The 115,751-nt window shown below is 40.1% G+C and overlaps 6 protein-coding genes across 12 annotated transcripts in view; 2 read left to right on the top strand and 4 right to left on the bottom strand.

Annotated features, from left to right (window-relative positions):
- The window catches only part of LOC115014112 (proepiregulin-like), an 8,646-nt gene extending 5,605 nt beyond the window's left edge, over positions 1-3,041 (bottom strand). The window contains exon 1 of the mRNA XM_029440769.1: positions 2,931-3,041. Coding sequence (XP_029296629.1) covers positions 2,931-2,970 — 40 coding nt within the window. The 5' untranslated portion in view covers positions 2,971-3,041. The remainder of the gene's footprint in view (positions 1-2,930) is intronic.
- A 4,840-nt stretch (positions 3,042-7,881) lies between these two features.
- Positions 7,882-10,404, bottom strand: LOC115014111 (epithelial mitogen homolog (mouse)). Of its 2 annotated transcripts, XM_029440768.1 has the most exons (5): positions 10,131-10,404; positions 9,730-9,834; positions 8,975-9,095; positions 8,708-8,860; positions 7,882-8,268 (listed from the first exon to the last, which is right to left on the bottom strand). In XM_029440768.1, the coding sequence occupies exons 1-5, from the start codon at positions 10,162-10,164 to the stop codon at positions 8,214-8,216; spliced, it is 468 nt and encodes a 155-aa protein (XP_029296628.1). In that variant the 5' UTR covers positions 10,165-10,404; the 3' UTR covers positions 7,882-8,213. The 2 variants fall into 2 exon arrangements, with proteins under 2 accessions (XP_029296628.1, XP_029296627.1); XM_029440767.1 differs by lacking the exon at positions 10,131-10,404 and having other exon boundaries at positions 9,730-10,113.
- Positions 10,405-11,266: 862 nt separating this feature from the next.
- LOC115014110 (probable bifunctional methylenetetrahydrofolate dehydrogenase/cyclohydrolase 2) lies at positions 11,267-27,779 on the bottom strand. The gene is made up of 8 exons (XM_029440766.1): positions 27,634-27,779; positions 22,482-22,666; positions 20,632-20,754; positions 20,009-20,161; positions 17,957-18,064; positions 14,352-14,444; positions 12,248-12,373; positions 11,267-11,797 (listed from the first exon to the last, which is right to left on the bottom strand). Exons 1-8 carry the CDS (start codon positions 27,774-27,776, stop codon positions 11,682-11,684), a joined length of 1,047 nt encoding a protein of 348 aa, XP_029296626.1. The 5' UTR covers positions 27,777-27,779; the 3' UTR covers positions 11,267-11,681.
- A 5,491-nt stretch (positions 27,780-33,270) lies between these two features.
- On the top strand, positions 33,271-74,231 carry slc20a2 (solute carrier family 20 member 2). 6 transcript variants are annotated; one of them, XR_003832801.1, is made up of 11 exons: positions 33,271-33,526; positions 56,506-57,075; positions 59,709-59,849; positions 60,439-60,524; positions 63,331-63,427; positions 63,702-63,821; positions 65,167-65,400; positions 66,099-66,735; positions 66,873-67,058; positions 69,792-70,589; positions 73,167-73,221. XR_003832801.1 is itself a non-coding variant. In XM_029439683.1 (11 exons), the coding sequence occupies exons 2-11, from the start codon at positions 56,787-56,789 to the stop codon at positions 73,329-73,331; spliced, it is 2,040 nt and encodes a 679-aa protein (XP_029295543.1). In that variant the 5' UTR covers positions 33,271-33,526; positions 56,506-56,786; the 3' UTR covers positions 73,332-74,231. The 6 variants fall into 6 exon arrangements, 5 of the variants coding, with proteins under 5 accessions (XP_029295543.1, XP_029295539.1, XP_029295542.1 ...); XM_029439683.1 differs by having other exon boundaries at positions 70,505-70,589; positions 73,167-74,231; XM_029439679.1 differs by having other exon boundaries at positions 69,792-69,876; positions 73,167-74,231.
- Positions 74,232-80,308: 6,077 nt separating this feature from the next.
- On the bottom strand, positions 80,309-91,225 carry LOC115013200 (E3 ubiquitin-protein ligase KCMF1-like). The gene is made up of 7 exons (XM_029439260.1): positions 91,050-91,225; positions 88,910-89,077; positions 86,823-86,962; positions 85,538-85,639; positions 83,898-84,078; positions 82,484-82,802; positions 80,309-81,984 (listed from the first exon to the last, which is right to left on the bottom strand). The coding sequence occupies exons 1-7, from the start codon at positions 91,063-91,065 to the stop codon at positions 81,657-81,659; spliced, it is 1,254 nt and encodes a 417-aa protein (XP_029295120.1). The 5' UTR covers positions 91,066-91,225; the 3' UTR covers positions 80,309-81,656.
- Positions 91,226-94,475: 3,250 nt separating this feature from the next.
- Positions 94,476-100,351, top strand: LOC115013541 (endothelial lipase-like). Its single transcript, XM_029439924.1, is given in 11 exon segments — positions 94,476-94,751; positions 95,820-96,007; positions 96,266-96,403; positions 96,406-96,447; positions 97,416-97,527; positions 97,614-97,832; positions 98,069-98,311; positions 98,517-98,637; positions 99,063-99,290; positions 99,376-99,480; positions 99,595-100,351. Coding segments are annotated over 11 exon segments (1,500 nt in total). The 5' UTR covers positions 94,476-94,660; the 3' UTR covers positions 99,608-100,351.
- Positions 100,352-115,751: the final 15,400 nt, after the last annotated feature.

Below are 115,751 nucleotides of genomic sequence, written 5' to 3'. Positions count from 1 at the left end.
CTGGATGCAAGATGTGTCTGGTTATGACTGATTATAAATCTGGTTATACTCGCTATAAAAGCCTGGCCATCGCGCCCTCTCTGGGTTTCTGTCTGTTGTTATGGTTGCTGAGATACTTTCCTCTGGTTTCTGTGAGAGGACTCAGCCTGGTTGTTGGGTGTTTCTGAGTGGCTGATTGGTGTAAAGTACATAGTGCACTTGAGCGTAAGTACTGCCGAGGGGACTTTTCTGTAATACTAATTAATCACTACCCAATCAGCACATTTAAATCTTTAGTCGCTGACTCACTCGAATCCCGAAAGACCCAAAGTGAACCCAATCCCCTTCTTACCTTATCGCATTCAATTGGACCATAATTGCACCTGTAGTTTTCCAACAGTTTACACAATAACAACCAAATTTGACTCTTGTAACTTGGTGAAAAGTTGAATATGCAACACCAACAAGCTTTCATTATATGACTCACATAATCGAGAGCAGCAACAGGAGGGAAGGTTATCAGTGCAGGCAAACTACTATCATGACGGATACCTGATTTATTATACAGGGTCATGTGTGCCTACACAGAGAAAATAAACAAAGAGGATTACAAGTGGCAGTTGCATGGGGTTTATTTTAGGAGGCAAAACAAATCCTAATGAATCCTACATTCACTCAGGTACTGCAATTAAGAACAATTTAGAGGTAATTTACCAGAGTATTTCCATTCTACTACACTTTAAAGGGAATTTTTAAAAAAATGTATCACTACTATTACTGTTATTTTTCCACTCACAACATGTTTGGCTTGTGAGCCGTTACAAATAAGTGGTGTCTAGTTGGGGCCCCTTGCCACATTTCAGACGTCTGTTAGTTGTCAGCAGCTGATTTCCTCTCTTAACTTCTCAGTGGTTCCGTGCTCGATGCCCAATTAGGAAGAAGTAATCAATATCTCACAAAAAAGCAAAAGCATGAATACAAATGTATGAAGCAGAACTTTGTTGTTCTTCTTTCCTCTCCTATGAATCATCTAATGACCCCTCAGATTGATCTTGTAACGCTTTAGAAGGGAGCCCGACCCCAAGGTTGGGAACTACTGGAGTAAACTAATATAATTATTATAATTAATATTTTCTGCAGAACAAATACTTTTACTTCTGATACTTAGAGTACATTTTGCAGACAGCACATCTATACTTAAGTGGGATTTGAAATGCAGGACATTTAGTTGTAATAGAGTATTTTAACATTGCAGTATAGGTCTATTTACTTAAGCAACGGATGTGAGTACTTCCTCCAACACTGGGTACTCGTTAGTTTATATAAACCAGCATTTTATACGTGTTTTTTATAGATAATGAACCCAAACATCCAGCATATGACAGATTTAATCACACCGCATGTGCTTTCAAATAATAAATCTTCCTTTCATGGTTTGAGTGCCAACATCCTTTAGCATCCCTCAGGCTCTGAGCTCAGCATTGTGCGTCAGCTCATTAACTCAGGTATGTGGCAAAATAACTGACAGAAAACTTCCACTCCATTTATGAATACTGAAATGACTTATAATTGAAGAAAAAAGGCCTTATAATTAATGATAACTCATCATTTGACAGACTTAACAAGTAGAAGAAGAGAAATCAGATATTTTACTAAGTAAAATCCAATATATAACGAACCTAAGGTTTAACAGTAAAATATTTACAGTTAAAAATATTTTAAATTTAGTTCAATTCATAGGATTTTAATTTGCAGCCGCTCCACATGTTACCATAAATTTTAGTATCAAAAGTAATAGTACTCATTACAAAGCAGGCTGGACCCACATAAGATGTTATATTACAACAGTGGATTATTAGTTATTATAATTTTAATATAACTGTTTTTCATCATTTTGTAGCTCTGGATCTTCTAAATAACTGCTGTTAATAGAATATAGTGTTAAAAGTCATATATTTCCCTCTTAAATGTAGTGGCGTGTAAGTATAAAATAGCATAATAAAAATAGTCAATTGGTTTAATATATAACCTTCGCAGTCTTTGCGGATGGTGGCGCTGCTCCTCCTAGAGGCAGCCTCCAGAAGGTCTATGATGTCCCGCCTACAGACAATGATTGACCTGCAGGTGAGAGGACTGAGGACTGCATTTTTATTTTCATTTTGACACCAAAACAGAAAATGTTGCATATTCTTGCCCAACTGTTAGTAATTAGTAGGCTTTGATTATCTTTATAAGTGATGACTGTAAAGTTAGATTGTATGCACCCCGTAGTAGAGGGGAAATATTCCACCTTTAAAGATTGCTTTTATAAATAGAGAATCTGGTTACATTGTTTATATTTAATTTTAATGCAATTTCAAATTTGAATTAACACTTGAAAGTTGTCCACTGTACAGCCAGGTACAACTTTGAAAAATAGTGCATTGTTATTTTAATATGGTTATAGACCCATACGAGTTCAAATTTAATTATTGCATTTAACTTTTTATTCAAAAAACCCATACAAGTTTAGATTATCGTTTTAATAAAGTTCCCTATTGTCTTTTATATATCATTTTGTAGGAAACAAATGTCCCCTGGGAGTGTTATTAGACTGTTTTGTATTATCAACACTGATCTGCAAGAAGCCTTTCACTAATTTGAACAACTTTACTGTTGGTAGTTTAATCTCCATCAGAGTTTTGTATTTCACAAGATGATTTGTTTTGTAAAATCTTAATCTGAAAAGTACAAAATTGCGATCTGAAGTAGTGAAGTAAAAGTATAAATAAAGTAGCATAACTAGTAAATACTGTAAATAACAGTGCATCAAAACTGCAGTTTATAACAGTACTTACGTACTACGTAAATGTACAGCCCTAATCCACACGTCAACTCAACGTCAAATAATAAGATAATAAGAACTTCACTTCCTCCTAACACGAAAACAAAACCAACACAAACACAATTACCGATAAGAAAGATGATCGCTGAAGGTTTGCTGTTCCCCATTTTCACAGCCGACAGGTCGCTGATAGGAAGCTCGGTGGGCGCGCAGGTAAGAAGCAGTCTGGATCAGAGACGCTTCCGATTCGCCAAAATGTCTATTAGGTAAAGGGGGCAGGCGATACTGCTGCCACATACAAACTGAAAACCAATGGGCTCAATCCTGAGGTCTGGGTGTGGTCCAGTAATTTAGATCATTTCACACTTCAAATCATGAAATCATCATATCTTGTACTTTAACATATAATATATTGTACTATAACATATCATATGTTGTACTATAATATATCATATGTTGTACTATAACATCATATGTTGTACTATAATATATCATATGTTGTACTATAATATATCATATGTTGTACTATAATATATCATATGTTGTACGATAATATATCATATGTTGTACTATAATATAATATATTGTACTATAACATCATATGTTGTACTATAATATATTATATGTTGTACTATAATATAATATCTTGTACTATAATATATCATATGTTGTACTATAATATAATATCTTGTACTATAACATCATATGTTGTACTATAATATATCATATGTTGTACTATAACATATAATATCTTGTACTATAACATATAATATATTGTACTATAACATATCATATGTTGTACTATAATATAATATCTTGTACTATAACATCATATGTTGTACTATAATATATCATATGTTGTACTATAATATAATATCTTGTACTATAATATATCATATGTTGTACTATAATATAATATCTTGTACTATAACATCATATGTTGTACTATAATATATCATATGTTGTACTATAACATATAATATCTTGTACTATAACATATAATATATTGTACTATAACATATCATATGTTGTACTATAATATAATATCTTGTACTATAACATCATATGTTGTACTATAATATATCATATGTTGTACTATAACAAATAATATATTTTACTATAACATATAACATATTGTACTATAACATATCATATGTTGAACTATAACATCATATGTTGTACTATAATATATCATATGTTGTACTATAATATAATATATTGTACTATAATATCATATGTTGTACTATAATATATCATATGTTGTACTATAATATATCATATGTTGTACTATAACATCATATGTTGTACTATAATATATCATATGTTGTACTATAATATATCATATGTTGTACTATAATATAATATCTTGTACTATAATATCATATGTTGTACTATAATATATCATATGTTGTACTATAATATAATATCTTGTACTATAATATAATATCTTGTACTATAATATAATATATTGTACTATAACATCATATGTTGTACTATAATATATCATATGTTGTACTATAATATATCATATGTTGTACTATAATATATCATATGTTGTACTATAATATAATATCTTGTACTATAATATAATATCTTGTACTATAATATAATATCTTGTACTATAATATCATATGTTGTACTATAATATAATATATTGTACTATAACATCATATGTTGTACTATAATATATCATATGTTGTACTATAATATAATATCTTGTACTATAATATAATATCTTGTACTATAATATAATATCTTGTACTATAATATCATATGTTGTACTATAATATAATATCTTGTACAATAACATCATATCTTGTACTATAATATATCATATGTTGTACTATAATATAATATCTTGTACTATAACATCATATGTTGTACTATAATATATCATATGTTGTACTATAATATAATATCTTGTACTATAATATATCATATGTTGTACTATAATATAATATCTTGTACTATAACATCATATGTTGTACTATAATATATCATATGTTGTACTATAACATATAATATCTTGTACTATAACATATAATATATTGTACTATAACATATCATATGTTGTACTATAATATATCATATGTTGTACTATAACATATAATATATTTTACTATAACATATAACATATTGTACTATAACATATCATATGTTGAACTATAACATCATATGTTGTACTATAATATATCATATGTTGTACTATAATATAATATCTTGTACTATAATATATCATATGTTGTACTATAATATAATATCTTGTACTATATCATATGTTGTACTATAATATATCATATGTTGTACTATAATATATCATATGTTGTACTATAATATAATATCTTGTACTATAATATCATATGTTGTACTATAATATATCATATGTTGTACTATAATATAATATCTTGTACTATAATATAATATCTTGTACTATAATATCATATGTTGTACTATAATATAATATCTTGTACTATAACATCATATGTTGTACTATAATATATCATATGTTGTACTATAATATGTCATATGTTGTACTATATTATATCATATGTTGTACTATAATATAATATCTTGTACTATAATATCATATGTTGTACTATAATATAATATCTTGTACTATAACATCATATGTTGTACTATAATATATCATATGTTGTACTATAATAGGTCATATGTTGTACTATATTATATCATATGTTGTACTATAATATAATATCTTGTACTATAATATAATATCTTGTACTATAATATAATATCTTGTACTATAATATCATATGTTGTACTATAATATAATATCTTGTACTATAATATCATATGTTGTACTATAATATAATATCTTGTACTATAACATCATATGTTGTACTATAATATATCATATGTTGTACTATAATATAATATCTTGTACTATAATATAATATCTTGTATTATAATATAATATATTGTACTATAATATAATATCTTGTACTATAACATCATATCTTGTATTATAATATAATATCTTGTACTATAATATAATATGTTGTACTATAATATAATATCTTGTACTATAATATAATATCTTGTATTATAATATAATATCTTGTACTATAATATAATATCTTGTACTATAATATCATATGTTGTACTATAATATATCTTGTACTATAATATAATATCTTGTATTATAATATAATATCTTGTACTATAATATAATATCTTGTACTATAATATCATATGTTGTACTATAATATAATATCTTGTACTATAATATCATATGTTGTACTATAATATATCTTGTACTATAATATAATATCTTGTATTATAATATAATATCTTGTACTATAATATAATATCTTGTACTATAATATCATATGTTGTACTATAATATAATATCTTGTACTATAATATCATATGTTGTACTATAATATAATATCTTGTACTATAACATCATATCTTGTACCATAATATATCATATGTTGTACTGTAACATATGTTGTACTATAATATATCATATGTTGTACTGTAACATATGTTGTACTATAATATATCATATGTTGTACTATAATATAATATCTTGTACTATAATAGAATATCTTGTACTATAACATCATATCTTGTACTATAATATATCATATGTTGTACTGTAACATATGTTGTACTATAACATCATATGTTGTACTATAATATAATATCTTGTACTATAATAGAATATCTTGTACTATAATATCATATCTTGTACTATAATATATCATATGTTGTACTGTAACATATGTTGTACTATAACATCATATCTTGTACTGTAACATATGTTGTACTATTTAATGTAGTGCATTAAAAACAGTATAATAATTCTTAATGAAATGTAGCGCAGTATATCGTAAAGTAACATAAAATGTGGAGCTGCAACGATAAGTGATCGATTAATCGTTAAAATAATTTAATTCATACAAAAATAGCAGGAAATTCAGTTTTCTTCCTCTGCTCTGTGGATATTTCCTGCGTTTCTTCCTGAGAGAAAACGAGACATTTAAAGACATCTTTCTGAAATGTTATTGACCAAACGATTAATCGATTTGTCTAGATATGATAATAAAAATAATCATCAGATTAATTGATAATATAAATGATCGTTAGTTGCAGCCTTAATAAAATGTAAAACTCAATACAAGTAAGCTATTTCAAAACCACACCCGAGTGTATCGAGTAGATGTACTGAGTTACTTGCACCACTGCAGAGAGATGTGTGGTTTAAGCCTTTATGTCGGAAAATCCAAACATACCTGTATTATTTTAGGTTAAAATATTAAATTATGGATTCAATAACTATAATAATTAGTTATTATCAAAAATATTTCCTTATGAAGTATTTTAAAAGCTCACTGGACTTCTCAAATGTAAAGAATTGAAATGGCAGGTTTACTGTTTAAACTTGTATTTCACCAGATATTTACATATAAAATATTGATAATTGAAATTGTCATTTGTTTCCTTGCATGTTTACTGAAGTGATTTTAACTGTTGCACGTTAATATGTGCTCTGGGTTTTACGTATGTGCCTGTCTTCATCATTAACAAGGTTGTATTGGCAGATCAAAACACATGATTGTTTCATCGCCCTCCCCCTGAACACCCGTTTTATGTCATTTTATCTTATGTATTGTTAACTTTCTAATAAAATGTTAGTTCATTTGATTTTTTGGTAGCTTTTCATGGTCAATATTCCTTTACAGTTTGTGTGTGGATCAATGTGCGTTGTCCCTTCAAGGGTGTAATACATGAAATATAACAGGCATGCACCAATTGTTTTATAAAAGTTGGCTGCCTGTATGGCCCCAATGTGTCACAGGGACGTTATTATCCAATGTTTCTATTTATTCTTAAAGGTTATATTCTAAAACAGCATCTCCTTACAATATGAAACAATGCTTCTTGAGCCTTTCTAAAAAAAAATCTCCATCTCCCTAAGTCATAATATTAATGGTGTGTGTGTGTGTGCGTGTGTGTGTGTGTGTGTGCGTGTGTGTTCTCCTTTTACTCACAGAAATTTCAACAACGCATAAATTTTTTAGAAATTTATTACAAAATCAAAAATAAATTGAAAACTAACAATAAGTTAATTGTTATATTATAATAAATAATTAGTTCTCCCTCATTCTTTTAAAGGACTATGAAGAGATTGATATCTGACGCTGTTAAAAATAAATAGACAAGTCTTCGCTTGTTTGAATGATGTGAAACTGAAGTGTGATCATCTTTATGCATATCAAATGTCATAAAGGGGAAAAATCCGGTCTCTTAATTGCTTTGTAAGTTGTTTACAATGCTGTAAGTCTTTACAGTATGTTACAATGTTGTGGTTTATGTTTTTATAAATACTAAAAATGGCAGTGACGATGATGAAGATGATGACGAACAGATGAGTCGTTGGGGATCACACCGACGACTCAGACGGTGCAGACTTTATCAGCGGTGTTGATTTTTTACACCTGAAAAAAAGAATCATCTGGATTACAATTTATTCTCTAATTCTTGGTAACAATTCAAGACAAACCTGTTTTACACACAGTGAAATGCCCAAAATCTAAACTACTGTAAATTCACCAATGCTACTGATTTGAAAAGTTTTTGAATAATTTAATCAAAGAGTGAACAGCACTCTTTGCAGCAGGAGACAAGTGGAATACAGAGTAAAGGGGATTTTGTTTTTCTTTTCTAAACTTTCTAACTAAACTTTTGATCAGGCCTGGGGGAGGTGGTTGCCAAATGCCAAAATTGTTCATCTAAGTTATTCATTTCAGAATTTCCCTAAAACTTTATAGGAACTGTTACCTTAAATATGTTGAGGCTTTAATACCATATTTCCCCCGCTCCTACATTCCTTCATACAAGTGCAGCAATGTATGGAGAAAGCCTGCATATACTCACATCTTATTGACAAAGCAGTAAATGACGATGGCCAGGACGAAGATGAGCATGGCGACCCCAAAACTGATGGCAATCAGTTGCTCTAACTCTGGCAGAGTGCGAGTGCGATCATTGAAGAAAAGGCAGCGAGGCCCGATGTACGAGGACGTGCAGCTGCAGACCACACAGACAAATATGTAAGTGCATTCCAAAGCTAAACACGAACCAACATGTGCATGTAGGATCAGAAGATCATAAACATTGTTCAGGCGAGATCACATTTCTTACATGCAAGAAGGTTTGTCGCTGTCTTGGGGATACATGCACTCTCCACCGTTTTCACAGTATGTTTCATGTTCACTGCTACATGGTCCGTGTGAGTGCAGAACCCGAGGTTTCTCCATACTGCCTGCCGAGAGAGAGAGAGAGAAGCTTCATAATCAATAATCAACTTTTTAACACAAACGTACGGGGGCCTATTTCTGCCACTCAATCAACTGACTAATTCAGAAAGCAATCAATTAATAAATCAATTAACAAGGGTGCAAAAATGATGGATGCGTAACAAAACAATAGTTTTTAAATTTAAAACTGAATGAACAAAAACATTTAACCGTTACTTTATTGATTTGTTTTTTAATAAAAACAATTATATATTTCTAAGGGTGATTATTACATTTTTCCATTGTCAGTTGCATGTGCATTAAAAAAAAATGGCAGGAGATGGGACTCATACTGCTGTCAATGATTTATCATTTGATGGATTAATTAATCAATTGATTATTCCATCCATGCATTCTCTGTAATTGTTTATTCTTTACCGGGTGGCAGGGGGCTGGAGCCTATACCGGCTGACATCGGCCGACACATTTATTATTGAATGGCACAATCGGGCCACCATAGAGACTAATATTCCCCGCATGGATTTCTACATTTTTGTGGAGTGCAAAAGTTAACTACTTGTGTTCCCAAGATTAAAAGAATTTAGATTTTTATTTTTGACACTCCTTAAACGTAAATCTTACTCCACTGAAGACACTTACTGTTGCTGAGCTGTGTGGTCAGAGAGGAGTTTGACGGAGCAGTACTTGCTGTGGTCAGCATTGTAGATTGTCCTGCTGTGGTCAGAAGCAGCACTGAGAGGAGCGCTGCAATACATGGAGGGAAATTACAGAAAATATTCATTCAGAATTCTAGTTTCTAGTCAAGATTCTTATTTTACAAATACTGTAATTATTGTATTCCTCACTGATGTGATCACAAATCTGAGAAAGAAAAAAATGCATGCAGTTTGGTGTAACGTGATTTTATGGAAAGGGCTACATCACTAAAACACCACATATAATCAACGAAAAGCACCTTTCAAGTTATTTGAACAAACTTCAAAACTCACTTAATTTTAATTGTTTTAAATGTAACAAGAAATAATAAAATAGAAACTCACCGTTCTCCAGGTATTTCTGTCTTTGTGTAAACATCTTGTCTCTCGTCAGTGTGATGTCAGACCTCAGCTCAACTCCTTCTGTGTGCTCAACAAACTTCTGCGGAGTTTAAATACTGAGCTCCCAACCACAGAAAATACAATGAACCAAAACTTCTTCTTTTTTTTTTTTTAAAGAGAAGCATTTCCTTTATGTGCAGCGAGCATAGGCATGCAGAGGCAAAGTCTGAAAGCTTTGATGATGCTGGTGGGGGCACGTTATTGCCCAGAAGCTCTGTAATGTTTCTTCTTTGGAATTTTCTGAACCCACGCAATCCCTTGGCAGATTGATAGTTTTACTCTAATGCCTCCTTTGCAGTTTTGAGAGGTTGCTTCAATGGCGATTACATGTTGTGAAAGCCTCAATTTCTTCAGAGGGGTAATTACAGAAGAAAGGTTTTTACAAGAATGTCTTTTGTTGTGGTCGCCTTTAACTTTCTGTACAACAGCTGAAGAGATGATGCATTGATAAGTAAGACCGAAACTTAGAGGGAAGATGCTGTAAAGAGGAAGAGAATAATTCTTTAGATGCAAGTCTTAGTTTCCAAAGCACACTTTATAAAGGGTTTATGAGCTATAATTATTACCTTCAATAATGATTAATAAATCATCTGCTAATGTGTTATAGATCAGTCATACGCCTTTAAAAATCCTCGATGCTTAATACAATTAATTCCCATTCATATTTTTCAAGTGATACATACGTTTTACACAAATGTTCTGTGTTGGATAAAATAACATAATCAGGTAAATATCATTTAAATTCCTTCTTTCTAAATAACTGACTTTACCTCAGAACATTAGATCTACTAAAGCCAGAAGTGGATTCTTAATTCTCGTAAGAAACATATAAAGCGTTAAATTATTTATTAAACATTACAGATTATAAACCCTTTTCCAGAGAGTGGTACCACAATCTTCTTCTTTTACCATTAGCTGTCAATGAGGCTTTTTACAGCAACAACCGTGTGACGCATGAAACGACTCTGGCTTTGTGAACTGAAGAAGAAATTGTTAGTTTACTGGATTTAATACTTCATGATCACGATGTCCCCGGTTTGATTCCAGTTCAGAACCAGAAAGAAAGACAGAAATCGTCGTACTGGCACAGCATTGTTTTCATTTAATATTCCTTTTCCAGTGAATCTGGAATGTTCAAAAATGAACCAAAACAACTTCAGTAGAAAAAATATTAATCTAAATTCTTAAAAAGTGAACTCTGAAATAAATCACTGAAATAAATTAACAAATTCAAAATATAAATAAAGTACATATCAAGTAAATTTCCCAGCAGGTATTGAGTCTCGAGCTTATGGATTTTTAAATAAAAGTGTATTTGATGTTTGGTAAAGTGTGTGTAAACCTAAATGAACTGATTCTGTGCATGTGCGTGTGAGTGTGTGTGTGTGTGTGTGTGTGTGTGTGTGTGTGTGTGTGTGTGTGTGTGTGTGTGTGTGTGTGTGTGTGTGTGTATACTGTTTGTTTTGTATCATTCATTACATGGAATGTGCATGTTTAATGCATCAGTGCGTTTCTGGCAGCGGTCACAGTGTTCTTCATTAGCATTGCGACTGTCATCGGACCCACGCCTCCGGGAACAGGTGTGATGAAACCTGCCTTCTCCTTCACCCCTGCAAGTTAAACAAATTGGCATTCTTATTATTCTAAGAGCCAGAGATAAGATTGCCAGGTATGTCTTTGTTTAACGACACCTTCAACACTACATGCTGTAAACTGAGCCTGTTTAACAGAAATCCTACTTTGATCTGTCACCTGAAACTCCTGCGGTGAGCCAGGATATTTTCACAGGATCAAAAAGGTAAAACAAACAAATGGGTGAAAGTTTTACATGATACACCCGTTTAGTAGAATGAAATCCCAAGCAGGGTTGCAAATGTTTGCTATTGGTGTTAATAGTAAATTCTTGGTTTTGCCGTTTCCTTATGAACAAAACAAAACAAATAAGTTTTACTGCTGTGTTAGAAATCATTTAAAAGCTGCAGCTTATTAACCATTTACAACACAATGTCACAGAAATGTTCCTTTGAGAAGAACTTTTAATTAATTTTTGGATCATTTACCCTCAAAGTCCACGTCACCGATGAGCCGGAGTTTCCCCGTGTTCGGGTCCTGGATGCGGTTTATGCCGACGTCGATGACTGCTGCGCCCTCCTTCACCATATCTGCTGTGATCAGCCCGGGAACACCTACAGACAGGAACCAACGAGAGGTTTACAGTTAGAAGATTCAAAATGACCTAAGCTTTATTTGTTGGTACAAGAATATGATTGGAATTACACAATCACATTGAGGTGAGAAAGTCAGATGCAGCAACCCATGGACACAACATTTCCATCTTGGCAAAAATGTGCTGCTTGGCCCTCAGTCCTCCCCCATCTCTGTGCATTGTGAACATTAATATTATTTTTTATTATATCATATTATTTTTTGTTTCTGCCACTTTGAATCAAATAAACAAACTATAAAGCAGACACAGGCCATGGCTGTGTTAATGACAAGTCAGGCAGCTGTACTTCTTCTCCCTCTGTACTGAGGCAGACTGGAGCTACAGTGACTCACTATCGCCTCTAGAGGAACAAGTGGTATTACAGACTGGACGGCACTAGTCAGTTTGCATGCTAATTTTAGTAAATATCTCTGCAACACAACACATAGATGTCTTTGACATAACGTCAACACTGTTACCTCTTCACATTCTGTTCATAATGTTAGTTCATTGTTTTAATGTTTAAATTCTGGCATATCTTACACATTGAACCTTTAAAGTTTAAAACAGCAATGAACAGCAAGTTGTTTCCTTTCTGCTTGTCATCTCCTTTTAATAAAGGTTCTTGTGAACAAATTACTACTTCACCTTGGACTTAAACGTCAGCAGAGCTGAATAACACGATACCTCAGCTGACTGTCTACGAGGGAGGAGCGTTTATTAAGCGTTGTGTATTTATTTTGGTCACTTTGAATTTGGCTGCCAGAAATCTGTCAATTTGAACTCCTCATACTGCAATTATGGCAACTCAAAAACTGGATCAAGTCTGACTCAAATAACAATTAAGTACCAACTTCAGAAAATACTCATATATAGCACTGGGACATCAGAGGAGCTTATTGACACACCCTGAGTTTAATGTCCTATTAACTGCAATTACAATAATTAAATCCTCAACACACACTCGATTTTCAACAACATTAAACCCTAACGAATTCCCAGGTGACATAAACTGTTTTTGACAGTTGAACACACACTGGATTGCTGGAGTTCCCTTAATCACACAGTGCAGTGTCAAAGCAGTCCCTTATTTCCGAAAGTCAACCCTGACAGTTGGATGAAAAGAAAATTAAGTGCCCTTCCCAGACAGCTGCTTTTAGTCATTAGAAAACATCCTATTCATAACAAAGGAAGTGGAGCGCAGCACCCCCAAAAGCATACACAGTTCAGTCGTTCAACAGACACTCCTGCCCTGCATTGATTGAACGTCGTACATTCCAGCTGCCACACACACACACACACACACACAAACTTGTTCTCCAGGAAAGCTGTAATCCACAGTTGGAGCAGAGTAACAGTTAAATATACTAAATAAACTTTAGTATTGATTATTTCCATTTTGACGTGGGCTGGTAAACACTTTCACAATTTGTCCTCCTGGTTGCGTTACCAGGCAACATAGTTCCCTATTTGGCACTTCAAACATAATGAAACCGCATTCGACACATCTAAAGTTCCCCTCCAGACACGGTTTAGAGTATGTAAAAAGACTCTATGATGATTAATATTTTGTTTAACATGGGTTTCTACACTTTCTCTCTCATTCAGAAATTGTGGATCTGGTCTAACCCCGCACACCACCGCTAGGTTGAGCGCTGCGCAGACGTAACAGAATGCTAAGTGCAGTGAGCATCTTTTCATTATGTTGTTTGCTAGCTTATAATTGGCAGTGGCTGACGCAGTGTTAGTGGTTGTGAAACATACAGCAATATCTAGCGAGATTTTTTAGGTAGATAGTGGAGAAGCTACAGGTGTCGGTGTTGAAGACTTGTTTCCCTGTCAATATGTGTCGCCATTTTTAGGTTTTCATATTTCGTTTGAATCTCAGATTTTAAGATCAAACCACACACACACACACACACACACACACACGCACACGCGCACACGGGTGTAATTACCTGCAGCTGCAATAATGATGTCAGCCAGACTGGTTAGCTCCTTCAGCTGTTCCTTGGGTGTACATCTGTGGGCGATAGTCACCGTGGCATCACCTGAGAAGAACCAGAGATTTCTGCCCAATTAAATTCCATATCTGGTGCTTGAAGCAGTGAAAATGTAAATATCAAAAACTAAAATATTTTTGGAACAAGGGTTTTTATTGGAACGTTTTGCTATTGAAGTCCCTCTGAAAACTGCTGACGGTGACAGTTATTCTGACTAACAATGACATGTTTTAGCGTTTCCTCAAACATGCTTACAGTACAGACCACGCCTGCTAATGTCAGAAAACCATATTACACATTTCTGAAATATTTAATAAGTCACGACTGTCACCTAAGTATGTCTCTGAAGGTTTATCAATATTTTATATATCATACATGTTGTAAATTACAAAGAACAAGTAGTCCTTAAAATACTGACATGAAATCAAGATTAGGTAACATTTAAACTTCTAAGCACATGTTTATGAATATTTCACGTGGACTACATGACAGCTGTACATCTTTATGATTTATACATCTTGGAGATTTACAAACTTACAACTGCATTATTTGATTTGTCAGTTTTCACAGTTGTGGGCAAGAAAGTTGATAAAAACGTTTGATAGTTTTTATTTGTTTTATTTATCTGTCTGGTGATTGAGTATTTACTGCGGAGTGAATCTGCAGCATGATCGATCAGAGAAGCATGCCACAGTATTAAAAAGAAAATAGTCCGAGTTTTTACAAGCTTGGAAAAGTAGAATCCAACAGGTTTTGCTCAGCTATGTAATATCTGCATGGCTCTGTAGAAATATACAAAGATTGTTGAAAGAGTGTGTACACACTCGATACATATACAAATCATGGTAGCCTGTTTATTACATCCCTCCTGGGATGACGACACTTCGGTGTGAGTAATTACAGTTACAGTTAGAAAAAACAAGATGACGATAGTAATCCATATTTTAATCTAAAATGTGTGAGGACATCCGGCATAGTCACTGAACTGTGACCAGACATACTGAAGGTGTGGGACCGAAAAAACAGGATTGCACAGGGAGGGCTTCACGGAAGATAAGAATGAGAGGCAAGTCACAGCACATCAAACCTTCAGGACACATACCTTATGAGTGTGTGCGTGTACGCGAGAGAGTGAAAGAACTGACCCCAAAATGAAAATGAACTCAATGAAAAACTCCATAAAATTTGATACAAAAATATTTATTCCCAATATATTTAAGTATAGCAGAATGTACTTGCCACAGTTATACCAGGTACTTGTTTTGGGCTTCATTAGCTTTGTAACCGCGTCAGTGTGTGTTGGTGCTCATTCAGTAAGCCTCGTCTTTTGAGGGATAGTAGTTTCCAACATGCACAAACTTCAGTCACACAATCTGATACAAAATACAAATAATGATTGAAATCATACACGATGGGGAGCTTTGTTATGAATGCTTTTAAGGTGTATGTGGGTTAGATTTTGACATGCTTTCACTTGTTGGGTTTCCAGTTCACTAAAATACCTAAGAGCTGTCAGATATTATCTAAGCGAACTTGATGTGTTGACAACTGGCTTTGAAAATAATGTTTGAGTCTGAAGATATAATAGCTTCGACGGGACCCTGGATACTCCGTGTGTAAACGCTTATAAGATTAAAAAGTGCAAGTCGAACGTTGTTTTTTAACTCAATGGAAAGGTTTTTTTTCCTTTTACATCAGATAAGTTCCTTTTTTATCCTTAAGAAAATGAGGTATACCTTTGGTCCACGAAACACTGAAACATTACTTAGAATCTCACCAGAAACAAGTTCAATTCCAGCCTGGGAATAATATTAATATCCATATTGATTTTTCTTCCTGTTCTCTCCTTCCATGTTCTGTCCCTCTTAATGTTGAGACTTTTACGCAGGGAAATAAATAAACAGAACTATGACCCAGCCCTCTAAGTGAGGGGTGGGGAACCTTTATCCTATCAAGGGCCATTTTATTTTCTATAACATCCTTCGAGGGCCGTACTAATTATTGAACTCATAAGCTCTGCAAATGTTTTTAAGACACAGCCCATTCATTTCACTTTTCTTTTATGCTGTGCAAAAAAGCAACTTTTATATCCATGTATCTTTCTGTTTTATCAGAAATCAACAATCCTTTATCAGTCCCACAACGGGGACATTTATCTTGTCACAGCAAAAGAACATATGAAGTAAAAAGGCAGTAAACAATAATTAAATAGAATAAAAAATAATGTAAGTACCAAGTGGTTGATAATAACAACAAAATAAAGTGAGTATTGTAAATGGCAGTGATAATTGCACAGCAGTGGTGCAACAGTCTGTTCTTGGTGTGGTGGTCTACCTCTCTATCTGTTCATGTTTGTATGTTGCGCTCTGCAGAGAGCTGCTTGTTGGGCCAAACTCCACCGAAGAGCGTTAACTTTATTCAAACGCACTCGTCCTTTCAGCTCGTGCAGCTTTCAGCAGTTCGGCATGTTTCGTACACAAACTAAACTGCACAAACTAAACTGGCACTGGCCTTTTACTTCCTCAAAGAAATAATCGTTCGTCCATTTCTCCTGGAAAGTGCGACATTCCGCGTCCAGCTTTCTCTGTTTTACACTCGCCATGCTGCGTTCACTGATGTCAGTGACAGTCTCGTTTAATATTGAAGTTTTTTGACATGACGTGACCACGTGATGACACGTTCCGCTCGTGTTGTGTTCAAGGACCCTGACCTTGGCCAGGAAAAACAGTCAGTGGCCCGTTTAAAATATTGGCGCCTAGTTTTTTTTTCTAGTGGATTTTTTTTTGCGTGCGTTTTACGAATTACCTCGAGGGCCGGATCAAATGGTCTCGCGGGCCGTATACGGCCCAGAGGCCGGAGGTTACCCACCCCTGCTCTAAGTGATGGACAGCGGGGACTGCAGCTATGTTTCAGCTTAATGACCTTTATGTCTGAAGGTGCGGTGTGCAAAGATCACTTTTAGGTGGTCCACTCCTTTGAATTATAAGACAACCCCAGTTACGACAATTTCAAACAAACTTCCTCGACAGCTGAAAACGGCACTTATCACACATAATATTACATATTTTGTTTGCATGCAGCTGCTACCGAGCTGTTCCCAGCATTGTGTTGATCTGACTAGTAATACTGCTATACTTTGACAGGTCAAACACATGTTGCTTCATTTAAACAGCAAATTCCATGAAATACCTTCCCAAATCCCCTCCCTGCTTCCTAGAACCTTATAAGGACAGTTGATCCGTCTGCCAAAAGTCTCGCCCTGTTAGTACTCTTTCTTCACAGCCCCTGTTTTTTTCCTCTTGGTACCTCCTCTGACAGGACGTGCATTTATTGCTTGATTAAGAAGGGAAGCATAAAAGCCTGTTTTTATCGGTCACATCCTGATGACGAAAGCATCAAAGACCTTTCAGGGAAAGCCAAGATGGTGCAAGATCATTTGCATACAAAGAGCAGCACTTATATTATATCACAAAGAATTCATTGCTGACTCACCTGCGCGCACACACACACACACACACACACACACACACACACACACACACACACACACACACACTTACCCCCGGGGCGTTCATGCTTGCGATCAGTGTGCAGCAACATTGCGATAGGCATCCCAACATTTTTGGAGCGACCAGCAACCAGCACATTCTTCCCCACCGTCTCAATACCTGCGCAGACACATTTTTCAGAAAACATTCTTAAGAAATTATGCTTGATTGACAGCACAGCTCATCTGAAATAAAGGATATTTAATTTGAACAAAAACATCACAGAGAGCCCAGGTCGGTATATCATCTTTGACTGATCAAACAGGCATGTGGAGGGAGGTTATTCTGCCGGCTGCACCACAGCCTGGCACCACAGCCTGGCACCACAATGTCGCGCCTGTAACAATTACTACATCCATTGTCAGCCGACACCAAAGTCATTAGAGTGATTTATAGTGAGAGGACAGGTATAGATACTGAAATATTGGTCTAAAATATATACATATACATATATTTTAGACCAATATTTCAGATTGCTGATGAAGATTATATTAAACACATAATTGTTTTGAGTCCATAGACAAACACACAGCTACAGAAAATAAGAATCTATGAAACTTGCAAAGAAATGTCATCTATGTGGAATATCAGTTCTTTAAGTTTTGACTCATGACTTCTTTGTGCTGTGTGTTGTGTCGCAGCTTCAACATGCTTGTTTTTAACCATTACGCCTGACTAAATAAAGGCTTTCTATCCTTGCTCTATCTAAGAATGTCTTCGTAGAAGGCCACCTTTTTCATTTTCAAGAGCTCCTTAAGGTTACTTGGATTTCTGAACATTTTCATTGGGGAAGATATAATACTGTCGTTACACAAATAATGCATGTATAACAACAAAGAATTGACTAAAAAAGTAAATGAATAATATAGATGATCAAGTTTCAGACTTTTTATTTCCACAAACAATTTCAACTTGAGTCAACGCAGTAAACCTTTCCCCTCGACACATTCTTCTCAAGCAGCTTCAACACTGTCTGGTATGGGAATTGCAAAAATTCAGCTGATAGCGAAAACAGCCATCAGGGTCGTCACTCCTCCATAGAGGGCACTTATCATTAATACCATCATGATCATCATAAACACTGTATCAAATAAAGCCTCCAACATTGTCAAGGCCCCTCCCCCACGTTGTCACAGACTCTTCATCCCTGCTTTCCGGTTTTCTAAACTTTTACTGACAGACTATGCAACCCAGCAGTCAGGCCAAACGTTACCTGAACTGCACAAATCAGATTTTGATTGAAGTTTTAGCTCTTCTTGTTTGCTAAACTTTGCTAGTTTGGTAAAGCAACAAAGGAGTACTTCCCACAGCAGCCAATCTTCTCATATTAGGACATTTTTCGTGTAACTCAATCTTCGTGTGCAGTACTTCATTCAGAAAGGTTTCTTTCCTACTGGAAGTTTTGAACAATTATATTTTGTTTGTGAGAATAGTTTGTGAAAAATAGTAACTATACTACATTTTCACACTCATTTACATTTGGCACAGCATATTAATTAATTAATTGCCAGAATATTTACTTAGTGATCCAGTGCATTTACACAGTGCGCAGAATTGAAGTGCCGGTGGGGGACATGATTGTTAGTCGCCATCTAGTGGGTCAAACGTGAAAGAACAAGAGCATGTACTAGCTCCACCCTTTGACTCCATCCTTCGACTTTAATGGTGTAATTGAAAATCGAAAATGTGCTCATGGTTTGATGAGTAGAATATAAACACAGTATGAGTTGAGGAGACAAATTACATCAACAGGCTGACAATGCAGCTAGCAATTTAGGTGGAATGTAATTTACTGTAAATGTGCTTCTATTGAGTAATATCAAGATTGATAAAAATTCAATGAATAATACCATAGAGTAATGATTAAGACAGAAGTAACGGGTTGAACTAAATTCGATCTTGATGTTGAACTTCATTTAATTGAATAGATCTTCAATGAACCCGACAGGAATATGTTTGTAGTAAAGTAAAAAATAAAGACCAATACACAAACTCAATGAGAAGCACAACAAAAGCATTAAAAGTTGAGGTAAAACAAAAAGAAGAGAAATGGAGCTGGTTTACCTGCTCTTTTGATGATCTCCCAGACAGCTGCAGGTGTGGCAGGCACCATGGATCTCTGGTCCAGACACAATTTACCTATATTCACAATATGGAAGCCGTCCACATCCTTCTCTGGAGCGATGGCATTACATACTGCTCGCTCATTGATGTGCTCTAACGAGGGGAGGGAGTAGGATAGATATTTATTTATTTATTTCATTTCTTCATTTGGAACAACTACATCATACACTGGACATAATAATGGAATTAATGATGGCTGAATAAAATTTAGCTGCTTTGATTTCAGGTTCCTTGTATCATGCACGCTGGCTCACTGCCACTCTCATCAGCCATCTTCAGTGTTACCAGTAACACCTCTGCTTTTCCTACTATGACAAATCAACATTTCTGCTGTGAGGTGGGACCCTCTGGGTCAAGTCAGTTCATTCAAAAGGCAAGAAAACTTCACTCATGCTATCAAAGTTCATCAGCGTTTACAAGTAAAGTTAAAAAAAACTTTTACTCTAATATAAATTAACTTTTTTAAGGCCACCTTAGTCCGATTTTCATATGAACTTGTACAGACCGGCTCATTTGCTTAACTTTGATGTCAGTGAGTAAAACTCATGTGCAGCTGTGTTTACCAGGAAGTGGCAGTTGCACCAACAGGCCGCTGACCCTCCAGTCACGGTTCATCTTGTCAATCAGCTCCAGCAACTCCTCCTGGGACACCGAGCTAGGCCGCACCACAGTGTCACTGGAAATACCTGGAGAGCACATACACACACTCCATGGCTGCGGTCGAATAGTCAAAAGAAAGATGTCCTATGTGTGTCCTTAACCGTGTAAGAAAAACATCATGAGGTCGAAGAAAGATGTGAAGGACAATTCATAAGTACTTGCTAAGAGAATCCGACTGCACTTCCACTATGCGTCAGCGGGTTTTTTTTTTTTGCACCTCTTTAGAAAGGATGTTTTCAATGAATCCACAGTGTACAATTAAACGGCGACGGCAGATTTTATTGACTGCCGAATAGTGCGTTGCTTTAAATTTTGCTGCTGCAAGGAAATGTCAGACAGCATTATCTCCTTTCCTTTCGTAAGGATGGTCCAGTGTACCGTATGCTAAAGGAGATAAGAAAGGAAGCATTGAAGCAATTTTTCTTTAGCATCTAGAGAATTCGACCAGCTCTTATCATGGCGGCTACTAATACTTCCAGGTCATTTCACTCAGTTAGGAACCTTCCTAAAGGCCCTGTCACACATATCCGTATGTCAGAAACTGTATGCCGGCGCATACGAAATATCGGCAATAGGTTGATATAAATTAAGGGTAAGTTGTGATCGTTTGAAGGACGCAGACGATACGCCGAACACAACAGACATGCACAGTTCCGTATGGCAGAAACATGCCGGCGTATATGAAAATGAGCTCAAAATGTGTCAGAGTCCAAATACGTCCAACTTTTCCTCAGCGGTGTTGTAGCTGACGTATACATGACAAATTATTATACGTATGTCAAACATTGATAGCGTATCACTTACTTATTTAAAACGTATCAGAGCTTCTGGCCAACGGAGCTGGAAAAGTGCCATCTGGTTCACGTCATGCTGATGCTGGAGAACGGCTAACATGCTGAACGCTAGCTGTACTGTAGAAACACGTTTAATAAGTTACTCCGTCGTCAGGCATCATCTTAACATAGGGTAGGAATAGGTTATCCTACTCGTTATCAATAAACTGGCTGTAGGGTTCACCGTCAGCCGACGTAGCCTATATCTAACGTACCTCTAACGTAGTCACGTACTGTATTCACGTAGGTATTTACGTAGGTAAGTATTCACGTACTGTATTTACGTAGGTAAATATTCAACTACGTATTCCGTATTCACGCATGTCTAACCTAACGTCACGTCTGCATATCTTATGAAGCACACATCGGATACGTCCGGTAATTTTGAACATGCTCAAAACGTCAGCGTTCAACAACGCACCCCAGCGTAACACCGCCTGCACTTAACGAATACTACTTGTACCTTACCTTATATCTACGTACACCAGCATGTTGCCGACATTGTGTATACGTTATGCATTCGTTGGGTATTCGTCTGATACATTTTGTATTAGGAAGTGATGCGCTATCAATAGGTTAGACATGCATATCTGTATATGTTCACTTTTCCGATCCGATGAAAAGTTGGACGTATTTGGACTCTGACAAATTTTCGTATGCACCGGCATAAGTTTCTGTCATACGGATATGTGTGACAGGGCCTTAAGCGAAAGACTTATCGACCGCATCCCATATTCTAAATGTAGCCAGCATATTACTTTACACAACATTACATTATGAAAAATGGGTTTATCCATGTGTATCTATATGTCCATGCATGCCTAAAAATGTGAGATGCGTTAGGGAGATCTATGTTATGTTTGTTGACCTACATGATACACATTATGCATAGTGTTCAGGAATGCATGCAATGCTCATACCCAGGATGCTGGCTGCCCGGGTCTTGTTCTTAACATAGGTACGACTGGCTGGGTCGTCCCCCACTAACACCACTCCAAGGTGGGGTCTCATGTTGCCCTCAGCTACCAGCTCTTCCACATCACGCTGGATTTCTCTGTGGAGCTGACGAGCCAACTCTGTCCCTGAAATCACCACAGCGGCATGCCTTCGAGAGGTAAATCATAAAGACATGAATACACATATACAGCACAGACCACATCACAGGTTGTAAAACAGACATTAAATCAAAAAGACATCTAAACAATTTGTTGAATAATCTGTTAGTCAGTTGAGTGACAGTTTTGATTATCTTCTAATCCAAGTCATTTTGATGCAGAAATGTACTCAATTAAATAGTTTCAGCTTCTCTAATGTGACTATTTTCTGGTTTACTTATGTGATAGTGGATTGAATATATTTGTGTTTTGGATTGTCTGTGAGATAAAAAACAAAAAACATTGCAAATTGCAATAGGCGTGTTCTACTATTTTGTCATATTCTATAAACCAAACAACTAATTCATAAATTGAGAAAGAAAATCAGCAAATTACCCAATAATGACAGAAGTTTCAGTTTCAAACGGGTCGCAGGTAACAATGTACACATTTAAACATCAGTCACATCTTTGGCCTTTTGTATAATATAAATGTGTGGAAAAAGATGCATCACATCATCTCAACACATTTAGATGGCGGTACTATCAATAACAATATTTTTATAACTATTAGATAGAACGCCATGATATTTGTATTTATGTATTTATGTATTGACATAAAAATGTCATGCATTCTGGATTCATTACAAATCAACTGAAATATTGCAAGCCTTTTATTATTTTAATATTGCTGATTATGGCTTACAGCTTAAGAAAACTCAAAAATCCTATCTCAAAAAATTAGAATAGCTCCTCAGACCAAGTAAAAAAAAAGATTTATAACAGCAAAACAAAATTAAACATTTGAAAATGTCCATTAATGCACTCAGTACTTGGTTGGGAATCCTTTTGCACGGATTACTGCATCAATGCGGCGTGGCATGGAGGCAATCAGCCTGTGGCATTGCTGAGGTGTTATGGATGCCCAGGATGCTTCAATAGCGGCCTTTAGCTCATTAGCATTGTTGGGTCTGGTGTCTTTCAGCTTCTTCTTCACAATACCCCACATATTCTCTATGGGGTTCAGGTCAGGGGAATTGGCAGGCCAATCGAGGACAGTAATGCCATGGTCAGTACACCAGTTACTGGTGGTTTTGGCACTGTGGGCAGGTGCCAGATCATGCTGGAAAATGAATTCCTCATCTCAATAGAGCTTTTCAGCAGACGGAAGCATGTAGTGCTCTAAAATCTCTTGGTACACAGCTGCATTTACTCTGGGCTTGATGAAACACAGTGGACCAACACCAGCAGCTGACATGGCTCCCCAAACCATCGCTGACTGTGGGAACTTCACACTGGATTTCAAGCAACTTGGATTTTGCTCCTCTCCAGCCTTTCTCCAGACTCTGGCGCCTTGACTTCCAAATGAAATACAAAACTTGCTTTCGTCTGAAAAGAGGACTTTGGACCACTCTGCAACTGTCCAGTGCTTCTTTTCCATAGCCCAAGTCAGACGCTTCTTCCGTTGTCTTGAGTTCAGAAGTGGCTTGACCATGGGAATACGGCTATTGTAGCTCATTTCCCGGACACGTCTGTGAACAGTGGCTTTTGATACCTGGACTCCAGCTTCAGTCCACTGTCTTTGAAGCTCCCTCAAATTCTGGAAGCGACTCTTCTTCACAATGCTGTTAAGGCTGCGGTCATCTCTCTTGGTTGTGCAGCGTTTCCTGCCACATTTCCCCCTTCCAACAGACTTTTTGTGGATGTGCTTTGAAACTGCACTCTGTGAACAGCTTGCTCTTTGAGACATTTCTTTTTGTGTCTTACCCTCCTGATGGAGGGTGTCAATGATGGTCCTCTGGACAGCAGTCAGATCAGCAGTCTTCCCCATACTTGTGATTTAGTTTACTGAACCAAGCTGAGTGTTTTTCAAGGCTCAGGAAACCCTTGCAGGTGTTTCGAGTTAATTAGACGATTCAAGTGATTCGTTGAACACCCTACTAGTATACTTTTTCATGATATTCTAATATTTAGAGATAGGATATTTGAGTTTTCTTAAGCTGTATGCCATAATCAGCAATATTAAAATAATAAAAGGCTTGCAATATTTCAGTTGATTTGTAATGAATCCAGAATGTATGACATTTGTTTTTTTAATTGCATTACAGAAAATAAAGAACTTTATCACAATATTCTAATTTTCTGAGACAGTCCTGTATATATGTGTATATATATATATATATATATATATATATATATATATATATATATATATATATACACACACACACATACATAACTATATATATAGAGAGAGAGAGAGTCCAACCCCTATCCAGGAGTACGGTTGGAGGTTGGAGGCATTGAACCAGAGTGGGCGATGTTCAAAACCTCTATTGCTGAAGCTGCGGTGATGAGCTGTGGTCTCAAGGTCTTAGGTGCCTCAAGGGGCGGTAACCCTCGAACACCGTGGTGGACCCCGGTGGTCAGGGAAGCCGTCCGACTGAAGAAGCAGTCCTTCCGGGTTATGTTATCCGGGAGGACTCCGGAAACAGTTGCAGGGTATCGAAGGACTAGAAGGGCGGCAGCTTCTGCCGTGTCAGAGGCAAAGCAGCGGGTGTGGGAGAAGTTCGGAGAAGCTATGGAGAAGGACTTTCGGTCGGCACCAAGGTGCTTCTGGAAAACCATCCGGCACCTCAGGAGGGGGAAGCGAGGTACCATCCAAGCTGTGTACAGCAAGGGTGGGACCCTGCTGACTTCGACTGAGAAGGTTATCGGCCGGTGGAAGGAGCACTTTGAGGAACTCCTGAATCCGACTAACACGCCCTCTATGGTAGAGGCAGAGCTGGAAGCTGATAGGGGATCATCGTCAATTTCCCTGATGGAAGTCACTGAGGTAGTCAAACAACTCCACAGTGGCAAAGCCGCAGGGGTTGATGAAATCCGTCCAGAAATGCTGAAGGCTTTGGGTGTTGAGGGGCTGTCTTGGTTGACACGCCTCGTCAACATTGCGTGGAAGTCTGAGACAGTGCCTAGGGGTTGGCAGACCGGGGTGGTGGTTCCCCTATTTAAAAAGGGGGACCAGAGAGTGTGTGCCAACTACAGGGGTATCACACTTCTCAGCCTCCCTGGTAAAGTCTACTCCAAGGTACTGGAAAGGAGGGTTCGGCCGGTAGTCGAACCTCTGATGGAAGAGGAACAATGCGGATTCCGTCCTGGTCGTGGAACAACAGACCAACTCTTTACTCTCGCAAGGATCCTGGAGGGGGCCTGGGAGTACGCCCATCCGGTCTACATGTGTTTTGTGGATCTAGAGAAGGCGTATGACCGGGTCCCCCGGGTGATACTGTGGGAGGTGCTGCGGGAGTATGGGGTGAGGGGGTCACTTTTGAGGGCCATCCAATCCCTGTACGCCCAAAGCGAGAGTTGTGTCCAGATACTCGGTTGTAAGTCGGACTCGTTTCCAGTGAATGTTGGCCTCCGCCAGGGCTGCGCTTTATCACCAATCCTGTTCGTGATTTTCATGGATAGGATATCGAGGCGTAGTCGTGGAGGAGAGGGGTTAGCAGTTCGGAGACCTGAGGATCTCATCGCTGCTCTTTGCAGATGATGTGGTCCTTATGGCATCATCGGTCTGTGACCTTCAACAGTCACTGGATCGGTTCGCAGCAGAGTGTGCAGTGGTTGGGATGAGGATCAGCACCTCAAAATCTGAGGCCATGGCTCTCAGCAGGAAACCAGTGGATTGCCTACTCCGGGTAGGGAATGAGCCATTACCCCAAGTGAAGGAGTTCAAGTACCTCGGGGTCTTGTTCGCGAGTGAGGGGACGATGGAGCGAGAGATTGGCTGGAGAATCGGAGCAGCGGGGGCGGTATTACAGTCACTTTACCGCACCGTTGTGACGAAAAGAGAGCTGAGCCAGAAGGCAAAGCTCTCAATATACCGGTCGATCTTCTTTCCTACCCTCACCTATGGTCATGAAGGCTGGGTCATGACCGAAAGAACGAGATCACGGGTACAAGCGGCCGAAATGGGTTTTCTCAGACAGGTGGTTGGCGTCTCCCTTAGAGATAGGGTGAGAAGCTCAGCCATCCGTGAGAGACTCGGAGTAGAGCCGCTGCTCCTTTACGTTGAAAGGAGCCAGTTGAGGTGGTTCGGGCATCTAGTAAGGATGCCACCTGGGAGGAGGAGACCCCGGGAAGACCCAGGACTCGGTGAAGAGATTATATCTCCTCTCTGGCCTGGGAACGCCTCAGGATCCCCCAGTCGGAGCTAGAGGATGTGGCCCGGAGAAGGGAAGATTGGGGTTCCTTACTGGAGCTGCTGCCCCCGCGACCCGATCCCGGATAAGCAAGTGGACGATGGATGGATGGATGTGTGTATATGTATATGTGTGTGTATATATATATATATATATATATATATATATATATATATATATATATATATATATAGGCTTACTTATGGTCCTCAGATGATCCTACTGACTCCTCCGACTCTTTATCTAGCGCCACCATGAGGTTGAAATGTGTAGTTTTAATTTAAATACATGTATCAATTTATTGGATGAGTAAATTCGTAACCATAGTAACACATTTACGTTACTCCTGTCCTCCGACTGTAATTATAATACTGCTTTTGAAAGTATGGCAGATACTGAAAAAGCCTTACTGCGGTAAGGTTATACGGTTATTATCAGCACCGGTGAATCACATTGACTGAAGCTAACCGTCCTCTAGCAGCAGCCAACATGATATGTTGCAGTGTTCTTAAACGTTAAGCCAACTACAACCGGAGAAACTGCGGCGAGTTATGTAATGCAGACACGTTTGTCCGTTTAATCAGACCTTTAATTGCTTCCTCAGCTAATGGCATCTCCGTAAAGCCTGCCTTCTCTACTTTGAAAGGTGAAACCTGCTGTCAATCACCCCCCTGTGGTACGCCTTCACCGGTGCAGAAGCGTAGCTCATCCTTCAGCAAAGTAATACCGTACATTAAAAGAAAAGAACAGCGGTGTTTTAAACCGGGTGCCGTTTACCTCGTCGCCGACTGCTGAAGATGTCTCCTCTGACTTTCACATTTTCGGTGCATTCGCAGTTTGGCCCGGCAGCAGTGATGGTGTAACGTTAACGGGCTACAAATCCTGAAGGAGGAGCGTAGCGGTGAAACAGAGGCCGCCATGTTTGTGTGTGTGCCGTAGAGCGTGTGTACGTCGTGCGTGTGTGCGTGCGCGCGCGCGAGAGAGAGAGAGAGAGAGAGAGAGAGAGAGAGAGAGAGAGAGAGAGAGAGAGAGAGAGAGAGAGAGCAGGGCAGGGCAGTATAGCTGATGAATTAATGAAGGCTGGACGTGTATGTTGCTTATGAGGAAGAGGAAACATGTTTGTAGCTTCTGTATATATAATATGTGTTAGATAGTGTTAGAAAGTACATATTCTCAAGTAAACCACAGTTTAAGTATAACATAATAAAATGAATGAAGTGAAAAGGTGACTTTTAACCCTGCTGTGTCCATCTGTTCGGGTGATAATGAAAAAACATTTTCTGGTGGAAAGAAGATGACACTTGATTTCTAGATGGACCATCCAAATCAGCCTACAACTAAAAGGACACAGGGTAGAGTTTGCCACAGTGTCAGTACACACAACAAATGAAAGTTAATGGAGTAGTTTGTCATTTTTGGGGAATACACTTATTTGCATTCTTGCTGAGATCCATACCACTCTTATGTATGGTTGCCAGTTATCTTAGTTTAACACACTGGAAACACGGGGAAACTAAAGGGAAAGGAAGAGCTAACCTGGCTCTGTCCAAAGGTAACAATACCCACCTAACAGCATCTCTAAAGCTCACTAGTTAAACTCAGGAAGTCACTGAGCCCAACCAAGAAATAGAACGACACATCATTTTTAGATTAAACAATCAAGATATAGCTTATTAATAAGGCCTGTGTATTCTGTATATGTTAAGATATATAACCAATTTATAGATACATTTTCTGTGATCATCATATTTGATTAAAAGAAATGTATATGGCTTGTATTTGAGGATTTGTTTGCATACTGTAGTACACATTATATCAATTGCAGTGTGTTTTTAGGAAGGACCATTTATTGTAATTACGTAGCTTAATCCATTATGCCACACACGAAAAACATGACAAAACACAACACAACAAAAACAGTAGCAGCGCATTCCTGAAGTGCATTTTTTCAATTTGCGACAGGAGGAATGTAAACTAACAAAAACAATGGTGAATTCTCTGGGCAGATAATATGGCCGTCATTTAAATACCAAGCATCATTGATGTATGCCTCCACTCTTCTCCCCGGAGTGCTGTGCACTGTCCTGCCGTCTATGAATTCTTTCTTATTTGGGTTCCTATTTCATAGCCACATAATCATTAAAATATTACTGTAAATAAAGTGACAACCCAAAATGAAAAGCAGTCAGGGTCACAGCTACGTCCTGTTTTGCCACAAGATGGCAGCAGACAGTTGGTGCATTAACTGAATTGTGTAGAGTCCATTTTAAAAGTTTGAAATTTCACAAAGACGAAAATGAGCATCAGGGGTCCATTTAGAATATAATGAACAAATGCTGTGTATGTGGAAAATCTTACTGGATGTTGATTTTAAGTATGAAGGAAAAGGGACCAGCATTATGTTCATGGGAAGACATGTCAGTATACAAGCCTCCTACAAAACACTATGCAACTAAGAGAAAGGTGTTTGTTGGGTGGGTGCTCAAAGCAAATGACTTTGACAATGGAATTAATATCCAGCATGCTTCAAGTCAGTGTTTTTTTTTCAATCTTTAATCAAGACCACAATCTTTATATTGAAAAACAAGTGTTAATTGTTTAAACAAAAGTTGTTTAAAAAAGTGAATATTGTTGTCAACATTTTATATGTTCAATGTCATGTGTCATTGATAAATGTAACCTGGGTGGAAACACTCGGGCAGAAGACAAGAAGTATTGTGATATAAGAAAAATCACACGTGAAATTAATGTTTTCAATGTACACTTTTACAATGAACTAAACTACAGGAGTACGTGCACATACATGGAATAACATGTTATACAAACGTCTGAAAACCACATATGCCTACACAATATATCAATTCAATATGTGAAAATCTACTTTGTCCGTCAGTATCATGTTAAAATGTCCGAAAAAACGGCTTTATATGTGATATATAAAGGCTACTGTACATTGGCAGTTGTGTGAGCTAACAAACTAACATGAACCAGCTAAATTTACAGTCACTAGTGTAGGTGAGATATGTACAGAAAGTAACACTATGGGAAGGACTAAACACTTTAGCTCACAGTACAGTGGGTTATGTAAATGCGTTCCAGCATATTGATGTTAAAAAAGTTCAATAGAAAGTTAGGAACATTTAGAAAGAAAATAAACTTAAATTCATCATAAACAACTGATAATATCTGAAATATTGATTCAACTAGTATTCATATATGAAGCTTTTATAAAAAACAAACATGTATCATCCTGAAGCATGACGTGAAGGCAAGTTGTTGATTTTAAGAAGCCATAAAGATTAGTGCACATATGTGTAATTTAGAATAAAGGTTTGTTTGAGTGGTGGGAGTGTATTCAGAAAATGTGGTAAACACCGCACCCAGCCAGGCTTGCCCGGACACGAGACTAATACAGAATGTACTCATTATCCTGTGCGACAAAAGCTAAGCTGCAGTTTGCTTAATTAATGGCTTTTACATACTGTTTGCCAATCCATCGGTTAATTGCGTAACTCCAACAATGTACATTGAAATGTCACTGAGAACATAGTAACATGCATGTGACCTGCTGCAAAACCACAATATTTGACTTTTTTTTCCTGATCTAATTGTTGTTTATTATAGCAACACGGACTGTACAATAAATAGTACAGGAGCAGCCAACCGGAACTCAACATGGTCTGAGAGGACTCCAGGAAAGCAAGAACAAAGAGGATCAAGTTCCTGTAATTGTGACGAAACTGTGATATTTGTTGTGTGACTGTTAAAAGCAGACGGTACATCTGAAGCACAAGATGTTGACAAGTGGGGTTGACAAGTGCTGATGTGAAGAAATAGTTACATTTACGAGCTTCTGAACAGGGTGTTACACCTGAATAAAGAAATGAGTCACTATTTGTGTCAAATTTGATCATTGAATAAAAAGAAAATAGGAGGACTTTGGTGAGAAGATCACAGATATGACGTGAGAATCAACCATTGAGATGATCCATAGTGGTGTCACGATATACAGGTATTTGTAATTTGCCAAAATAGAGATAAAGATGAATTTGACTAATACAATTATTATTATCTTTCAATTTTTATATAAATAGCATGATAATATCGTTATCATGAATTCATTCATTATCGTTCAATAATCGTATAGTGACAATCTGTTATCCTGACAGCCAGGGTGCAAAATTAGTCCTACATTTTGGTCCATCCTCAAAATGGTTAGTGAATGTTAAAATTTGACCAGATTGCCATTGTTTATTTGGCTAGTGAGTGATGCAAATCTACTAGCCTCTTGCATACATTACCACTATGTGGTTGGAATATTTATATATAGGTTAAACTACCCAGCAGTATATCAAATCATTTAAATCATCTATACCTTTACCAGCTGCAACATTAAAGTGATATAGGCCCACACAATAATGCATCAATAATTATAATCCAGTATTTTATTTAATATACGGGATATGTATTATAATGAGTATTTAATTACCGCTTACTTCATTACTTTTGCTTTTGGTACTTCAGGCTGTATTTTGATGATACTTTTGTACTTTTCACTTAAGCAAAAGTTTGAATGCAGGACTTCTACTTGTTACTGTATTACACTGTAGTATTGCTACTTTTACTTAAGTGCTCTGATGAAGGTCTGTTAGACTGGAAGTTCAAATAAAGTGTAACACAGCGTAGCTCTAAGTGATATCTCTTTTAGCAATTTACTTTCACAAAGATCTGAATACTTCTTCAACCACTGGTGATGGTTCCTCTGAAGTGGGAACAGCTCAAATGCACTATACTCACGGCTTGATTAATACGTTCCATAAAGTATGGCAAACATTCCTGGACTGCTATGAAAATGTCTAAAAGAAAACTAACTTAACGCCTGTATATAATAACTACAACATTGTAGAGTCCCTTTTTTTTTGTCAATGTGAAGATTAATATAGCTCTCACAAATTGTATTTAGTTTTTTGCTTGTGTGTGTTGGCCAGTTCTTCAGGGGGTGGAGTTGGTGGCATGAGGACACTTGGGGTTTTGAAATTATATGTAAATGTTTGAAAACACAATATTAGCATTTTAATATATAAATTGTTATTTCATCCTGGGGGTGAGCATTAAAAGAGTCCCTTATAAGACTTTCACAGGATTATGATGACAGGAACAGCCACACTGGATTTGTTGAAGGGAGTGTATGTAGGGAGATTTGGCCAACAGGCTAAATTATTTTTGGTGTTGTCTTGTAATCTGTTACGTCTGTGGACTTGTGTAGCTTGAGAAAGTGTAAATGGCTGTGTGAGGTCCCGTGTGGAATAATAAGGCAGGCACAGCCAGGCATGGATGAAAAACAGAGTTCGTAAGAGTCAGTTGTTCCACCCATACACTGGCTGAAAGGAGCAAAGTCATGTCTCAACAAGCATTTATTCAGCTCAAAAGGGAAATTATTTCTCAGATCACACACACCAATGCTCCTACATAATCATCCATTTTCCAAAGGGGTTTCTTCCTTTAAACTTTGGATCATTTTTTTAAGAAACATTCGAAGTTGCTGTGTTGTTTAATGATTATATACATTTTTAAAGAAACTAACAAATCTCTACTTCTGTACATTAATTAATGTCACACACTTGATTCTGGTGTAATTACCCTCCAAACGAACCCTCCCTTCTCTCTCCCACCCACTGTTGTTGACTGTCTGGGCCAGTTACGTAACACATTTATGCTTTACGCACGTGGCCACGGCAATAATAGCTTGCAATGTTTTTGACGGATTAAACATTACCATCGACAAAGTGATCATAATGTTTACACGAAAACCATATGTTACCTCTGAGGGGTAGAATAATGGCGAGGTCAAGGGAGATTCTGGTTAAATAACCGATTTTTTTTTCTCACCAAAATGACTGCCACACCAAGACGGATTCCTCTGCTCAGCACGTTTAAACATAAACATAATCCACAATAAAAGCAGACTATTGGGAGGGAACAGCACCATTGGTTTGATCTTTACGAGATGCGAAGGTACACTCAGTTACTGTACTGTGCATGATCTGGTTGTGTCATCTTTGCTCGGAGAACATTATTTTTAAGGGCTTTTTTTTTTAGATTAAAAAAACGTGAGTATGTTTGGACATTGTAGATAAATATCCCTAATGTTAAAGAACATGTTAAGATATGCAAACCACTTTATTATGTTCTGAATAAAAATCAGATTTACATATAAATGGCTTGAAAATATATGCTTAAATTAATATTTAACCAATTTGTTCATTAAGGGATATATCCCCAAACACATTAATAGTATTAAGTGTATTTTTTCCCTCTCCTACATGAAGTGATTGACCACTACTCCCCTCTCTCTCTCTCTCTCTCTCTCTCTCCCTCCCTCTATCCCCCCTCCTTCATCCCATAGCTGTCATCCTGAGCAGGGTTGAGACGACGGCTCAATCCCTAAACGCCCGGATGAGAGCAGCAGTCAACATTCAGGGCAACATGGTCGCATGAGTCGTCCGACTTGAGGGCAACCATTCCGGGGGGACGGCAGCTACTGCTGGAATCTGTGACATTTTCGACGCAGCCCACGGAGAACGCGGTTCTGGGAAAATACAGTCAGAGATAGAGGCGTGGAGGCGGAGAGGGACGGCACATTTCCCCCTTGTGGTGTCCTATTTCGTTGGTAAGTACATTTTGTCTGGCAAAAAAACCCGCTGCCCATGTGTCTTTTCCCCTTCGACGGGGTTTCGATCTTGTTTGGTCACTTTGCTTGCGCATTTCTTTGTGGTGAGCGTCTGTGCGGGCTGCATTTAAAGGAGGAGGAACGGGCCTGGTAAGTGAGAACACCGCGTAAAATAGAAATGTCTGTGTACTTGAATCAGCTGCTGCAGCTCATAGCCACGCAGTCTAAGGACTTGTAATTATGTAGCGTTGACAGGCATCGTTGTAAATGTTGCATTTCACCACAAGTGGCTACATTTTGTGTTAGTGTCGTGATATTGTTGCCACTGGTCGCACGCAACTAAACGAGTGAATGGAGCTGCTACACGTGTGAGTCCACTTCCGATAGAGTATCACAATAGCACCAATTCTACAGACACTCTCAGGCGGGCTATACACCGGTCTAAATCACTGGAAGAAACGAGCAATTGGCCCAGAGCACGACTTTCAACGAGCATGTAATTACTTCACTGTTAAGCACGCGAGTTCATTTTACTCTGTTGAGCTTTCCGTGCACCGAGCAGACACTGTTGTCGGGTCGACAACTGGGCATGCGCAATGTGCACTACCACTACCGCCCCATTGCCCAAAAATAATCAAAAAGTTAGAACTAACCTATCCCAAACATCTCTGAAGTGCCTCGGGTCAATTCACTGAGTTTCAGGCTTTTATTGTCACGTTGCTGGTGTGTCTACTTTGATATTTAACCCTGGATGGTCTCATTGTTTTAGTAGGACACACAGCCAGACAGACAGCACATGGAAACAAACCTGCTCATCTACAGATATGTATCTGCCATGGTAAGCCAGGCAATTATTGTGACCGACAGTACAGTATGTCCCTGGTGGCGACCAGCCCTTTTGTAATGTGTGATCCTCTTCTTTTGTCACCATGATAGATAACTATTTCCAAAAAAGAGAAATCTACAACATACCACAGTCAACATAGAGGGGTGGAAAGAATAACAGGAACAACTTGCACAATGACTACATTATTTATATGAATTGTTATTTAGCAGACACTCTTACTTACAGTGAACTAACTACAGGAACAATCCCTCTGGAGCAACTCGGGGTTAAATGCCTTGCTCCGTGCTGTTCTATGTGGAGGCCCTGATGCCTAACCACTAGACCACCACCAGTTGTGTTAAAATTCAAGATTCGAAAGGTTTATTGTTACTCCGGTTAGAATCGGGTGAAATGCTTTTGCTGGTAGGCACCATTAAACACAAACAATAAATAGTACATATCAAATATAATAAAATAAAATATACATACATTAAAGTAAAACAATGCAAATGCAGTGGACATATCAGAATTAAAAGTACTCAATGCAGAACAATTATGGATTTGAGTATTGTGATGCTGCATTAATGTGTAAGCAGCATTTTACTGTTGTGGAGCTAATTGTTACTAATCTTAATTTGTAAGGTAACTAATTATGCTGTCAAATATTTGTAGTGGAGTAAAACATACACTATTACCCTCCTAAAGAATTTAACAGAGTTGAAGTATAAAGTATCATAAAATGGAAATACTCAAGTATATCAAATGTGTACCAAAGTAAATGTACTTGAGACACATTTCACTACTGTAACGTAGACCATACAACATTTGCCTTACAGTAAAGAGTGTTTTAACTACAACAATATTTATTGTATGACCATTGTTAAGATTGCAATATATTGTCACGTGTTGTTTTGTCCACTCCCCAGTTATTCCAAAAAGAATGTCAAAATCAATTTTCATATAATTTTCTTTATATGTCACATAAATGTATCTTATCACAGGGCCTATAAAGGCAGAGGAAGTCAAGCAGCCAGAATGGAATTTGTGAGTTAATGATTAATCTGCATATTACGATAAGAAAAGGAGAAGAATCCTGCCACTCCCTCCCTCACATACTTTTATTTTAGTTGTTTTCTCATAAAAGAAGTGTGTTCACACAGCATGGGCTCATAAACGGGAGGATCACTGTATCTTGTCCAGCCATAAAGTTTAGAAGAACGATATGAAATCGTAATATGATAAGATCCATCCATCGTCTACCACTTATCCGGGTCGGGTCGCGGGGGCAGCAGCTCCAGTAAGGAAACATAAACTTCCCTTCTCCGGGCCACATCCTCCAGCTCCAACTGGGGGATTCCGAGGCGTTCCCAGGCCAGTGAGGAGATATAATCTCTCCATCGAGTCCTGGGTCTTCCCCGGGGTCTCCTCCCAGCTGGACCTGCCTGGAACACCTCCCTAGGGAGGCGCCCAGGTGGCTCCTTACTAGATGCCCGAACCACCTCAACTGGCTCCTTTCAACGTAAAGGAGCAGCGGTTCTACTCAGAGTCTCTCACGGATGGCTGAGCTTCTCACCCTATCTCTAAGGGAAACGCCACCCGTCTGAGAAAACACATTTCGGCTGCTTGTACCCGTGATCTCGTTCTTTCGGTCATGACCCAGCCTTCATGACCATAGGTGAGGGTAGGAACGAAGATCGACCGGTATGTATATATGTATATATGTATATATGTATATATGTGTGTATATATATATATATATATATATATATATATATATATATATATATATATATATATATATATATATATATATATATATATATATATATATATATATTATATTCCTACATTGTTTAGAAACATACCCACCTATCTATGAAGAAGTAATAATGCAATGGCACAAGGAATTATTTGCAGCTCCTCACACACCCTTCACTTGTGTTTTTACCTTAGCCACACTATTTGTAGAACTCTTAAAAATGGATTTGTACAAATTCAAAGTTCCTGCACCCACTCAGTTTAATCTGTTGTTTTGCATTTGACGCCGCCTGATTTGCTTTTCAAGAAACATTTCCGGTTAAACTTGTGTGTTGAACACCAGCAAGTCTCACTGCAGTGACGTTTTCTCATTAGACAAAAACTAATATTACCATATTACCACAGATTCAATTTATATTTCGACTGTACTTTGACCTGCCCTTTGTAAGTAATCCTTCTGGAGAAAAAAACAATTGCGGTAGAGTGATTCACACTAAATTGGCAGTTCCATGGACCGGATGTAGCCACAGCTTGGACCTCACCGTCAATAGAGTCTTTTATGCTCACCCTTAAATCCAAATGCTTCATAACAGACACAAAGCAGTGCACATTTAAACAGCAGTTAAGTCAGGCAGCTTAAGCTTGTGTTTTGGAAGTTCTGTGTTGAAGCTGGTTGTCAGTGGAGGAAGGGAGGTATGTGCACGTTGTGTAATGTTTTCATGTTCAACACAATGCTGAGAGAGCAGAGTCAGACCAGTTTTCATGGAGGTGTGTCCTGCTTTCTCAATACATGTGCACTGGCATTTTTTGGTTCTATGAACTTTATGCCATCTATGACTCAACCTTTTGTTCCAGGTCAATGTTAAATTCACTTTTTTAGGTGCTCCGTGATGAAAATGTCCGCCATGAGCGTGCAGGTCACACGACATTACTTCACAGACTCGCTCTGGGGCGCCTTTTTCTCAAATACTTTATATACTCTGTTTTCTCTATTCAACAAACAGCGGGACAAGATTTATCGACATAGTCGGACTCATGATTGTAGTTACAAAGTCATATTTTCATAATCAGGGAAATACAAAAACAAAAGAAAAATGAACAATAATGGTAATCTTAAATATATCTTGGATGTATATTTTAGATTGATGTTTTGAGGTCAGTGCTGATATCTGTATTTTAGAATTAGATGGACAAACATGGTAATGGAGACACAGTTTCTAAATCACCATTCTTGCACTGCAATGTCTTCTTCCTTATCGTCTGATTTATCGGTCTAGCTCCAGCTTTAGACTGTTTGTCAGACAAACAGATTTTCTCTGTTATGTTGACATCTTTAGCCATGCGAGTGACACGGCCTGAGGGATGGCCGTGTCAGGCAGTCCACCACTGTGGTCCAGACCCAAATATCTCAACAATTATTGGATGGGTTAAGATGACATTTTGTACAGACTTGCATGATCCCTAGAGGATAAATCCTAATGACTTTGATGATCCCCCTGACTTTTCCATTAGCGGACTTGTGTTTGGTCTCAGGCCTCCCTTAGATTGGCCTCTTAAGTTGATTGCTGTGTTTCGGAGCACTTGTCCCAGTTGTTATAAATGGCGGTCAGGGGACTGCTATATTTTATCCTGAAGAAGACAAGAGTGCTGGAATTTTGATCTGCATTAGTTTCCCCATTGTTTTCCCCTTGTAGCACCACCACCAGGCAGACATTTGTGGTTTTGAGTAAAATATATTGCTAAACTGCAAATGTTAGCATGCTAACATGCTAAATTAAGACGTGTTAGCATGTAGCTCATGGTACCACTGTGCCCAAGTACAGTCTCACAGAGCTTCTTGCATGGCTGCGGATGTTTAGACTAAACGATTTGCTGATTAATGACTGGATAATTGACAGATTAATCAGTACTGACATTTTTTTTTAGTTGCCCTACAGCCGGCGTAACATAAGCTGCTAGCACAACTGATGGATGGATTTGTGTTTCATATTATATATCTTTTTACAAGTATATTTTCAGAATTTAGAAGTGAATTCACATTTTCTAAGGAGACCTGACCTTGATCTTGCCGATCAACATGAGACATGAGAAAAAGCAATGCATGGAAAATGCACTGGTTTCCATGACGGTAGGGCCCCGTGCAGGCTGGCCTTTCTGCCAGTGGGAGTGTCCCTGTCTCTGTGGGCGGAAAGACAGTTGGCACCGGGGCTGGCAGTGTCACAGTCGGAGAACAGTCTGTCTCTCTGATCGCGGCCCACCTCGCCCTCAGAGCACAATCACACTGTTATGTCTGAGCACTCCTTCGCCATGGCAACATCACATGATCGCGTAGAAAGATTGGGGGTGTGTGTGTGTGTGTGTGTGTGTGTGTGTGTGTGTGTGTGTGTGTGTGTGTGTGTGTGTGTGTGTGTGTGTGTGTGTGTGTGTGTGTGTGTGTGTGTGTGTGTGTGTGTGTGTGTGTGTGTGTGTGTGTGTGTGTGTGTGTGTGTGTGTGTGTGTGTGTGTGTGTGTTTTAACGGTATTGCTTAAACCATGCTATTGCGGATAGACTGGTTAAGCTTGTCATTGATCATATGGAGCTGATAACGTCTTTTAATGTTTATTTAAGACGATACACTGGACAGAAGAGGTCGCCCTGCGAGGGTTGTTGATAGGGGAAACGGAGAAGAGGACACATTAAGGTAGTTGTTAGTGATAAAGAAATACGCTGAAAATGAACTTCAGAATAGTAGTTTTTCAGATATCACAGTCCCGTGGGTGTCTTGATGATTTTAATTTCAGCAGTGCTTCAGGGTCAGGGCACCATTAAAGCCTGGGAAAAGAATCAAAAGAATTTCAGCTCTTAATTAGACTACTTAAAACCACGGCTTCAGTTTTGTCCCAGTATTTAACCAGATCGAAGTTGCCTGGATGCAAGAAATACTTGAGGTTGCATTTATACACTAAAGTATTTGTGGTTTTGTACACCACGTATATGTATGCAGCTGGTTTCAGAAAACTCCTGTCTAGTAGCAAGCTTACAGACGATAAAAATGCTGGCATCCCATAATGCTTCTCTGTCTTCCTGTTACCACTGTCACGTAGGCCTGCATTCTTGTTTGACCTAAAAGTGAGCCTTAATGGCTCATAATGCTGAGATTCTTTACCGACATGTCTTCGCAGAATGATTGCGGTATTTGTGAACGTTTCTGCTGTCAAATATCAGCATTTACAGTTAGCATTGACTCAGTGATTTAATCACGCTGGCAACCATATGCTTCCTGGTAGTTTTCCCGTCTTGGTTGCTTTGAAGCAAGACACCCTCACTTAAATTTTGGGAGGGTGATGCTTACAAGAAAACCTCTATTCTTTAAGTTACAGCCTATTTAAAGACCTCTAATTCTTCCTATAAAAAGGAAACTCATATCACCTTGCATGTGAACAATTAGCCATTTATTACCTGAGGTAGCGTGTGACTGCTTATGCTAGCTGCATGGTTTTCCCTGACCTGTTGTGTGTTCTTTGGCTGCGTTTGTCCTCTCCACTCGGGCCATGAGAGCCAGTCGGTAGTGTTTCTGGTGGCCTTCTGTAAGCGGCAGGGTCTGTATCAAAGTGCTGTCACACAGAGCGTCTCTTGTTTGGGTGCTGGCCTGGTGTTAACTATGCTAATGACAGGCTTACTGCTGAACTGTGAGGCATTGTGCTTTTTATTTATGGGAGGTAGAATGGACGTTATTTCCCTGTTCTTCTCACTCAAGTACATTTGTTCTGGAGCACCCAGGGCTTGCTTGACTTTAATGAGCCATGGTTTTGCCATTAAAGTCAGGGGTCAGTTTTGAGGCTTTGAAAAACAATACGCACTATAGGAAATATGGGGAAAGTCATTCTTGGCATCTGGGATGATTTGTCAAGTCATGTCTACAACACTTTTAGTTATTTGTGTGTCTGGTCTGTGCTTCTGTTACCTACAGATGGCCTCTGAGCTAGTTTTCACTCAGGAAAGGATTGGCAAAACTTTGAGTGGGCTGCAAAATATAAAAAAACAAATGATTAACATTATGTTTTATAACTAGGAAGTGGGAGGTTTGGTGAAAATGAGATTTTTTTCTCTTAAATGTTTAAAGAGTAGTAATTCCAGTGTGCAAGAATCTGATCTGGAAAAATTTACACTTTCATGGAGTTTGAAGAAAATTGTGATTCTTTTGTGTGAACATAAACTTCTTGCGTGTAAATATTTTCTCAATTAATTCTACAGACATAACCTCATAAATAAGGCATTTGTTTTTTATTTTCTCTTTTGTGAAAAGGGGCTAAGGGGTTTCTTTTGTCCTTGTGAAAGTTCTTCTGAACTTGTAGAAATCGTGATGTTTGAACAGGTGTGAGCTCAAATGTCCATTTTAACTCTGCACTCTTAGTGCGGTGAAGGGCGTGACAAGTCACAGAGATGAATCATTGACCTGTGTGATCCGGTCTACGCTGTTGTGTTGATAATTTTACCCCCCTGTTTGCATTTGATTGTACGGATGGGGCAGGGCTCCATGTAAGGATGAGCAGCTGGCTGACTGGTCACTGCACACACTCATGTGACACTGCTATTTCTAGCCAAATCATTCCTCCTCGCTACTGCCTTTAGCAACAAGCGCGAGTGGTGGATATGTGACACCTCAGAAAGCTGCGAGGCTGAAAGGTTGGGGCAGTTTGTCAGAAAGAGTCCAGTCGTATCTATAAAGAGGGCCACTTTGTGTGGGTGACGCCACGCTAGGTAGAACAATGGCACATATGAATGTCAATTATTCTGTTCGAGCTAAGAGTGTAATGAATGTATGCCGTATATCTGTCAGGTTCTAAGTTTTGACTTGGTAGCTTCCTTAACAAAATATTTAAAAATCAACTCAACACTTTAATTGATTACTATAGTTACTGTGACATGTCATGTGACAGTCTAGTTGGCTTCCCAATCAGAAATAAAACCCGTAAGCACCCTCAGCGCTCCTGCACGTCCGTACTGTAATACCTTTCTTTGCTGACAGGCTTTCAATTTTTTACATTTGGTATTGAAAGTTCACACACGAATGAACTGCAGGATTATAAAGTAAATGATGTCTTTGATTTCACCTATGAGACATTTAATTGTGCAGTGTTGAGAAACTACTATTGTAATCACAAATTGTATGATGACTGCACTGAATCATGTCATTACGCTTAACAAGCTGAGACTGCCTAATACGGCACTAGAGGACAATAGTTTGCTTTTTAAAGAGAATTAATCCGGGTATTCAAACTGAGTAGAGGATATGATAAGTTCTCTAATAAAGGTCTCGATGCCCTCCTTTTTAATAATGGTAAATTGAATAATTGGCCATCATTAGATCTCTGATAGTCTAAACTGAGAAATGTGCACAATGTTGAAACGGAGCTTGAAAAAAAGAATGCACTGGTACCAAAAATACATCTACAAGAAACCCCGGGGAAAACACTGAAAGTGGAGTGTGCAGAATAAACGGTCCTATCCCTGAGCAAAGATGCTTTTTTTAAGGGAAATGTCAGGCCATTGAACTATGGGAGACAAGGATTAAATACTATCAAACATCTCTAGGGTTCCCAGCACTGAACAGTTCATAATGTCCCCCCCCCCCAAAAAAAATAATAATAACACCACCCAGTAATACTGAGAAGGCGACACACTTGTCAACAATGTTTCCTGTTGCCTAGGGCTGAACAATAAAAAATAAAAAAAACATTATTATATTGAAATGTGTAGGAGTGCATGCACAATTACCCGTGTCTTATTAAGCTGCAAAGTGAAAGTTTTAAGGAGGTGAAATAACGCTTCAGGCTTGTGTTGCTGTTGTTCATAAAAGACCAACATAGCGGTTTGTCTTTTTGTACATAAAGCGATCATGTAGCTGGGCAGTTGTGGGCACAGACAGCTGATGGACAGAGATGTCTGAATCTCCCAGTTAAACTTCCAAGCACATCATGTCATTGTTCAACACCTTTTAAAATATCTGCGCTCCAGACCTCCAGGGTTAGGGGCTGTGAATCAGTACGTCCTTGTCAGTCTGTGAAGCTAATGTTAGCTTAAGCAGCTAAAGCCGCTGTCAGTTATCAACGCATTGTCAAATGTGACTTACAAGCGGTCATTTGTCATTATTAATCAAAGTGGCCAAATAAACAATTTATCAACTAATATAAAGCCATTTTTGAATGTTGGGATTACATTTCATTAACTATTTTAATAAATATGCTAAAGTGGTCAAACTGTCTAAAGAAAACTAGGCAGTTTTACTTAGAAGTTGACTTTGTTTGTTGTTTATGTACACCACAAATACACGTTTGTAGTTTAATTAATAGAAAACATTATAAATATAAATGGCAATATAAATCACAATCAGTTTGATAAATTCCTCAAATCAATGGCTGAACCCACTGATTACTTTTACGACAGTCTGAAGCAGCTACTGTTGGTTTTACAGCAGCTTTATCTAGAGAAGATGCATCTACCTAGAGACGCAAAGTGAGCTCTTTAAAGTCTGTTCTGCTATAATGCAACTATGTTTCATACAGCGCCAATGATCGGGTCTTTATAAAGTCCTGTCGTGGAGAAAATAAAATATACAATATATTTAAAATGGTGAATTACTTTCGTAGAGGCAGCTGTTTATCTCGGCAAGTTTTCAAGGAAAACAACTGCAGCCTACAGCTCACAGGAGAGTGCAGTAAGACAAACTAAAGGACAGCAGTAATCTCTTGCTGTGGCAAATACTGTACATGGAGTGCTTTAAATAGCATTTATAGCAAACACCATGCATTTAGAATTCTACTGGCACATGAAACAAAACGAGTTTCACTGTGCCCCCTCCTGGTGGGGCAAGACCATGTTCTGATTTGAGGCGATGGGTGGAAAAGTCTGAAGGAAATTATTTATCCTAACAGGATTAGAGGTGACCCAGGCAAACCCAGCCTCCTCCTCATTTACCCTCCATCACCGGAACACCAGCAGACCACTTGTCACGTTGAGTTTCCTTCAGCGTTGAGCATGCTGCGACAGCACTCAGACACAAAGAAAGTAGCACATGCCACACACAGCCTCAAATGATGCTTAACCCAAAAATATCTCTTCCCTGGAGTCACTGCACTGTATTAAAACATGTTTTGTAATAGTCTGAACTGGCGGTTTATTGTAGGCAAGCATTTCAGTTAAGTGACAGCACAAGAGGAATAATACATTCAATGATCTTCTTGTTGTCACTTTTTGAATACTGCATTTGGAAGACGCACATATTTAGTTTAACTTGTAGAATAAGTCGAGTCGGGTTGTAACTTGATTTGCAAACTCGCCAAACAAATGGTAAAATCAGTACTTGTCCTTTTAGAGTTGAAAAGGACCGTGTGTGCGTGCTATAAGTGTGCAACACTACTGGCAAACATGTGATAGATAACACGGGTCACACAGTGTGTCATTTTAAGATTAACTCATTCATGCTTCAGAAGTAGTAGTAGCAGTAGTAGCAGCATGGATCTAACTCTCCTGCCAGGCAATGTTTCTACTCGGTTTACAATTCAAGATTGTGATTTTGTTGGTGCACAGATTTGTTCAGCGTCCGGAAACCTGCCTGTGGACTGTTCTGTTTCTATCTTCGTCAATCTTTTGGGAGTGAAGCTGAGTTTTTTGTAGTTCAGAAATCTCTCAGCTAGCCTGGACCCGGCTGTTGCACAACACAATATCCTCAATGGCTTAAAAATCTTCATGTTGAATCGAGCTTCTCTGGCAAATTCCCATATCTGGCCTAAGGAGAATTAGAATTTCTGTTTTTGTGTTGATATATTCTTAGGTACATCATGTACATCTTCCCTAGAGCGAATACAACATACACGTCTTCTCCTGCAGCGAAGACATGCTGTGCTGAATTCCCCAACAGTTTTGCAGTATTGTTTTCAAATCTGACCAGTTTTATTCCCCTCCGTATTTCATGATGTTGTAAGAGCACAGATAAGAAAAGTGGTACATTTGTTTTTAAAATAAACAAAGATAAGATTCAAATGAGGAAATCTGACCACAAATACAGTGCCAACTCTTTTTGACAGTTTTGATACTTTGTGATATGGACACAATTCAGGACTTACGTTCAATACCTAACCCTTGTAAGGGTTGTTTTTTTTCTATCGATTGCAAACTTAAAAATCGGTTGAGATTGTTTCTTCCATCGGTTCGTAATGTCTCCCTTGCAAGACCCCTTGATGCGATTAAGGCCCACTGCTGAAGTCGTCATGTGAAAGTCCCCTCCCTGTTGTGATCGCTCTAAGTGCCATTCTTGCAGCTCGTTCTGCGGCATATCAGCCGCGGCTAATGCTAGCAGCACGTTTTTCTGCAGTACTCTTAGTTTTCACTTAGAATAACAGTGCTGGGTTAATCCACTGACTCAATGACTCGGCCTAATCCAGCCAGCCTCGTGTTATTTCTTCCGCTGTGTGTAAACTGAACGCAGACGTTAAACGTACAGTTAATACAGTGTGTGTGTGTGGGTGTGTGTGTGTGTGTGGTGTGTGTGCGTGTGGGTGTGCGTGTGTGTGTGCGTGCGTGCACAGGTATGTGTCGGTGCATTCCTGCAAAGTGGTGGCAGAGCTAAGGGACAGTGTGTCCCCCACCGCGGCCACGTCTCCCACTACATGCGCACAGCAGCAGGTCTAATCAAAGCACTCCATAATACTGTTAGCTGGGTCATGTGCTGGAAGCCAGGATTAAGAGCAGGAGGGCACAGGCCACTAGATCCAGCTTAGGAGGGGCGTTCTCTCTCGTTCTCTCGCTCTCGCTCTCTTGCTCTCGCTCTCTTGCTCTCGCTCTCTTGCGCTCTCTCTCTCTTCGTCTGCCATGGTCACAAATGTCCGTGATACTGTAGTTAATAGAAACTAACATTAATAAATTAATAATAATTCATATTATTTAATTAATTAATAGAAACAAACATGCATTTTCATAGTATACTATATTTGAATAATATCCACAGGTGGTGTATCAGAATACTTTCTTTCATTACCTGCTGAATTATTTCTCCTTTTAATTAAATGGGCCCACAAACGCATATTAGGCGAGCAAAGCAGATACTTTAAACTATATTTATGTGTCTAATTATTTAACCTTTTGCCAACTGCTGTTCCACCTTTAGTACGATAGCACTTTGTAGAATGTTTCCCATACTGCTAATATACTATGTAACACATGTTTTGATGGAAAAGAAAATACCTGTATTTAAATTGAACAAAGTACAATACACAGCAGAGCACCTCAGAATGTATTTTGTAATTAATTAGTTTTCTTTTTCTCAAATAGTTCAAGTAACTCCATAAGATAATCACATGATAGTGATATGTCTGCATTTTTTGATCTCCTCTGAAGAGGACACTTTCAGGATTTAATTGGTCAGTCGGCAGTGTAAGGTCGATGGAAGGCCATATTGGAGAAGACGAGTTGTATTAAACCCCATTAATGTGGACGTAGCCTAAAACATCATTAGCCATGTTTGTACCTCTCCAGTCTCATAGAATTTCTTGATCTTTTTGTGATGTGTTTTCTGCACTCACTAATTCCAGCACCCACTTTGCCCCAGTAATACATTTTAATACCGCAGAGCATGCAAACATTAGATTACCAATCTCAGCAGTCGAGAAAGAGGTTGGCAAGTTGGAAGTCCTCACAGTGCTTTGCGAGTAAATTTCTCTGCGTTCACACCTAACATGAGGAAAGATCAGGAGGGGAAATCAAATGAGGAAGCAACAGGGGTGAAGGGGGCAGTCGTTGCCATTGGGCACCTACGCTGATTCGTGAAAGAGAACTGGAACTGTCCGGGCTGAAGCTGAAGGGTGGGAGTGGGGTGAGGAAAACAGAGAGAGGGTCAAGGGTAAGATGACTCCTACACTCAAGAACATGGAGGCAGATGGTTGAGAGAGAAGAAAGCCAGACTGCAACCTCAAAAAGCCGCTAGTGTTGGTATGTACAAGGCCTAATTGTGTCTGTAGTCCTGTGATGTGAAAGCTAGCCAACAAAACGGCCCCCTTACTGTTGGTAATAAAGTAGTTGGCTCTGTATTCATCTTTGAGGCACATGTTGATTGGTCAATTAGAATCCCTGTTGTGAGCATGGTTTATTCTCAGAGGTGATTAATAGTTTCTAAAAGCTTTATTTTGGGAACTACATCCTTTGCGATGCTGCTCTTTTAACCCTTGTGTTTTTTTATGCATGTGTGATTTGGTGTGTGCGCACGCTCAGCTGGACGTTTCTAGAGAATCATCTCAAAGCCCAGATTTATTTGACTAGCTAACGTTGAAATGATGTATTTTTAAATGTTCACTCGTGTGTGTATTTTTCATATTTTCTTATATTACTCTCGTTGTAATGCTTTAAATAGGTCTACTTTTATGGACCCGTTATTAAAAAAAACACAAAGTAAAAACTGTAAGCACAGTTTTTGTTATTTAAAACAGGTTGTACATACACTCAAACAGAGAGCAGTCACTTTGCCATTTTAGGGTGAGGCAGTCAAACCCATGCACAGTCTCCAGTGAAACCAGAGAGAGCTGACCTTACAAGAGTATTTAAACATAAGGCTTACTCAACACTGGCAGCCAGAGGGGGGGCTCGATTGTTTGCTGTTGTAACACGGCCGGCTTTAGTGTTGCTAAAGGCTCAGATACGTGTTCAGTCTATGTGGTTTGAGACTGACGTTTCTCTGATTCTGTCGTCTCTTTGAAACTCAATTGAAGAAAGTAGCTCGGCAACCGCACTATTAACACCAACACTGGCAAAGACCATGTCTGGTGCCACTGGAAGAAGACGATTGAGTGGCAAAGTCTCACACAGCACCGAGTGTTGTCTGTGAATTCACAGTATACATCTGTGTAAAATGGTTAAATGGATGGAGATGGTTAACTCGGCGTGACTGTTGGCTGTTGTTTACATTTGTCGTTGGTGGTGAGGGAGTGCCGATGACACAAAGCCTGTTCATCAATCTATTTAATCATCAAGTTTTAAATATACTCAGATATTCTAGGCTAATATTTAAATCCAGTGTTTCCAAACATAAAAGTACAAGTACACATTTGACAACCAAAATTACATTTGAAACTAAAATAGGCACCACATGCTTCTTGAGTCAAACCTAAGCTATGAAGGGAAAATAAAATTCATAAAGCATTAGGTTAAGAGTTCATTTTGATTCACATGAAGGATCGTGTCGGTTTTGCCTTGCGACTTAAGTGATGGCGAGGAGTCCTCCTAAGATGATAGCTCGTCTCTAAAAGTGTTCTGAAAACGAATGATATAGCTGCAGACCCGCATCAGTTTTTGACTGATTGCCTGTGTGCTTGTAATGGCCGTCAGAAGCAATCTGAAGGATTACCACAGTTACTTGCTTCTTGACAACCTGACTTAGTGCTGCAATGCAGACCCACGGCGGTGGAGAGAAAATAGAAGTGTGTTGTGTGTGTGTGTGTGTGTGTGTGTGTGTCTTTGTGTGTCTTTGAAGTCAGCGTTGAGGGTGACATGCTCTACACAGTCATGCACGCTGTTGTTGTCATTCTTAAGCGACCCCCGTCGTGATCATGGAGGCTGACTGATCGCAATACTGTACACACTATGTGTGTGTTTTGGTTCTAGGAGAGAGCGCCTCCCTACTGCGAAGCACAGAGTCAGAGGCAGCAGGTGCAGCTGACGCAGATCAGCTTTTTAGCAGGCAGGGCCAGTTGGGGGACAGAAAGGGAGAGAATGAGCGAGAGATGATAGAGCAGAAAGCCAGATCAGACCTCTGAGTGGTACTGGACAAATGAATTTATCCGTCCCATTCTAGTACTTTCACAGTATGTGAGAACAAAGGCAACAGGACCTGAACTTCCCAGTGGCACCAGACATGGTCTTTACTTCAGTGGTGTACGTGAGTAATGAGTGTGAGTATATGGTTTAAACAGTACAAAGATTGTGTGGAGGTCAAGCAAGAAACTGTAAGACTTACAGAATGTGTGTGAAGTGGGTAGTTTGTGGTTGAGCCAGACAGTTTATTTATTTTAAGTTTGAGAAACTTTTATACAGATGTCATAACCATTTAAAAAGTCCAGAATAGTGTGCTGCAATCATGGTTTAGAACAAAAACCTGTGAGAAAGCTTTAACTCACTTACTTCTCCTGCCTCATCTCTCTTAGACTAGTTCTAGAAAGGCTCGTTAAAGGAGACATATACAGTTAATTTTCAGGATCATACTTGAATGTTGGGTTTCTACGAGAACATGTTTACATGCTTTAATGTTCAAAATACACATTATTCTTCTCCTACTGTTTGTATATTCTCCCTCGGCTTTAGCAACGTGTCTCTTTAAGCCCCCCTCCCTACAAAGCCCAGTCTGACTGATTAGCTTGCAAGAAAAATATGGCGCGGCGGTATATTCTAATGAGCCTGCATGTAACATAGGAAAGTGAGAAAATCTGTTTGGCTTGTTGAATCCCACGTTTTGTGACCGAGGCAGCCCGAAAACAAAACATGGGATTCAACAAGCCAAACAGAGTTTTCTTATTTCCCAGTTTGTGGGTTGGTAGGCACTCCAGATGGACCCAAATGGATGTGCACAAGCACTGAAAAAGAACGTTTTTCATGATATGTGACCTTTTTAATACACAGTAGTGTGTAGGACATTTCTTGCCATTCTACTGTTGAACTGCTGAAGAGAAGTGGACTCTGGCTCAGCTCTGAGCCTGCAGTGACTCTTGTCCGCACTCTTCATTGTGTCAAAAGCTGTCTCTGCCTGCCGAAAGCAAGTCACATAAAGACATACTGTTCAGCATGTCTTTGAATGGGACAATTGTGGCAGAGAGAGAAAGGCAGCTAAAGTGATGGGTGGATCGCAGCCAAGTAACAGTGTTGAGATAGTGTGTGCACTTGTGTGACGGGCCTCTGTGTTACCAAGAAAAATGTCCCAAAGTGGCTCTGCTCATTTCATCATATGCAGTAACAAGCACCGTAGATGATTATGTAACCCAGAGCTCGCAATGTTGCGTTCCTCCTGATCATATCAGTATTTCGGTGCCAAAATGTGCATTTCATATTGACCAGAGTAAATGTGTACCGAATGCCCTTGATCCGTCGGCATGCTTTTCAACACAGCGTCCTCTCATCTCCCCCTCGTTCTTTCATCCTCCTCCGCAGTCATTGGCTGCCTCATCTCTATCTGTCCATCCTCTCTGCACACAGACAGCCAGTCAGCGGCAAACCTCTCTCACCGACATTTATCATTGGCTGGCTTGTGCTGTGAATGCGGATACTTTCCTTTAAGAGGCAGTCTAGACTCAGCTGGCTGCTCGGCTCTCGCTCGCTCGCTCCTTCTCTCTCCTGCAACACCACCACAACCTGCTGATTTCTCACTAAGCCTCTGCTTCCTTTCACTCTTCCTCTCCTTCCATCAGCTGTGCTCTTCCACTCTCTCCTCATAATTTTATTTCCCGTCATATCACATTCTCACCCACCGGCTTTAATTCCCGGTCCATTTCTTTTTCAGCCTACCATTGTTCAATCTGTGTTTCTCTTCCCAAATACTGTTATTTCTGTCTTTGGTATTCATTAATCTCCTCCACTATCTCACCCTCCACTGATGTGAGGAGACATGAAGGTGAGTCGAGTTGATTTACAGGCCTACTTGCCTGTTTTCCGTCTTATCCATACCTCTTAACTTTATAAGCCATCTGGTAGAGGACAACTGCAGGACTGTGTCCTTGGAGGCACGGACTGCAGTTGTGTATGCTTCAGGTGTATCAATTAGCCAGCGAAGTTATGATGCTGCTATGAGTCATCATCTGACGCTGCATGTATGTTCTCTCGTCCTTTCGGCATGTGCCTAGAGATGAAGGGTTAGTTGATGAGAGGAGGAAGGGGGGCTTTTTGAATCAGCGCTTGGATAGTGCAGCCGTGTGTCAATGCAGACTGTAGCTCGTGACACAGTGTTTTGCAGCAGCTGGGGCTGTGGTGCAGTGGCATCTCAGGCAGATTAATGAGCACGGTACAGCGTTGAATGATCACTGTAAGTTTTTCTTCACAGTCATGGCACACAACACAACACATGCTTCCAGAGGTAACAGGTAAAATGTTCAGGTTGCAGCTGGATAGTTGAGATTCTCTTCAGTTTATTTTTATTTATTTTTATATTCTCCACATTTATGCATCTTAAATGTGTCCTCTCGACATCCTGATGAAATATTTCAGCATAAATAACTTGAAGACCTAATTCAGTCTTCCCCACGTTGTGTTTTTTGTGTCAGTGCCCTCGTGTGTTGTGTTTTGCCACCTGGCACCCACAGGAAGAAAATGTGTCTGCCAGAAATAATCCTCAAGAGCATGTTGCCTCAGAGAGTGCCACTTTCAAGGGTTTTTATTTGGGGGATCTTTTTAGAAGGGACAGTGGTTTATTTCAAGCTGAGTATGAGATGGTGAACGGATGGCATTTAGTAAATAGTGGTTTTCTACTTTACCGTACAAATTGCTTTACTTTGTATTTGTCAATTTGAGGTCCAGTGTTGACTTACACCACATGTGGACAGAAGGAGCAGAGAGGTGAACCGGCAGTAATTAGTGGACAATCTGCTCTACTTCCTGAGCAACAGCCACCTCTAGATAGTAATGTTTGTATTATACTAACACCAAAAAATTGGCAAAATTAGAAAATCTCATGAAGCTGATTAAGAAATGTTGGGAATAATGAGATGTATAAAGTTTCAAAAACATAGTTACATATGCTTATAAAAAAGAAACGTCACCTCAATATTCTAAATTGCTCCATCAATCTCCCATTTTCTGGAGTCCCTGGAAATGTTTCCAAAAGTGGTAGCTGCATTCCTTCATTTTAACGAGACCCAAACAATGTCATGATAAATTGTCAATTAAAATCCTGTCATAAGTGTCGGAAATCACTCGGGCAGTATAATCCAAGATACCCACACTAAAATATTGCCAGATGTGCTTCTTGCATAAAGTCAACTCATGGACATCTCATGGTGTCTTTAAGTATATCAGTGTGAATAACAGCAATCAATGCGGACAGCTCCCACATGCCTGGTGGTCTCAGGTTCAGCACCTTGGACAGCAGTCGAGACACTTTAGTGCACAACGTTATATAAGATTCACCTGAAGGGGAGGGATTTGGCAAAGCTGTATTTCACTGTAGGCTGATGTTTTTTTAATTGTTTCAAACCTTAATCATAGCTGAATATTTTCAGTTTTTTTTAACTCCCTCTCGTCCTGTTGTGATCCAGAATCCTTCAGACTGATAAAGTCAGATTAACCTGAGCTGCAGCCCCTTGGAGATCATCTAATATGTGCAAGGCTCTCTGATGCAGGACTAATATTTTAATTCCATATGGACTTTAAAGTAAACCTTTTTGTTGTGTATTAGAAATGATAATTAACCATGAACATTTCTTTTTGTGCAGTTGTGAAAGCAGCTGGTATGAAATGTGTGCATGTCTAAATGTTAACTACATATCAACGTCACCAGCTTTTAAACTTTGTCCCTCGAGTGAGTCTTTCCTAAATTATTTTATTTAGCAGACAAGTCATTCCTTCCCTCCAGGAGTAACAATTGCTTTTTAAATTAAATTCAGCATTTTACTGTTTCATTTCATTTTCAGCAAAACAGCAACATAACCATGTTGATCATTCTCATCCAGTTGAAAAAATAACCTTCACACAGGTTGCATAACATTTTATGCAACCCATTTCTTTATGCAGTATACTCTTCTATAGTTTTGCTTTCAACATAATCTTCTTTTCAAGGTCCTAATGAATCATTCATTTAGCTCACAAGCCACACAGCTTGATTGTGCAGCCTGAGGTGGCGAGGACTCCTCTAACATACTGAAGATGATATAGCCAATCTATTGGCAAGAAATGCATTTCATAAAAGCTCTGTTTAGCTTACATCACACACATGACTCTGAAACTGTACCTGGCGCATACTGTGTTCTCTGAATGTTTGCTGTATGTACAATCAATATGGAGCAAGTCATGGCAGGATTAGCTATTCAAGGACATAAAGGTCATATACCTCTTCATATGTAAGATGTACGAACATTCCCAGGCTGAGTTATCCACGTTCAAAACGTGCGGTAGATATTCTTTTTAAACTTTTGGCAACAGTTTGGAGGATTCCTTCTTTTTGAAGACACTGTCTCGCAGCCTGGATATGAATGCAGCCTGCCTGTATTTAGCAGCTTGGATGATGTCCATAGGTTTGTGCGTGAGTGGTGTACTGCACATGACAGGGATGTCCAAGAAAAAGCTGATGTTCTTGCTCTGTCTCGGCAGTCTCCACATCATGAGGAGGTGCCGCTACGTGCACCCCGAGGCTTAGCTGTGTGTCATGTCATGAGAGAGCATGGGGCAAGACAAAAGTTTGAGGGCTTTATTATTTATAATCGATTTTGTAATGTGCACATAGGCTTATATTTCCATTTGTTTAGATGTTATCTTCATAGGTAACCAAAGCACCTGCTAGGTAACCTGTCGTCCCAGACAACATTCATATTTAAATGACTAGTTTTATATCTTGGGGAAATATTCACTTTGTAGCCCAGAGTTGAGGCTGCCCCAGACTAAAAGATTTATCAAATCTTAACAGAAGTTGAAAATGTGAGAGACCTCGCACATAACGTCATGTAATGATCAATTTCGACCGTCCACTGGGATCCCCACACACAACAGGATATCGGAGCCCGGATAGACTCCCGAGCAGGTTGGTGGATGTAAAATATCTTCTTAACATACCTCGAACCACAGGAATATCTGGCGAGATAATCTTTAGAACCATCAAAACATCAGGGCCTTTCTGACTATTGTCGGAAGAAGAGAATTAGCCCAAAATCTTCTTGATTCTTGTGTAGTGTGTCTTTTCCCTGCACTAGATGGGAAGATGGATATCACTCCTCTTATATGTACAGTAAATATGAAGTTGCATCCAGCAGCCGGTTTTCTTATCTTAGCTTTGGAAAAAGCCAGGCTAGCTGTTTCCAGCCTTCATGCTAAGCTAAGCTAACCTGCTACCGGCTGTAGTTTCACATTCACCGTGCCGATATGAGAGTGGTATCAATCTGCTCGTCTAACTCCGAGCAAGAAAGCAAATAAGTGTATTTTCCAAAATGGCAACAAATGACTTTCTAAATATTACGAGTACTCCTGCCATTGCCATTGAGGGAGGCTTGTATTTGGCCCCTCATGGGCTGCACTGTGGAGGCCACTGCCTCTATAATAGTTAGGATGGCTTTAATGCAGAGAAGATGTACCCACACGCGTTGAGTTAAGTTTAGCCTGTTATTCTTGAGGCACTTGAGCTTTAGTAGATCCATATCAAAACCCTGTTATTTTCCTCTACAAAGAACATTTTTTTGAATAAAACACTTCACAGATTATAGGGTGAACGTTGACAGTGTACTACATACGGCTTTGTCTGCAGTCATTTTAGTTTCACTTTATATGTTGACTATATCCTGTCACAGTGATAAAGGCTTTTAAAGCTGGAGCACATCGTTTTTTCTTTTTCTTAAACTAGGACTGAGAAACAGTTTTTATCTCCTGTGTAGCACAGCAGTCAATAAGAGGACTCCACAGACTACTTCGCCCTGGAAAAAATAGTTTTTATGTGCGCAACTGGGAGTATCAGCATGTGAGCTGGTGTTCATGTGTTACAACACAACGAGCTCTTACAGAAGGGACAAAGCGTCAGCTGCAGCTGTCATGTTGAGTTTCCCTGTTTAGAAGATTGTAGACCTGATTAAAAAAGGCCTGGTACGTGTGATCACGCCCACAGTCGAGTCACTCTTGCGCATCTTTCCTCCTACTCACACTTGGACACACACACACACTTGAACAATGTACTCTCTGCGTTCTCCGGTGTCGTGTTTGACCGTTTCCTCTGTGGAGTTGAGCTTTGTAGAGAGCCATGTTTGACTGCGAGGTCATCTGGTGACGGAGGTGTTCCACAGCGTCTTGTTAGCCCTTCAAGGTCTACTACTGTCAATGCACTGACTGTAAAATGTGTATTTATATAGCACTTATATATATATGTACACATCTGTATTATATAGCACTTTTCAAAAATGTTAGAGGTTTTAATAAAAAGTACACTTCAAACGACCAGATTATGAATCGAGGTATAAAAAATATTTAGGGTTAGTCTCAAAAGCCTTTAAATTCCAGCATATTGGTGCAGACTTAATGAAATGGTATTTTAATGTTTCTGATAAATCAGTCTACTTAAGCAACTATACCTGACATGAAGCACTTAGGGAAAGAATTAATTTTTTAGAGATCCTACTTAGGATTTTATTGTTATATTTGGTCATGAATGATTAACTTGGATAACCTTTTAGTAGGCTGGGACGGTATTACGGTATACCAGGGTATTTAGAAATCCCAAAGGTATTATTTGCAATTTTGAGTTGACTCCCTGCTTGGGCCTAAGCACTGAAATTGTTTTTAATAAAAAAAAGATGTTGTGTTTTTTCGTATACCGTATACCCCGGTGAAATGTCAGGAAGGTATGAAAAAATACATACCACCCATGCCTACCTTTTTAGTAGCAATTGTCCCGATAGACAGGATTTCATGACTTCAGTTTATTGACTGTTAGTCCAGGAGTCTCAAGCCTCTTGTCTGAAGACTGAATCTTTAAGTCCAGGAGCGCTGACCCCTCACTCTGATCTTGCGCTCTGATCTCTCTCTGGAGAGTGAATAAAAGAGTAAAATAAGATTTTCAACTAATGACACTCCAAGCATTTCCAAGGTGTCACTTTAGGTACGAGATCCGGATATTACAGAGGTCTTACCTGATCAAGAGACCAATTATTGCCATCTCTTTACGGGTCTGTTGCGGTTCAATAAAAGGATAAAGGATGAAAGTACGTGACCTCAACTGCTCCAGATGGAGCTCTTGGTCGGGAGGAGGGAGCCATAACATGCCGCAGGCTATTTAGAAAAGAGCTATCGCCCCCCCCCCCCCCCCCCCCACGCGACGAGGAGCACACAGTCGGTTCATGCCGAGGGAATGTGCGAGTCCGGCCTGCAAGCTGTTTACATTTATTGCTCCCCATTAACAATCGGCTTAACCACAGAAAGAAATGTGCTGCCATTAACCCCTATGAAATGACTTTGATTCTGTGGCATAGACAACAGAAAAAGAGGAGAAATAATCCAGACCAAGTCATTTGTGGCATAGAGGTTTCTCAGGAACCCCCAGAGGCCTCAGTGTTGGTGGCCTCATCATCTCTTTCTGAAGCATGGAACTTTACAGGGACGTGGGAAGCTGTTTGCCTGTTGTTCCAGCGGATCTGATAGGATCCACTTTCTATCAGATGAACTCAATAAGGGCCGAGCTCACCTTACAACCACAGCTCTTATTTTAGCAGGGCTGCAACTACGATGTTACAAAAGAAACAACCTGATACAGGGAAGTTAAATGTTCTCGACTATATTATCAGTTTACTTACTTGGGCCCCAAAAGTGCAGTGTTGTGGACTGTTCCCACCTCTCGCAGCAGTAAATCCTCACTGCTGATGTTCTTACTGCATTGCAGAGTTTTTTTTTATTTTGTACTGCAGCAAAACCTTCGATTTTAGTTTGAACTTGTTCTCCAAAGCTTGTTACAAAACTTGTGTGTACCTTGACTGTCGCCCAGCACCGTAGCAGCTATGCTGAAGCTGAAAGGGCAAAGATTAGAAAGGGTAATGCAATTTTCCCCACAAACAGCCATCAGTGAAACGGTCTCTTGGTTCACATTTGTATTTCAGTAATATCAGCGTGATCAAATATTAGGCATTTCAGGAAGTGCTACAATATTGTGATTTAAACACATTTAATATCATTGGTAATTCTGCATATTATCAGTTTTAGCATGTCTGTGTTAGACATGAAGGTGATAGTCGTTGAGATGTTCCAGTGGACTAATATAGAAACTAAATTATAAATTCCTGTCAAAGGCTATCTGGCTGTGTGGCAAAACGGTTGTGTTGGGGATAAGGTGTTAACAGTGTACTCTCACACATCTCACTCTGGATACTGTGGTCTTTTTATAGTGTCAGTGCTAACAGCAGGCCCTCTGAAAGGTCTGATTTGATTTCTTTGAAGTGCAGACCGTAATGTCCTAATGTGGCTATCTGAGATGTCCTCAGCTTTCTCCTCGTTTCATTAAAGCCAGTTCTGCATCGTCATCATCCATCCTGAGTCTCTGTTCTTTTCTTCATGAACTCCCTCCTCTCCCTCGGTTCCTCCCCTCTGTGTTTTAGTCAGAGGGTCACAGGGAGGTGTTGTCAGATGTAGCTGCTGTTGAAAAAGAGTAATCATGGGTTATGACACTAATCTGTTTCTATCTCTCCTCTCTCGTTTCTCTGGCAGGTGAAGGATCGTGCACACGGACCGTCTCACACTAAGCTATGGAATGCTCCCTGCACCCACCATCACTAGTCTCCAATCTTTGGACTGAGCTCCAAACGCTTAGTTAACGGCTGTGCTTCTCCCCTCGAACTCTTTATACCCAGGGGACGAAGAAAAGGAGTGGACTTACCTTAAGTCCTCCGCTAAAAGCGCACGGAGCACTTCTTTTTTTAATAAAAGAAAAGAATAAGCTATTTTTGTTTTTCTCCGCTTGGATTTTTCCCCCGTGAAATCATATCAAGATGGATATGGATGCGTATCTGTGGATGGTGATCCTTGGCTTCATCATTGCCTTCGTACTGGCCTTTTCAGTGGGTGCCAATGATGTGGCCAATTCTTTTGGCACAGCAGTGGGGTCCGGTGTGGTCACGTTGAAGCAAGCCTGCATCCTGGCATCCATCTTTGAGACACTGGGCTCAATGCTGCTGGGGGCCAAAGTGGGTGAGACGATTCGAAAGGGCATCATAGATGTCCACCTGTACAACGAAACAGTGCCCGTACTAATGGCAGGGGAGGTCAGCGCCATGGTCGGTAAGTTGGACTAAATTTTACATCCAGCGTGGAGCTGAAATTATCAGTCAATTATTCAATTAGTTGTTCAACAGACATGTTTTGACAATTGATTAATCAATTCAGTCACTTTCAAAATGCCAAACATTCTCTGCTTTTAGCTTTATAAGGATAGGATTTGTAAGGATTTGCTGCTTTTCTTTGTCACATGAATAACAAACTGAATATATTTGGGTTTTGGACTGTGCGATGGACCAAACAAGTCATTTGAAAATGCCGTAAATCATAGCAGCCATTCTTTCTGAATTTTACAAGATATTATAGACAAAACACTTTCACACGGTCAAACAAAATAAACAATAGGCAGATTAATCGATAATGTACATAAACGTTGGTTGCAGCCTTTATCCAGGGAGTCTTGTAGTTTCTGCTTATGTGTCGCACTAATAAGGAATAAATGCATTATTCGTATACACATATCCGTATGACAGAAACGTATGCCGGCGCATACGAAATATCGGCAATAGGTTGATATAAATTAAGGGTAAATTGTGATCGTTTGAAGGACGCAGACGATACGCCGAACACGCCAAACATACGGCCCCGTCACACAGATCTGTTTGGCAGAAACATGCCGGCGTATATGAAAAGTAGCTCAAAGTCCAAATACGTCCAACTTTTCCACAGCGGTGTTGTAGCTGACGTATACATAACGAATACATAACAGATTATTATACATATGTCAAACATTGATAGCGTATCACTTACCTATTTAAAACGTATCAGAGCGTCTGGCCAACGGAGCTGGAAAAGTGCCATCTGGTTCACGTCATGCTGATGCTGGAGAACGGCTAACATGCTGAACGCTAGCTGTACTGTAGAAACACGTTTAATAAGTTACTCCGTCGTCAGGCATCATCTTAACATAGGGTAGGAATAGGTTATCCACTCGTTATCAATAAACTGGCTGTAGGGTTCACCGTCAGCCGACGTAGCCTATATCTAACGTACCTCTAACGTAGTCACGTAGTTATTCACGTAGGTATTCACGTAGGTACGTATTCCCTATTCACGTATGTCTAACGTAACGTAACGTAACGTCTGCATATCTTATGAAGCCACACGTCGGGTACGTCCGGTAATTTTGAACATGCTCAAAACATCAGATAATCTCATAATGAAAATAATTATTAGATGCAGCCCTAAGATATATCAAGAGGTTGTGAACATGTATTTCTATATATAAATGATCGTATTCAGTCATCGTAAGGCAGGCTCTGCCATTCCCTCTGCTATCCACAATTACTAGTAATTTATTTTAACACTTCAGACTACATGTAACAAGTTTGAGGTTTCCCCAAATTGAAAATGTTTTTGTGTTCATCTAACCTATTTGTGCCCCTAACTGTTTTTCTCACAAACTAAAATTAAACTGCTAAATGACATAACTTAAGTTTTAACTTTAGGTTTTATTGTACTGTAGTCAGTTAAAGTTGATCTGAAGAACATCTGCCCTTGTTTTGAAAACCACTTTGCTTTATTGGATTTATGAGATTTATGATTCATAACATTTGTTTTGTCCTTGCAACGTTTAAAAGCACCTTCCCGAAAAAAGTTTGATGTATTTTCAGCTAAACCTAATGTGAAATGGTACTAATGTTAATCAACATTTCAGCACTTAAACATTTCCAGAGAAAAGCCTGCCTGTCCGACACATCCAAACACATTTACAGTGAAGCGCAAGCCAGAACTGTTGTGTATCAACAGTAGCTTTACACACCAACAGTAGATTACCTCAGTCAATGACTGGTGCAGAACAATGAGGCTCCCGCTGAGACAATGCGGTTTTAATGACAGAGTGACTGCGGGGAAACTGTGATAAATAAGGCGACATTATGCACAGGGGATTCCCGTGTGGCGTGCGTGCATGCGTGCTGTCCATTTCTTATTTTAGGGCTTTGTTAAACGTCCCAGCCTGACAATGAGATACTGAATTCCTATTCAAATAAATTGACCTGTGGGACAAGATTGTGTTCACAGACTCTATGGGATTTTATTTTTGATAAATGAACTACTCCTATCTTTTTGTCATTATGAGCTCCTGTCTACAGGTGTATCTAAAAAATGTTTTTTAATAGTCTTTGTCAAAGATATATAATCTCCTTAAATTAAAAGCACTGTTTAATCTCTTTTAGTTTCAAGGTTTTTTAAGATAATGTTTATAGTATACATGTTCAGGGTTTTGTTGTTTTTTTCCCCCAACTTTTTCAACTGGTCTGTGCTGGTGGAGGATAATGTGTCTGCAGTTTTCAGATTATAGTGAAATTTAAAATACAGGTTCCAACCTTTACAAGCAATACAAACCTAAGCTATACTTTTGAATTTCAAACAGCACTTAATATACCACATGCTCTCATAATCTAGTTTGGAAAAATTCTTCAAACCAGTAAGGGAAACAAACCGTAGAACAATCTACTTTACATTTACAATCTCACTACTTTACATTATTGAGCTCAGAAATGACACTATGATGCAATAAGTGATGTGATATTATTTCTCTAGTTTACAGCGTGCACTACTTTGTTCCAAAACTTTTGATGAAATTAATGAGGGAAATGCCTGAAAAATGATTTATGTGTCTGTTTTGATCACAGGGTCAGCCGTCTGGCAGCTCATCGCCTCCTTCCTCAAACTGCCCATCTCTGGGACTCACTGCATTGTTGGCGCCACCATCGGCTTCTCCATGGTGGCCATCGGCACCAAGGGCGTACAGTGGATGCAGCTTGTCAAGATTGGTAATGGCTATGGGCTGTTTGAGACCAGTGTGTGTCTGTTTACAATGTTTACATTTGAAAGTGACAAAATATCAATGGAATATCACCACACTGAGATATTTCCAATTCAGCTACAGTGGAGTTTGACTTCAGAAAGGTTTTTCGCTCCGCAAAACATTAACAGTAATCATTAGTTTGTTTTTACACCACCACTTTACGCAGCGAGCAATCGATATATGAAGCGGCAGAGTTACCAATTTCTGCACTATTAAGAGTCAATAGACCAGCATGCAATGCAGTAACGAGACATACTTAATAATAAATAAACTCTTTATCTCAGCGAGAGGAAAACAACTCGGGCTATTGCTTCCTTCCCCTGCATGTTTAAACCACAGCTTTATTCAAAAAGGTCATACCTGTTCCTTAAGAGTTAAGAAAGTCATTCTGGGAAATGACTGAAGTAAATGAAGATCAGAAGACGACCCGTGTTGGAAGAAAAACGGGAGCAAACGGAGAGCTGTATCACTCGATCATCTCTGCCTGACGATAGCCGATCAATGGAGGATTGTAGTCTGCGCTTTTCTGATGACGTTGTCTCCTCGCTCTCCAGTGTCATCGTGGTTCATCTCCCCCCTGCTCTCTGGACTCATGTCTGGACTCCTCTTCTTGCTCATCCGACACTTCATCCTCAAAAAGGTGGGCTCACATTGTTCTACTGTTGTACTTACTCACACACAAACGCAAATAAGCACAAATCCCTCCTCATTGAATTTATGCATATTTCTTATTTGCAGTGGTCATTTTGTCAACGAAGGCTATGACTAAATATGTTGGCAACCTTTTTTAAGGCAAGACGATGTTGATACGGCACCGACGTCATTAAACACTGGACTTTATTAACATGACTAAAATGTAGTTTAAAAGATAACAACTTTACCAAAAATATTCATTTTCTTTGACAGAAATATAATATTTTCAATGCAGCGGTGTTTTCTGTGCTGCGGCGTATCACAACTACACCGACGGCACACCGCGAGCAGAGCAGGAGGGCTCGGAGTAACTCACTGATGTGAAAGATAAACAATGACAACACAGGGCTTGGGAGAAAGAAACAAGGTTATATTTGGCCATTGACTGAAATGTTCAATTTAATCAGATGTCAACAGTTTTCTTTGACTGAAACTATTTTTAAAATAGTGACGGGTTTCTTTGACTAAGATAAGACCAGACTTGTAGTCAACTGAAACGTTAATAATGTTGACCAAATGTGATAAAAGCTGTCAAGGACATTTGACTAACTAGACAAAATAAATAAAAAAACCTGATAAAATGAACCATACTTATATTTGAATCTTATAAACATGTAGGTTAATTTAAGCTTTAATACTAAATGTTTTATGAGAATCAGATTTGGTCGTTGGTCTACGAGTTTACATACTAGAATCTAGACGCAGAGCTACACGTGTACACACAAACATGTTCAAAGAACTTCAGCACAGCCAACACACGCAGATCTGTTATGCAATCTCTGGCAGACCAGGAAGAGAAAAGTGTCGTAGAGCCTCCTGAGGACACGACTGCAGGACTATGTATGAGCCATCCTCTGCAGGCTATTTGTGTCAGGAATAGTTAATCGTTCTAATATATTTATACGTGTCAAAATATGTTGCTTTTCAAGACAATAGTTTAGTTTGTAGATGTGAGACTCAACCTCAGCAGGTCGGTGACTCCTCAGTGATAAACCACACATTGAGCAAGAGTTAACTGTTTTACCTCATCATCTGCTTTCATTATTTCCACGAACTGAACTTCTGACCTTAATAGAAAGTTGTGGTTTTGTTAGAAGTCAGCAGTATGTAACAAACTGTTGAGTCGACATTGCAACAACAACAAGACATGAAGTAAACACGGCAAAAAGGCTGATCAGTGGTCTGCAGAGAGTTGTACCTTTCTGTGTTCCTGTTGTTGGGCGCCTGTAGGTGAACTTGTTAATGAATGATGGCCCTGTTTACACTTGATACTCACACATCATTTTGATCATTGAGCCACCTGCTCCAAATACACAGGGGGCAGTATTTCACCTCTGAACTGGGTCCATACAATCTAAATTCATCATCAGTTATTCAAAAACAACTTTAGTTTGTTAACCTGTTTATATTTTAGTTGTAAGAGTTTGTCACATTTATTGTATTCTAAGTTTTAGGGTATTATAGTGTGTTCTTTATATTATGTATTGTGTTCTCCAGCTATAGCTCGCTCTTCTAGTGTTGATATATTTACTGTGTATTCTTTAGTCACTGCAGAAACTCTTGAGAGCCGATGTTAAAACCATTGCACCTCTTTGAAGCTATTGTACTTGCAAGATTGCTTGCTGTTCGGAGTTGTATCCTCATGATTGTTTGCACTTTTCGCTACAAAGCTCGTCAGCTAAATGAACTGTAATGTAATAATATAATGTTAATAACTCTTATAATATTATATTCTTATAATATTCCCGAGGGGCTTAGATATCTGTGTGTTTACTGCGGCTCTGGAGGCTCTACGGTCCGCGTAACGTTACGTGTTGATAGTTTGTATGTTGGCTTGGCTCCGGGCAGCGTATATCCCAGCACCCTCACTGCTAACAGGAGATCTGTCCGTCTCTCTCGCACACTCTACTGCCAGCCTCCTGGCAGATGTGGGAACAAGGCGATGCTGCGAGTCCTTCTTCGTTTCTGCCACTTTAATCAAAACAAACTATCAAAACGTGCAGGGATCATGGACGTAATGCTGACCAGCCCCGAGTCAGGCAGTCACACTTCTTCTCCCTCTGTGCTGAGCGCAGATTGGAGCTACAGTGACTCACTATTCATCCCAGACGTTACGGGCTGAACTGACAGTTAGCATGCTAACTCCAGTAGATATCTCTGCAACACAACACATAGATGTCTTTGACACAACGTCAACACTGTTACCTCTTCACACTCTGTTCATAATGTTAGTTCATTGTTTTAAGGCTTATCTTACATATTGAACCTTTAAAGCTAGTACCTTTTGATGTATAATAAGTGAGAATGTTTATTGTCTTCCTCTGGGACACTTTGACATGATGTAGAGCTGCTAATATGGCAGGTTGGTCATCACGAAGGAAATTAAAGTTAAGACCGATAAGAATGCTTAAAATTAAAACAGCATAAGTAGGACTGGGCCCTATATGCAGTCGACATCAATAAACTGATAGGGATGCTGTACACAGATAGTAATGGATATTTTCATTGTCAAATGATTGGCCTTACTTTTTTTTCTATAAATATTTGTCTATAAAATGTCAGAATAAGTCATGCGTATAAAAAAAGACATTCCGTTTTTTAATGACAAATTTCATGCAATCATTATCTTTACCGATGACAAAGTATGATCACATCACCATGAAATTAAACTAAAAGTCGCTAGGAGTGACTTATCACATACGTTTGAACCCTTTCATCATCTTATCACGGACGTCTGTGTGTTCGCTCCACAGGATGACTCTGTCCCTAATGGCCTGCGAGCGCTGCCCCTCTTCTATGCCACCACTATTGGGATCAACACATTCTCCATCTTGTACACTGGAGCCCCTGGTAAGTGCTGACCGGCAGTTTTTCCTAATAGAGCTCCTATCTCTGTTAATTCAGTCTGACGCTGATGTACAATCAAATTACCATCTCAGTCTCCATCTGTGATGATGCCAATGTCGTGTGCTTGCTCAAAATTCCTTTTAAAGGTGTGACGAGAGTATAAGTAGATTATAATACTTTGAAACTACTTGCAAAATGTTATTTTCTTACACGTCTTTCTCTGTGTGTGTGTGTGTGTGTGTGTGTGTGTGTGTGTGTGTGTGTGTTTTAATTGCAGTGCTTGGGTTGGAGATGCTACCGGTGTGGTCCATCTTCCTCATCACTTTAGTTGAGTCGCTGGTCTGTGCAGCTCTGGTCTGGTTTTTAGTCTGCCCATGGATGAGGAGGAAAATAGCAAGTAGGTATCTCTGTGTGTGTGTGTGTGTGTCCAGTCTTTCTCACGCCATCTGAAAGCCCAGCACTCTGACCCGGGCCTAACAACAGAGCCCGAGCCTCCGCTTGCACACTCTGTGCTCCGACACCAAACAAGGGATGCCAGGAGATGTTTTTTCTCGTTTGCGTCTGCCAGAGACACTAAAGCCACCAAAGAAACCCTGTGAACTCTGTGTAGTGCTCCTGTTGATTTCCTTACACACTTAGATTTTGTTTCTAGGCGTATAGCTGCTTGGCCAGATGCAAGGGGTTAAGATCATCGCCTGCAGTGTAGAAAGTTTTCAGATCAACGTTAGGAATTGTTTCCCTAATGGGAAAATCCGCCTGCTGCACAGCAGACGACGCTTTAAAACACACGACACATTAAATAAAACAGTGGAAAGAGCAGTCGGTGGAATATCTGAGAGACTGGTGGACATAAGCAAGGCAGCCTGTCTGTTAAGTTTAACTTAATGTCATGCAGGATAAATAAGAACTTATGTTTATTGCAACAATCCAAAGACTAAGCTAAGTCTGAGATGCTTGTATATTTAAGACATGATGAATGCTGAAAATAAAAATAATAATTAAGGATAATATAAAACTGTTTTACTGGATTTATAGATTTTTAACTGAATTCCAGAAGAGCTATTATTGTGGAAACATCCACATTGAGGATTAAAATAGTGATAGTTTTCTCAAACTTTCCGCCCCTGCACACGACGGCCGACTTGACCTGTTGCTCAGCGAGTCGTGACCTCTGAATGCCTGTGAGGATTGCAGGTGATATTATCGCTCCTAAGCTGGATATTGCTGCATCCGTTAAAGTGAAGTGGCTGAGTTTGTGTTTTGAGGAGTTGTGTGGCATCACGTCAGTCAGCACTGGGATTAGTTTGGATCAGCTGATCCCAGTACTTGTGTTTGTGGAATGTTGCTGCATAGTTTTCTCTTTTTCAACATGAAGCAGGCTGTTTGAATTGATCTTTATTGATATTGGTGCAGAGTAACAATACAGTTTCAACAAAACATGCAGAGAAAGATTATATTGAAAATAAGTGCCAAATCAGTGATTGACTTGTGAAACTCTTGAGCTGATTTCATCAGCCTGCCATAATTGGAAATAATAATGTCCCTTTCATACTGTAAATAATCACTCAGACATATTAGAATATCAGCCTGACATGTAAATATAGTTATGGTCATTTCCTTATAGTTTGTATTCAAGGCCCTGTAAACTGTGTTAGCATTGTTAAGGATGGCTCAAACTTCCATCTGGTGGTGATATTCTGTCTTCCTCTTAACTAAACCCTCCATTGCTTGACTTCCTCCAGGTCGTCTAAAGAAGGAGCAGGCTCTATCCAGAATCTCTGATGAGAGTCTGGACAAGATCCCTGAAGAGGAGGAGGAGAGCCCCGTCTTTAAGGAGCTACCAGGGGCCAAGGGCACCGACGAGGCCGTGTTGCCGCTCACCGGCAGCAGCAGTGATCGGAGCATCAGAGAGTCCAGTGGAGAGCTCGCCAACCTGGCTAATGGAGGCAATGTCCTGCCAAACGGCAGGGTATACGGTAAAAGCGGAATATATATACCGGTATATATTTTTTAAAGGCGGCATTGATTTGAGCTGTGCCGGTAGATCACTTCAACTGTTCGTGAAGGGCAAAAACTATGAATGGAAACTGTTTGTTGTGTATTCTGCGTGTACGAGGAGAGGAGCTGTGGCTGTTGCCGTATTAATGGGAATTTTGAGAGTGCAGGAAATTGGGTAGAAGTGAAACGTCAATGGTGATTGAAATTACTGTTTTAATGCGACTCCATAAAAAAACAGGTCACTTAACTCTTCTCCGGTAAAACGTTTCTAGCTTTATTTTCTAAACCTTTACAGCCATCCTGCCCTTCTCAAGGTGCTGTTTCTGTTGTTTTCTTCTTTACAGTTGCTCAATTTGTCTTGTGACTTTAAATAAATATAAATTACAATAAATATAAAATGTACAAGACAACATTATAACAAAAAAATAATATGTTTACACACAGTATTATCTTTTAAATTGAATGAACTGAACTCTACAGAAATGGCTTCATGTCTAGTTCCTCATGGATCCCTCTTTGACTTAACGTGCCAAATGTAAAAATCCAGCCTCTCTAAAGTCTCCATCCCAGTTTCTATACATTTAGAGAAATACACTGTAAATATGCTGCCATTGAATACTACTTAACTCGTAAACGTTGTGTATCTACACCCACTTCTTCATCTTCTCTCCTTCAGGACGGACCCACTCGATGACCAACGGCTGCCTCAAGTCCCCCATCTCTAATGGCAGCTTCAGCTTCGATGGCCACATGCGCAGCGATGGCCAGGTGTACCACACGGTGCACAAGGACTCAGGTCTGTATAAAGATCTGCTTCACAAAATCCACCTGGGCCGCATGGATGACAGCGATCGCTCAGGCTCCAACTCCGGCCCGCCAGACAACAATTACCGCCTGCTGCGACGCAACAACAGCTACACCTGCTACACAGCAGCTATATGCGGCATGCCCGTCCAGCCGCTCATTCGCTCAGAGTCACGCGATGACAGTGAAAAGCTTGTTGGAGAGGTAGGCGGCCGGAGCAACAGCGTGTCCTACACCAAGAAGAGGGTACGCTACGATAGCTACTCATCGTACTGTAACGCTGTGGCGGAGGCTGAGATTGAGGCAGAGGAGGGTGGGGTGGAGATGAAGCTGGCCACAGAGCTGGAGGGGATGGATGAAGACGGGGCTCCTGCTCCCGTGCCTCTGGACGACTTGGCCGAGGAGGATCACGAGGAGAAGGATAAGCCTGAGGTGTTCCTGCTTTTCCACTTCCTGCAGATCCTCACCGCCTGCTTCGGCTCTTTCGCACACGGAGGCAACGATGTCAGGTGCTGCCTCCTGCTGCTCACAGGACATACATCCCGCACATCCCTAATGTTTTGTTATTCCTGAAGCTTTTTGCCCTCATAGATTCCATACACGTGATGTTTCTGTACCATGTAATCATATTTTCTAATTTTCACAGTAATGCCATCGGGCCCCTGGTGGCGCTGTGGATGATCTATGACCAGGGCGGTGTGATGCAGGACGCTGCTACTCCGCTCTGGCTGCTGTTTTACGGCGGTATAGGCATCTGCGCCGGCCTGTGGGTGTGGGGCCGCCGCGTCATCCAGACCATGGGGAAAGACCTGACTCCCATCACCCCCTCAAGGTGAGAAAGCCCCCGCATGGGAGAGTGGGTGGAGGGGTGTGTGTGTGAGTCTGTGTCTGTGTCTGTGTCTGTATTGATGGAAATGTATAGAAAGAAAGACCGTTTGTGGCAGAGGTGAACTTTCCAACTTGTTCCAAAAAGTCCATCCAGTGCAACAGCGTCCTTGGTAAGTGTTGATGTGCACACAGCTGTATTGGAATGCACACACACACACACATTGTCTTTAATAAAGATGTTTAACGTTATTGAACAAGTAATTGCAGTTCAACTGACATTCATAAATCCACACTATGCTGGCAGTATATTGCATCACCCTAAAGCAGCAGCATCACGTTTAGAGCACCTGCTCTGTTGCCTCGAGGGCTCCGTGTTACAGGTACAGTAAACTTGTGTGACTAATGAAGGGCGTTTGTCTCTAGCGTGCACTGATTAACCACTCTATACTAAGTTGCTGCTGCAGGCAAAACACATTTGTACGACACGAGCAACCTGCAAGTACAATGTTGTGCTTTCGTTTTCCATGTCGGTTGCCTCTGTAACGTCTTATATGTGAATCCTGTTATGTTTCTCGTCAAGAGGACATTTTGTATATTTGAACACGTTTCATTTTTGATTGTGTACAGTCAAAAAGTGAATGGATATTTCCCATGCTTTTTATAAAGCATTTTCTTACCTCTCTCATATTTGATGGTAAATATGATCTCCGTTTAACATAATTCAAATGTTGACATTAATCACAGACTGTTTGCTGAAGCGAATCACTGCTTTGTGCTGTAAGAAATGTTCTCTGTAGCAGAGAATGATGCACTCTCTGTTTTTCTGAAGACCTTTGACTTATTACATAATAATTCAGAATAAATAATCGGACAGCAACACATGAAGCCCTACGGCACACTTTGTCCCACAACCTAAGCAGCGGACATCACGCATCCTTAACTCCTGCTGCTCCTCTGTCCTTGAGATTGATCTCTCTCTCTCTCGCCCCCCTCGCTCTCTCTCTCGCTCGCTCTCTCTCTCTCTCTCGTCCCCCCCCTGTCCCCTCATCTTCCCACGCATTATAGAGTTTGTGTGCGGATGTTTGCATGCATGTATCGTGTCAGCTGAAGAAGACTAGGCTCTATGCCTGCAGGTCCGTGTGCGGTGAATGTACTGTATGCATGCACGCATATTCAGGGCTAATTGTTCCGTGTGTGTACTCGTGTACTCTGTTGCCTGGCAGGAACATCACACTGGGTAGCAGGAAGTTGTTTGGCATTCTGGATGAAGAGAAGTAGAGCAGGAAGGGTGAGGGAGGGGCAAAGCCACAGTGGGAACCTTGGCCTCTCTTCTCCAACCGCAGGGAGGGACGCCAGCCTGACTCCTTCTTTCGCACTCACCCCCCCTCCCCTCTGTCCGCCTCCTTTTTTTCATGTTCTTTCCAAGCCTCTCCTGTAAATCTAATTTGTTTGCGGTTAACCCTAGTCTTCTTCTCCTTGCCTGCACTTCTTCCTTTTCTTCACTCCTCCCCATTTTCGTCTCCTGGCTGAATCTTTAGGTTTAGTTTTTTTTTTATCAATGTCTCACCTCTAAATCTTTCTCCCTCTTCCCAAAGTACCGCAATTGTTCTCGCACTCATTATTTCTCCCTCTTTCTTCATTTCTCCCTCTCTCTTGCTGTGTGCCTCCCTCTTTCTTTCTTAATCGCTCTCTTTCCATCACCAGCTTAGTCTTTTGCAAAGACTCAAAGACAAATTGGCTCTGGTTCACAGCTCTAAAGGCTCTCTTTCCTCCAGTGTCTGTTTCCATGCATCAATCTGACAAAGAAGTTTGTTTGGGCCAAGGACAGGAAAGTGTGTCTGTGTGGGTGTAGTTGTGTGTCTGTGGCTGAGCATATATTGCAGCAGGCACAGTGGACACTTGAACAGCGCAGTGTATCACAGCAGTAAAAACTGTTTTGAAATCTGGATTTTCATGATTCCAGCTCTCCTGTTGAACTACCACAGGGACGGACTGCTGCAGCGGCACACTTGTATAATTGTCCCACTACACAGACAAGTATAGTGTTAGAGGTGGAGTGAGTGGTGTCTGCTTATCTGCAGCAGACTGGGATGGGGACAAAATGTTTTTCTCCTCTGCCATTTCTGACGAATTGGCAACAGAATACAATTTGACAAAGCACAGGTGTAATTGAATGTATTACTTCTTTGATGACAGCTATGCAGTCTTTTTGCAGCACTATTTTAATTTTTTCTCTACTCTACAGCATTCGGTATAGAGCCGACAGGAAATGAGTAGAGAGAGAGCAATAAAGAGAGGGAGAGGGAGAGGAGAGAGAGTTGGGGGATTGACGTGCAACTATGGTTGTAATCACATAGTGAACCCCCCAGGACATCACACACCAGTCTTGATTATTTCTGCACACGCAGTGTGGGTGAATGTCCTTTTACAGATGGGTTCAAGTGAGTTATTGGCCCTTGCTGTTCATGACAAGTTAAATGGTCTGCATTTATATAGAGCTTTTCCAATCTGACATCCGTCAGCATTCACACAGGTCAGAGGCTACCATACAAGGTGCACCTCAGCTCATCAGTAGTGATAAACATTCACAAACACACACTGTGTGTGTGTGTGTGTGTGTGTGTGTGTGTGCGTGTGTTATTATTGTATTACTATGAATGTTGGCCGTGCCATCAGCAGCACATCCCAGATATTACAATGAAGGATGTCTTTTTGTTCTCCCCTTCCTCCTCCACAGTGGATTCACTATTGAACTGGCTTCTGCACTCACAGTCGTGTTTGCTTCCAATATCGGAATCCCTGTCAGTACCACGCACTGCAAGGTATGACTGAGTGGCCCTCCAACTGGCCTCTCAACTCCCCTACAGGCATTTCCAGGGGAGAGGGAGCTCACACTGCCTCCCAGGGCACCGGGCTGAAAAAACGCACAACAATTTAAATTGAGCAGTCTTCAAGCAAAACATTTCTTGTGGATTTTCCACGTATTTATGCCAAGCAATCTGTGTCCGTCTCTTTTTCCTAATAATGCAAGCAGGGATATCCTGATAAAAATGTATTTTAGAGTTCAAATGATTTTCCCTGCATTAAAAGACAATCAAACAATCTGAGCCGTGCCCAGCCCGCTGCAGACAGCCCCAGGCAGCAGTGTGCAGCCCCTCTCCACTGTCTCTTTTCAGGAACATCAGATCCAAGACGTGGCGGACCCGTCCATCCCCAACCTGCCCTGCCCCTTCCCCATCAACATGGTGTAGCATCCTTTGTTTCCACAAATTGTCTCCCATTTTGCACTCTCAGCACTGGCATGGTTTGGTGTATGCAACCCCCCCCCCCCCCACCCCCTCTTCCATCCAACAGCAGCAGCAGCCCCCAACTCCACCTGCCACACTTGTTTTCCACTTTTTTACCTCTCACTCTCCATCTTTCTGTGTCTCCACTCATCTGTTTTTACAGCGGATTTTGCATTGAAGTAATGAGTGCGCTAACAGTGCTTGTTGCATCAAATGTGGGCATCCCAATAAGCTCCACCCACTGCAAGGTATTGGTGTCATTGGTAGCGAAGCCACTTCATCGCTTCACCTGTAGCTGTCAATCGCCAAAGCCAATCACAACTCTCGAAGTTGCTGTTTTGACTTCTCCTGCAGTTTTCCTCCAGCAGCAAACCCTACAAGTTTGACTTTTAAAGACCTTTGTGTTAAAGATTTGATGCAAGATTATTAGATATGGAGCAGTATATCACAAGTGTATAGATATTGAACTTTTTGAAAGCAGAGAGAGTTGTGAAAATGCAACATCCTGAGATGTTTATCTATTATTTTCACATTGTTCTAGTAGCAATATTTTAAAACTACTTGTTTACTTTCTCTTTATTAATTAGATGAGAAGTATTCATCTTTGCCGTTGCGGTGTTATATGACTCTTCGTGAGAAAGAAAATCGTGCGGCAAATAACCCCATAAAATGCATTCTGTGTTTGTACCGATGTAAATAAAGGAGAAATGACACATTGGTGGCTGTTTTCTCTTGTTTACAGTCTTTATGCTAAGCTAACTAGCTTACTCGCCTCATATTGAACAGATATACATGAGACTTGTATTGATTACTCGTGTAACTGGGAAAGCGAATAACCTTCAAATTCGTAGCCTGTATTTGGGGAGGAAGTTAAGTGTAACACATGTAACTCTAGAAAACATAAGTGACATGAGACTTTAAAACAATCCTGTGTTTGTGATTTATATAATAACTTCAAAAACACTTCAACCTGTCTGCTGAAGGGAAACTGCACAAGACTCAAAACTGGTATTAAATTTCTGATGATCTATTTGTCTAAACAGCCTCATCCATACCTTTTATTTTAACTTCTCACCTCCACTTACCCTAGTCTCTTCCCTAAAACCTTGGATAATCAACTGCTTTGCCAAAATGCTAATCCACTGATGTTTAGCGGTATATTGTGGGATTGATGTGATTGTGTGAGAGAGATGCCCAGATGTTGTTGGACGATATTAGAGAACTTGTGATATAGTGTCTCAATTTAAAGATTGTTGAAAATGACAGAAGTTCCAACAACATCTGTAAACATCGGAGTGTGAATGAGCCGTGATGGGCATCCGTTTGGTTTTGTCTCAACTTACAGTGACTATTTTCTTTCATGTTATTTAGTTTTATAACTTCTGCGCAGATGAAACTGAATTGATGCCCAGCCCTGGTGACATTATGTGCAGTGACTCGTCGTTTCAGAAGCTCTACAGGCAGGCAGCGTCACAAACACTGAGGTCACTCTGAGTTCAGGCTGCATGCCTGAAATACTACAATTGGCTGTAAACAAACATCCTGACCACAAAGTTCAGATATTGTTCCACACAGGCTTTTGTAAGACTGCTTTTGACAATAATTAAATTATCTAAATGTAAGAGCAAAAAGTCCTTTTCTAAGAAGTAGACTGTCTGCTTACAACATGTCCTTCCTTCTCTGAAGATATTTTTGCGTCGTCTAGTCTGGTGCTAGTGTGGCTTTGAGGCTGACCTATAGACGACAAACACCGCTGGTTGTTCTCTGTTGACCTTCCACATTTAGTCTGGAGTGCAACAGTGTGTCTCATGTTTCTCTGGCCGTATAAGAGCAGCCACAGTCTAACTCCCGCCCACCTGCAGCGTCACAAACTGAGCTGAGACCAAGTCACTGCACATGCCACTCCAACACACTGAGGTGTCTGAAATGTGTCTACGTGTGTTCTCCGAAATTGATTCTTACTCTGTACTATTTTGATTTGATTACTTGAATAAAGGTGAGAGAAAAGTTCATTTGGGGGACGACTGACATGAGCAGAAATTATAAAATTAGCTGAGAAAAGTCTAAAAACAAAACGCATCACTTTTGATGCACCAGAACTGCTGATTTCAGACGTCCACTCCCACAAATGTAATTCAGTTTAGGTAATAACTTTTACAATCGGCTTGCTTTGACTAACAGACATTTTGGACCGAGCTGGTCTTGAAGAGCTGAAGGCTGATTACAGGCTGTTTCCTTCTGATGCTAATGTTGTCGTATCATCCTTTTGTCCACTTATCTTTTTGGTCTGCTCAAATATTATGAGTGGTACATTTACTCAAGTACTCTACTTAAGTAAACTTTTGAGGTACTTGAACTTAAGTTGAATATTTCCATTGTCTGCTACTTTATTATTCTACTTCCACTGACAGCTGTGGTTAAAAGTTACTTAAGTTATGTGAGATTTTAATGTGATCATCTTATAAAATATGATATTTTTTATAGATATGTACCAATAAATATGTGATAAATACTAATCTTTAACAAAAAGAGTACTATGAGAACTGATGATACTTTTGCTAATACTTCTCTTTTACTTAGATGTGCCAGACATAATGGCACATTGACTCATCAGCTGTCAAGTCCATTAGAGCTACTTGTTCATACACAAATAAACAATATATAGAAGTAGGCCAGAATACAGATGCTGTAAAAAACAAGCTGACATTATCTGAAGTGATCAGTGTAAGAGAAGCCTGAACAGCCTGCAGCTCTTCACTTTGTCTTTGTCTACTTTAAACATTTTGTTCTGTGCTGCTGCTGATTGTTTTCTCTCCCCCACCCAGGTGGGCTCTGTTGTGGCCGTCGGTTGGATCCGCTCCAAGAAAGCGGTGGATTGGCACCTCTTCAGGAACATCTTCCTGGCGTGGTTCGTCACCGTGCCCGTGGCCGGCCTGTTCAGCGCTGCAGTCATGGCCCTATTCGTCTATGGCATCCTGCCCTACGTCTGAGGGCGCACAGCTGGGAGGGAGAACAGAGGAGGAAGACAGAGTCAGAGAAAGAGAGGGAGGGAAACTTGGGTAAAAATCATAGCTGGAGTGTCAGTGGTACAGATAAAGGAGAGGGAAAGGGTGACGGGGAGGAGAACGAGAAGAGAGGAAGCTGCAGAGGTTTACAGATGGACTTGGTTGTACTGTGGATGTGAGGAGGGTTGGTTCATATGCTGCCTGGCTTCGTAGTCCAGAGATCTTTTTTGGACTCATTTGAGTCTCTGATCGGTTTTTATTTATTCTCTTCTTTTGGGTGCATAAGAAAGTGTGTAACCTACGTTTTCACCGTGCCATTCAATCTGCTGTACATATGACAATAATAGGGAGATTTCCAGTAACTCTTAACAAGAATTAAGGTTGTTGGAGAAAGCCACAAAGAAAAAAACGGCACACAACTCAAAAGAATCATAAAAAAGGTTAATTCTGCAGTAAAACTAGACCGTGCTGCCTGCAATCCCAGGGAGCAGTCGCTTGAGTGCTCATTGTTATTGTTCCAAAATGCCAGAAAAGAAAAACCCCTGTACATATTGTTGTATTGGATTGAGTGTGATTTGTTGTATTGCGGCTTGCTTTTAGAGTTCTTTCTTTTTTTTTTTTAAGAAGAAAAAGATGTGTGTGTGGTAAACCAACCCATCCATCGTCTCACCGTTAACATGCTAGCCCGGTACAACTAGGGTCAAATGGGAAAGACGCCTCAGAGAGGGGTGGTGGGACTGTCACTCTGCTTTATTTTCCACATGATACCACAGAAACCTGATTTGCTAAAGAGTTGATTTTTGTCAAGAGCTCCTGTATGTTTTTAGAGATGGATCTCATATTTTTTAATGATGTAATATACTGTAATTTGTACTGTAAATACTGTCCTTAAAGAGTTGGGGGGGGGGGGGGGATGGGGGATCATGGTGTGTTTTTAACAAAGTAAGGAGGGGGAGGGGGGGGGGGGGACTCTTTACCTCTTCATGATGTCATATTATACTGTGTCCCAGAGTACACACGCACTCAATGAACACACACACTTGACAGGCTGCTGTTTTTCCGGAGGTTTGCAAAAGTATATTGATTGGAAATTTCCTTTTTTAAATTTAAAGTGATGGAGCCGATTTTAACAGAGAACTGGACATATTAAATTCTTTCTGATTTTAATTGTATCAGTAAATTCAACTGTATTGGCAGAAAGTTCTTTAAAGTTAAAGGTTTTCTTCTTGAGAAAATGTTTGGATGGTGATATTTGAGAGATTTGAAGTATTGAGGTTTATGTGCTGCAGAAGCCAAAACACTAAAACTGAACAGACAAAAACACTAATAAGGTCCCATAACATGTTCACATATCTTCATCCGTTTGCCTTTTGTTTTCATATATAAACGCTCAGCTACTGGAGTCATATCCTCATATTGAAGGCTCCCTGCCAATGATGGACCTCTACACTGTCCATGTTCGGGTCAGTTCAGATCTCTCGCCCCGTTTCACCCGTCAGATTACATGTCTTAGTCCAGGGTGTACCTGTTTCTGTAGCCCTGAACCTCGGCCTCATGCCCCTGGTCAGCCTTGTCATGTCGGACGGCGATTATGTGTCATATCAAGCACGTTGTATTATTACTCCAGCTAGTTATGCAGAGGTGGAAAGAAAGGGGACTGAACCCCAGCCACACGTGTAGCTTCTCAAAATGGGCTGGTTGTTGTTTTGAAGTGTAGAAGCATTTAGTCTTTTGATCACCTGTGTTTCAATCTAAGTGCTATAGGTTAGGATACATATCTTAGGGTCAGGTTTCAGGATGGATCAAAGCCCTGTGGGGCGCTCGAGGCCGCTCATGTCACGAAAATATCACGAGACGTTTGTCTTAGGCTCATTATGTTTGAATGAAATGGTATCAGAGGAGGGAGGGGTGGGTAGTACTGATCATCACCAGCTTTTTAACCAGGTCACCTGACCTGTAGATGAACAAAGTCTAAAGCTTTTTTTTTATTTGAACAAACTCGATGCCAGGTGTTGCAAGTTCTTTCTTTCTTTTTTTTTCTTGTGGTGTGTTTCCTAATTTCGTTTTTGTTTTTCTCATGAACAAATCTATGCTTAAGTAGCCACTTGCCTTGTAACATTGTGTTTTACTTTGTGCAGATACAGTAAAATATAACAATAATAATTAAGTACTGTGGTGTTTACATCGTAACCATATTGTAGAGTATCTGAAAAAAATAAACTGTTGCCTAATGATGCCAATGAAAGACAAACTATTAACCATGAATTTTTAAGTGCAAGAAGAAAATTAAAAAAATAACCTGAAGTGTCTAGAGAGAGAAAGAGCAAGTGAAGGCGTGAGGACTCGTTTTGTGTTGTAGTACTAATCCTGATCCCCGTCACTTTACACTGCTAATACAATGCGTTGACGCTGCATGTATGGGTGCATTTCAGTAATGAAGAGAATGACTAGAGAAACAATTCATCAAGACTATATATTTTTCTACCATATCTGAGTTTTAACCTGGGTGAGCTTCCAGACACTTTGGAGGACACACTGTGGGGTTGATGGGAAACTGGAAAACGGGGACTAGTTGTTCTAAGATCTCCGTGATGCTGAGAAAAGGTCTTATCACAATCCCGAGTGTCTCGCCTCGCTGGTGCCATGTGCCACACTTCCTCTCAGCCCAGTGTGTTCTTCTAACATTGACATTGTGTCTGTTGCCAATAGATCAGATTTTTAAATTACCATTTTTATTTTTGAATTTTTAGATGAAAACACTTTGTAATTTTGTTTCCCTACCGCTTTTGATCGTGAGCTGTGAGAGCAGCCCGGCAACTTTGCTAAAGCCAGGACGACCGCTCACTGAAGGAGAAATCTAGAAGCAAAAATCTCTGTAGGCGACTAATTTAAATCTTATACTCGGTAACTGATAACTGGACTATGAGGACATTTGTTTCCTTGTTTCGGCAGGTAGCCACTCTTGAAGCTCATACCCTTTCACTCTTCCACGTTGTGTGTGTTACACAGGGGGCTGCACGGAGCTGGTGCGTCCAAATTCTCTTTGTGCTCTGGTGGTAAAGTGGAGGAAGTACATTTTTTTTTTTTTTTAATCTTGTAATGCGCAAGAGGTCTGGCCTTGTTTCCCAGAACATCTACAGCCTGTGGATTATCAGATGTTCCCCCATTGTCTTTAAAGCGAGCCAATGTTACTGCCAACTTCATATAAAAATGCACATGTTATCATTTTATAGAGAGCAAGAAGCTAACTGAACTTCCAGGTTAGCTTCTGATCCACAAGCTTTCAAGTCTCAATGTATTTTGCCATCGAGAGTTTTGTTTCATATGTCTTCAGAAAAGATAAAAAAATATATTTTATATTCTAAAAGAAATAGACGTGTCACACTACACTATGTACTTAGTAACATTTGAACATTTATCCAAGATAAAACAATAACAGTGTGATGTGAAACCCTTGTTGAATGCTAACAAAGTAAGACTTATTAATTAATGTTTATATAGTCGTAGAACCCATTTAACTTTCATATTCTTTGCTAAAACACACTCTATGGCAAATTACATCATCTGGCTGCAGCTGGTGGATGTTTGTTGCTCTTGTGTTTAGTTAAGCAAACAATAAAATGAGACTTTCCTCATGTTGGATTATGAGGTTTACAGGATGGAGGTCAGCCAGCGTGCTTCAGATATGTGGTTTGTGCTGCATCACCGTGCTCTGCAGGTGCCCCTTTTGTAACTCACGCTGTCATTTTTTGTTAGTTTTTCCATGCATACTTAGTCCTGATAGGCCTAAAGGGATGCACTGCTCAAGACAGGGAGGGAAAGTGAAATATGGCCCTCTGGTGACTGCGTTAAACATATGTGATAGTAATGGCTCAAACTCTTACATTTAAAATATGTAATACAACTAAAATGATTAAGGAAACATTGCTATTTATATTTTAAAGCCCCTGAAAATGTGTTTCAAATATTATGTCCATATGTATTATTTATCAAAAAATTGGGCTAATCTGATTAGACAAAAGACAGAAATCCAACGACTATCATCACATGTGGAGTCAAATGTCTCTAATTGGTGCACAAAGATGTGACATCACATCTTTCCAACAGCCCCGCACACTTCAAACCAGTGTGAAGAGTGAAATAACCAAAACTGTTATTTCTTTGGCAGGAAATTGTGTCTTTATGTTGGACACGATCGCTCATAATAAGAAGCTGATATAGAAAGTACGTTTCCAGGTCCTTTAAATGAGTCAGACCTCATGATTTTAACAGTTATAGATTAAACTGAGTCTTTACTGATACATTTTAAGTGTATATTAAATCCTGAAATTCACGATAATTAAAAATAAAAAGAACATATATGAACGCAGCCGCTAGATGGCGTAGTCTGACACTTTCCCTCCTTGCAGAGAGGGACAGTATTTTGGATTCGTCCGTCTCAGCTGATCAGCATCAATGGACGTCTGGTGTAATGCCATTGAGGGAGTCACTGTGCTTCTATTGCATTGTAACTGTTCTGTGACCTTCGTAGAGAAACAGGAGGTGCCATTTGTTTCTCCCTGAATGTGCAATACAAGCGGTTTCTTGTGACGGTGCAGCTACATAACTGTCGCTCTGTGTGCTCGTGTAGCTCCACATGCCCCGCTGTAGTAGCGCCCTCTCCTGCTTGTATGGAACTAGCACCGCCTCAGAGGTGGAGGGGCATCAGTTCAGACCTTCATCTGGATGTGGCGTGCTGTCTCTAGTTTTCTGGTCTGTTATGTAATAGAATGTGCTCCTTGGCTGGCCTGCAGGCTTTACAGCTCTGTGTTGTCTTTTTACTGTTTACTGCTATCTAACTGTCCGGTCCTTCAAAAGTTAAGAAAAAAAAATGAATAAAAAGTCAAGAGAACCTGTAGCCTGCTTCTACAAAATCTCAAAGCTCTTCTGATTTGCATATATTGTACTGTAATGTTTTATTTAAGATTTTAGTGGAGAAAAAAAATGTCTGCATTTAAACTAAATTATGGGAATTAAAATTACAAAGAATACCTAAATTCAACTGAGTTGTGTGTGTTATTTTTGAAAAGATGAAGACATGTTTACTGCAAGCTGGGAACTTTTTTTCACTTCTTTTTATTGCTTTATTACATCCTTTTAAACATTACACACTGTACACGTGCAGCAAGGTGATATAATGGACCTTTATCAACATATATATTGTATGTCCTCGTGTCCTATCAGATATATGGGATGACAAAGGAATAAGAGTGGTCACTGATTAGTGTATGCCAAACAATTTGCCAGGAACTATTAGTATTTTCTGTTTGTTTTCCTTTTCGTCTGAGACTTTCAAACTTATGGGGTTCTTGGGGAGCATTTCTATATTTTCCATATTGCGACAGCAGATTTATTAAGGCTATTTCGATGTTAAAATAAGTTAAAATATGTACTTGAGGTACTCAACTTATCTTATTTCCTGGTTTGACTGCTGTGTAAAAGCTGCTTCCACTGTCATTTGACCATATGCAATGTTTATACATTTCCTATCGTATTCTCCAGGATACAAGGAGCGAAATACTCCTTTACTTTAAGAACTTCAATTAATGACAATACTGTATATTTTATTTTATTTATGTAAATTACGAGGCAATATTGAAATATTTACTCTTACTCTCTTTAAAAGCTGTATAAACACATATAACACTAACTTTTTGGTTTTGTACCTATACATCTGCAGTATATTGTTGTGCCCTAAAACACTTGGTTTTGTGGTTGTCTGCTCATTTCCCCCATTTTTGCATGCATTTGGTTTCCTACGGCAACCAACCTCTTTAAAGACTGAATGAACTGTGTCAGATCTTTTCAGGCTGCTCTTATTTATTCAGGGGTTGTTTCTTTTTTAGCTCCGATAATAATTCAGTGATTTGGCACAGATTGCACTTTTAAATTCCCAGCACTGTGGCTGTCTGTGCTGTGTTTAATTGAATAAGTCTCTACAGTAACGCTGAAAAATGCTGGTTTGATGCTGGCACACAGCAAGTGACGCCATTTACATTCAACAGGATAATGGTTTCCATTTCATGTTGGTTGAATCAGTAACCAACAAGAGATGGAAACCATTACCTCCCTGCAGTCACAGCAGGGTTTAAGTAACAGAGACATTGTTTTGTGAAGGTATTTCACGTGTGTTCATCTAAATTGAGCCCACTTAAACCCAGCTTGAGGTTTTATGGGGACTTTTTGACTTTAAACATTCAGTTTAATGTATAGCATGTAGCAAATGTAATTTTATCAACCCTTCTGTTTTGATATTCACATCCACTTAACACTGATTTTTTCTCATGCAGGGAGAATCTGCATGATCCTGAGAGCAGCGTTCGTCAGATGCATGTTATAATAATAAATTACAGCGTACATATCTGCTGTTATTCACAAACTGATGTATTTGGTTTGCATTCATTTATCAGAATACCTTTTTAGTCTACATGAGCGGATTCTCAGCCAGTCAAACAGTTTCATTTTAAACTGGATGGATACAACAGTGAATGCTGAGTATTTTTACTGGTTATATATAAATATTTAAAAGTTAAAGTGTATACCACTGTGTTCTTGCTTTACTACAAAGAAACAAGAGTTGTGAGCACAATCTGTTAAATGTAAATGAAAAGCAAGTATGTGGACCTTCGATCTTTGTTAAACAGAGTTCCTTTAGGTCAAAAATAACAATTATAATGTGGATTTTTTAGACTGATGTTCAATTCTAGTGTCATTTTCTAGGAGAATATAAACTACAACCAAAAGCATGCACAGGTTAAGTACTTTTCTTCTTCCCCTTGTCTCCATTAGGCCCAAATAACATTGTGAAATGATACATAGATATATTTCAGTCCACCTGCTCTTAAATTTAGCATGTTAATCTGATGTTGCTGCTGCTGTGAATGAGGACATGCATCAGATGACAAGACTAATTGAGATTGAACTTGACCTGTAACATAGGTGTTTATTTTTTACCATATACTGTACATGCTCACCAAGAAGTTAGCAACTGAGAAAAAAGAAAAAGTAAAAACACAAACCAGAGAGCAGGATTGGGGTTAGTTAATTTCCATCCAAAACATTTTTATTGTCCTCCAAACTGAAAAGTTGACCCTGTGATTTGGCTTGTTCGTTGAGCCAAAAACATACATTGCATCTCTTCAGGTAGCAGTGGAGGCTTACAAAGATCTTTTTGACTGAGAGAAATTAATGGAAAGAGCAATACAGGATTCTCTCCTTCAAGTCACATGATGAGTAATCTTTGCATTCATGAGTAATGGAGAGAAGATTAATTTCAGATCACGGGAAGCTTGAGAAAGTAGCGTCTGGTCTTCCATGAAAGAGAGGGAGGAGGGGAGGGGGCAACAAAAAAAACAACCATGGTGTGAAGACCAGGTCGTGTTTGTTCCATGTTAGAAAAGGCCTGAAAATGGTCACACCGAAGAGACGCTACCTCAGAGTTGTGTATCGCCTTTAGCGCATCTGTAGTGTGCACACATGGACATTGGATATGCAATTCAAAACCAAAGTGTCCACAGTCGATATAAAGCAAGGTCACATGACCCAAAACAGGTGATGTCACACAAGGGGGAGGGGGGGTTGAGACTGGACATGAATGTAACCAAACGTGGACATCGGTCTGTTTCTGTGAGTGCGTGTGTGTGTGCAGAAATGCCGTAGTGTGGCACTCAGCACCGTTAATTTACAGTTACTCAGGTGTCTGAACAAAAGAGAAAGACCTCCCCGCCTTGTGACTGTGCAGTTAAAAATGGGCACATGGTGATTTAAGCTCATGCTTAAGTTGTGGTAAACCATCCAAGCACTTCTTTAATTAATAACTATAAATACACAGCAGCGTCTTTACCGGAGAGGTTTCTGTCTGCCGCCTCTCCCTGGGTGAGTGTGTGACGTGTTTGTAAAACGGCTAACTACACTGCTCATCTGCTCGAGGAAACACGGGGTTATGTGGAATTGATTATCAGCTTTCATATAGATTCTTCTATAATATATTTATATAATTATTTTTCTTTCTCTCACGCACCCACTACGCTTGCTTGCTTGCTTTCACATTCTCTCGTCTCACTACTTTTATTCAATGTACACAACGTAATAAACATGGGGGTTGAGTGGGGCGCGGCAGAGCTGAAATGACAATCACTGAGAAAAAAAAATAAAAAAATAAAAACAAAGCCAAAAAGAACTGCAGTCTCTCTTGTCATCCATTGGCAGTTGGACTGACTCCGCAGTCAGCCACGTACAATGGTGGTTTGAGGGGAGGGAGGAGCCATGTCATCAAAGGGGCGGCGCAGGAGGCTCTTTCTTCGTTGGTGCTGTTTTAGTCGCCATTTTCGTCGCCTTGGTAGCCGGAGTCATCTCCTTGAGGTTGAGGTTCTCCAGTGCCACGTCCAAGGTCATGACCTCAACACAGCCCATGGACTCGAAGTCAGCGAAATTCCGCAACGAGCCGTGACAGTCGTCCTCGTCCTCGGAGGAGGAGGCCGAGGCGTCCTCGTCGTGCAGCAGCGTGGACAGCAGCAGCTCCGTCACAAACAGGCTCCTGTCGGCCCACTGAGCCTCGCACGCCTGCCGCTCTGCCTCAGACAGCCGCGGTTCGCTCAGCCTGCGAGATGAGAAAAGGTGAGAATATGTAACCGTTGATATTAAGAGATGGTAACAAATCAGGTGACAGTGAGGAGACAAATGCTCCACATATTCTTAAAATGACATCATTTAAAAATCCATAACCTTTGAATATGCAAATGTGTTTAACCGCTGAACACTAGATGTTCTCCATGTCACTGAGAAGTTCATTTTCTGTATGTGCACTGGAGGTTTCAAGTCTCCACTTAACATTTGTGTAAATTGTACAAAACTGGCTTCCAGAGATGTGAATCTGAATTAGTGTCGTTGCAAAACACAATGCGTTTAGATGATCAACACTGAACGTGAACAGAAACTAGATCCACAGAGAAACTTTAGAAAAAAAGGTGAGCACAGAGAAACTTTGCACTTCCAACAGATAAATCTGAAAACATCTTTCAAGTGCTAAAACTCTGCAGGTACATGATTCTGCACAGTGAAGGTTAAACACACAGGTGAAGTTACATTTATAGTCTCACCTGCTGAGTAGGAACTGGGAGCTATTTGCAGTATGCTGTGTGTTGGACTCAAGTGGACCCGGGTTGGGACTGGGGTTGGTGTTGTGGTTGGCGCTGGGGTTGGGGTTTGCTGCGGCTGAATTTGTATTGAGGATTGCATTGGCTCGGCTCCCGCCTCGGGTGGCGTTTCGGGCCGTCTCTAACTGCTGACGCGCCGCCTGGGCCTGCTGGCGCTCCAACTGGAGTTGCATCTGAAGCTGTTGGAGCTGCGAGGCCGAGGGGCCGGAGCTGAGCTGTCCGCCCGCCGAACGCCGCACCCCCGACAACTGGGACAGAAGCTCTGGAGGAACAAGATGGAGAAGACAAAAGGCTTGATGTCAGAAATGATGATTACAACAAGTCAGTCCTGTGGTACTTAGCTGCACTATTAAGACTTGTTAGTATTTACAATAGCAGTACCTGTTTACCAGACAGGAGGCTCTCATGAAGGAGCTGCAACGATTAGTCGATCGATGATAATAATAATAATAATAATAATAATAATAATAATAATAATAATAATATTGCAGTAATGCAGCCCTATTCATGAAAGTTAAATAAAACCTTTTTAAGAATTTGTTTGGTGAATTTAACATAAGTAGCATGTCAAATTGGTCACATAAAACTTGTATTTATGAGCTACACCGTCACAGAAAAATAATCTAGCAGGACTGCTATGTAGCCTCTGATCTACAATCAAAAGTCATCACTTTAACTCAAAAGACACACGTTCAGCATGATAAGACCCTCAGCGGTCAGGTATTTAGGGCCAGTCGGGTACAGCAAGTACAGCAAGTACAGCAAGTACAGAAGGTACAGCAAGTACAGCAGGTACAGCAAGTACAGCAGGTACAGCAAGTACAGCAAGTACAGAAGGTACAGCAAGTACAGCAGGTACAGCAAGTACAGCAGGTACAGCAGGTACAGCAGTAACGTGGCTGTTTGTGAGGCAAACTGAACGGGGACGATCGTTATAGCACAGCTGGAGCTGACAAGGCGAATGCCAAGCACTGAACCAGATTCAAATTGGGAACAGGATGAACAAGGAAATGCCGCAGCAACATCTCAGCCCACACATTACTGTATTATCCACCTTTAAGACGAAGCATGTGTAATATCTCTGCTACTGCAGGTAATGCATCTGTATGTGTGAGAAACAATTCATATTCAGAAAACACACCTGATTTATTTCTGCGCACCAGTGTTGTGTGTCTCCTGCAGCTGAAGCTGCGTGATACTGAATTTAATTGTTTTCTGCCCAACTGTACCGAGAACAAGAATAGTGATTTTTATTGTCTGACCTACACCGGGCTCCACAGCTTCTTGCTCTGCAGCTGTGTGCCTCAGAGGGATCCTGTATAACACATCTCTCCTCCATGCGTGTTGTGTGACTGACCTGCTATGGGGTCCATGGCCTCTCTGCTGTAGTTGGAGCTCTGTGAGGAGCTCTGGCTGGTGGAGAGCCCCCCTGTGGTGCTGCTGGTGAAGTGCATGTTGGACCTGCGGGCTCTCGGACCCCCCAGCCCACGCCCGGGGTGAAACATTCTCCTCACATGCCGCACCCCGCTGGACTCATCGTGAAGCTCGCAGTTAAGGAACACATCAAGAACATAATAGTGCTACAACTCATTACGATGTTCATTATTACTTTGTTCACGCTCTCACTCTACAAAATGTCACGTTAGTGTTTATTTTGTCTATTTTTAATTTAGTCTTAGTCCTGTGTCGATTGTCCTCGTTAGTTTTTATCATATTTAGTCAACCTCATCCTGTTTAGTCAAAGAAAACTATTTGAGTCTAGTTTCAGTCAATGAAGACTTTTGACAATTTTGCGTGTCATGTCATCACGGACGAATCGATGCAAAAGACAGCACACTGGGTACGTCCGCAAACAAACACCATGGCACTTGTTTAGTCTGCGTTTCATTAATCTAGATGTTTGCATCTTTTCAGCACTTATTCAAAGCACTCAACAGTCTGCATCAGCAGACCTCTGAGTCTTTCCAAAGGTTAACGCAGAGTGTTTCAGGTTCCTGACAAACACAGATGCTGCCATTTGAAACATTCAACACAATTTGATTCATAGTAAACCCTTTAAAAGTCCTCCTTTCTGAGGCTCCCCTGAACAACGTACATGTAGGTTAATTCCTATATGAACTGCATGTTTAACCACAAAGAATGGTGTGAATGAGTACGCATCTCTGGGTATAATAACAGACTGATGCACTTCAGCAGAGCTTTGAGTTCTAGTGAGATTCCATAGTAAGTGAGTAACATAAGACTGTTCCTAAATTATTTTTAAAAGGAAACAGTCTGCTTGAGTTGTCATCTTCCCAACTGTTCCGATTCAAAGTGAATCACATGTCAATGCGTTTCCGTTATAAAACATTGCCTTCATTGTTTACATCGTCTGCCGTCTCCACTACAAACATCCACTCGGAGCTTTCTCCCCTTTGAAACACAAACATGAAAGCAACACTCAAAAACACATTTCATAATGCACTGTTTGGGAGAGCAACTCTCAAAAGGAGGAGAGTAAGAACAAGGCCATACAAGCAAGTCTGAAGGAAAACATGAAGGTGTGCACACTTGGCCTCCACCCTCTACGCATCGACCAGTGGCAAAACAAATGCAACCGACTGCTAAATCTGAGTGAAGCCTTCATCAATCGAGTTAGCTGCAAATGGCATGAGACGCATCATTTAGTTTACAAACAGCCATGAAATCATTACTGCACATATTCTGATATTTGACCCACGTGTTCACCCACCGAGGTGATTTGGGAAAGTACCACAGGAGGCTTTATTGTCATCAGCAAAATGTCAACAAATGTCAGTTCCAGTGAACAGACGCCTCCCCGGTGCGTTAATCTTTAAAATGACAAAGCACGACACAAACTGCATATGCATAAATATCTGAGTAGTTTCCACACAGAAACAATATATTCAAATATCTGCTTCTGTGTTTTTACAGCCAATATAGCAGCCAGGTTAGGGTCATGTCTGTGGAGGAAGGATTACTATTTGAAAAGGATATCAGGTCTCTGGGTGCTCTGTGTTCAAGTGTGAGATGAGCAGCAAAGTCATCGGTCACGTGATTCGGGTCGCCACCTGGCAGCGCTGCACATATGGGGCAGATCTGGAGGGCAGGAAGAGAGCATACACGTTAATATCAGAACGCGTCACTAAACATTCAACACGCTGTGCTCCTTAATAAACACTGAAAACGGTAAATATCCATCTACTGTTCAAAGGCCGTTTGAAACGTGAAGAGATACAATTTCAGGAAAGCTCAAGCGAGAAAGAAATCCAGCAAATATGAAGAGAAGTTCAAGGCACAGATTGAATTGAAATGTTTGACATTTTGGTTTCATTTGCTGGCGGGAGCTGCCAAACAGAAGGACATACGAGCTGTAATGTTGTCCTATACACACACTGTGAAAAGCATCTGGGACTTTGCTAGGTTTGTACTTAGGCTTGTATTTAAAAGACTTCAAATGAAAAATTGCCACGATAACTAACTTCCAGTATTGACTTAGTTAAGTGAAGTATTTAACAAACATCCCTTTTTTAAATCCAAAGGGCAGTGATTAACCTCCGTAACCCTAAAGGCTCTCATAACGTGACAAACTAAAACCATATCATTTCAGAAAAACGTGCGTTTGGGTTTTTGAGTAAAAACCTGCTACATGGTTCTGATATTCAACTTAAATTAACTACACAAACTAAATAACTTTAGAAAACAGTGAATTAATACAACATGACTAACAAACAACTATTATTACAATAGGGACATTAAATGTGCTAACATTTTATTATAAAGCAAGTTAGTAGAATCTGCAAGTATACGTGTAGTTCTTAAAATGAAATGGAAATCAGAGGTTGTGTGGAAGGAACAACACTTCATACACTGGGACACATCAGCAGTACACATGGGCAAACATTCTTTTAACTATTTCTCAGCAGTTGAAAGCAGTTTTCCTGCCGTCAGAAGAAGAGTGAGCAGCTATAAATAGAGATGCAGTCTACCTGACATCACTCGCAGTTCAGTTTTACTTGCAGCGTCAGAAGCTGACATCAGAGCTAGGCTTCGACATCGTGAAGCAAGGAGACGATGTAAACACACTGCAGCATACTTTAAAGCACCTTCAGTGTCCTTTGATGGGATGGACATTCTCAGACACGGATTCAATTGAGAAAACATTCTGAGGCATGCGAAGAAAATCAACACAAATGTAAACCTTTCCAGGTTTTAAGATCTGTGCAAACATTTAGTCACGGGTTTCATAGATGGCTGCGTGTCAAGCTTCACGACAACTCACCACTTCTGTGGAGGTCTCTGTGTGCTCTGCAGCCACGTGCTCCTGCAGGGAGATCTCTGTGTAGCCCATCCTGCCACAGTAGGGACATGTGAAGGCCTGGGGCTGCTCCACTGAGAACGCTTCTCCACCGTAGTACAGGTCTGAAGGGAAATCAAGATGGACATTCAGAGTCAATGTTTTGGCATGTTAGTGCTCACATTCAGGTGATGGGACAGCAGCGTCTATCCTACATTAGATCAAAGTTTTAGCACACTTGCCACAGAATCATACATGACAAAAAAAAACCTCCTGTATAAAACCTCAAAGTCAAGAAGATACTGATGAAGAGGGTTTGACAAAAAAACAGAAGGTAAAGCTTTAAAAAGTTTATTTTACCAGGATGAAGGTAATCACAGTCATGTTTAAGACCGTTTAGAAAATATTCATTAATAAAACAGGTTAAATTCAGACGATGAGACACCATCTAGTTACCCACAGCACTGTTTTGCCTTGACACATTACAGGAAACTATTATAAATAATGCCCCTGCCTACTCACATAAAACCAACCCGGCCGCAGTTTAAACAAGCTGTTAACAGAACACTGACATATTCTCACAGTTGCCTGTTTACACATCCAGCAGACACAGAGCACTATTAGCATTCATTTGAAGTAATGTTTGTGTCCACTTCATGAACCACATTTTCACTTTCCTGCTAGTTTTGATCTCCACCAATTTCTGATGGAAATATCTGATTCTTTAGTTCATAAATGCTCCATTTTGATCACTAGCTAGTCGCCAACTGTGTCTGGCTGCAATTTGGTGTTGGGCAAGTTAAGTACTGTGGGTTTATCTGCTGGAAGCAGCGTTGATGACAGTGGAGAGGCTGAACCAAAAGTGGAATAACGCTTCATAGAGCTGCAGAGCCTGGTGATAATTCTCTGTGGTTTCAGTCAATATGAAAACATTGATTAGTGCAGCTTAAAAGAAAGCAGTTTGTAATACACCTTTCCACACCTACTGCATATACAACCTCCTATAAAAGCCTATTTACAGCAAGAGCGTATTAGTAGCTAATAATGCAACCGTCCATTTAATAAGAGTCTGCCATCAAACTGTTTTGGTAAATACTGATACCCTTAAAACAGATGGTTCAATTGGTGGAGGACTAATAGTGACACTAAATTTGCAAAAAATAATAAAAAATAAACATTCAACAGATTGCAAAACTGATTTTACAACATGTGAAACGCTGAATATCAATATATTTCACAGCACTAATGTATGAAATAATAGAAGAAGATGGTGATACCACAACTTTAATACCAAGTTCACCGATAATTAATAGTAACTGAATCAACAGTTAGTCTGGTCTGGTTATTATTGCAATATCTCTATGCCCATTGCTGCCACTACAATTATGTTATGTAGCGATAAACCAGACCAGAAGCCGAATAACAACCTCCTAAAAACTCCTCAGGCTGTCTGGGTCACATCAGTCACCACTAAGCCATTTGGGAGCAGCCTTCCCGTCTGGATACAAAAGACAGCGGAAGCAAAAGATAACACTGTAAGAGTTTAACTTGTGCAGGCTTATTAAAGCCACGAGGGTGGTTTCCAAAGACTGACAGTATTACGAGTTCAATCCTAATTATGACATGCAAAGATATGCCAGTTCTTTATCATTTGTAAATCACTGTAACACACACACACACACACACACACACACACACACACACACACACACACAATGTTGATACTCAGTTTACGATAATGTCTGACTCAGAAGTACTCTGACATTCAGGTGATAATCCGTTTATAGCTGCTGTGTGTTTGGTGTGAAGTTAATCTTAGAACTTAACTGTAGACGCAGAAACATTTTCACACATTGTGTTAAACATCAGTATTTTCTTGCCTGACTGTCAGGGGGTATCACCATCTGTCTATCAAGATAAAGTGCTACCAAATATTATAACCACAACAACAAACAACATAATACTGAATGAAAGACAGCTCATGTGGCTCAAATTCACACTCTCCACATTTTCACAACATGGACAGGTGCACTTCTCATAATTAGCCTGATGCAATTATCAACTCTACTTACCAAAGTCAACTCGGGTTAATATACACTGCATGGGATGCTCTGTGGTGTGTCTGGTTGTGGTTGCACCGCTCTCGTAGCACGATGCGCACAGATCGTAGTCGTAGCAGATTAAACATTTGTATCGTCGGCCTCTGAAATTTCCTTTTAAACATGCATCGCAGCTTACGCCTGAGGGAATAAAGATAAGACAAGAGAAAGGAGAAAAGAGGTTAGATTTTGTATATCCAAGTCAACTTAATTTGTGTTGATCATCATTTATTAGGTCTTCTCTGTTCGTAATAAGCATTACATTCAATGTTTCATCTGGGATTTCCTTAACCAATTCAGATCAAGATTACCTGAGAAATGTATTCTTATAATCAATGCATTATAATGAATACGTTTCTTTTTTTTTTAAGACAAAAAAGTTCAAAACATTCAAGAAATGATATAGTATAATTTTGACAGAATGGTATCTACTTGCTTGCACAAAGGGTATTATGCATGTGGTGGACCGAACATGAACACCTGCTAAATATAATGCGATCCAATAAATGCCACATCCATATGCAATAATGTTATGTTTTAAATGAGGCTGTGAGAGAAGTTGAACTCATATTGTGATGCTGTGGTTGTACTGGATTGCATAATATGCTCATGTGTTACCATTTTGTTGGACCTCAACTGTACTTTTTGTATATTTATTTTTGTCATGGTGTTGAAGGGACCTGGGTGAGGTGGATTGGATGTTTGTCTTGTCTGATTGTATTACAATAAGAAGGCTATCTTAATAATAAAGCATTCAAAGCAAATGCCCTGCAGCTTAAAAAATAACCATAGAGTAAAAACAACACTTCTTTGGCAAAGTCCAGCCAAATATTGAATATTAAAAAGGTGTCACATTGTGTATATTTATAGCAGGGATATTGCATTTACTCATGTATTACAAGTATGTTACTGTGTCCACCCCCTGTAGCAATGTTTCTCAGGAGTGACCAACAGACTAATTGGCAGGTCCCATTCATCATCCATAAAGCCATCCTCATCACTATATTCACTCCAACACTATATATAACATTATTTACCCCTTGTGTGTCACATGGGGTAACGGGGACCCTCTCTGTTCAAACCCTGGCACGTCTTGATTGACTAGGACAGTCGTGCAGTCTCGGTGTATTGTATGACACCAGGCTGTCTAAACTCCCTCATGTCTCCATTCATAGCTAGCAAAGCCCGGTGATCCTGCTGTGCAGCGGCTGAAGACTAGCTGCTGCAGACACGTCAACGTCATTTACAACTATAACCACTTACACCTCAGACATAAATAACCGTAAGACTACTGACAGCATAGTTGACAACAAAACAGACATGGACACTAAAGGCCGCTCAGGCCGGACTAACCTTCGCTGCTGGCTAACCATTTAACGAATAAAGCAGCTAACGTTGCCATTAGCTTAACTGTTAGCTCGCAAGCAAGACAGCTGGGGTGGACTTCACCTAACTCCACTTTCTACCGCCTGGTGAGCTCAGACATCCATTGATAACGTTAGTTGACGTCTACATGACACCAACAGCGAACTTCAAGCCCAACAAGGTTGGCCACAAGGACGAAGTGAATGTTGGTTTGCTCAATGTTAGCTTGTGAAACTGGAATCTAAAGGCCAACTTTTACCAGTAAGAAGGCTAAAACAAGCTAACATTAAGGAAACGACGAGCCCTCCACTCAGCAACGCCATCTGGGATTCGCTGCTCTCCTGTGTTTCCTATTCTCGGCACTCCCCCTTGCTCCCCAGCTCGTTAACGTTAACCTACATAACCCATTATCAGCTAGCTTGCACGCTAGCTAGCACACTTAGCTAACGTTAACTAGCTTCTTCCGCTTATGTCAGCGTTGTTTTGGTCAACTAACGCCGACTGGTGTACATTTCCTGAAACATAAACGTCAATGTCCGTTGGATTAGACGCATATTTTGTGGCCGCCATAATGCGTCCCCAACGAAATTACACTGCAACCTTGCTGCTAACACTAGCCAACGTTAGCTAGGATGGGCTGCAAAACAAGAAATTCTCGGCTAGCTAACGTTAGCTAGCGGTGCTCTGTCAACGTTTTTAATCACAAATCCCGACATGCTCACATCTCTGTGTTAAAGCGTATTCTTACCTTCATGACGGGACATCCTACGAACACTAGCGCAGCCCCCTGCTCGGGCTCCCTGGCTTGCAATACAGAATAATATTAGTGAAGAGAAGCGAAGCCGGGGTTGGTTGGCTGTCCCTGGCCTCTTCCCTCATGAAGGATCCGGTCTGGCTCACTGCCCCCCCTCCGCCTCCTGCTGTGTCACTGTCCGGTGCACTGCTCCTCCGGCCACACGGTGGCGCTGTTATCTCAGCTTTGGTGCAATGTTTGCTTTGGCTGGTGAGTGGCTGACACATGAGTGACTCCCCAGGGACATAGAAAGTGCTTGGAGACCCTGGAAAACAAGTTTTTTTTTTTACATTTTGTTATCAATAATTTTTTCAATTAAAAATGCCTTGTCCATCTTCCTGAACCGGCACTTAGATGTGTTTCCCTGTCGCCCAATAGAGCTTCATGACTGTAAAATATTGAGAACCCTTACTCTTCTAAAATAGTCCTTATTACCTGTTTTAATAGATGTACAGAGCACTCATTAGAAAGCAGTATTGTTTGAAATACAATGTATTCAATTTCATTTGTACAGGCTTTGGAATAAAATAGCTGATAGATCTCGTACTCTGAGTAGGCTGCACAAATAATAGCTAGACCTACACACCATAAACTCAATGTCCATCACCTCTTAATATGACATAAATACATTAAGCAAAACCTGATGATTGTTCTTACTGACATTAAACATACCATTTAACACATACTTATAACACATAGCAGCAATTCCATCCCTGAAAGCTTTAATTTACAATGAATTTAATTCAAAATGAATATAAAATGCAATTACATATGCACGGCTAAGAAAATAGTAATAGAAATGTTCAATGGTGCAAACTTTAAAGCTATCTCGCATCAACTCTAATTATCAAAAGAAAGGAGCCTTCTTATGTGATATATATATATGTAGACCTTCTCACTTGACTAAATTGTACCTGAAGTACTTACAGCTTTTGGAAAAAACGTTTTCCCAAGTTTTGCACCTTGAAAGCTAGTCTAGACACAACAGATTATCTTTACCTATCATAAAAAGCAAGAGAATTGGAATTGAGCCTCAGAAAGGATTTGGCCAATTTCTAAAGGAGAGAGCAGGGAGAAAGGTGATAAAAGGTATTCACATTAGAAGCCTAAGAATTACGGGGCATCCAAAAGCTTTGTGTGGGTCCTTTTGAGAAACAGTTTCCGCCGACACATGAAACTCAAGCTTTGCTCTGACTTCATGGCTCATAACTAAAGTGTTTCACAATAACTTCAGGAATGAGTAAGAACAAGGTTACACGAGATAAATGTTTAAATTACGCTGTTTCTGCTCTCCCCACAGAGAAACCTGCGTAGGTGATTGTTTTAGTACTTCACAGTGCCTCATTGTTGGATCTTGACAGGCAGACCTTATAGACCAAAATCAGGGCAGGTCAGCATCATGCAGAATCAAACTGGCAGTCAGACCGGGCAGCTGGCTGAGGTGTGTGGATGGAAAGACTAACAATACCCGTGCACGAGAAGCTACGTTAACTTTGAAATAAATATAACTGCCAAAGTCTGACGTCAGTTTCAGTCCAACAAACTAATTCTGGGAAGTCGTCGTTGAGTTCTGCTCTTTTTGTTTTTTGAAGAACTACAGACTTTCTGTATATAACAGAAAGGTAGGACGTAAATTAAAATGCATTAAGCACAAGCCAGTTTGAATCCTTCTAAAACATAAAAGGCTGTTGATTTAAACATCAGTGGTAGGACTTAATGTTGTTTATAATTATACGATTATGGATATTTTAAGTCCCATTGTGTGCTGGAGGACTGGTGTAGTTTGTTACCATTTCCTCAAAGCTCTTCCAGTGTTTAAAAATTCAGAAAACACACCACATCCTGTAATGCAGCAATGACTACCGCCCGCCAGAGATGACTGATGTCCATGCTGGAATCTTTTTTATAAGTGTGACTGAGCAGGACAGATTTTTACGCTCCACGTTGCATTGCATCATCTCATTATTTGAACTGTAGTGCCCTCTCAAGATGCTCCGATTGCTCTGTTCTCACAGTTGTACAGTATGGCTATAAATACATGGGTAAAAATAGGACAAGTATTTTTGGACCCTCCTGTATCACACCACAGTCACACGCTCCTCCTTTGAAAAATAAATGTTTAATATTAATGCTTGTTTTGAAAATGTTTCATAAAAATAATGAATAATTCCAGCCAAGTCAGTCCAAGTCACGGTGAAAAAGGTGGAAGAGATAGGATTGATAGGATTTATTTGCATTTGAAATTTACATTGTGGGTAAAAAAACACAATACACATGCATTTGTTATTTCCAGGACCGTTTTGACATCATCTATCTGCACCCTGTGCATAAACAATATGACACATTAAACATGTTTTGCAACATTTAGGTAAGGGCTATTTATTTACACTAAAGAACAAAAAAAAACATATAAAGAAATTGTTCATAGGATAGATACAAATGAATAAAAATAACAAATTAAACCAAATTAAAAACGAGATAACAGATGTGAATAGATCATAAAAGCAGGACTATAATCTTACCTAATATATACTGAATAGGCACCATTATAAAGAGCGTGAGGAAAAAAGGCTGTTGGACCTCACAGTCGGTAAACCCACCGACCTACTGCACATTGTAACCAGCAGAATGACTTTGATTTCAGGGATGCGTAAAAGATGTTTAGATAGCAGGTACCAGGGGCTTATGGGGTGGCAGGTGACACTTCTTCCTAGCTAGTAGCCGCTGATGTATGTACACAAAACAGTGGTGTTATTGTAGTAGAGAGCCTTGCGTGAGTGCGCCCATTCTTCGCCTCATCAATTGAAACTGGTCGGAGAGCTAAGCTGATGGTTTGGCAGCGCGCCAGGCGGAGGGAACGACGCTTTCAGGGGGAGGGAGCCTCACCACACACACACACGCACGCACGCACAGTCACACGGGTCGGAGCCTTTTAAATGTTCACATCAACGCGTAGAGGGTAATTGTGGGTTCCTCACAGATTGCGCTGAGCATCGATATTGCAATTGTTTATAAAACTGTAAGATTAAAAAAGAAAAGTCATGGTGTGCTTCCTCGTGTCAGCGCGCCTCATTAGCTCGTTGACGGATCATTTTATATTTCCTCAATGTTTTCATTGGGTTAGACAACAATATCATCTAGATGACCTTCATACCAAAGACGCTACTGAGCTGCTGGAAACGTTGTATTGCGGTTTGCGTCAGTCCACACCCCACAAGGGTGAAAGCACGCGCAGCGTTAGAAGCCTACTACGACTTCATTCAGCTTTGCCACGCCTTTCAACGTAAACAAATGGGGGCTTGACCAATAAGATTCACGATAGATCAGCCGATGATCAGATGACTGAAAAGGGGCAACTATTTAAAACTCGAATGACACTTGATGCAAGTTTATACATTTCTTGAACGGTGTTACACAGGCGCGCACCACCGGCTCTGTTGCTCTTTGTCACTACTGGATCTAATCTCACTCACCTACTCACCGAGCTACCACCTGCAATACAAAAATAAGTGTTTTGATATTCCTAGGAAGCTTTTAATTCCTCCACACTCGTCTGTGACTGAGAAATGAATCAAAAAGTCCCTTTGCTGTGGATTTTCCTACAGTGTGCTTCTGCGCTCTTCTCATCGGCTGTTGGGGAAACCGCTGTTCTTAAAGGTAAGAAATGTCAACAAAGAAGTGTCTATTGTTCATTCGTTTCTATCATTTAGTTATTTCCTAGCCTCAAAGGGAAGTGTCAAAATCTAACATCACATATGTGAAGTAGGGCGAACATGCGCGTGTGTAAAATATTTGAATGGAAAGATATAATGAGTAGCCTCAACGCCACATTTCCTCACATTTCCCCTGCTTGATTAATCTACATTTGTCGGCTATTAGGCGAAATTACAAAAGCGAGCAAGTGTGGTGGGCAGAGTGAACCAGAAAAACGGGGATGGATTTAAAACAAGACTGCGACGTGTCCTTTTTGGGAGCAGCATGAGTCTTGAGGCTAAAGCTTCCACTGGAGGACACTCAACGCCACGTCTGTGTGAACTATTTGGAAAGATGTTCCGCTGAATCCGCGTTTTACCACGGACCACTCGCCAGCGTTTTTACAACTCAGTTGAAGTCATTTTGGTCAGTTTGGCTCATTACCAAATGGTGTCGAGTTAATTTAAATTCAGATCTGACGTTGCTACTCTGCGCGGCACGGTTAATCCAGACTGGTTTAAATGAATGCACTCCCTTCATTAAGAATCACACACTGACCCAATTTGAGCAGTTAAACAAAAAAAAAATCTTTACCATCATTTTCACAGGCTAATTGTTGATAAACGGTCGGCAGCCTTTGAGTTTCTAACTGCTACTTGCATTTGTCAAATGTTTCCATTGTACCGTTTTAGCTTCAGGCCTGAGAGCACACTGTGTTAAAGGCACATAACTAAACCAGCTCTGCGTGCAGCTGTGTGAAAGCGTGTGAAAGCGCGTGAAATGAGAGAAGAGGTGGCGGACTGGCGGTGAGATTTTGGCTCTGCGCCTGAGTCTCCGGTACAATTTGCAGCCAACCGGCATTATAGTAACATGTTTGCTGCAACCGCAAGTTGATTGGTTGTCTCAAGTCACTTACTGCACGTGTGAAGCATAATTGGCTGAGTCACTTCTTCTTTAATGCAGGAGAGAAATAAAGTTAATCTTGAGCCTTTCCTCCATTTAATCGCAACATCCTGTGCCATTTTCCCTCAGGTAAAGACAGTGGATTGGATGAACTGCCAACAGACGGCAAGGTTCTTGATGGCATCAAGTACAACATGAGGACGAGTTTAGATCTGGAACATGAAGGCTGCTACCTGCAGACTGGCAAGAAGGAATGTCTGGAGGAGTGTGGCTTCAACGCCACAGCCAAGACTATCTTCATCATCCACGGCTGGACGGTACATATGAGCTGAAATAATTTTGTATCATCCCTATCTAGTTGCAGTCCCTCTCTCTGTCTCTCTCTGGGTCACTCTTGACAAGCCTCACCTCTCACTGAAAGAAAGGCATTTATGTGTTGCATTGAGTGTTGTCTCTCCATCCAGAGTGCTGATTGTTGGAATTTATCATGTGAATGTAATCTGAGTGCAGCTGTATCAGAGAGGTCATAAAGCAGTCTGACTGACTCACTCCCATTGTCCATTTCTCTCTCTCAGATGAGCGGGATGTTCGAAAGCTGGATGCACAAGCTGGTCTCTGCAGTGATGCAACGTGAAAGTGACGCCAATGTGGTTGTTGTTGATTGGATATCGATGGCTCAGCAGTTGTACCCCGACGCTGTCAATCGCACCCACTGACGTCGGCCTCAGCATTGCATGGCATGATCAACTGGCTAAAGGTGTGTACAGTAATTAAATTATTACTTTCTAAATGCTTGTAAGACTACGTTTCCTCTTATGAATCCATGTTCTGCTGAAACTAAATGATCATATTGGGTTTCTATTTAAGATTATTTCACAAACAAAGCTGTCCCTTGCACTGAACTAGTTAATTGTGACACACCACTGAATACCACAGAACCGGCATGCACATGTTGTCAGCCACCCGTGACGTAGCTTTGTCTCCATAAAGCTAAGGTGTCTTTAGTATGTAGGACGGTAGCATTAATGGATCTCATAAATCAACAGGTATATTTTGGGGTGTTGGTTTTTTGTTTTGTTTTTTTTACTTGTGTAATGCGTCATCGGATCTATCTTGGCAGCGAAGTCATTTCGAAGAGTAACAAAAACATAAAACCTGTCCACCACGTTGTCCTCATTTAAGAGATCACAGCCCTTTAGTGAGCATGACAGAACTGTCAAAACGACTTTGAATGTCATGCTAATATTAATGTTGTTGCCTTTTTGTAATGTTTTGATATCTTGAGAACTCTCACATCTCTGAGCTCTGAGGCAGTAGTTCAATTTCCTTCCGGTATGTTGTCTTCACAGCTTAGGATACTGGATATTTTCTAATGAGTATCAGGGTCTATTTAGCACTTCTGAGGCAAAGACAACAATTCCCATTAAGCAGGACTGTCACAAAATTGGACCGGTGCACACATGGCAAGTGAGAGCGATTCAGGCACCCTGCCACAAAGTTGTAAATGGGACAAAGAGTATTCCATGGAGGCAAACTGAGACAGCTGGTGGAGGTGCTGTTGCATGGAAGGGACTGTCGGTAGTTTCTGTCCGGGTTAACTGAGCTTGGCTCAGCTGCAGGCACGACTGATCATCACTGGCTTGAATCCAGGATTTGTTCAGTGTGTGTGTTGGTTTTCATGGCGTGCAGCAGCTGATGTGAGTGCAACTTCTTTCCTCTTGATAGGATGAGCAGCAGCTGCCTCTGGAGAAAGTACACCTGATTGGCTACAGTTTAGGTGCTCATGTAGCTGGCTACGCAGGGACATTTGTGAAAGGGACCATCGGCAGAATCACTGGTAAGTGAAGTGCAACATGATTCACCACTAAACACTCCTCAAAGATGGTGCAGTTGTCCTGACCTGTCAGCTTTTATTTCCTATAGGTCTAGACCCAGCAGGACCAATGTTTGAGGGTGCCGAGGAACGGAAGCGCCTCTCCCCTGATGATGCCGACTTTGTGGACGTTCTGCACACATACACTCGAGAGGCTTTGGGTGTGAGCATTGGGATCCAGCAGCCAATTGGGGACATTGACATCTATCCCAATGGTGGTGATGTGCAGCCCGGCTGTGCACTGGGTGACGTGCTAGCAATTGCTGGAAGTAAGTGCTTAAGAAATGTCTCTTTGTTTGTAACCCCCAGCTGTCTACAACAAGAGCTTTCCGTTAAACCACATCTGCACTGATCACTGCATTTCTTCATCTCATTTCCATCTGAGCAGGAGATGAATGATACTGTATCTCGATATTGTAGTTTATATTAATCCATTCTTTAAAAAACATTTGCAACGTTGTGTTTAACTGTAGCCCATTTAACCATCCTTCCTCCTTCTCTCCAGATTTCATGGAGGTGATGAAGTGTGAGCATGAGCGTGCCGTGCACTTGTTTGTGGACTCCTTAATGAACAAGGACCACATGAGCTTTGCCTACCAGTGCACCGGCCCCGATCGCTTCAAGAAGGGCATCTGCCTGAGCTGCCGCAAGAATCGCTGCAACAACATCGGCTACAACACCAGGAAGATGCGCAAGAGGCGCAACACTAAAATGTATCTGAAGACGCGTGCTATAACTCCATTCGGAGGTGAGTCACAATGAGGACCTGGCCTGTAAATGCATTGTATCTTTTCACTGCCATGATGATTACTCTCGAGTAAAACAACTCTACAATAACATCACACGTTTGTTATCCGTAACTTCCATATCTAACCCACTTTTATGATACCACTGTAAACTTATTACTGTACAAGTGGATAAATATGAACTCTGTTTTTCTGTTTTCTTTTAAGGCTACCACTACCAGATGAAGATGCACGTGTTCAACAGAAAACAGGCAGACAATGCAGATCCCACCTTCCATGTCCAGTTGTACGGGGCCCAAAATGATACAGAAAGCATATTTGTGGATGTGTAAGTACAAAATCTAAATCCATTTCTCACAACCCCTCACATGACCTCACATAAAACCAATGTGCTCTGTCCTCTTTATGTATAACCTGGCAGCTACCCTGCTTGTCCTATTTAGACACACACAGACTGCTGTGTAAATTTGGAACTTGAACCTTGTTTCAATTGACCTTTTCAAAGTTCCAGTCACAAGCTCAGACTGGAGAAGGAACTCCAGTCACTTTCATTTAACTTCCCATAGATGCTAATTTGAAGTCCCACAACCTTGCACTTCAGACTTCAGATTGTTCAGCATGGGTCTTCTTTAGTCACTTGTGGCTTTAAAAAAATAAATAAAATTAGCTAACTAATTCAGAATTGAAATGGTTGACTTGAACACACAGCTGCTAGAACATCTGTGATCTAACCCGATTTCTCTTTTTGTGCAGTCATGATGACACAATCGGTCTGAACCTGACCAACACTTTCTTGGTGTTTACTGAGAAGGATATTGGCGACCTGCTGAAGATCAATCTGAGCTGGGAAGGAAATGGTGAATCCTGGTACTCTGTCTGGAAGAACATTAAGAAGAATTTCTGGGGCTGGAACGCCAAGCCTCCCAAACCTGTACTGGAAGTCCGGCGGATTCGTGTGAAAGCTGGGGAAACTCAGAAGAAGTAAGTAGGGGGAGCAGCTGTCTAAACACCACACGTCCACGATTAACTTTACGCTAACTAAGATTTCTCTTTCACGTCATCGCAGGTTTACGTTCTGTGCCCAAGATCCTGCAAAAACCGAAATTTCACCAGGGGACACCATAACTTTAGTGAAATGTCGTGACGGTTGGGAAGTGAAGCCAAGAAAACGGTACGAAACATGATTAAATGTTGGATGTCTTGTCATAATACTATTGAAATATATTTGATAATACTGTAAAAAAAAAATACAAATGAGTAAATGAAACCGGTTCTTGATCAACAGGCTGCCCATGTAACAACTCTGCACTTCCAACAACCAATACACCATCACAATGGGGGACCCAATATGGATCAGTGAGAAGCATCGCCTTCTCTTTATTTGAGCACTTTTCGTAGGAGGGAGATTGATCACCGCACGGTGGGAGGGGCTCGACTGGACTCTAACTGCACCTGGGAGGTTTCCATTTCTTTCTGGAGACAAGAACTCTGTGCTCTGTCCAGCGCAATACAAAATGGCTGGAAAATTATGTGCAGGCTGGAAGTGAGGAGCATTTCTAAATGTGTTAAGATTGCCAGAGGACTTTCAGAACCTTCCTTTGTGTGGACTAGTGACGTAGAATACAGATCTGTGCCATCGGACATACACCAGCAATTATAGTCGCTGTACTGTACATTTTAAAATTGTTTATTTATGAAAAAAATGGAAGCACTGCAAGACCAACGTTATTTATCAGAGCACATCTCATAATAAAGCGTATGTTTTAATGCATTTCTCCTTGATGCAGTATTTGTGTGTATGGTTGTCTGTGTATTAATGTGAGTGTTGGTTTGTGTCTGTTGTGACCAAGAAGTGTGCCTTTCTGCTGAGAGATTACTGATACACTGTATAATTGATGGAGATACCAGATCTCATTGCACACAAGGTTTTGTGCATAGTGTTATTGTTACTGTATGTCCTTTTATGGGGTGTGTTATGTACATAATGTAAATAACCCTCTTTTCTTTTGGGAAAAAATAAATTCATCCGTTATTTGTAGTAACTTTTGCCTTTTGCTTGTCATTTCAACGGTCACATCTCTTTTAAAAGACTGCTTAGGTTCTGTATTGTGATCTGTGTATAGGGTCCCATGTTCCCCAGCTCAATATCCTTTTTTATTACACATTAAGGAGACCTTTCAAAGATCTCATGATGTTATAGCCTACTAGTGTACTACTCCTTAAAACGTATGCAAATTTGAGGGCAAGACTGTTTAGTTGGCTTCAGAAAATGTTATCTCCAAAGTCTACCAATGAATTTTTAACCATTGAAACTTAATGAGTTGAAATGAGAAAGGATGGACTGTTGGTTCTCAGAATCTGAATTGTTTGTTTGGATTAGTAAAACGTCCAAATGAACGGGAACTGAATCAAATAAAGTGCATATTTTCAAACCAGGCATGAGCAAGCGAGAACCCCGTAGGACTCAAATACAGTATATTTGCAAGTGACTATCATTTATAAAATATGACATTACCACCTTTTGTGATCTGTGTGCAAGCAGCGCTCACAAATCACTTTAGTGAACTGTTGGCAGAGCGCCAAGCACACTGGTTGATCAAACCCCTCCATAAAACATACAAATGGCATGGCCAAAGTCTGTACAGTTACAGAAGAGTGTCTGACCTGAGGAACAATCCTCTCTGTAAATAACCTGTTGCACGTTAACCCTCTTTAAAAGTTTCACTAGAATAAGGACAATTAAAAACATCTTTATCTATAGATACCTTATTGGGATGGTAACTTGTGAATGTCAAATTGGTTTTATATTCTGCTTAATCCTGTGTCAACTTGAAAATCGTATTTTATGTTTTGCCTACAGCCTTGTCGGCTCTCATTTAATCTCGGAACCCATCGACTATCAGCTATATTTATTTGGTTCCAGTGAAATCATAAGATATCCTTTTCCGTGCGCTGGTAAATTATTTAGTCCGATTAGTAGCTTTAGACGTGAGATTGCATTTGGAGTTGCGAAACGACGTCTACGACCGGATGTTTTCACAAGCCAGTTTACAAGCTAATTCAAAGCTAAATCATCGTCAGACGATCGCCAATGCGTTCCACCTCTTTTTGCTCTCCACACGGACTGTTAAACTGCATACAACCAAAGCCTGCCCAAACTTGATTGGCCAATACAACTTGGAATACCAACGGAAACCAGAACGACTATCACTTAGGATTGTAAGTAGTGATAAATCAGCAATGCAACCAACATTACTGAGTGTTATGTGTTATGACACATTGGTATTTCCTCTTGAACTTCATGCAAGAAACACTGGATCACAGAAACTTAAATATGCCCTGTCATGTAACACTGAAATACCTGAAAGATTAGCAAGAGGAAGAATGTCTTAAAGATACTCCTTTACATCAGGTGATTTCCACGAGTGTCAGTTTTAGTTGTTGTGGCAGCTGAAGGATAAAACCTTTTGTCCCTCTCATATTATTCTCAGTATGTTTCCTGGTTGTAAATATTTTTGATAGTTGTGGGAATTTCATTGTAGCAGCGACCCATTTCCCCAAAGACGACCTACAGTAATCCCACATATCTTCCTCTTAGTGGAACTGTCGGGCCACCCCCCTAACAACCATACCACCCACTGTTGGTTTGGTGACTCACTTCAGTTTCGTAGTCATGGATCATCTTAACCACCCTGATGCCATCTGCCTCCCTCTTATAACAGACCACAACCTCTTTTATTCAGAGCCTGGTTGGCCAGTGAAGTAGTAAAGCTGAGTGTTTTGAAAGCTTTAGATTGTTTGACAAGAAAATCTTGACTCAAGGTTAATTAACTAGTGTTTTTTCTGTTCCTGAAATACATCTCAAGGTCTGTAATGGCAGATGGAGTTTGCAGTTTTTGGTCAAATGATAACAGTTGGTTGGGGGAAGATCATAACTTGTGCCTCTGTGAAAATGTGTTCTTTGGATTCAGATGCACTTCTTGATCTCTCATCGGTTATCTAATCCTGGTCGAGGCCTTTGATACAGTCGATGCTGGGACTGGTTTTGATCGGTGTTCACAGCCGATGTTTCTGGTGTTCATTTAGTCTCTTGTCCAGGGTCTTCTACATTTCACTGATGCACTGTTCCTTGCTGAGAGTTAGATGAGAAAGTTATTGTCACTTTCATGTCTGCACACTAAATAAGAAGCTACCACCAGCAACCAGCTAACTTAGCTTAGCACAAAGACTGGAAACAGGGGTAAACAGCTAGCCTGGCTCTGTCCATAGATGACAAATTCACCTGCCAGCACCTCTAAAAATGACTAGCATTGAATTTCAATTGATTAATCCGTAAAAAAAACAAAAAACAATTTGCCATTTCATTGGGTGTTAATGTGACGTGATCAAAACTCAATGTATTATGGAAAAAAAACCTTGTTCCAAAGGGTTACTTACACAACAGCTACATTTATATTTCAATGATTTCGAATACTATGCTGATCTCCCATTCATAGACACACAGTAATGTCTCAAATATATGACGTCAATTAAACTCTTAAAAGACTGCTGCTTTACTTTGGCTGTAGTGATTTTTATTGATCGGATGATAAAAATACTAATCTAACTATAAATCAGTCCTAATGTACCGTTACTGCTTTACGATTCTGGTTCTGACAATTGCCAAAATTCAGGGGAACTCCACCAACAAAAAATGAAAACTGATACCTGGCAGGCAACCAACAAGGGTGTTTTTCTAGTTGTTACCACAAAACCACTAAAGTGGAATCACATCATCGAAAGAGTTTCAAGACAAACTTGCCCTACATTTTCAATTCAACACTAAGTTCATTTGTGCATGTGCAGTGAAGAAGGGAAATCTGTAATAATCTGCAAATCTAAATGTTTTTGTTTTCGAGGTCCTTCATGCAGTGTCTCTAATCATTGCTTCCAGATCATTTGCCGCAGCACTCCATGAGCAGCTCTGTGTTACTGGTTACCCCGGTGCCACGTGCCTGGCAGATTAAAGGGTGGTGGTGCACACATGGCCACATGTTGGGATGTTGGCTCAAGTGCCACACCAGCCGCTGCCCTGCTGATCAACAGCAAAGAGGGGGAGGCGGAGAAATGTCGCCTACAATGGTCCCCGCAGTCCATGCACACACACACACACGTAAGTCACAAAGACTATTGAAGGATGTTCCTCAAACATTTCATGACATCACTGCGGTTACTGTGGAAAACACTTTCAGTAGAACCGGCTGATGATTTGTACTGTACTCATAAGATGCCAGCTGAGTGATTGTGGCATGCCAGTCAGAGTCTGGCAAGAGTTGAAAGCATGGAGGTCACATGGACTCCTCTGTCTTTCCAAGTAGAGAGAGGCGAGAAGGATGAAGGTGAACCTGACTTTTGTTTTCATATGATTTAAACAAATAATCCATTTGATATTTGATCTGAGAATCAATGTTTTTGTTTAAGACATATTGCAATTATATAAGGTACACAGTCTCATTGAGTATTATTATTAACCAATCGTGAAATAGCCAGCCAAAATGAATAACCAATCAAACATCACTTGCTTTGAGGTCTATGTTTATGTTTTGACGGTGCATGCCATGTTTGTTTACTGGCGGCTATAATTACAGTCACCTTGTTCCATGTATGTGAGGGTGGGCAATTTTCCACAAGTCCCCTCAGCTGCTATTGGTGCAAAACCTGACACCACTGTTATTGTGTCACATGTTTCCTTTTTGTTAACCTCAACTGTCCAGAGTCAGTGGGATCAGTGCTGTGTTGTATGACGTTGTGACTGGCTGAGAGGTGCGTCACGGTCTCAGCTGTTATCAAGTCATCAAGCCACCTTTCACAACTTCCAAGGAAGAGTTCCTGTAATCAGAATTTACCTTTTGGTACAATGAAGGATACAAAGGTCGTCAAAAACAAGCTGTATGATCATTTTAACTAACTAGTTTTTTTAGTCTTTAGGGTTTTAGGTTTTAATCAAAGATGGATTTGCATTGAATGTTGACACATGACTTTCACATAGTTTCTCATTATGTCTGCAGACGCATTTTGTCATTACTGACATTTTATATAAGATCTTGTTTGTGCGTGATATATTTATAGCTCTTTCTGTTTTCTTTAGACAAATCAAAAAGCATTTGAGAACAAAAGACCAACAGTGATTGACTTAAAAACACTTGTAAGCCAACACAGTCGAGAAGTCTTTAAAGTGAGAATGAAGAAATCTACATTTCCATGAGAACTCAGCAAACTCCATCTGTTGATACATATATGTATACGTGTTCAACCAACTATTAGTTGGTTTTCATTTGGTTTTACCTACTCAGTAATTCTCTTATCATTTCAGATTCTTCTGTCTGCCCCTTACTGGATTTGTTTGCCTTTTGGACTGATTTACCGGTTTTTGACCCTGCCTGGATTACTGAGTAAACAGAACTATATTGTATTCTGCCTGTCTCTGTGTCGTGCTTTTGGGTTCAGGTCTGTTGGTTCCAGCGAACCTTACACACATCATATAATACAGGACTGTCTCAGAAAATTTGAATATTGTGATAAAGTTCTTTATTTTCTGTAATGCAATTAAAAAAACAAAAATTTCATACATTCTGGATTCATTACAAATCAATTGAAATATTGCAAGCCTTTTATTATTTTAATATGGCTGATTATGGCATACAGCTTAAGAAAACTCAAATATCCTATCTCTAAATATTAGAATATCATGAAAAAGTATACTAGTAGGGTGTTCAACGAATCACTTGAATCGTCTAATTAACTCGAAACACCTGCAAGGGTTTCCTGAGCCTTGAAAAACACTCAGCTTGGTTCAGTAAACTAAATCACAAGTATGGGGAAGACTGCTGATCTGACTGCTGTCCTGAGGACCATTATTGACACCCTCCATCAGGAGGGTAAGACACAAAAAGAAATGTCTCAAAGAGCAAGCTGTTCACAGAGTGCAGTTTCAAAGCACATCCACAAAAAGTCTGTTGGAAGGGGGAAATGTGGCAGGAAACGCTGCACAACCAAGAGAGATGACCGCAGCCTTAACAGCATTGTGAAGAAGAGTCGCTTCCAGAATTTGGGGGAGCTTCAAAGACAGTGGACTGAAGCTGGAGTCCAGGTATCAAAAGCCACTGTTCACAGACGTGTCCGGGAAATGGGCTACAATAGCCGTATTCCCATGGTCAAGCCACTTCTGAATTCAAGACAACGGAAGAAGCGTCTGACTTGGGCTATGGAAAAGAAGCACTGGACAGTTGCAGAGTGGTCCAAAGTCCTCTTTTCAGACGAAAGCAAGTTTTGTATTTCATTTGGAAGTCAAGGCGCCAGAGTCTGGAGAAAGGCTGGAGAGGAGCAAAATCCAAGTTGCTTGAAATCCAGTGTGAAGTTCCCGCAGTCAGCGATGGTTTGGGGAGCCATGTCAGCTGCTGGTGTTGGTCCACTGTGTTTCATCAAGCCCAGAGTAAATGCAGCTGTGTACCAAGAGATTTTAGAGCACTACATGCTTCCGTCTGCTGAAAAGCTCTATGGAGATGAGGAATTCATTTTCCAGCATGATCTGGCACCTGCCCACAGTGCCAAAACCACCAGTAACTGGTGTACTGACCATGGCATTATTGTCCTCGATTGGCCTGCCAATTCCCCTGACCTGAACCCCATAGAGAATATGTGGGGTATTGTGAAGAAGAAGCTGAAAGACACCAGACCCAACAATGCTAATGAGCTAAAGGCCGCTATTGAAGCATCCTGGGCATCCATAACACCTCAGCAATGCCACAGGCTGATTGCCTCCATGCCACGCCGCATTGATGCAGTAATCCGTGCAAAAGGATTCCCAACCAAGTACTGAGTGCATTAATGGACATTTTCAAATGTTTGATTTTGTTTTGCTGTTATAAATCTTTTTTTTTACTTGGTCTGAGGAACTATTCTAATTTTTTGAGATAGGATTTTTGAGTTTTCTTAAGCTGTAAGCCATAATCAGCAATATTAAAATAATAAAAGGCTTGCAATATTTCAGTTGATTTGTAATGAATCCAGAATGCATGACATTTTTGTTTTTTTAATTGCATCACAGAAAATAAAGAACTTTATCACAATATTCAAATTTTCTGAGACAGTCCTGTATGGTTGAAAGCTCCACAACAGCTTCTAAAAGGCCTTCAAGGGGAGACTGTTTTGTCAACAATTGCAAATAGATTGTATTTACTTTTTACATTCATCTGCTTTGTGTGTTTAACCAGCAAATGTTGTTGTTGTTAATTTTTTACAGTGAACTGTTGAGTGTGACTTAAATTTTAAACCGTGTACCTTTGTATATTTTACCCTTGTATATGTTTGGTTCCTGGTAGCTTTATAGTTTAACTGACCAGATAATACATAACACTTGCAGCGAAGTTTGTACTGAAAAAGGGACACTGTGCAATTGGGGTAAAACAACTATTTGCACTCTGAACAGGACAAAATTATACAAAATGTACCAAAAACTGGCATGACGAAATCTCAGACTTCAAATATTTGCCCTTCTTTTGTAGCTCACTCATTTTACAATGTTGGTACAATAGACAGTGCCAATTGTAATCAAGAACAATTGCAATGATTCTTTGGAACGATGTTGGGGATAACTTTCAAGAAGGGAGTCAAGGTTATTTGTGGCCTCCGTTTTTGTATCTATTCGACTGTTATCTCGCTTTGATAAAAAACAAAACACTTTATTCAACAAACAAAAAAAAGGGAAGAAATGGGACAAGGTTCGGCTGCAGGTCGTTGTCCTGACGAAATTCTCCTACACTGCTTGACCCCTGACTGGCTGAGCAGCCCACTCCCTGCTGTATTTCCTTCACCCCCCGACAGGAAGTTACTGTATCATACCATATCCAACCATGACGCCAGCCCCTATCACGGCCAACGGAAGCACAACTGGAGAGACTGGAGAGCCAATGGTGGAAGAGCTGGCCATCTGGTAAACCCAGTTTAAACAGTCAGCTGTTCTCAGCACTTTCTCTCTCGTGGGATTTCCTCAATTAAAAAGAAAATTATTGTCTGTCTGAATGTCACATATTTGCCACGACTTTTTGCTTAGAAATGTCAAATGTCAATTACAGAATGCCTTACAAACAGGAACTTAGACAATGTTCGCTCGTAGGAGAATGTTATTTAGTGTGGGGAAAACACCGAGTTGTTCCTGAGACCGAACAATAATCACATTTCTGCAATTCTCATTTGCAGGGGAACTCTCAAAAATTATTAATTTAAGTTGTTTCATTGTTGTGAGTAAGAAGGGTTCAACAAATACATTTTCAGTCTTCACGCCCTTTACAGTCAGTTTGCTGCCCGACTTCCTCACAGGGTCAGGTTCAGGTTACTCAGTAGCTCAGGAAACAAAACTGTAAACACAATTTCGGCATGGTGTCAAATTGAGTCATAGGACGTCCAACTCAATATGAAAAGGTAAATATGCCGCATGGCAACATGTTCTGTGATGGCATTGTTTCCACAACAGTGAGTTCCCTGTGTACCTGTACATTTTACTAGATGAAATGTGTCTAATACATGATTTCAACTTATGTTATACATGCTTAATGACTATCTTTTCAATATCAGATAATGGCAACAAACTTTACTACAAGTTTGTGAATTAATCATTTAACTGCAAAATTATTTTAATAAATTTGGGGATTTGGGGAAATCAAATCCAAAACCATTAATGCGAAAATAACACCCTTTTCTTGCATCGATTGGCTGGCTGTGCAGAAGAGAGGAAGTCTGCAGGATTTGCTCTTTCATTGGATTTTCCATTCTCCATACAACTACTTCCGTCACTTTCCGTGTGTAACCGAGTGCAACACCATGAATGCCTTCGAGGAGAGACTGCCCGAAAGTGTGTGCCCATTTTTATTGTTGACCACATTGAGACTACAAAGCCCCACACAAGGCACAGATCTCTTAGCTACACATCAAAGAAGTAGTGTGATGCAGCCAATAGGATGCCATGACACACACCCTTAACCTAAACCTAATTCTAATATTACCCTGAAACCAAGTCTTAGCCCAAAAATGTTTTTTGACTTAAACGTCTCAAAATTCCAGATAAAAGTTCAAGAACACAAGCATGTCATGCACAACTGTCATGCTTCCTTCTTACCCAACATCACACATCCTGAAGCTCTCCCACAGTATCACAGAGAACATCACTGTTGATGGGACAATTTCACACACACACACACACACACACACACACACACACACACACACACACACACACACACACACACACACACACACACACACACACACACACACACACACACACACACTCTGATGGTCAGAGCATTTTTTCTGTGGCTGTTTTATGGTGTCAGAAGCACAGGCAGGGACTTTCTCATGGGAACTAGCCAGACAAGAAGTGAGGAATGCATAGAAATGCCTGTCTAGCTGAAAAAAAGTGAAGAAAAAAAACTATAATCTGCTGTGAATAGGATTTATGTAATTCCCACATGTTACAATAGGATACGTTCGTCCTTTAGAGAAGGCACGTTGATTTGTCTTAATTTCTCCACCAATTGAAACCAGCTTTACGGTTACAAACACAAGAAAGCAGGTCAGCAAAAAGTTGGGATGATGTGTTTGTGGTACAATTACACAGGAGAAAGTGGATGAATTTAGCTTAAGCTTTAGTTTAGGCGGTTTTTATGATTTTAATTAAGTTTGTTGGTGTTTTTGATTGTATTTTGTGGATTTCCAATATGCTTAACTTTGGATATTTAGATTTGAAGAAGGTCAAATGTAGCAGTGAGTCAATGTAGAGCACTGGCCTGACTTGCTCCTGTGACTGTGGGTGTTCATATCAGCATTATCAGCCTTCTAAATATTGTTTTTTCCCACTCAAATCTCAATCTCAATTTAAGGCCAGTCACTTATATATGACTGTTTATTCACTTAAATAGCTGATTAGTACGAGCAGTCTGTTGCTCTTATGATTACAGCACCTATTTTGCCTATGTAACGCAATAAGCAGCTTTATGACAAAAGCATAAACCAAAACACTTACTATTGTTTGTGATTTATTCCAATCTGCATGTGGTTCTTGGCTGATTTTGTTAACATGGATTAAACACCACTCACTGTAAACATAAGCCTGCAAATGGACATTGGTCTTTTAAAGGATTCAGTTCGTGGACGCACTGTGCTGCTGCCAAGCCAAATCCATGAAGTGTATATGAAGGTATTTTGCTTTGAAGTCACATGGTTTGATTTATATGATTTGAAGAATCATTTGTACAGTAGATCAAACTCACTGCAGCAGCAGACAGATCCCACCTCAAAGGGAACTTCACTTTTCATCAGCGCTACACTGGTGAGGAATGAGGATTTACTGTTAATCTTTTAATACCAACACTATGTTCTTCAAAGACACATTTTTGTGTTGTAGAAGACAGCGAGGAGGGGCAGTTGTAAGTGCAGGGAGGGCATCCGCTCATCACACGCTTAGCATTACAAACCTTAATGGAAATCCCAGAAATTCCCAAAAAGTTTTTACGCCGAGGCGGAAAAAGTTGTCGTACATAAAGCATGAGACTTAAACATTACTTCACTGGCAAACATGATGGAATTATTGCATTATTTCCATCAAATCTTTCCATGAGCCTGATCTGAACCCTGACCGTACATCATCATTCGCTCTGCTGTCCCCTTACTATTGATTTCTGTGCATGCTTGCAAAACCCAAACATTTACTCCATCAAATATTCTGTCTCAAAGCAAAAGACTTTGTGGATTACCAAACAGTCAATGAATAATGGACAAATATTTATTTTTACTTTTTAGATTTAGATATAGATTTCAAGGATGCAAGTGGTATCACATTACATCATTATTTAATGTTAAAATATTAATACATTACAGACAAATATACAAATATGCATTACTCTCATAAACCTATTAATAGTTCATGAAATTATTATTTTTGTTGTGAACCTCTGTGAGTGACTTAATAACTTAAAAAACATCCTCTTTTCACTCACAGGGACTTTTCTGTTTCTGGCAGCAGCAACAGTTGTCTGTTTTATCTTAAAAAGTAATTGTGTTATTAAAATAATCAATGACAGATAAGTAATGGCAGAACAGCCAAAGCAAAGAACGTCATCATCCGAAACATGTGTTTTAATTTATTTGAATTTTACAGGAAATCAAACAAAAAATAAAAGATTGTTAAGAGGACAGCATGGGGCAAAAAGGATAACGATTGTCTTTGACCCAAATGTTTATCTTTATTTCATTTCCAAGATAACAAAAAAAATCATTAAACAAAGAAAAGACAATGAGGAGACAAGCAGATGTGTCTGTGTAACGTGTGGACTGGTATTTCCATTTGTCTTGATTAGAAACAGAAGATTGTGGAGGAGCTCAGTTGTTATATTGGGCTAGTGCAGCGTATGCCTGGAAACATCTGTCTATTGCTAACATGCAGGAAAGAGACAGTCACGGTTTTATGTTGATATCTCTTATATTATAGAACTGTAGGTTATGAAGTATTATTATACTTATTGCATCATTTATTAAATACAGTAATACATAGTCATTTAGTTACTCCCTGTCTCTTGATTTGATCACCACGTAGCACCAACTTAAAACATTTTATTGTAGTATTATCTGTCTACGCTAGTGAGGAGCCTGAAACTAGCGTTAATCTGTTGTTTCTATGCAAATAAATCCCGCCCTATAAAGTGGCCCATTTACTTGTGCTAGGAATGAATCAGCAGTTCAAACTAAACTGGAGGCGCGCCCTCCTGGAAGAACAGACAAACCAGGTGAGAAATGTTGGCGCACAAAGTGTGAGAACTCAATATGTCAACAGCAACATTTTATGGAGCGGTTAAAGATGTTGCACATGTTTGAGGCTCTTTGTTCCAGAGAGAATTATTACACTGCAGTGTTAAGTAAGGGATAATGTGCAGCGAGCCGGTCAATATTGTGAAATGAACCCCGACGCAAAGCTGCACATTATCCCCCTTATTACATGGCTACTTGCTAAATTAATCAATAATGTGACACAAAATATTGATATTGATTTAATAATGATGGTATAATCCAAAGTTTCCTGCTCTCCACAGATATAAAAATTAATATTAAAAAAAATATTCTATGGTGTTTTCTGACATAGTAATGGAAAACTAATAACTAATAACGATGTTAAATTTACCGGACTTCTTTCTGCAGATTGATTGGATTTGGTCGTATGATCAGAGCATCTTTAGCAACGGTACAGGAACAGACTGTAGAATGTCGAGATTAACCAATCAGAATCGAGTATTTAAAGGGCCTACGAAATTATATTTCATCAGTGTTATTGGCCTTGGTATATAATAGAGGTTGCATTTCTATTGTGAAATGTGCCATATATATTTTTTATTATTGATGTATTCGTAATAAATCACAATCATAACAGCATAAAAATGACTTCCGCTAACTACAATCGGTCGCTGCGCCGAGAACATCCACTTCGGCAATGTTCGGGCGATGACGTAACAAGTTGAACACAGCCGCCGTCAGTGTTCGTCTGCGTTGAAGCGTCCAGCAAAGACTGCTGTCAATTATTACGAGAAAGAACGGACAACAATCGATCGCCAAGGATAATTGTGAAGCGATGTGTTGTATGGGGATGTGGGGCCGTCTCCAAATCCAGCTTTCTGTGGCCAAAAGATGATAAAATGTCAGGTTTATGGACAAGACAAGTGCGTCGATGAAACCGACGCACTTTGAGAGATCGTGTTTCAAACAAACAAACAAAAAGAATTTAAAACTGAACGCAGATGCTGTGCCTACAATACAAATAGTAAAGTTGTGTTTTCTACATTTCCGACATGTCAGAAAGAAATTGCTGTGCAGACGGCTCCCCCTCCACGGATACACCACAAGTCCATGCAGGCGTGACCACGTGTCAGGTCAGCTGGACTGCAAGTTCCAATCCAAGTTGGTTGTTCCAAAGGTCAGCATCATAATATTTCAATATTGATATGTAGGATACAAATACAGATACACATATACATACATTCATACATACACACACACAAACACACACACACACACACACATATTATATATATATATATATATATATATATATATATATATATATATATATATATATAGATATATATTATATAATTCTTGATTATAAAACATCTTTTTTGCAGAGTATGTTACTCTAATCTTTATTAGAGTTATGCTGATACTTGAACGACGTGCAGTTGTCAGATGGAAACGTAGCACAGATCTTTTGAATGGCACATGATGGCATTCTGTGGTTCTTACCAAGTATTCCCAGCAGAATCTCACCAGCTGGCGGTATGCCACATAGTGATACATTCTGTAACATACAAGATAATACAGGTCAATGGTTCAACCTTATTTATCTATTTATTCTGTGACTGTGCCAGAGTGACCATTCGACTTCCCATAAATACATCAAAGTTTCTGAGCTTACACATTGCACAAGTAACTTACTCATTACGTGGCTGATCACCTGCTTGTTGTCTGTCTCTCTTCAAATACCTGTGGTAGGCTGTCTGCAACACCCAAACAAGGTTATGTTTGCACCATGTCCCACATATTCATCGAGTTCCTCCATGACATCCTTTTCTTGGCAGCAGCTCTTCAATTGCTTCCATAATTGTACAGTTTTCACATGTACACCTAAATGTACAAAGGAAGAGTGGTAAGGACATGTACACAATATGCAATATCCAGAAAAAAGGCCAATATTAACGTCATCTGAATTTCATATTATTTATATGCCTGTGTTTGACGACAGGCTCGTAAGCAGCTCATAAGCCTGTTGTGGTCGTACGGAGGTCGGATCTATCTAGTAGCAACTTGTTACCCGTTTCACGTAAGTCTCGTAAAGTTACGACATCGTAACTTCTATGAACATCTGGTAAGTGTTCCGGCTACTATAGGCAGCCGTGAGACGGTGAGTATACAGACTATACTTTATAAACCAGCGCTGTCCTCCGGTCTGTTTGTTAGCTAATAGCTAATGCTTTATATACAGCTCGTAATAAGTTACGTTTGACATCAGACACAACGATAGAACCTCAATCGCAGAAACTTCGAGAGAGAATCAAGTTATCAAGCTTTACAGACGTCGATGTGTCCAAGTAGAGAAATAATTCTCCACCGAGTCCTGGGTCTTCCCCGGGCTCTCCTCCCAGCTGGACGCGCCTGGAACACCTCCCTAGGGAGGCGCCCAGGTGGCATCCTTACTAGATGCCCGAACCACCTCAACTGGCTCCTTTCAACGTAAAGGAGCAGCGGCTCTACTCCGAGTCTCTCACGGATGGCTGAGCTTCTCACCCTATCTCTAAGGGAGACGCCAGCCACCCGTCTGAGAAAACTCATTTCGGCCGCTTGTACCCGTGATCTCGTTCTTTCGGCCATGACCCAGCCTTCATGACCATAGGTGAGGGTAGGAACGAAGATCGACCGGTATATTGAGAGCTTCGCCTTCTGGCTCAGCTCTCTTTTCGTCACAACGGTGCGGTAAAGTGACTGTAATACCGCCCCCGCTGCTCCGATTCTCCAGCCAATCTCTCGCTCCATCGTCCCCTCACTCGCGAACAAGACCCCAAGATACTTGAACTCCTTCACTTGGGGTAATGGCTCATTCCCTACCCGGAGTAGGCAATCCACCGGTTTCCTGCTGAGAGCCATGGCCTCAGATTTAGAGGTGCTGATCCTCATCCCAACCGCTGCACACTCGGCTGCGAACCGATCCAGTGACTGTTGAAGGTCACAGACCGATGATGCCATAAGGACCACATCATCTGCAAAGAGCAGCGATGAGATCCTCAGGTCACCGAACTGCAACCCCTCTCCTCCACGACTACGCCTCGATATCCTATCCATGAAAATCACGAACAGGATTGGTAATAAAGCGCAGCCCTGGCGGAGGCCAACATTCACTGGAAACGAGTCCGACTTACTGCCGAGTATCCGGACACAACTCTTGCTTTGGGCGTACAGGGATTGGATGGCCCTCAAAAGTGACCCCCTCACCCCATACTCCCGCAGCACCTCCCACAGTATCACCCGGGGGACCCGGTCATATGCCTTCTCCAGATCCACAAAACACATGTAGACCGGATGGGTGTAACATCGGTGGTCGATATACTAAATCGTGATTTATTAAATACTGAGGGCATAGTGTCATAAATAACACATCGTTTTAAACCACAAAGAGCATTTACTATCATCAATAGAATTTCATGTTTATCATTTCGTAGGCCAGTCTTTCTCAAAGAGCGACCCCCCTAGTGGTCCGCGAGTATATTAGTAAAATGTCACGTTTTAAATTAATTTATAATAATAATAATAATAATAATTAATTTTACTTATAGAGCGCTTTTAAAAGGTACTCAAAGACACTTATAAGTTCAAAGTGTTTCTCAAAGTGTTTAAAAATGACTAGTATAGAGTGTAGCATAGATGTAGCCTAGCTATGTGTAGATCTTAGATCGTAAAACGAATCTACGCAGGTGGGTAACTACGTAGGTTCGTTTTACGTTCTTACGTCATAAATGATCTGCGCGGTCAATTTGAGCGGTCAACTGACAAGATGGATCGATGGCTAAAGACAGGGTCAGTTAAAAGAAAATTAAATGAACAATCTGATGCGACAGGCAAGGTGCATCGTCCTGATGCAGGTGATTCAGCAGCTTCAAGTGCTTCAGCCGCAGCAACAAGTCATTTTGTGTCCGTTACTGAGTCCCAGGAGAGCGGTTTGCCGTCCAACCACCACCCGCCTGAAAGCTGTAACACTCGGCTTGAACGTGGAAAGTCCAGTGCTAAAGTGAAAAGAAAATATCACAGCGACTACATAAGATTTGGATTTGTTTGGACTGGAGATGAAGAGGATCCCAATCCACACTGTGTTTTGTGCTACGAGTCGTTGGCGAACGAGGCTATGAAACCCGCCAAGCTCAAGCGACATTTTGAGAGTGAACAGAAAGATTACATTGGGAAACCTTTAAGTGTTTTTGAGAGAAAACGTGATGAACTCAAGAAACAAATGACGAAGTCACAGTTTTTTTCACCGGGGGAAAATGCGAAGGCTACAGAGGCATCATACAGGGTATCCCTTCTCATCGCAAAAACAGGTAAACCTCATTCGATAGGTGAGAATTTAGTCAAACCAGCTGCCAAGACCATGACTAATTTATTGTTTGGGGAGAAAGCAAGCGACGAAATTAACAGGGTCCCCCTCTCCAATGATACTGTCCAGCGGCGAATAACAGCCATGGCTGAAAATGTGAAAGATCAGCTGATCACACGTTTAGGCCAAACACTGCAACTGGATGAGTCGACTGATCGGGAATGAAGCAAATCTGCTGTGTTTTGTACATTTATGCTACATTTAATAATTAACTTGTGTTT

This window comes from Cottoperca gobio, chromosome 9, assembly GCF_900634415.1.
Source record: "Cottoperca gobio chromosome 9, fCotGob3.1, whole genome shotgun sequence".
NCBI classification, from domain to species: domain Eukaryota; kingdom Metazoa; phylum Chordata; class Actinopteri; order Perciformes; family Bovichtidae; genus Cottoperca; species Cottoperca gobio.
The sequence above is the reverse complement of the archived record's forward strand: the minus strand, read 5'-3'. Positions and strand labels throughout refer to the sequence as shown.

Coding starts and splice junctions, on each gene's coding strand:
- LOC115014111 (XM_029440767.1), bottom strand. CDS start 9,871: ATGAATATTTTCTGTAATTTCCCTCCATGTATTGCAGCGCTCCTCTCA. Junction 8,861..8,974: donor AGCGACAAACCTTCTTGCAT/GTAAGAAATGTG, acceptor TGTGGTCTGCAG/CTGCACGTCCTCGTACATCG. Junction 8,269..8,707: donor TACTGCTTTGTCAATAAGAT/GTGAGTATATGC, acceptor TCTTTTTTTCAG/GTGTAAAAAATCAACACCGC.
- LOC115014110 (XM_029440766.1), bottom strand. CDS start 27,776: ATGGCGGCCTCTGTTTCACCGCTACGCTCCTCCTTCAGGATTTGTAGC. Junction 12,374..14,351: donor CATCATTATTGCAGCTGCAG/GTAATTACACCC, acceptor TCCTGTCTGTAG/GTGTTCCCGGGCTGATCACA. Junction 11,798..12,247: donor CGGTGACGTGGACTTTGAGG/GTAAATGATCCA, acceptor TTTAACTTGCAG/GGGTGAAGGAGAAGGCAGGT.
- slc20a2 (XM_029439683.1), top strand. CDS start 56,787: ATGGATATGGATGCGTATCTGTGGATGGTGATCCTTGGCTTCATCATT. Junction 65,401..66,098: donor GCCAAACGGCAGGGTATACG/GTAAAAGCGGAA, acceptor TCTCTCCTTCAG/GACGGACCCACTCGATGACC. Junction 66,736..66,872: donor CACGGAGGCAACGATGTCAG/GTGCTGCCTCCT, acceptor TAATTTTCACAG/TAATGCCATCGGGCCCCTGG.
- LOC115013200 (XM_029439260.1), bottom strand. Junction 84,079..85,537: donor ACAGAGCACCCAGAGACCTG/ATATCCTTTTCA, acceptor TGCGAGCTTCAC/GATGAGTCCAGCGGGGTGCG. Junction 82,803..83,897: donor GGCCATGGACCCCATAGCAG/GTCAGTCACACA, acceptor TTGTTCCTCCAG/AGCTTCTGTCCCAGTTGTCG.